Genomic DNA, 144179 nt, shown 5'->3' on the forward strand with positions numbered 1-144179 from the left:
GTTTTGGCATTTACAGTATCTTTTCTATCCCGCAGATGCGTTCCCACGGTGACTCAAAGGTTACTCTCTCCTACAAGTACTTTCTCCACGAAGAGCTGCAGTCGTCCATAGAAAATAACCTGGTGCAGGAGGACACAGCCTACTTTGAGTGGGCTCTGAAGAAGTGGTCTCACTGCTCGAGGCCCTGTGGAGGTAACAATATAACGTCCTCCTGTCTTCAACTGTCAAATAACCTTGGATGTTGACCAACGTTGTTGGTGCTTCTGCCTCTGCATTGCTTGCTTATAGAGGTTTTAGGCTGGGTTTATGTAAAGCATTTTTTGAAAACTGCCGATGTAGAAAGAGCTTTATAAAATACATTTGATTGATTGATTGATTTGTTGATGTGAGTGGTAGTGTATACACTCTGTTCCCTCTTTAGGTAAGCAGTACACAAGGTTTGGCTGCAGGAGAAAGTCAGATGGGAAGATGGTCCACCGCACCCTCTGTGTGAACATCAACAAGCCCAGAGCTATCAGCAGAGACTGCAGCCAGAAAGAGTGCTCCCAGCCAGTGTATGTAAATGCATTAGTGTGTCTGTGTGTCTATGTGTCTGTCTCTGTGTGTCTATGTGTCTGTCTGTCTGTCTGTCTGTCTGTCTGTCTGTCTGTCTGTCTGTGTGTGTGTGTGTGTGTGTGTGTGTGTGTGTGTGTGTGTGTGTGTGTGTGTGTGTGTGTGTGTGTGTGTGTGTGTGTGTGTGTGTGTGTGTGTGTGTGTGTGTGTGTGTGTGTGTGTGTGTGTTGGTGCGTGCGTGCGTGCGTGCGTGCGTGCGTGCGTGCGTGCGGTGAATGTTCTATGTGACTATTGTATTACTAATTCTGTATATAATCTGTTAATATTCCTGTTGTTTCTCAGTAAGTCATTCTATTCCCACTCCTCCTGTATGGTGATGTGTCTGTCTTCTCTAATCTCCAGTTGGATCACTGGGGACTGGGAGGAGTGTAGTTCATCCTGTGGGAAGACTGGCTACCAGACCCGCTCTGTCCTCTGTCTGCAGCCCATCGCCGGCGGTGGCCAACGTACCATCCACAGCAAGTACTGTAATGATGACAGGCCAGAGGGACGGCGACCCTGCAACCGCCAGCTCTGCTTTGTCAAGTGGGGAGTAGGACCCTGGTCCCAGGTAAGTAGATGTTGAAAGCCAAATGTGAATATTTCTCCACCATTACTGACAGCATTCCATGCGAACACCTGTTTCCATGAAATCTTGAACAACTCAGAGGTGTGTGTGTGTGTGTGTGTGTGTGTGTGTGTGTGTGTGTGTGTGTGTGTGTGTGTGTGTGTGTGTGTGTGTGTGTGTGTGTGTGTGTGTGTGTGTGTGTGTGTGTGTGTGTGTGTGTGTGTGTGTGTGTGTGTGTGTGTGTGTGTGTGTGTTTTATTTTATTTAGTGTTCGGTGACGTGTGGCAACGGGACCCAGGAGCGGCAGGTTCTGTGCAACACTTCTGATAACTCAGTGGGACTCTGCATGGAGTCCAAACCCATCACACTCAGAACCTGCCAGCTAGTCCCCTGCACAGGTGACTGTCCAATCAGAAGGCCTAACTTATTGAACACAAGTACGTAACAATTTATTACTGAAACAATATAAATAGATTTTCACATCATCCCCTTGTTTATTTTGTTCGCAGGTGACGGAAGAAACGTTTTGATCCAGTGGCTGTCGCGGGCCAACCCAGAGTTCCCTGCTCCCAAGATCTCCTCAAGTAAACATCCCCTCTATAGCTCGGAGCTCGGAGTCCGCTGCATGCCTCTGCTCACCTGGGCTCTACCCTTCTCTCTCTGCCTCTCTCTGCAGGGAAGAATGCCCTGATAGTGTCTCTCTCCTCCTCTTCTTCTCTTCTCCTCTACACTGGAGGATGGCTCCTGCCTGCCTGTCTGTGGCTTCTCTGCCTGGCTGAGAAAGGGAGACTTCCTGTGCTGTGGTCTCTGTCTCTCTGGCTCTTTCTCTCACACGCACAGCACACACTCTCTCCTTCAGGGGTCTGACTGTACTGTAGGCTGTAGAGCTGGCCTTGAAGTCCTCACTGAAGAGAGAAACGGAAGTTCTATCCCTGGCTTTATTAAGTCCTGGCTGTGAGCCTCTGAGACTATAGTCATGGCCTAGCCTCTGTATACGGAGTTGCTCACTGGCTACGTGTTATTGGGTTTGAACCTGGGAAACTCAAGGGAAGTGAATATGGAGATACGCAGTGGATTTGATAAGAAGAAGCAGGGGATTTGTTTTGGAAGAGACCTTTCTTCCGTGGCTGTTAACACAAAGGTGAAGCTGACTCAGTAACTGGTGTCTGAGGGGCGTTGAGAACGGAGCAGAAGACACATGTCCATTGTTCGCTGTAAAATGGACAATAAAGTTTTATTGTCATACAGTATGCATACACAATTATCAACGTAAATAGTTTCACAGAAATAAGGTGTGAGTTACTATATGCCTCTATTACTGACTGTTACCGTATGTGTATTTTTGTATCCATTCTACCTAAATATTTAAGTGAAACATCTAATGAGCATTAAAAAAATATGGACATTAAAATAAGTAACCAGAGCAGAATGTTTATGCGGAGGTGAGTATGGTTTATTCTCACTTTCACAAAGGAATGTGAATTTTACTCTCAATGCATTTTGTGCAGTAGACAGAGGACACTAAAATGTGTCCTTATTTATCTAAATATGCTTGTGTGTTTGTGTAGCGTTGTAAGGCGTTAGTTAGTGAAAAAGATGCTCTGATACCTCATGCAGTCATTTTGTCATAAACATCTGGGAAATAGCTTTGCCTTATATTAGGCTGTTGGGAGAAATTAAGACATAATGGCTTTTTTTCTTGTTTATCAGAGTGATAAGGAAGAGGAGAAGCTTCCTGAAGAAGAAAAAAATAACTTGATGTTTACAACAAAATGGATTCACAGCACCTTCATGTACAAAACAGCGATTGTCATTTATTGTAATTGTATCATGATTGTGAGCAATGTAGCTCAATTCTGGCAGCTGTGGGGAAAACAATGTGTCAACAAGATTTAAACTGCGATTTGGGAGTATCTACAATATATACAATTATTTTTGCCTGTATTCAGTAGCATTTATGACTTTTAGTTTCCCAACTTGGTGACAACAATGAATTGTATGCTTTTACCAGCCAACTTGTAGCTAAGGCCTGAACATATGTGTTCCTTACTATATATTGGCTCAAAATGATTTTTATCAGAGGTACTGGATTAAGAGTTTTTAAGCGTATCATGAGACACTAAATGTGCTGTTCCTTTTACACAAATAGGACATATTTATTGTTTCACTTGATCACCATTGTGTACAGTATATCAGTTATTGTTAATCTGTTTTGGCTTACTGATGTTATGTAGTTAATGACCTAAATGTTGACCAAACTGTTAACTGTCTCTACTGAATAGACAGCTTTCACATATATGACAGGGAGAGTGTATTGTATGACTTTGGTTTCTCATTCATTTCAGCAGTACAGTCCAAACCCAACAAATAAAACTGTCAATATATAATTATTCAACTTTATGTCTGACAGATTATACACCTAGAGTGATGAATAGTCTGATGTTGGGTGATGAATAGTCTGATGTTTGTCACATGTGCTCCCTCTCCGGCCTCTAGGTCACCAGGCTGCTCGTTATGGCGCACACCTGTCACCATCGTTACGCGCACCTGCGCGTCATCCGACTCACCTGGACTCCATCACTTCCCTGATTACCTTCTCTATATATATCACTCCCTTTGGTTCCTTCCCCAGGCATTATTGTTTCTGTTCCTGTGTCATGTCTATGCGTTGTTCATGTTTCTTAGTTTGTGTTATGTTGTTTATTTATTAAAACACTCACTCCCTGATCTTGCTTCCCGACTCTCAGCTCACATCGTTACAATGTCGAGTGATGAATAGTATGATGTTGAGCGACTCTGTCTTACCGTTCATATCTTTGCATCTGATTTAGCATGATCAACAAAGCATCTTGGCCCTTTCTGCTTTCCCTCAGTCACAGTAGACTTAGCTGTGACTTTCTGTTCCTGTCTTTGGGATAGTTTTATGGTTGATTTGTTTATCATAAGAGGTTGGGTTTTGTTTCTGAGATGTGTGTTGCTTTGTGTTTCAGGGCAGTGTAAGGGGGATAGGTCAGCGTTCTGTCGTATGGAGGTGCTGAACAGGTATTGCTCCAACCGTGGGTACAGACAGATGTGCTGCAAGTCCTGCAGCGAGGGAAACTTCACCAGTACGGGCCAGACCTTCACCAGTACGGGCCAGACCTTCACCAGTACGGGCCAGACCTTCACCAGTACGGGCCAGACCTTCACCACTGGGCCCTGGAGGTACACCACACTACCTGCTCCCACCCCCACCAATGGCTCCTGCTCAACAACCCCCACAACAACCCTCACACCCAAACCCTCCACCAAGCTTTATACCACTGACTTTGCTTATGTCGACTACGACGATTATGAGGAGTATGCAACCAAAACCAACGAGGACAACACAGCGAAAAAATATAGTCCTACCACCATCCCTGTATTAACCACCAGACGCCCCAGAAGAACAACCACCCCTTTGGTTACCTCCAGGAGTCCTACATCTCTCCCCACCACCACTGAGGAGACTACAGATCCCAGCACCACCGTCACCACCACTCAACCCACCACAGAACCCACCACAGTCCCCACCAGTCAGGGCCCATCGACTCTCAGAACTACAAATGTCCCCAAATCCACCACGTCCACCACAGCTTGGGTTGATGTTATTGAGAGGAAGTCCTGGACAACCCTAGCTCCATCCACTTCCAGACCTAAAGACAAGAGGTGGAAAACCATTCCAACACAGCGTAGGGTCAGTGTGATACGCATGCCCTCCACCATATCCCCCCACAGGACAGAGGACAAGAGAGAGAACAACTGGCTGGAGGTGCCGTACAGGATTGTTGGTGTAGACAATGATGTCTCTCAAAACCACTTTGTTCCTAGAAGACGGCCTCCATTCCGAGAAATGACACGGAACAAAAGAATACAAGAGCTCCTAGCTGAGAAAAGGAGGCAAGACTTACTCCTCAAACGAGCAAAAAGAGAACCGGGACCTTGATAGTCAGTCGACCTTTGATTCCCTTAGTCTTTAGCACATCCCAAAGCTATGCTACGGAGATTTTCCTGTTGACGTTGCATTAGACATTTTACAGACACTCTTATCCAGAGCAATTAGGGTTAAGTGCCTTGCTCAAGGACACATCAACAGATTTTTACCTAGTCGCCCCGGGGATTCAAACCAGCAACCTTTCGGTTACTGGCACAACGCTCTTAACCGCTAGACTACCTGCCACCAATGTGTGACATGATCCTGCAATAATGAAACCACTCATTCCAGTTCAGAGCCTGTCGGTCATGTAAAAATGTATTGGTTATCTTAAAGATGGGAATTTGGCCTACTTTGGTTTTTTATCCAATGAGGAAAGGGGATAGAAATTAAAGAAAACGTACAAAACCGACACAATTGATAAAATGAATACTAAATTTTCTGTAAATCCACTAATCTTGAACGTTAATTGCACATTTGTACTCGCTGCTTGGTAACAAAGATAAATTGAATAGTTTGTTATGCTATGATGTCAATACATATTGTTTATTTGTTTAGATTGTAAACAATTAATACATTACAAAGACTTATTTAACAGCACTTGAGATAAGGAAGGAAGTTGCTGTTGTCAGTAGCAGGTTCAAAAATGGTTTGTGAATACATTTTTGTATATTTTTTTTTACAAAACTTTTAATACTATAATAGTAATGGTATACACCCTATAGTTGAGACCAGAATCATATCCAAACTGTATAAGGCTAGCTTACACTATCTGTACATTCCACCCTTACAATACCAACACACAGCACATGATGTCCAAGGCAAAATGTAAATATGACTCAAATTTTATTTGTAATATTTATTGAACTGTCTGTTAAATGATGTATGCTTTTCACACGCAGGTGCATGAGGCATGTGCTCATAGGACTAGCAGCCATACAATCACTATGTAGTATTCTAACACATTGGTGAATGGAAACAACAACATAAACTGTTTTCATACCTGATAATCTGATCATTTAATAAAACTGCAATTGAAAAATAATACTGTTGTCCTCCTTTGACTTTTGAACTGTGTTGAGAATGTAAAAAGAAAGTTATATACACATAATGAAGATTCCATTATGAACTAAATGAAATCTATTTTCAGTAATATGTAGGGTAGGCCTGCAACAGCAAACCATCTCTAGCTTCCTCAGTGGTAGTGATGTGCAGTAGAGAACTAGACTGTCTATGATGATGAACAACATGGTGTCCACAGGGTGGCACTAAATGCCTGATGTTCATCTAGTAGTAGATATTTCATGATGTAGGTAATATATTGAATAGGATAATAATAACAATAATAGTAATAATTATAAATATAATAATAATTTATAATAATAAATGTATAATAATGATAAATATAATCATAATTCATATAATAATGATAAATAAAAAATGATAAATATAATAATTATAAATATAATAATGCTAAATATAATAATAGGGAATTCCCAAGTTGCGTAGCGGTCTAAGGTACTGCATCACAGTGCTTGAGGCGTCACTACAGACCAGGGTGCGATCCCAGGCTGTGTCACAGCCGGCCTTGACCGGGAGACCCATAAGGCGGCACACAATTGGCCCAGCATCGTCTGGGTTAGGGGAGGGTTTGGCTGGCTGTGATGTCCTTGTCCCGTCGCGCTCTAGCGACTCCTTGTGGCAGGCTGGGTGCCTGTGGTCGCCAGTTGTATGGGGTTTCCTCCGACACATTGCTGCGGCTGGCTTACGGGTTAAGCGAGCAGTGTGTCAGGAAGCAGTGCGGCTTGGCAGGGTCTTGTTTCGGAGGACACATGGTTCTCAACCTTCGCCTCTCCCGAGTCCGTACAGGAGTTGCAGCGATGGGACATGACTGTAACTACCAATTGGGGAGAAAAAGGGGGTAAAAGTACAAAAGAATCAATATAATTATATAAATAATACATATAACAATAATAATAATATTATTATTATAATTAATATTATAATAATATTACATATAATAATAATAATAATAGTAATAAATATAATACTAATAATAGTAATAAATATAATAATAAAAATACATATAATAATAATAATATAGGCTACACATGGGAAGTTTAAGTTCTTTATTATAGCCTTACTTTCAACAGATGAACATGAACCCCCATGAACCCCTTGTTATTATAATTATTTTGAACTTTGTATTCACTTTTCCCTTTCTGAAGAGAATGTGAAGAATTTGTTTAAAAGTTTTTATATGGGCTATTATGTGTAACTATGTGGATTGTTTTGTGTGGGTTGTTTCAGACTGGACCAGCCATGTGTTTGTGTTGGTTGTTGTTTGTATTGATATTTGTGTTGTTGTTTGTGAGCAAACAGCTGGAGGCAGGGCTTACTCCTATAGAGCACCATTTTTATGGAATGGTCTGCCTACCCATGCGAGAGATGCAGACTCGGTCTCAACCTTTAAGTCTTTATTGAAGACTCATCTCTTCCGTAGGTCCTATGATTGAGTAGGAGTGGGAAGGTAAACGGAGTGGGAAGGTAAACGGAGTGGGAAGGTAAACGGAAAGGCACTGGAGCAACGAACCGCCCTTGCTGTCTCTGCCGGGCCGGTTCCCTTCTCTCCACTGGGATTCTCTGCCTCTAACACTATTACAGGGGCTGAGTCACTGGCTTACTGGTGCTCTTCCATGCCGTCCCTAGCAGGGGTGCGACACTTGAGTGGGTTGAGTCACTGACGTGATCTTCCTGTCTGGGTTGGCGCCCCCCCTTGGGTTGTGCCGTGGCGGAGATCTTTGTGGGCTATACTCGGCCTTGTCTCAGGATGGTAAGTTGGTGGTTGAAGATATTACTCTAGTGATGTGGGGGCTGTGCTTTGGCAAAGTGGGTGGGGTTATATCCTGCCTGTTTGGCCCTGTCAGGGGGTATCGTCTGATGGGGCCACAGTGTCTCTCGACCCCTCCTGTCTCAGCCTCCAGTATTTATGCTGCAGTAGTTTATGTGTCGGGGGGCTATGGTCAGTCTGTTATATCTGGAGTATTTCTCCTGTCTTATCCGGTGTCCTGTGTGAATTTAAGTATGCTCTCTCTAATTCTCTCTCTCTTTCTTTCTTTCTCTCTTTCTTTCTTTCTTTCTTTCTTTCTTTCTTTCTTTCTCTCTCTCGGAGGACCTGAGCGCTAGGACCATGCCTCAGGACTACCTGGCCTGATGACTCCTTGCTGTCCCCAGTCCACCTGGCCGTGCTGATGCTCCAGTTTCAACTGTTCTGCCTGCGGCTATGGAACCCTGACCTGTTCACCGGACGTGCTACCTGTCCCAGACCTGCTGTTTTCAACTCTCTAGACACAGCAGGAGCGGTAGAGATACTCTGAATGGTCGGCTATGAAAAGCCAACTGACATTTACTCCTGAGGTGCTGACCTGTTGCACCCTCGACATCCACTGTGATTATTATTATTTGACCCTACTGGTCATCTATGAACATTTGAACATCTTGGCCATGTTCTGTTATAATCTCCACCCGGCACAGCCAGAAGAGGACTGGCCACCCCTCATAGCCTAGTTCCTCTCTAGGTTTCTTCCTAGGTACTGGCCTTTCTAGGGAGTTTTTCTTAGCCACCGTGCTTCTACACCTGCATTGCTTGCTGTTTGGGGTTTTAGGCTGGGTTTCTGTAGAGCACTTTGAGATATCAGCTGATGTAAGAAGGGCTTTATAAATAAATTTGATTTAATTTGATTTGTGTAGTTGTTTGTGTTGTTGTTTGCGTTGCTGTTTGTGAGCTGATGTCCAATTAGCTAAGCGTTACAACTGGTTGATGTGTTCATCCTTCTTCTACAAGATGCTGTGCAGGCCAGGGTATTCATCTACCAGACAAGATGCTGTGCAGGCCAGGGTATTCATCTACCAGACAAGATGCTGTGCAGGCCAGGGTATTCATCTACCAGACTGTGAAATAGGGACTGAAGGATCACAGTGGCCTGGCCTAGAATTCTATTACGTTCCATCCTCACATTCATTTCATTGTCAATAATGGTTTCCCTTTTTTCTGTGGAAAATTCTTCATTGTTCTTGATGAGTAAAGAAAATGTTTATGGTGTGTCCCAATATGTATCCACAAAACATTATGGAATATAAATAAGTATGATTCATCTGTAGAATCATAACTTGAATAATTCAGTATGTGTTCCCAGTTTGGATAGGGAGCAGTACTGCAACTTTAATGATTTCCGTGCCTTTGCTTCCTCTCCTCAGACGGACTGTTTTGACATGTTTTTAGTACGAACCAATTAATAATTTAACACGGAAATTGATGGTAAATGTTTTTGAACATGTACACTAAAGCAAGGAGACGTTCACAAGTGAATAATGTTCAGGTGTTAAAGCTAGAATCCTTAATTTAAACAATAACAAAGCGTACACCCCGCCTCATGGTTTGCCTTGGAGAAATGTAACTACTCTAAAATTCTTAGGACTATGGATGCAAGGACTGACCATCCATGATATCAACGTTATAGTTTTAACAGTGTTTTGATGCTTTACAGTGTTCGTTAAAATGTACATTGTTTATTAACATTTGCGTTTGTTTGTTTATTAACATCGAGTCTCATAGCAAAGGGTCCAATACTTACAATACCGGTCAATAAGAAGAAGAGACTTGCTTGGGCCAAGAAACATGCAATGGACTTTAGACCGGTGGAAATCTGTCCTTTGGTCTGTTGAGTCCAAATTGGAGATTTTTGGTTCCAACCGCCGTGTCTTTGTGAGACGCAGAGTAGGTGAACAGATTATCTCTGCCTGTGTGGTTCCCACCAAGAAGCATGGAGGAGGAGGTGTGATGGTGTGGGGTGCTTTGCTGGTGACACTGTCTGTAATGTATTTAGAATTCAAGGCACACTTAACCAGCATGGCTACCACAGCATTCTGCAGCGATACGCCATCCCATCTGGTTTTCGCTTCGTGGGACTATCATTTGTTTTTCAACAGGACAATGACCCAACACACCTCCAGAGTGTGTAAGGGCTATTTGACCAAGAAGGAGAGTGATGGAGTGCTGCATCAGATGACCTGGCCTCCACAATCCCCCTACCTTAACCGAATTGAGATGGTTTGGGATGAGTTGGACCGCAGCTTGAAGGAAAAGCAGCCAACAAGTGTTCAGCATATGTGGGAACTCCTTCGAGACTGTTGCAAACATTCCTCATGAAGTTGGTTGAGAGAATGCCAAGAGTGTGCAAAGCTGTCATCAAGGCAATGGTTGGCTATTTGAAGAATCTCAAATATTAAATATACACTGCTCAAAAAAATAAAGGGAACAGTAAAATAACACATCCTAGATCTGAATTAATGAAATATTCTTATTAAATACTTTTTTCTTTACATAGTTGAATGTGCTGACAACAGAATCACACAAAAATTATCAATGGAAATCAAATTTATCAACCCATGGAGGTCTGGATTTGGAGTCACACTCAAAATTAAAGTGGAAAACCACACTACAGGCTGATCCAACTTTGATGTAATGTCCTTAAAACAAGTCAAAATGAGGCTCAGTAGTGTGTGTGGCCTCCACGTGCCTGTATGACCTCCCTACAACGCCTGGGCATGCTCCTGATGAGGTGGCGGATGGTCTCCTGAGGGATCTCCTCCCAGACCTGGACTAAAGCATCCGCCAACTCCTGGACACTCTGTGGTGCATTGTGGCGTTGGTGGATGGAGCGAGACATGATGTCCCAGATGTGCTCAATTGGATTCAGGTCTGGGGAACGGGCGGGCCAGTCCATAGCATCAATGCCTTCCTCTTGCAGGAACTGCTGACACACTCCAGCCACATGAGGTCTAGCATTGTCTTGCATTAGGAGGAACCCAGGGCCATCTGCACCAGCATATGGTCTCACAAGGGGTCTGAGGATCTCATCTCGGTACCTAATGGCAGTCAGGCTACCTCTGGCGAGCTCATGGAGGGCTGTGCGGCCCCCCAAAGAAATGCCACCCCACACCATGACTGACCCACCGCCAAACCGGTCATGCTGGAGGATGTTGCAGGCAGCAGAACGTTCTCCACGGCGTCTCCAGACTCTGTCACGTCTGTCACATGTGCTCAGTGTGAACCTGCTTTCATCTGTGAAGAGCACAGGGCGCCAGTGGCGAATTTGCCAATCTTGGTGTTCTCTGGCAAATGCCAAACGTCCTGCACAGTGTTGGGCTGTAAGCACAACCCCCACCTGTGGACGTCGGGCCCTCATACCACCCTCATGGAGTCTGTTTCTGACCGTTTGAGCAGACACATGCACATTTGTGGCCTGCTGGAGGTCATTTTGCAGGGCTCTGGCAGTGCTCCTCCTGCTCCTCCTTGCACAAAGATCGGAGGTAGCGGTCCTGCTGCTGTGTTGTTGCCCTCCTACGGCCCCCTCCACGTCTCCTGATGTACTGGCCTGTCTCCTGGTAGCGCCTCCATGCTCTGGACACTACGCTGACAGACACAGCAAACATTTCTTGCCACAGCTCGCATTGATGTGCCATCCTGGATGAGCTGCACTACCTGAGCCACTTGTGTGGGTTGTAGACGCCGTCTCATGCTACCACTAGAGTGAAAGCACCGCCAGCATTCAAAAGTGACCAAAACATCAGCCAGGAAGCATAGGAACTGAGAAGTGGTCTGTGGTCACCACCTGCAAAACCACTCCTTTATTGGGGGTGTCTTGCTAATTGCCTATAATTTCCACCTGTTGTCTATTCCATTTGAACAACAGCATGTGAAATTTATTGTCAATCAGTGTTGCTTCCTAAGTGGACAGTTTGATTTCACAGAAGTGTGATTGACTTGGAGTTACATTGTGTTGTTTAAGTGTTCCCTTTATTTTTTTGAGCAGTGTATTTTGATTTGTTTAACACTTTCTTGGTTACTACAGGATTCCATATGTGTTATTTCATAGTTTTGATGTCTTCACTATTATTCTACAATGTAGAAAATAGTAAAAAAATTAAGAAAAACCCTTGAATGAGTAGGTGTTTTTGACCGATGGTGTATGTAAACAAGGTATTTATGTTTTAGATTTTTTTAGACATTTGCAAACATTAAAAAAAATCTGTTTTCACTTTGCCATTATGGGGTGTTTTGTGTAGATTGATGAGAACAAATAATAATTTAATCAATTGTAGAATAAGGCTGTAACCTAACAAATTGTTGAAAAAGTAAAGGGGTCTGAATACTTTCCTAATGCGCTGTATGAACAAGATGGTAGTCCAAGATGGGTCGTCAATGGCAGAAGAGCTAATATATAATTGTGACTTGGCTGATGAGAGGATACATTTGAAAAACTACACTAGCTACTGACAATGTTACTTCTGAGACATTTTCATTAATTGACAAGGCCAACAACAAGGATCTAAACAAGATTTATTGTTTTCTATATACAGTATCGTGAAGTGCTGTGGAACTGCAAAGTAAGCCCTTAGCAATAGTATTATCTAATTATGTATAGTGTTTTGATGGAATTTTGTTGTGTTTGTTTGTGGAAAGCAAATCAAATCAAATCAAATCAAATTTTATTAGTCACATACACATGGTTAGCAGATGTTAATGCGAGTGTAGCGAAATGCTTGTGCTTCTAGTTCCGACAATGCAGTAATAACAACAAGTAATCTAACCTAACAAATTCCACAACTACTACCTTATACACACAAGTGTAAAGGGATAAAGAATATGTACATAAAGATATATGAATGAGTGATGGTACAGAACGGCATAGGCAAGATGCAGTAGATGGTATAGAGTACGGTATATACATATGAGATGAGTACTGAAGGGTATGTAAACATAAAGTGGCATAGTTTAAAGTGGCTAGTGGTACATGTATTACATAAAGATGGCAAGATGCAGTAGATGATATAGAGTACAGTATATACATATACATATGAGATGGGTAATGTAGGGTATGTAAACATTATATTAAGTGGCATTGTTTAAAGTGGCTAGTGGTACATTTTTACATAATTTCCATCAATTCCCATTTTTAAAGTGGCTGGAGTTGAGTCAGTATGTTGGCAGCGGCCGCTAAATGTTAGTGGTGGCTGTTTAACAGTCTGATGGCCTTGAGATAGAAGCTGTTTTTCAGTCTCTCGGTCCCTGCTTTGATGCACCTGTACTGACCTCGCCTTCTGGATGATAGCGGGGTGAACAGGCAGTGGCTTGGGTGGTTGTTGTCCTTGATGATCTTTATGGCCTTCCTGTGACATCGGGTGGTGTAGGTGTCCTGGAGGGCAGGTAGTTTGCCCCCGGTGATGCGTTCTGCAGACCTCACTACCCTCTGGAGAGCCTTACGGTTGTGGGCGGAGCAGTTGCCGTACCAGGCGGTGATACTAGGTCTAGGGTGTCCGGTAGGGTGGAGGTGATATGGTCCTTGACTAGTCTCTCAAAGCACTTCATGATGACGGAAGTGAGTGCTACGGGGCGGTAGTCGTTTAGCTCAGTTACCTTAGCTTTCTTGGGAACAGGAACAATGGTGGCCCTCTTGAAGCATGTGGGAACAGCAGACTGGGATAAGGATTGATTGAATATGTCCGTAAACACACCAGCCAGCTGGTCTGCGCATGCTCTGAGGACGCGGCTGGGAATGCCGTCTGGGCCTGCAGCCTTGCGAGGGTTAACACGTTTAATTGTTTTACTCACCTCGGCTGCAGTGAAGGAGAGCCCGCAGGTTTTGGTAGCGGGCCGTGTCAGTGGCACTGTATTGTCCTCAAAGCGGGCAAAAAAGTTGTTTAGCCTGTCTGGGAGCAAGACATCCTGGTCCGCGACGGGGCTGGTTTTCTTTTTGTAATCCGTGATTGACTGTAGACCCTGCCACATACCTCTTGTGTCTGAGCTGTTGAATTGCGACTCTATTTTGTCTCTGTACTGGGACTTAGCCTGTTTGATTGCCTTGCGGAGAGAATAGCTACACTGTTTGTATTCGGTCATGTTTCCGGTCACCTTGCCCTGGTTAAAAGCAGTGGTTCGCGCTTTCAGTTTCACGCGAATGCTGCCGTCAATCCACGGTTTCTGGTTTGGGAATGTTTTAATCGTTGCTGTGGGTACGACATCGTCAATGCACTTCCTAATGAACTCGCTCACCGAATCAGCATATTCGTCAATGTTGTAGTTGGACGCAATGCGGAACATATTCCAATCCGCGTGATCGAAGCAGTCTTGAAGCGTGGAATCAGATTGGTCGGACCAGCGTTGAACAGACCTGAGCGCGGGAGCTTGTTGTTTTAGTTTCTGTTTGTAGGCTGGAATCAACAAAATGGAGTCGTGGTCAGCTTTTCCGAAAGGAGGGCGAGGGAGGGCCTTATATGCGTCGCGGAAGTTAGTATAACAATGATCCAGGGTTTTACCAGCCCTGGTAGCACAATCGATATGCTGATAGAATTTAGGGAGTTTTGTTTTTAGATTAGCCTTGTTAAAATCCCCAGCTACGATGAATGCAGCCTCAGGGTGTGTGGTTTCCAGTTTACAAAGAGTCAGATAAAGTTCGTTCAGGGCCATCGATGTGTCTGCTTGGGGGGGAATATATACGGCTGTGATTATGATCGAAGAGAATTCCCTTGGTAGATAATGCGGTCGACATTTGATTGTGAGGAGTTCTAGATCAGGTGAACAGAATGACTTGAGTTCCTGTGTGTTGTTATGATGATCACACCACGTCTCGTTAATCATAAGGCATACCCCCCCGCCCCTCTTCTTACCAGAAAGATGTATGTTTCTGTCGGCGCGATGCGTGAAGAAACCAGCTGCCTGCACCGACTCCGTTAGCGTCTCTTGAGTTAGCCATGTTTCCGTGAAGCAGAGCACGTTGCAATCCCTGATGTCTCTCTGGAATGTTACCCGTGCTCGGATTTCATCAACCTTATTGTCAAGAGACTGGACATTGGCGAGTAGTATGCTAGGGAGTGGAGCGCGATGTGCCCGTCTCCGAAGCCTGACCAGGAGACCGCTACGTTTGCCCCTTTTACGGCGTCGCATAGGGTCGCCGGCTGGGATCAGATCCATTGTATTGGGTGGAAGGCAAAACACTGGATCCGTTTCGGGAAAGTCATATTCCTGGTAGGAACGATGGTGAGTTGACGTTAATCGTATGTTCAGTAGTTCCTCCCGACTGTATGTAATGAAACCTAAGATTACCTGGGGTACCGATGTAAGAAATAACACATAAAAAAACAAAATACTGCATATTTTACAAGGAACGCGAAGCGAGGCGGCCATCTCGGTCGGCGCCGGAAGTCTAATGACATCCAGCAGGTGTTATTTTAATCTTAATATTCAGCCCTATGCTGTCTGTCTACAAGTCTAAAATACTTGTATTCATGTTTCACTGAGTCTCACTGCTATATTTATTTTGCCTGTTACATTCCCTTTGAGGGATGTTTGGTAAACCTTTACTTGGATAGTCCCACGTAGATGTTTTAGTAGATGTTCAGTAGATGTTCAATAGATGGTCAGTAGATGTTCAGTAGATGTTCAGTAGATGGTTCAGTAGATGGTTCAGTAGATGGTTCGGTAACTGTTCAGTAGATGGTTGAGCAGATGGTTCAGTACATGTTCGGTTGATGGTTCGGTAACTGTTCAATAGATGTTCAGTAGATGTTCAGTAGATGGTCAGTAGATGGTTGAGCAGATGGTTCAGTACATGTTCGGTAGATGGTTCGGTAACTGTTCAATAGATGTTCAGTAGATGTTCAGTAAATGCTCAGTAGATGTTCAATAATGGTTCTGTTATGGCATCTTTATCATAAGGAAACTATGGCAACTATGCGTGCTAAGGGAGGTGTTCTTCTGATTTGACTTAATGTAAACAGTTATGTGGAATAATAACATTTCACAACTGTGGCTCAGTTGGTAGAGCATGGTGCTTTCAAAGCCAGGGTTATGGGTTTGATACCCATGGGGGACCCGTATGAAAATGTATGAAGTTGCTCTGGATCAGAGCATCTGCTAAATGACTGTAATGTTGTTCCTAGATGGAGTAGAGGAACAGTAGAATAGGGATGAGCCATATTGCATCTCTGCCCTGTGTTGAATCCAAGGGCCCATTAACCTCTCCTCCTCACAATATCTCTCCTCTCCTCCTTATGATATCTCTCCTCCTCTCCTCCTAACAATATCTCTTCTCCTCACGATATCTCTCCTCCTCATGATATCTCTCCTCCTCACGATATGTCTCCTCCTCAGCCTCCTCTCATTCTCTCCTCCTCAAGATATCTCTCTTCCTCTCTAAATACAGCCTCTTTCCTCCTCTTCCTCCCTTGCCTAACCTCCTCCTCTTCTTCTCTCTATTCCTCTCCCCCCACTCCTTGTTTCTCCTACACTCTGTACATCCATAAAATCAATTTTCCACATGATTATGCTCAGCCACAGAATGGGATGGAGGTGCTATTTTTAGCCGGCTAAGGGAGGAGAGGGAAAGCAGGGAAGCGAGAGAGAAAAGGGGGTGGGGACAAGTCATTATTTTCGTGCTGTAGCTGTAGCTGGGAGAGAGATTGGAGATCACCAGTTGGTTGGAGGCAGCTTGGCTAGAGGCAGCTTGGTTGGAGATCACCAGTTGGTTGGAGGCAGCTTGACTAGAGGTAGCTTGGTTGGAGATCACCAGTTGGTTGGAGGCAGCTTGGCTAGAGGCATTTTGGTTGGAGATCACCAGTTGGTTGGAGGCAGCTTGACTAGAGGCAGCTTGGTTGGAGATCACCAGTTGGTTGGAGGCAGCTTGGCTAGAGGCAGCTTCGTTGGAGATCACCATTTGGTTGGAGGCAGCTTGACTAGAGGCAGCGTGGTTGGAGATCACCAGTTGGTTGGAGGCAGCTTGACTAGAGGCAGCGTGGTTGGAGATCACCAGTTGGTTGGAGGCAGCTTGACTAGAGGCAGCGTGGTTGGAGATCACCAGTTGGTTGGAGGCAGCTTGGCTAGAGGCAGCTTGGTTGGAGATCACCAGTTGGTTGGAGGCAGCTTGGCTAGAGGCGGAGAGAGGGGTGAGAGCAGGCAACGGAGACGAGCAAACGACACCACCTGAAAGACAGATAAGACACAGGTAAGAAGCTCTGCTATATTCTACATAGAACAGGCAAAGCCAGACCCCTGGACTGATAGCTATACACATCGATGGTACGTGCCCTGAGGAAATTAAATGGTTATATCAGAGCATGCATGGCCAAGCAATAACTACACTGGCATTTTCTGTTAAAATAGACACACTGATGCTCTATGGATTTTTGTTATATAGATACAGATGTTTAAAATGTAATTAATTCAAGTATGTGGGATGTGTAAAGCAGATGTACGTCATTGGAGAGGAGGTTATGTAATAGGGATTTGGTTTGTTATGCACTTAGTCCCCTGCCTAATGTAGGTTAGTAACAATGGCTGGCTGTTCATTTTCCAGTCTGTGTTCTTGACCACTGTTCCTGAGACATAATGAGTTGTTCCTGAGACAACATTAGGAGGATAGGGAGGGAGGGGCATAATGGGTCCTAAAATGGAGAGCTGTGTCATGTTGCCCTCAAGAAAAGGAAAGGTGGTAGTGTAAGCCCACCCAAAGTTTTTTTGTTCTTACATATTTATTTGTGTGTGGGAATATATTTTTGTTGTTAGGTGGGTGGATTATGTGTGCGTATGCGTGTGCCCACTTTGCTCTCCTATTGCATTGTAATATGAGCACACCCTGAGATGTGGTGAGGGAGAGGTTACCATGGAGACAGGCTCAGCACATCTTCCTGTAAACGATTGCACATACGCACTTTCAAAACGCATGTTACACTTTGCCTGTATTTTCATTTTGCCTCTATTCAATTAACTAGATGATAATTGATCATTCATGCCATAATTATCATGGCATTGTTTACATTTGACCAAATCCAAGCTTTACAAAAACAAAATATCTCAATCATTCCGAGGCTCTTCCCAGAGACTGACCTGACCAGCCTCTCTCTCCCTCCTGTTCCCAGGCATGCGTCCCCGCTCCAGATTCCTGGCTAAGAGGGGCCTACCCACCATCAGGGAGGGATATGAGGAGCTGGTCCAGGACATGAACCAGGCCAACAGCCTCCACCTCCCTCCCCATGGCCAGGTCCACTCCTCTCTGTCTACCCAGGACTACTTCCTGTCCATCTGTCAGCTCGCCCGCCCAACCTTCCCCCTGGCCCAACCTGACTGTGACATCCTCACTGTGGGCTCGATGGCCTCTCTGAGGCCCTGCCTGAGGCTGCACAGACTGAGGGACCCTGTGCCACTCTGTCAGCCTCTGATTTCCAATGTCAGCCACCACACACAGTTAGAGCAGGAGGAGAGTCAGAGTGAGTGTAGTGGCCCAGAGAGAGTGGTGAATGTCAGCTCAGGTCAGACCTCCAGTAGGGTTCTCCCCAGTGTCTCGGACCCCCTAGAGTTCATCTACGGTCATGGGGAGGCACTCCTCTTAGCTGCCTGTCGCGCCCCTGACTCACAGGGCTGTAAGGGTGAGGGGAGAGAGAGTGTGACCCAGCGTCGATCACAACCCCCACTACGCGCCGACAGTTTCCCACGCATGTGTTCCACGCTTCTGACACAGCACAAAGGCAGCTGCCCTGAGCTCTGCCTGATGGACCCCTCTGACCAAGAGAAGCCAAACCCTGACCCTGCTCCACCACAGACATCTTCATCAGACCAGCAGAAACCTGATGCCTCCAGCTCACTCTCCTGGAGGTTCCAGAACGACTCAGACAGGTCCCCTGCTGGTGTGAGGGGGAAGTGCACTCGCTACATGGACAAACACACAATGGTATCGCACTGGATCGCTGACTGTCGCTCGGCCTGGAGAGAAGCCAGAGTCAGGGTGTGCATGCTTCCTGCCATAGCAGAGATGTAGACACGTAGCTCAGGTACAACCCTGTAAAGCCCTGCTGAGTATTGTACATAATTGATCCTTGATGTACTATACGTCCCACTTGATTGGTATGTTTGGACAATGCAGGCCCATATTGCAACATCTTCTCCTCAATGAGTTTTCATACCTGACCTTTTTTTTTTTTACAGTTTGTAGTTTAAGACATATTGTAAACTAGCGTATGCCTCACAAAATATCACAGTCGGTGTAAAGTTGATCATGCCTATGGAAGACATCAGCGTTAGGGTAGCCTCTGGAATCCAGGCTTCTTACAGTAGTTGAACGAGACAGGATTTTGGAAGACTAGTATTTGGGTGAATAAAGATATGTGGAAAATATGCTTAAATTTTCTAAGAGGATTATGTACAAAGACCAACAATGAAAAAACATGACGGATCCTAATCTTTCCGGTGTAGCGAGTGAGTGATTCCATAACTATCGCACTCCGTTCTTTGCTAATGATAACTCTGGTCAAATCCCGTTGGCAGCTAAAACAGGAAAACCATTCTACTTCTAGAGTTTCATAACAAGTGAAATGGTACAGTGTTAGAATCAGAGCTGAAGAAAATGTGATCCTATAGCTAGTTCAGGCTCCCTGTATTATATTTAAACTCAGATTATTCCCAGTGGTTCTGAAAATGTTTCTTGTGATTTCCTCTCACCTGTATGATATATGAGTTATGCAATGACAAAGTAGGTGTGTGCAAAACTGATCAGTCTATTTCAATCTTCCACTTAATAAAGCCATGATGAAATAGTACAGATATGTTCAATCATATCATGTAATTCCCACTGAGTGAAACAGCATGTGAGATTGTTGTATTTGACTTTTTGATTGTGTGTTCTAATGGTCCTCAAAATATATCAATTGAAAGACAATATTATCATTGACTTGTAAATGGTTGAGAGTGCAGTCATGCTCCCGAGTGGCGCAGCGGTCTAAGGCACTGTATTGCAGTGCTAGAGGTGTCACTACAGACCCCGGTTTGTTTCCAGGTTATGTCACAACCGGCCCGTGATCAGGAGTCCCATAGGACGGCGCACAATTGGCCCAGCAATGTTCGGGTTAGGGGATGGTTTGGCCAGGGGTGGTAGGCTGTCATTGTAAATAAGAATTTGTTTGTAACTGACTTGCCTGGTTAAAAAACATTATTTGATCATGTATAGTATGGCTTTTGTACCTCTTTCCATTGTTGACCAGTAATCTAATAAATTATGTGTTTCACCCTGCCTGTGATTGTCAGTCAATATGCTCCAAAACATAGACCTTTGCACTTCTCTTAAATAATTCTCAATCTTTTCTTTAAATAAATTGAAATTGAAAAAAAAACTTTTGGGCTCCACACGTTGTTATTGAATTGTAGACATTGCAAAAAAATGCTTTGGGGGGGAAACCTTAAGTTTACAATGTTAATTAAGAACATGAAAACAAATGGCAAGGACAAAATGATTGGCACCAAGGAGCTAATACTTGATTAAACAGTCTTTGGCGAAGATTAACTTGCTGCACCTTTCTACTGCCAATTTGGCCCACTCTTCAGCTGCAAACTGTTACATTTCTTCAGTGTTGAGTGGGGTCTTCCACTAACTGCTGTTTTCAGATCTTGCCATAGGTTTATGATTCAGATCTGGACTCATCGCTGGTTGTTGTCCTGCTGGAAGACACACAAACTTCAACACAGACCCATATGTTGGTCTCCAAAACACCTTGATAATCTGCTGATTTCATAATGTCTTGCACACCTTTAAGGCCCCCAGTACAAGAGGCAGCAAAGCAACCCCACAGCATTATCGAACCTCCACCATGTTTGATTGTAGGGAGGGTGCTTTGTTGGATGCTTGGATGCAACAAAGGATGCTTTGTTGCGAAATAGGAAGCCAATTCTAGATTTAAATTTAACTTTGGATTGGAGATGTTTGATGTGAGTCTGGAAGGAGAGTTTACAGTCTAACCAGACACCTAGGTATTTGTAGTTGTCCACATACAGTGGGGCAAAAAAGTATTTAGTCAGCCACCAATTGTGCAAGTTCTCCCACTTAAAAAGATGAGAGAGGCCTGTAATTTTCATCATAGGTACACTTCAACTATGACAGACAAAATGAGAAAAAAAATCCAGAAAATCACATTGTAGGATTTTTTATGAATTTATTTGCAAATTATGGTGGAAAATAAGTATTTGGTCAATAACAAAAGTTTATCTCAATACTTTGTTATATACCCTTTGTTGGCAATGACAGAGGTCAAACGTTTTCTGTAAGTCTTCACAAGCTTTTCACACACTGTTGCTGGTATTTTGGCCCATTCCTCCATGCAGATCTCCTCTAGAGCAGTGATGTTTTGGGGCTGTTGCTGGGCAACACGGACTTTCAACTCCCTCCAAAGATTTTCTATGGGGTTGAGATCTGGAGACTGGCTAGGCCACTCCAGGACCTTGAAATGCTTCTTACGAAGCCACTCCTTCGTTGCCCGGGCGGTGTGTTTGGGATCATTGTCATGCTGAAAGACCCAGCCACGTTTCATCTTCAATGCCCTTGCTGATGGAAGAAGGTTTTCACTCAAAATCTCACGATACATGGCCCCATTCATTCTTTCCTTTACACGGATCAGTCGACCTGGTCCCTTGGCAGAAAAACAGCCCCAAAGCATGATGTTTCCACCCCCATGCTTCACAGTAGGTATGGTGTTCTTTGGATGCAACTCAGCATTCTTTGTCCTCCAAACACGACGAGTACCAAAAAGTTATATTTTGGTTTCATCTGACCATATGACATTCTCCCAATCTTTTTCTGGATCATCCAAATGCTCTCTAGCAAACTTCAGACGGGCCTGGACATGTACTGGCTTAAGCAGGGGGACACGTCTGGCACTGCAGGATTTGAGTCCCTGGCGGCGTAGTGTGTTACTGATGGTAGGCTTTGTTACTTTGGTCCCAGCTCTCTGCAGGTCATTCACTAGGTCCCCCCGTGTGGTTCTGGGATTTTTGTTCACTGTTCTTGTGATCATTTTGACCCCACGGGGTGAGATCTTGCGTGGAGCCCCAGAACGAGGGAGATTATCAGTGGTCTTGTATGTCTTCCATTTCCTAATAATTGCTCCCACAGTTGATTTCTTCAAACCAAGCTGCTTACCTATTGCAGATTCAGTCATCCCAGCCTGGTGCAGGTCTACAATTTTGTTTCTGGTGTCCTTTGACAGCTCTTTGGTCTTGGCCATAGTGGAGTTTGGAGTGTGACTGTTTGAGGTTGTGGACAGGTGTCTTTTATACTGATAACAAGTTCAAACAGGTGCCATTAATACAGGTAACGAGTGGAGGACAAAGGAGCCTCTTAAAGAAGAAGTTACAGGTCTGTGAGAGCCAGAAATCTTGCTTGTTTGTAGGTGACCAAATACTTATTTTCCACCATCATTTGCAAATAAATTTATTAAAAATCCTACAATGTGATTTTCTGGATTTTTTTTTCTCATTTTGTCTGTCATAGTTGAAGTGTACCTATGATGAAAATTACAGGCTTCTCTCATCTTTTTAAGTGGGAGAACTTGCACAATTGGTGGCTGACTAAATACTTTTTTGCCCCACTGTATTCTAAGTCAGAACCGTCCAGAGTAGTGATGCTGGGCGGGCGGGCAGGTGCAGGCAGCGATTGGTTGAATAGCATGCATTTAGTTTTACTTGTATTTAAGAGCAGTTGGAGGCCACGGAAGGAAAGTCGTATGGCATTGAAGCTCGTCTGGAGAAGGGCCAGAAGTATACAGAATGGTGTCGTCTGAGTAGAGGTGGATCAGAGACTCACCAGCAGCAAGAACGACATCATTGATGTATACAGAGAGTCGACCCAAGAATTGAACCCTGTGGCACCCCCATAGAGACTGCCAGAGGCCCGGACAACAGGCCCTCCGATTTGACACACTGAACTCTATCAGAGAAGTAGTTGGTGAACCAGAGAAGTAGTTGGTGAACCTTTCTGTCCAGCAGGGTCAACCAAAAACACTTGGCCTGATTGTAGGATGGCCGAGGTGTTAAGCATGTCCCAGTTTAGGTCACCTAACATTACAAACTCTGAAGATAAATGGGGGGGAAATTAATTCACATATGGTGTCCAGGGCGCAGCTGGGGGCTGAGGGGGGTCTGTAACAAGTGGCAACAGTGAGGGACTTATTTCTGGAAAGGTGGATAATTAAAAGTAGAAGCTCGAACTGTTTGGGCACAGACCTGGATAGTATGACAGAACTCTGCAGGCTATCTCTGCAGTAGATTGCAACTCCACCCCCTTTGCAGTTCTGTCGTGGTGGAAAATGTATACACATACATAAAGGCATTTTTCAGCTATGATTTTACCACTCAGAATCCAGAATGGATATGACAATGGGGCCAGCACAGGATGTAATACACCCTTACAACAATCTACTTTTTGTTCTTCTTGACTTGTTATCTGGTAAACTGCTACTATGTATCAAGAAAAGAGCCCCAAATAGGGGTTAGTGTACTCCAGTAAAAAAGGGCTGGTTTAGTTAAAAACTATTGCCCTGTGTCCCCGTTCATAGGGGCATGAGAGACTAGTCAGTGGTAGAATTGAGTTGGCACTTTATTGGCCCAAACACCCATAGACCCACAAGGTTGAGGTTACTCATGGACAGTAATTAGTCATATTTTTTTTGTTTGTTGCATTGATGCATTGTGTCTTCAAACTGTCCAAGAATAGGATCCAAAGTGTTAGGAAATATTTGTTCCCATAATTACAAAGGAGGATGTCTCTCCTCATACCTCTGGCACTTTAGTCAGACTGCCAGACTGTGCACCACAGAGCCAATCAGGAGAGAATACATACAGGTCAACGGTGCCAATTGAAAGTCAAGGGGTGTGTCTGTGCCTTTTGGATTACTCTCTCTTTACAGAGAACCCCTGTGGTTCAAGTCAAGAGCTACCCTTCCTATTTCAGTCTGCTCTGCACATGTCTAAAAGTGACAGAGCCAGCAGCCAAGAGAGTTTTTCACAGTATGTCATAAAAAAATATTACACTTATGAATGTATGTAAAATGCTAATATGTATTAGATCCAGTACAATGGAATAACTAAGACCTGAATTTGAATGCAGCGTGTTCCGATTCCTCCTTCTCTTTTTGTCCAGCAGGGTCAACCAAAAACACGTGGCCTGATGGTTCATGCAGATACTGGTGAAGCAATATAGAAAAGTATTGATCCCTTAAATGATTTTACTATTAAATGACCCATATCACAACCCTCATACCTCTTCACAAAAATGTACCTAAATCAATTTTGGAAAAAGGATTTTACTCACAAAAGACATAGGAACTTATTTTCCCAGTTAGAAATAGTAGGCCATGCATCAAATAACTATTTTCATCAGAAAAACAAACCCTCAAATGCAATATTGCATTTTGTAAGTTGTCTGCAGGTGGCTTGTTGTGAATGCACTCAAATATCAAGTCATTATCAGGTTATGTAAACTGCGTTCTGATTCTCAACGTAGAAGGATTTGTCTTAATGTACAGTATATGAAGGTTATGCTATAAAAAGGATTATTTCACGTTATCAAGCTCACTGTGACTGACAAATCACTGCCTATTACTGTGATTAAAAAGAGCATATGAAACACTGTTTTTCATGAGGCCGACATGTGCGCCTTCCTTTAAGCACCTCTGTTCCATCACCTCTCCTGTCCTTCATCCATACCACATACAGCCATTTGTGGATCTTTTCAGTGTCCATGTGAAAGATAGTTATTGTGAGGATGGAACATTTGTTGACTTAAAAGTTTTTTTTTAAACACCCATGTAAAATGAAGTTCTGCAAAGCTTACAGATTTAAATCTAATAGCATGAGATGAATGTAGACAAACATCAGAGTGTGCAATATGAAGGTATAGTCAGTGGACTTTCTGAACCTTGTTTGAAGTCACCAGGTCACATGACCAAGGAGCTATTGAAATTCTACATTTTTTTTAAATGAATGGAAACCCATGTGAGATAAAAATGGACAAACTAAAGGGTGTGCAATATAGAAGGGTAGTCAGTGGACATACTGGGCCTTGTTTGAAGTCATTAGGTCACATGACCAAGGAGCTATTGAAATTCTACATTTTGAAAATTCATGTAAAACCATGTGAGATAAAAATGGACAAACTAAAGGGTGTGCAATGTGTAGGCCCACTGAGTGGACATTCTGAACCTTGTTTGAAGTCACCAGATCACATGACCAAGGAGCTATTGAAATTCTACATTTTGAAAAAAAATATATAGATATTGTGAGATGAGAATTGACAAACTAAAGGGTGTGCGATATAGAAGAGTAGTCAGTGGACATTCTGAACCTTGTTTGAAGTAAGTATGTCACATGACCAAGGAGCCATTGAAATTTGAATATAAAAAAGTTTGTACTTTGTTCACGCTCCCTAACTAATTCAACTAGGAATACAGAACGCTGTTCACATTTCCACATGTTTATTAGCTTTGGAAAGCAAATTAATGTCTAAATCGTGAAAATAAGACCCGTGCAATGTTGTGCGCAATTTTTCCAACATCATGACACTTATTTGGAGTCTGTGGCTCAAGTGGTTTGAAAGCTATTGAGGTTTGAAAGCGCGAATATCCGTCGAATATCGAACTTGAAACTATCTACCTCGGTGAGATTTATAGCATGGTAAATAACAGATTAGAAAATCCTAGAATTAAACAGGGACGTTATTTATATATAAAAATAAAATAATTAGATTACAATGTATATAAAACGTAGTTTCAAGACCTCGTATGTGCAAGCCTTGTTATGGACATTGCTATCTGAATATCAACGGTATCAGCCCAATAGTAGATTTGTGCAAACAAGTCACACAGTGCCCCCAGTGACAGGAGTCAGGACATAACAATCAAATCAAATTAAATAAAATGGTATTGCATTTGTCGCGAGACTACACAAAACCACGTACCATCACTGTCCGGAATTTCCTTTATTCTTCAGATAGGGAACTGGATATCATGGCTGAGATGTGTCTTTGGTGTTCTGTAACCTTTCCCATTGACATTGTAAGGTTACGACTGTTTTCATCTTTAACGTGTCTGTTGTAAGCGGCGTGGGGCTTTTTATCTGGTAAGTTTCAACTAAATTGTACGTGTTAGATCGTGTTTTTCATTCTATCGTCACCATTGTTGCGGTAACCCAAGCATCATGATCGCTCGCTAGCAAGCTGAGAATTCTCAATTACTCACTAGCTTGCTATGGCTGGTCATCTGCTTCGTATAATGCAATTGAAAGTTTATTGTTGTAGTTAGGCATTAGATTTTATTTGACCAACAAACAGTTTTGGTCCTCTCAGAACCGCTATTCTATTCCACTCGATGTGTCAATTATCACCGTCTGACACGTAACGTAAAATCGATAAGAAATGATTAGATTATCCGATAAATGTAATTGTGTGCCATATTCACGGATATTAACTAGTGTTTATAAGGGGAAACGTAGTCATTTGCACAACTGAATGCTTTCAACCGAAATGTGTCTTCCGCATTTAACCCAACCCCTCTAAACCAGAGAGGCTGCATTAATCGACGCCCAGGGAGCAATTGTTGTGGGGATTAAATGCCTTGCTCAAGGGCAGAACCTTGACTGCTCGGAGATTCGAACAAGCAGCTTTTCAGTTACTGTCCCAACTCTCTAACTGCTCGACTACCAGTCACGCATAACTATATAGCGTATACTGTGCTGTTCTGACGAGCCATTATCTGCTCTAGTTTAGAGCTGTTGTTCTGAACATGGCCCCAGCCACAGACCACCTGTCTGACATGTCCTCTTCTTATTGCTGTGTTTTGTTCCTTTCCAGCGTTCCAGGTCTGTACTCCTCCTCCTGTCCCACAATGCTTTATCAGCAGGCCTTATTGTCTGAGAGTGAGCCAGATTAACCCAGCCTATTGTAGTGGTCATTAATTCCATTCAGCACTACACACATGGTTAGCATGGGCCTCTATATCAGGGATGGTGGGGGGGTCACAAAAAATCAGTACGCACATCCATACACACACCACCGTTTTAGGGCCCGGGGCCCTAAGCAAAATTTAGTTGCCCCCCCCCCCCCCCAAATTGCGAGCAAAATATTTTAACAGACCTGCAATTCTACACATTTTTGCCATGGGTTGTAGAGAAAAGATTGCAGATCTAAAGCAAGTTTGCTGCAATTCTACACATTTTGCCATCTGGTGGTGAGAAGATTTTGCAATTTCATAAGTTTCATGCAATTCTATTAATTTTGCCATTGGGCAGAGAGAAAAATGTGACATTTTACAGCTAATATCCTGCAATTCTACACATTTTGCAATGGGGGGGATTGATCAGTGGGCATAAAGGAGGTCGGATCACCAGTTGCCCATCTCAGCTCTATAGCATTGAACTAGCCTACATTTCAGGTCGTGTTCTGTAGTGAAGACTTCGACCTCCCTGGCACATTTGTCCAGTCTGCTTTCTCAAATAGCACGGGAGAATAGAACACTAAAACAGAACACAACACCATATCAGCTGCCAAGGAGAGAAACATTGACTCACCCCAGCAGCGCAATGCTGTCAATAAACAAGCTGTTACCCTTGTTTTGACTAAGGCTGTCAATAAACAAGCTGTTACCCTTGTTTTGACTAAGGCTGTCAATAAACAAGCTGTTACCCTTGTTTTGACTAAGGCTGTCAATAAACAAGCTGTTACCCTTGTTTTGACTAAGGCTGTCAATAAACAAGCTGTTACCGTTGTTTTGACTAAGGCTGTCAATAAACAAGCTGTTACCCTTGTTTTGACTAAGGCTGTCAATAAACAAGCTGTTACCCTTGTTTTGACTAAGGCTGTCAATAAACAAGCTGTTACCGTTGTTTTGACTAAGGTTGCTTACTGTCATTGGCCACTGACTCCAGCATGCACCTGGAAGTTTTCCCATGATTATCTGATATTGTTTCTTTGAAATGAGCATGTACACTGTACATTTAATTACAAATAAAATAGTGATTTAAAAAAGGTTTTTCGGGGTTGTTGAAATTTGATATTCTCTTCCTCCCCTGAAGGTCCAGTCCAGTCTTTTGTCAGCTTGGATTCATCTGAACACTACCTCATTGTCAGCCATAAGAGTCGGCCTTCTGAAACAATGTCCAGGTCAGGAGATATACCAGGTAGGGCTGGGGGGCAGTGAGAGTGGGCATTACAGTGTTGTGTACTTGTTTTTAAATGGTTATATGTAAACATATGCTTTCAACACATATAGCTCATAATTTCATGTATTTTGAGACCATTTTGAGTGATTTTTAGAGTTTTAATGCTTCAACATTCCCCCCTCAGCCCTGGAGTCTGGGACCTCAGAGGGGCTCCTGGGAGGCATGTCCCTACCTGTTGGCATGACCCGCCGTGCCATGAACTATGATGACAACATGGAGGCGCCCATGTCCCCGCCTCCCTCTGATATCAACATCAACAACCTGTGGGCGAAGAGGCCCGTCGTCCCACCCAGGAGGTTCCGTCATCAGGCTGAGGTAGATGCCACACTTCCACTGCTCTCTAGCCTCACAGTTCAGATGGTGCTGTGTCTGTCCGTCAGTGGAGGCTGCTGAGCGGTTGATGGCACATAATGGGTAGAACAGAGCAAATGGAATGGCATCAAACACATGGAAACCATTAGTTTGCTGTATTTGCTACCATTCCACTGATTCCGCTCCAGCCATTACCGGGAGCCCGTTCTCCCCAATTAAGGTGCCACCAAACTCCTGTGCCGTCAGTATTCATAAAGCGTCTCGGGGTAGGAGTGTTGATCTAGAATCAGGTCCCCCGTCTATGTAAACGTATTCATTAGATCTAAAAGGCAAAACTGATGCTACATCAGCCCTCATACTCTGACACGCTGATGTGTCAATGTGATGCCATTCTACTAGGCTATGTACAGATCCTGTTGTATTGCTGCATTACTATAGTTAATATTTACTGTATACACAGTGCATTCGGCAAGTATTCAGACCCCTTGACTTTTTCCACATTTTGTTATGTTACAGCCTTATTCTGAAATGAATTCAATTGTTCCCCCCCCCCCTCAATCTACACCCAATACCCAATAATGATAAAACAAAAACAGGTTTTTAGATATGTTTGCAAATGTATAAAATAAAAAAACTGATATAACATTTACATAAGTATTCAGACCCTTTACTCAGTACTTTGTTGAAGCACATTTAGCAGCGATTACAGCCTCGAGTCTTCTTAGGTATTACGCTAAAAGCTTGGAACCTGTATTTGGGGAGTTTCTCTGCAGATCCTCTCAAGCTCGGTCAGGTTGGATGGGGAGCGTCAATGCACAGCTGTTTTCAGGTCTCCAGAGATGTTCGATCGTGTTCAAGTCTGGGCTCTGGCTGAGCCACTCAAGGACATTCAGAGACGTGTCCCGAAGCCACTCATGCATTGTCTTGGTTGTGTGCTTAGGGTTGTTGTCCTGTTGGAAGTTGAACCTTCACCCCAGTCTGAGGTCCTGAGCGCTCCGGAGAAGGTTTTCATCAAGGATCTCTATACTTTTCTACAATTTCCCTCGATCCTGACTAGTCTCCCAGTCCCTGCTGAAAAACAACCTCCAGACGTGACGCTTGTCATTCAGGCCAAGGAGTTCAATCTTGGTTTCATCAGACCAGAGAATCTTGTTTCTCATGGTCTGAGTCCTTTAGGTGCCTTTTGGCAAACTCCAAGCGGGCTGTCATGTGCCTTTTTACTGAGGAGTGGCTTCCGTCTGGCCACTCTACCATAAAGGCCTGATTGGTGGAGTGGTGCAGAGATGGTTTTCCTTCTGGAAGGTTCTCCCATCTCCCTGGAGGAACTCTAGAGTTCTGTCAGAGTGACCATCGGGTTCTTGGTCAACTCCCTGATCAAGGCCCTTCTCCCCCGATTGATCAGTTTGTCCAGGCGGCCAGCTCTAGTAAGAGTGTTGGTGGTTCCAAATGTCTTCCATTTAACAACGATGGAGGCCACTGTGTTCTAGGGGACCTTCAATGCTGCAGAAATGTTTGGGTACCCTTCCCCAGATCTATGCCTCAACACAATCCTCTCTCGGAGCTCTATGGACAATTCCTTCGACCTCATGGCTTGGTTTTTGCTCTGACATGCACTGTCAACTGTGGGACCTTATATAGGCAACTGTGTGCCTTTTCTAAATCATGTCCAATCAATTGAATTTACCACAGGTGGACTCAAATCACGTTGTAGAAACATCACAAGGATGATCAATGGAAACAGGATGCACCTGAGCTCAAATTCGAGTTTCATGGCAGAACGGTCTGAATACTTATGTAAATGTATTTCTGTTTTATTTTTAATACATTTCAAAAATGTCTAAACCTCTCAGCCTATTGTCAAACTGTGTTTAGACATTTGTCATTATGGGGTATTGTGTGTAGATGAGGGGGAAAAAATATTTTGTCCATTTTAGAATAAGGTTGTAATGTAACAAAATGTGAATGGGCAAGACAGAAAAGTAAATGCCTTTGAACAGGGTATGGTCATAGGTGCCAGGTACACCGGTTTGTGTCAAGAACAGCAACGCAGCTGGGTTTTTCACGCTCAACAGTTTCCCGTTTGTATCAAGAATGGTCCACCACCAAAAGGACATGGAGCCGACTTGACACAACTGTGGGAAGCATTGGCGTCAACATGGGACAGCATCCCTGTGGAACGCTTTCGACGCCTTGTAGAGTCCACGCCTGACAAATTTAAGCTGTGGTGGTGGGGGGGGTGCAGTTCAATATTAGGAAGGTGTTAATGTTTTTTTTACTCTGTGTCTATGACCCCAGGTGTACCTATTCATGCAAATGCTCCTCTAACTGCCTTTGTGATCCATTGGTGTGTTTTTTTGTTGTTGTTTTTCTCTCGTTTTTAAAGGAGGATGAATCTGGAATTACCCTAACCCACGCTGCGACTTTTGACCCTGGCCACAGGCCAAATATGCCTGTCGTGGTGAAGGCCAAAGCCTCCTCCATCATCATCAACTCTCTGATGACCAGTAAGACTTTACCATGATCGTGAATGATGGTTACTATATTGTTGGTGTATTAACCTCAGCATGACCTATTCCAATCTTGCTGCTCATTAATGGAACACTGATTAGCTTTTATTTTGATTGTAATCAAGCTCGTATTGGATAACGTTAGGCTGTCTGTCTCCTCAGCGGAGAAACACGTCCTCCTTTAATACAGTATGTTGTCTGTTTTTTCCAGAGCAAACCCAGGACAGCATGTACAGGTTTGAGCAGCAGGCTGGGCTGAGAGACACTGGGTACACCCCCCATAAGGGCCTCACTGCTGAGGAGACCCGCCACCACCACCGCATGCCTGAGTCATTCCAAGTGGGTCTTTATTTTATTGCTTACCGAGGCACGACTTTATTTTCCTGGAGTCAGATAATTATTAACAGAAATATACATCCATATTTTTATTAAATGTTTTTTCCTTTATGATAGGTTTGATAAAGCATAAACAAAGTGAAATTAGTGAACCCTCAATCTTAGTTAGCAATCTATGTCAAGGAGGAGTGATTCACAAGGTTTTACTGTTAATAATATTCATCACATGATGTATTGCCTGTAGAAAATGAACATTCCAACTGTGGATATGGGAGCGGGACATAAGGGAGGACATGAGGACAAGCAAACATCATCTGCTCAGTCCACCCCTAATACCACTCCTCAGAGCTCACCTAAACAGAACCGCAGGTAAGTGCAACCATGTCCTCGTTACCATTTGTTCATGGAAATATGCTGTATTTTGACCCAGGACACCAAATAAATTCAGCAAAAAACAAAACCTCACTTTTTCAGGACCCTGTCTTTCAAAGATAATTCGTAAAAATCCAAATAACTTCACAGATCTTCATTGTAAAGGGGTTTAAACACTGTTTCCCATGCTTGTTCAATGAACCATAAACACTTAATGAACATGCACCTGTGGAATGGTCATTAAGACACTAACAGCTTACAGACGGTAGGCAATTAAGGTCACAGTTATGAAAACTTAGGACACTAAAAACTTAGGACACTAAAGAGGCCTTTCTACTGACTCTGGAAAAACACCAAAAGAAAGATGCCCATCTGCGTGAACGTGCCTTAGGTATGCTGCAAGGAGGCATGAGGACTGCAGATGTTGCCAGGGCAATAAATTGCAATGTCCGTACTGTGAGATGCCTACGACAGCGCTACAGGGAGACAGGACGGACAGCTGATCATCCTCGCAGTGGCAGACCACGTTTAACAACACCTACACAGGATCGGTACATCCGAGCATCACACCTGCGGGACAGGTACAGGATGGCAACAACAACTGCCCGAGTTACACCAGGAACGCACAATCCCTCCATCAGTGCTCAGACTGTCCGCAATAGGCTGCGAGAGGCTGGACTAAGGGCTTGTAGGCCTGTTGTAAGGCAGGTCCTCACCAGACATCACTGGCAACAACGTCGCCTATGGGCACAAACCCACCATCGCTGGACCAGACAGGACTGGCAAAAAGTGCTCTTCACTGACAGTTGCGGTTTTGTCTCACCAGGGGTGATGGTCAGAGTCACATTTATCGTCGAAGGAATTAGCGTTACACCGAGGCCTGTACTCTGGAGCGGGATAGATTTGGAGGTGGAGGGTCCGTCATGGTCTGGGGCGGTGTGTTACAGCATCATCGGACTGAGCTTGCCATCCTCCTCCCTCATGTGGTACCCTTCCTGCAGGCTCATCCTGAAATGACCCTCCAGCATGACAATGCCACCAGCCATACTGCTCGTTCTGTGCATGATTTCCTGCAAGACAGGAATGTCAGTGTTCTGCCATGGCCAGCGAAGAGCCCGGATCTCAATCCCATTGAGCACGTCTGGGACCTGTTGGATCAGAGGGTGAGGGCTAAGGCCATTCCCCCAGAAATGTCCAGGAACTTGCAGGTGCCTTGGTGGAAGAGTGGGGTAACGTCTCACAGCAAGAACTGGCGAATCTGTTGCAGTCCATGAGGAGGAGATGCACTGCAGTACTTAGTATCTGGTGTGGCCACCAGCTGCATTGACAGGGACACATTATTCCATTTCTGTTAGTCACATGTCTGTGGAACTTGTTCAGTTTGTATCAGTTGCTGAATCTTGTTATATTCATACAAATATTTACACATGTTAAGTTTGCTGAAAATAAATGCAGTTTACAGTGAGCGGATGTTTCTTTTATTGCTGAGTTTACATGTGCCCTTACCCACCTTATCTAAATGAGCATGAGTATGAAGCCTATTCTGCGGCCACTGTAAAGTGGTTGACCATCTGGTATTTCTCTGTGTTCCTGGCAGGGGCTGGTTGTCCAGCCAGAGCTCGACAGCATCTGTCAGCAGCTCAGACCTCAGTACCAGCTCTAACACCAGTGTGGACATGGGTGCTGCTGAGGGGGGAGGAGCAGTCGAACGCTGGGGTATCTTTGGACCACGTCCGGTTGTTCAGAAATCCACTACCGACCCAGGTACTGACCACACCATTAATGGGATTTGGGGAGGATGATATTTTACATGTTTTCATTTTGCTTCCTCTAAACTGTAATCCTGTTGGTAGATTGGCTCAATATTCTTTGATGTGAATTACACATTAATAAGATTGTTTTTACATGGTCGTGTACTAAATTGGTACACTTGATTTTCATTGTGTATCAGACATCCTTATTTATGGTGAATTTGTGCATTTTTAACAAATTATTCTTTTGAGATGTTCATAGTCTAGGTTGAGTTTCAGTCATGTTGTCATTGTTCTCCTGTCTAAGACCAGTCCTGTGTATTCTCTCCAGGGGGTTTTGCTCTCCAGTCGTACCGCGGGGCCCAGAAGCCCACCCCCATGGAGGTGATGAAGGCTCAGGCCACTCGGCTGGCTCATGACCCTGCTGTTAACCAACAGGCCCCTCCCAAGATGGAGATCCCCACCACGGAGAGCCGTAAATCGTCAGCACGGCCGCAAAAGCTCAAACCTCGAGACATAAATATCCTCACGCCCTCAGGTTTCTGAGCTGTACCATGGTGTCACTACTCCTTCATTTTGTAGCTGGTCTACCATCTAGTCCAAGGCTCTCCAACTCTGTTCCTGGAGAGCTACCCTCCTGTAGGTTTCCACTCCAACTCTGTTCCTGGAGAGCTACCCTCCTGTAGGTTTTCACTCCAACCTGATTCAGCTTAACAACCAGCTAATTATTGGAATCAGGACAGTCTAGGACAGTCTATTCTAGTCTATTCTCTCCCCACTTCTATTATTTAACACCCTTGTTTTGCCTCAGCCTTTTGCCTTGTAATAGAACCGTGTATATTTACTTAGTATGTATGGTCCGACTGTGAAGATGTTCTGATGCATGGTGTTGCAAAGTGTAACTCTCTGACTGTTTTGACAAAGACTAAAAGTCACACTGTGTTCATGGTTTGGTCATTCAGTTGGCGTGTGAATCTCATTCAGAAGTACACTATAACTAGATTTTCATGGTCTGCAGATTCTGTAAGATGTAATGATTCACATTATGTCTCCAAGAACATTATGGTGATTATTGTTCACCCTCAAGGAAGTGTTTTTTTATTTCTTTTGTGTATCCGCATTCCTGCTGTCAAGTCGACCGCTTTGAAGTTGAAACACTGTCAGTAAAACCCTGCAACAGAATGTTAATAACATGTTGCATATTAATCAGAGAACTGTTATTATTTGATTGACCCTGTTCAGGTATTTTCACTTTTATTTTTATATATACATAGAGAAAAGATCCATATATATACCTCACCTGTGGTCTTTGTTGTAAATATCTGATTAAAAAAACAATGCTAACAACAATCAAAAAAGTATGGTTCCATCTTCCAGAATTTGGCTGAGCCATCAACCTTCCAGAAACAATGGAAAGATAGTCATCACTGCAGAGGTCAAAGAACCTGCCGGGGAAGGATGGATTTAGAAATGTAACTGTTGGTAAATTTCATAACCGTTTCTAGGGCAAGATTAGTTACTGATTGACAGGAATAGAAACCTGCAGCTGTTGTGATGTGAGGTGGTGGTCATGTCTTCAGCAGATACTAACTATCGCCAGTAGGTGGAATCCCCCTCTTTGTGACACCATCTGCACTGTGGCTGGACAACTCACAGGCTGCAGTGCTGAGATTACATTTAACCCTGTACAGTATTGCTATGTCAGACTATATCTGTGCCCCTGACTGATATACTGCCCTGTGAGATTCCCTCACGTTTACTAATTGTTAATCAAGCCAGTGAATATCAATAGCTCAGTTGTTCATGTAAAACATATAGGCACAAACAGAGCCAGTCAGCTGATATTCCCTCTATGCTTTAACATAATGGGTTTCCTCAGCCCCCCATGGCTTCATTCAAAGCCACCCTTCTTATTGCCACAGGCACAACCCATGCCTTCCAGTAATCATTCCCCCGCACCCACCAAATCTCTCCCAGAGTGACTGCATAGCATGTCATTTCCTACACCTACGCGGTGGACCCTATGGGATGTCTGGTGTTGATCTGGAGACAGCGGTCCACCCTCGCCTCGGCCTGCTGCCCAGCCAGTGACTGAGCATTCTGCTCTCTGACTTGCTGTTTGTTCTGGAGCAAAAACTCTGTGGGCCACACCAATATATCTGGGGGAGAAGGCGAGCATAGTAAAATCTTACACAAAGGAACTCTCGCCCTCAATCTTGATGCAACAAGTAACATTTTTCTATTGGCTGTCACTTGGATTCAAAGGTTTTCATGACGCAGTAGCTATTACATTTATCTTCAAGAATCTCTTCTAGACCATCCACTCTAGCACAAAGTTAAGCAATAGTTGGAATTGCCAGTTTTGGTGAGGACGTCAGATCACCATGGGAACGTTCATGGGAAGGGTTTCCCTTTCATAATAAATATATATGTTCTTTAACAGCTTTGATCCAAAGTGACTTACAGTCATGTTTCATTCCTATATAAATTGTCAGTGATGAAATTACTTTATCAACTACAATATAAATACACACAACTCAACACACTCACCAACACACTCAACAACACACTCACCAACACACTCAACAACACACTCAACAACACATTCAACAACACACACACAACATGCTGACCAACACACTCACACAACACACTCAACAACACACTCACACAACACACTCACACAACACACTCACACAACACACTCACACAACACGCTCACCAACACACTCACCAACACACTCAACAACACACTCACACAACACACTCACCAACACACTCAACAACACACTCACACAACACATTCAACAACACACACACAACATGCTGACCAACACACTCACACAACACACTCAACAACACACTCAACAACACACTCACCAACACACTCACACAACACACTCACCAACACACTCACCAACACACTCACACAACACACTCACCAACACACTCACACAACACACTCACCAACACACTCAACAACACACTCACACAACACACTCACACAACACACTCACACAACACACTCACCAACACACTCAACAACACACTCACACAACACACTCACACAACACACTCACACAACACGCTCACCAACACGCTCAACAACACGCTCAACAACACACTCAACAACACACTCACACAACACACACACCAACACACTCAACAACACACTCACAACACGCTGACCAACACACTCACACAACACACTCACACGACACACTCACACAACACACTCACACGACACACTCACACTACACACTCACACAACACACTCAACAACACACTCAACAACACACTCACACAACACACTCAACACACTCACACAACACACTCACCAACACACTCAACAACACACTCACCAACACATTCACACAACACGCTCACCAACACACTCACCAACACACTCACACAACACACTCACACAACACACTCACCAACATACTCACACAACACACTCACACAACACACTCAACGACACACTCAACGACACACTCACACAACACACTCACACAACACATTCACCAACACACTCAACAACACACTCAACAACACACTCAACAACACACTCACACAACACACTCAACAACACACTCACCAACACACTCACACAACACACTCACACATCACACTCACTCAACATACTCACACAACACACTCACACAACACACTCACCAACACACTCACTCAACACACTCACACAACACACTCACACTTCACACTCACTCAACACACTCACACAACGACACTCACCAACACAGTCAAAAACACATTCACATAACACACTCAACAACACACTCACACAACACACTCACACAACACACTCACACATCACACTCAACAACACACTCACACACACACAACTCACCAACACATTCAACAACACACTCAACAACACACTCACACAACACACTCAACAACACACTCACACAACACACTCACCAACACATTCAACAACACACTCACACAACACACTCACACAACACACTCACCAACACATTCAACAACACACTCACACAACACACTCACACAACACACTCACCAACACATTCAACAACACACTCACACAACACACTCACACAACACACTCACCAACACACTCAACAACACACTCACACAACACACTCAACAACACACTCACACAACACACTCAACAACACACTCACACAACACACTCAACAACACACTCACACAACACACTCAACAACACACTCACCAACACACTCAACAACACACTCACACAACACACTCAACAACACACTCAACAACACATTGACACATCCAGATGAACACATGTACAGGATCTACTCACAGACACAGCATCCGTTCTTCTAGCTGGCCGCACCATCCCACACAGACGTGTCCACAAGAGGCAGAGGTGCTCTTCTGTATGACTACTGATGACGGGGTTGTCCCCTGGTCTACACTGGACTAGGGTGGGGAGCTTTGTGTAAAATCAGACAATGACAACTCTATGCTATATCCTCCTGGACCACATTAAAATGTTATTGAACACACGGACGACTGTGCATTACCATGAAACACATGAAACATTTAAAACCATTAGAATAATGTCTGCCATAGGGAATATAGCCATTAAAAACAAATGGTCCATCTTTGAAAGCCACGTATCATTTTGTCTGAGTAAATGAGTAAGAAACAAAAGATACATATTGTATTATTGTTGTGCTTTGATGTCTTAAACTCTGACACTCCCATCATCCCATCATTTGTCTAATATCACATATATTCTCTTGAGGAGTACTTTACCTTGATGAGAATACACTCTTTGGTGAAATTATGACACTCCAGATCTGGCCATTAGGAAAAGTATCCTGTATCATGTGTGTGTGGTTTGGTTTTACTATTCTTGTGGGGACCAGAAGTCCTCACAAGGACAATAAAACAAGGACAATTTCGTTATGGGTTAGATTTAGTTTCAGGGTTAGTGTTAGGGGCTAAGATTAGGGTTAGGTTAAGGGTTATGGGTTAGGGAAAATAGGATTTTGAATGGGAATACATTTTTCGGTCCCCACAAGGATAGTAAAACCAATGTGTGTGTGTGTGTGTGTACTTGTTTTCCTACATTATCAGGACCCCAATGTCCTCACATTTCAACCGAATGTAGTGAAAATGTAGGAAAACAATAGCTTTTTTGAAGTCAGGACTTTTTTCAGGTCCTGAATTTGTTCAAATGCTATTTTAAGGTTTGGGGTTTTGGGGGTTAGGGTTAGGTTAAGGGTTAGGTATTTAGGGAAAATAGGAATGTCAATGGTCAAACATGTTTACACTCCAGATAGACCATAAATATGTCCAATTTGATGTTTTGGTGCCTGTAGGGCAATTCAGACCTTTTACTGATAAATGAGTTTGTTTCCTATGATCGTGTTTTGTATTTCTGTTTTGCATTGTGTATTTGTATTTGATGTGTATATTTTTGTGATTACAAGGCTCATGTGTAAAAGAGAGCTTGGTCTCAGCATGACTCCCTGTCAAAATAAAGGTTAAAGTGGCAATATGGACCACTTTAACCCAAATTCACATAGAATTGTTAGTTATAGATCTATCATTCTACTTGAAAGCAAGTCTAAGAAACGGTAGATATGTTCTATGTGTGTAATTTCTATGCTTCCAGTTATTAAGTTTTTGTGTCTATTACTTTTGGTTTTGTACACCAGCTTCAAACAGCTGAAAATACAATATTTTTGTTTATGGAAAATATATTTCACAGCGGCTTAGAGGGTACAATGATCCCCCAAACAAGTTGTCAAGGAAACAGGGGGCGGGGTACTGGGTTCCTACACGCCTTCACTTTAAAAGTTGGAGCCCGACATCTCTGATTATCTTCCACAACTTCCAAGACAGTTATCACTTGAAAGACTACGGTATTCTGTTGGACCATGTGTGGTAAGTTAAATGTGTACTATTTCGTGACTATTATGATTATTAGCTAGATAACTTCGTAGCAAATAGCAGTAACTAGCACAGCTGGCTAGCTCGCGAATGGGATACAGTTAATGTCAAATTGACGTCTAAAGTATTTTTTTTTTGTATTTTAGCTAACGCTAACTCTTTTCCTAAACTTAACCTGTTTCTTATAACCTGCTACGTTAATTATCCAAACCTCCTGCGTAAGTTCTCCTAACCTGCTATGAAAAGTATTTTATTTTATGATCAATTCTGACGTAAGAGAGTATCAACTCGACATTCTCCTCAGGATACAGACCGTGGTCACATTAACAGTTACGCCCAGGACCTCATAATGTATATAATAGATCTTTATAATTGTACTGCCATTAAAATGCATATTCATTGGTATTTGTGTAAGTTTCTGCACGCATTTGCATTACTGACCTATGTAGTTTTGTGTCATACTAAACTTGACTAACATTACAAACCTTTACATTACTAACCTCAACATTACAACAACAACAAAAAATAGATAATTCACTAATGTTTGGCTATTGAAAGTAAGACAATACAGTTTGGCATCCCGTATGTAAAACTCGACAGACCACATCTGGACTGCTCTGTTAAACACAGAGCTTTGCATATAGCTGTTAGACCTGGGTCTCTGAAAGGAGCTAATTATCACGGATGAAACAGCTGCTGTCATACTGCTCCAGGCGTTGGAAATACAGTGAGCTCCAAAGGTATTGGGACACTGACACATTTGTGTGTTGTTTTGGCTCTGTACTCCAGCACTTTGGATTTGAAATGATACAATGACGATGAGGTTAAAGTGCAGACTGTCAGCATTAATATGAGGGTATAATCATCCATGTCAGGTGAATCGTTTAGAAATTACAGCACTTTCTGTAAATAGTCCTCCCATTTTAAGGGACCAAAAGTATTGGGACAAATTCACTTACACTGTATGTGTATTAAAGTAGCCAAAAGATTAGTATTTGGGCACATATTCCTAGCACATAATGATTACATTAAGCTTGACTCTACAAACTTGTTGCATGCAGTTGTTGTTTGTTTTGGTTGTGTTTCAGATTATTTTGTGCCCAATAGAAATTAATGGTAAGTAATGTGGATGCTACCATGATTACAGATAATCCTGAATGAATGGTGAATAATGATGAGTGAGAAAGTTAGATGCACAAATATCATACCCCTAAGACATGCTAACCTCTCACCATTACAATAACAGTTTTTTTTTTGGGGGGGGGGTTATATTTGTGTGTCTAACTTTCTCACTCATCATTATTCACAATTAATTCAGGATTATTCATAATCATGGTAGCATCCACATTAATGTAGAAGAGTTTAGAAACGTTCTATTCTTATTCACAATAAAAGTGACTCCAAATGACACAATACATTATTTACCATTAATTTCTATTAGGCAACAAATTAATCTGAAACAACCAAAACAAAACGGTTCACCCGATATGGATGAAAATACCCTCAAATTAAAGCTGACAGTCTGCACTTTAACCTCCATAGTCAATGTATCGTTTCAAATCATCCAAAGTGCTGGAGTACAGAGCCAAAACAACACAAAATGTGTCACTGTCCCAATATTTTTGGAGCTCACTGTAGATCCAGCCCACTGACTCTTCCTACCAACTCATTCAATGTAGCAAAGATGCAACCCCATGTACAATATAATGGATTGAGTCTGTTAGGTGTGTATAAGGGAGGCGAAGTCAGGTGCAGGAGAGCAGAGTAAAATAAATAGGCACACTTTAATTCCGTTCCACAAATGACATACATGCAAAATCAATGTCCCAAAATAACACGGAAACAATAATAAAGTATAGCGCCAGAACTAAACACCATCTAACAATAAACAATTACACACAAAGACAAGTAGGGGAACAGAGGACTAAATACATTCAGTATGATTAGGGAAGGAAAGCCAGGTGTGTATGGAACAAGACAAAACAAATGGAAAGATGAAAAAGGCTAGAAAGCCGGTGATGTCGATCGCCGAACGCCCACCAAACAAGGAGAGGAGCCGACTTCGGCGGAAGTCGTGACAGAGTCTAAGACGTAATGTGGGATACTGGCCGTTGTGAATCATGTCAGTTTGTTATTTCTTGAATATAACACTTTTGTTCTTGTTGAAAAATAAAACAACTTGTACCTTTTATTTCTTGCAGGAATTTTTGCCTACCTGAACTACAGAGTGCCACGGACAAGGAAGGAGATCTTTGACACGCTGGTAAAGGGACTGCAGAGACTTGAGTACAGGGGATATGACTCTGCAGGTAAAAAACCCATAATGTTGTGGTCTTAGGTCTTATTTGATCACAATCATAGACGAGAGACAGTCTCCTTGAGGCCAAGGAAGATATCTTGTCTCCACATAGCCTCTTGATAAAGTCCAACAGGACACTATGGTTCAGGGTTGTAATAATCTCAGTTAACCCAGAACTAAATTCTTGTGTAATTTGATGAGATGCTCATGTTTACATAGTCTGTCCACCAGTGTTGTGTTCGAGAACACCTAAAGCGAAATTCTGACAAGCGCGACAAAGTTAGAAGATATTTTTCAATGAAAGTGAAGGACATTAATGTTACTAGTGAAGTAGGAAGCCCAGTAGGAAGCCCCAATAGGCAATAAGTTATGAATGGGTCATGAGGGAGTGTGGATATTTGGCCTGTCGAAGTGGTTTTATGAGCTGAATGAATTGGAGCTGATAATTATTATAATTTCTTTGCTCAGCTGGTCTCGAGAAGAAATTATGAGTTCTCATTGTTCGAGACCGAGTCAAGACCAAGTAAAAATGTATCTGACAGAGACAAGGCTGAGACACTCACTATGTGGTCTATATTACAACACTGCCATCCACAAGAGATTATGGTTGTAATAGATTCATGTTTTTTCTGCGTTTGGCTTTCAGGTGTCGGAGTGGATGGCCCTAGGAAAAATGACAATGGTGACAGCGTCAACATTTGCCTGATCAAGAAGAGGGGGAAGGTCAAGGCTCTGGATGAGGAGCTCTACAGTAGGCTGAACTCTCTACTCTCCCTCGCTACTCTCCTACATTAAGCTGAACTCTCTACTCTCCCTCGCTATTCTCCTACATTAAGCTGGACTCTACTCTCCTACATTAAGCATTAAGCTGAACTTTCTACTCTCCCTCGCTACTCTCCTACATTAAGGTGAACTCTCTACTCTCCCTCGCTACTCTCCTACATTAAGCTGAACTCTCTACTCTCCCTCGCTGCTCTCCTACATTTAAGCTGGACTCTCTACTCTCCCTCGCTACTCTCCTACATTAAGCTGAACTCTCTACTCTCCCTCGCTACTCTCCTACATCAAGCTGAACTCTCTACTCTCCCTCGCTACTCTCCTACATTAAGCTGAACTCTCTACTCTCCCTCGCTATTCTCCTACATTAAGCTGGACTCTACTCTCCTACATTAAGCATTAAGCTGAACTTTCTACTCTCCCTCGCTACTCTCCTACATCAAGCTGAACTCTCTACTCCCCCTAGCTACTCTCCTACATCAAGCTGAACTCTCTACTCTCCCTCGCTACTCTCCTACATTAAGCTGAACTCTCTACTCTCCCTCGCTGCTCTCCCACATTAAGCTGAACTCTCTACTCTCCCTCGCTACTCTCCTACATTAAGCTGAACTCTCTACTCTCCCTCGCTATTCTCCTACATTAAGCTGAACTTTCTACTCTCCCTCGCTACTCTCCTACATCAAGCTGAACTCTCTACTCTCCCTCGCTACTCTTCTACATTAAGCTGAACTCTCTACTCTCCCTCGCTATTCTCCTACATTAAGCTGAACTCTACTCTCCCTCGCTACTCTCCTACATTAAGCTGAACTCTCTACTCTCCCTCGCTGCTCTCCTACATTAAGCTGAACTCTCTACTCTCCCTCGCTGCTCTCCTACATTAAGCTGGACTCTACTCTCCTACATTAAGCATTAAGCTGAACTCTCTACTCTCCTACATTAAGCATTAAGCTGAACTCTACTCTCCCTCGCTACTCTCCTACATTAAGCTGAACTCTCTACTCTCCCTCGCTGCTCTCCTACATTAAGCTGAACTCTCTACTCTCCCTCGCTACTCTCCTACATTAAGCTGAACTCTACTCTCCTACATTAAGCTGAACTCTCTACTCTCCCTCGCTACTCTCCTACATTAAGCTGAACTCTCTACTCTCCCTCGCTACTCTCCTACATTAAGCTGAACTCTCTACTCTCCCTCGCTACTCTCCTACATTAAGCTGAACTCTCTACTCTCCCTCACTGCTCTCCTACATTAAGCTGAACTCTCACATTAAGCTGAACTCTCTACTCTCCCTCGCTACTCTCCTACATCAAGCTGAACTCTCCTCTCCTTCGCTACTCTCCTACATTACGCTGAACTCTCTACTCTCCCTCGCTACTCTCCTACATTAAGCTGAACTCTCTACTCTCCCTCGCTGCTCTCCTACATCAAGCTGAACTCTCTACTCTCCCTCGCTACTCTCCTACATTAAGCTGAACTCTCTACTCCCCCTCGCTACTCTCCTACATTAAGCTGAACTCTCTACTCTCCCTCGCGACTCTCCTACATTAAGCTGAACTCTCTACTCTCCCTCGCTATTCTCCTACATTAAGCTGGACTCTACTCTCCTACATTAAGCATTAAGCTGAACTTTCTACTCTCCCTCGCTACTCTCCTACATTAAGGTGAACTCTACTCTCCCTCGCTACTCTCCTACATCAAGCTGAACTCTCTACTCTCCCTCGCTACTCTCCTACATTAAGGTGAACTCTCTACTCTCCCTCGCTATTCTCCTACATCAAGCTGAACTCTCTAGTCTCCCTCGCTACTCTCCTACATCAAGCTGAACTCTCTACTCTCCCTCGATACACTCCTACATTAAGGTGAACTCTCTACTCTCCCTCGCTGCTCTCCTACATCAAGGTGAACTCTACTCTCCCTCGCTACTCTCCTACATTAAGCTGAACTCTCTACTCTCCCTCGCTACTCTCCTACATCAAGCTGAACTCTCTACTCTCCCTCGCTACTCTCCTACATCAAGCTGAACTCTACTCTCCCTCGCTGCTCTCCTACATCAAGCTGAACTCTCTACTCTCCCTCGCTACTCTCCTACATCAAGCTGAACTCTCTACTCTCCCTCTCTTACTCAGCTCCATACCACTCTACTTAAGTCAACTCCACTACCTTCTCCTATACTAATTTCTACCTGTTCACAGGCTAGTACTACGTATTAGCCAATGCTTAGTATGTTTCTCACTGCTTCGGTGTGTGTTCTGTCCTGTTGAGAATGAACGATCAGTGCTTTTACATATTGATGTTTTAGTCTGATCGTTGATTGTGTGATCAGAGAACGACTCCATTGACCTGGACATTGAGCTGGACACACACTTTGGCATTGCTCACACCCGCTGGGCGACACATGGAGAGCCCAACGCTGTCAACTGCCATCCACACCGCTCCGACAAGAATAACGGTAAGAACACACTCGTACTGTAGGATCCCACATTAGATGGTGAGAATTACTGAAGCAATGTTAGTACAGTATTAAGTGGTTTGTAAACACACTATAATGCAGTCATTCACTCAATATAAGAGAACCGGGGTACAATATAATGTGTCCCCATTGGCTTTACATTGCAGCCCCTAAAAGAGCATCTTAGAAACATTCATCTGGTTTACCATTTAGAGGTCGTTAACTGACCCCTGTTGTTGCCTTCATTTAATGGGCCCTGCTTTCTTTAAGGAAGAGAAACACCGGAAAGCAGATGAAAACTTTAAAGAGAAAGGGGTCAGGGGTCATTTTTGATAGATAATGAGACGGCTTAACTCCATGCTGTCTGATGTATTGCCTGGTGTCCTAGCCTGCCTGAGCTTTCTCCTGAGGCCTATGCAGTTGTGCTTGAGTTCACCTTAGAGAGTATCTCCATCATGATAGTAAATCATAGAGAAACCAGGATCTTCTCCTATGACAGGGATCATCAACTAGATTCAGCCACGGACCAATTTTTTTTATTTGTAGTTTTTTTTATTGAGTGGATTGTCGGGTGGCCAGAACATAATAATTTGTAGACCGCACATTGACCGCTTATTGCGGTCAATGTGCATAATAATTTGAATCCTAATAATAATAATTTGAATCCTTGAATCCTTGCTTACATTTGTATAGGATCACGTGTCTCTCTATAATGGGTGGGAATACTTAGATTTCCAAAATTAAAATCACTTGGAGCTGATTTCCTGGTCCAATAATGGTGAAATAATAATAATAATAATAATATATTGGCTCAGAAAACTATTGGCCAAATAAAACCACCTGTGGGCTGCCAGTTGTGGAACTCTGGCCTAGGACATAAAACAAGAGAGACTGTGACCTTAAATACAAGCACGTTTGTGCTTCTGCATGTACATTGCTTGCTCTTTGAGGTTTTAGCCTGGGTATCTGTAAAGCACTTTGTGACAAGTGCTGACGTAAAAAGGTTTATGAAATAAAATAGATTGATTGTTTGTTTGAAAGACTAATTAGAGCAGAGTAGATATTTACTTACAGTAATTACACTGTAGCTATTAACCCATGTTTGACACAAGATAATGTTACGCTGTCACAGAGGAATAGGCATTCTGTGAATGCCAAAATATTTGACATGTGATCTCTGTTCTTCACCTTAGAATTTGTTGTGATCCACAATGGCATCATCACTAACTACAAGGAGCTCAGGAAATACCTGGTAAGTTGTGAGAACACACAAGGCATTCCAATCTGGACATTTATTTACACACCTTGAACACATTATTGCTACTAGACCTTTGTGCACGGGTATACAGCTCTGTACAGACGTCATAAACCAGAAGAAGTGTGAAGACCACACAGACCCGTAGGCCGTTGGTCAGTAGGCCCAATAGAGATCATATATGTGGGGTTTGTTTGTAGACTTTAGCAAATGTTATTTAATGAAAGGGCATTACAGTATTCTATTTCTGTAGCGTGGATGTTTAAAGGTGTTGACGTAGAAATGGAATCGATAGAACTGGCCTCCCCATAATGGGTGGACTGGCAGCCATTGCGAGTGTACCCATTAGTTTACCAGTGAAATTACCAGGGTCAGAGTTACCAAGCCCTTTCTATGGATTCTATTTCTGTTGTTGTTGATGGGTCAGACCGTAGATTCCTGTACAGATTGTCAGTTGTTTATTATCTACTTCACTTGCTTTGGCAATGTTAACATGTTTCCCATGCCAATAAATCCCCTTGAATTGAATTGTCTTGTCTTTGCCATTCATGGATGCGGTATGTCAGGGTCTGCATTGCTAGTTAATTAGCCAGACTGAGCTAATAACTGAGACTGACAGTTAGGCTACATCTCTTATTTTTGTTGAGAGAAAGGTTGTCTGTTTTGAAGGTTGTCGTGTCTGTAACTAACAGCAGTGTTTTATTTGTATACTGCCGTCAGAAATCCAAGGGGTACAAGTTTGAGTCGGAGACGGACACCGAGGTCATCCCCAAGCTGATTAAATATGTCTATGACAACAGCGAGAGCGATTATGTGTCCTTCTCCACCCTGGTGGAGCGCGTCATCCAGCAGCTGGTAAGCGTCATGGAGGGGTGTGGGTTCTTCTGGGAAAATCTCAGTATATGACCACACACAATTAACAGTCCTGTCTGCATGTGGTAGGGTAGCTGATTATGTTGTGACAAACAAACTGAATTCATTTAGGATATGTCAGCTGGGGTTGTGTGTTGCAATGCCCCCCCCCCCCCCCCCCGTCTGGCTTGTTTTACTGGTTCCCTTTAACCTCATCGCATAATCAACAGCAGTTGTCCGTATGTAGCAGCTAACCTAATGCCCTCCACAACCTGAAAGGAAAAGGTTTTTAGGGTCTAAAAGTCCTGCTGTGTTCAGTGTGCTGGGATCTGGTTGAGTCTGGTTTTAGAAGTGGCTCTGAAAGATGACCTAATATCCTGTATATCAGCCCACCCCACCCAACTACCCCAGAAGAAAACGAAGACCTCACTCTGTAGCTTCAATAAAAGAAGGGGAAAGTTGAACAAAGAGATTAGCTCTTGGCATAATTGAAAACAGACTGAATCATAAGCTGTGTGTGTGTGTTTATTTGTTTTACATTTCTCCTCCCCTCTCAGTTTGGCCAATGAGAGAGCTCAGGGCTAGGGAGCAGAGTAGTGCTTCCACAGAGAGGCCTCTTATTCCTCCTACAGCCTGAGTGTGTGGAGCTCAGTTTCTCTGCCTCCCAGCGTACCCCATCTATCACCCTGCCTTCCAGCGTACCCCATCTATCTCACAGCATACCCCATCTCCTCACCTTACTGGGCCCCTGGGCTGGGGTTTAGTCAGGGGATAGAGGGAGGAGGGAACATAGTGGCTGGGCTGGGGTTTAGGCAGGGGATAGAGGGAGAAGGGAGCATAGTGGATGGGCTGGGGTTTAGGCAGGGGATAGAGGGAGGAGGGAGCATAGTGGCTGGGCTGGGGTTTAGGCAGGGGATAGAGGGAGGAGGGAGCATAGTGGCTGGGCTGGGGTTTAGGCAGGGGATAGAGGGAGGAGGGATGGAGGAGGGAGCATAGTGGCTGGGCTGGGGTTTAGGCAGGGGATAGAGGGAGGAGGGAACATAGTGGATGGGCTGGGGTTTAGGCAGGGGATAGAGGGAGGAGGGAGCATAGTGGCTGGGCTGGGGTTTAGGCAGGGGATAGAGGGAGGAGGGAACATAGTGGATGGGCTGGGGTTTAGTCAGGGGATAGAGGGAGGAGGGAGCATAGTGGCTGGGCTGGGGTTTAGGCAGGGGATAGAGGGAGGAGGGAACATAGTGGCTGGGCTGGGGTTTAGGCAGGGGATAGAGGGAGGAGGGAACATAGTGGATGGGCTGGGGTTTAGGCAGGGGATAGAGGGAGGAGGGAGCATAGTGGCTGGGCTGGGGTTTAGGCAGGGGATAGAGGGAGGAGGGAGCATAGTGGCTGGGCTGGGGTTTAGGCAGGGGATAGAGGGAGGAGGGAACATAGTGGCTGGGCTGGGGTTTAGGCAAGGAATAGAGGGAGGAGGGAGCATAGTGGCTGGGCTGGGGTTTAGGCAGGGGATAGAGGGAGGAGGGAGCATAGTGGCTGGGCTGGGGTTTAGGCAGGGGATAGAGGGAGGAGGGAGCATAGTGGCTGGGCTGGGGTTTAGGCAGGGGATAGAGGGAGGAGGGAACATAGTGGCTGGGCTGGGGTTTAGGCAGGGGATAGAGGGAGGAGGGAACATAGTGGCTGGGCTGGGGTTTAGGCAGGGGATAGAGGGAGGAGGGAACATAGTGGCTGGGCTGGGGTTTAGGCAGGGGATAGAGGGAGGAGGGAACATAGTGGCTGGGCTGGGGTTTAGGCAGGGGATATAGGGAGGAGGGAACATAGTGGCTGGGCTGGGGTTTAGGCAGGGGATAGAGGGAGGAGGGAGCATAGTGGCTGGGCTGGGGTTTAGGCAAGGGATAGAGGGAGGAGGGAACATAGTGGCTGGGCTGGGGTTTAGGCAGGGGATAGAGGGAGGAGGGAACATAGTGGCTGGGCTGTGGTTTAGGCAGGGGATAGAGGGAGGAGGGAACATAGTGGCTGGGCTGGGGTTTAGGCAAGGGATAGAGGGAGGAGGGAACATAGTGGCTGGGCTGGGGTTTAGGCAGGGGATAGAGGGAGGAGGGAACATAGTGGCTGGGCTGTGGTTTAGGCAGGGGATAGAGGGAGGAGGGAACATAGTGGCTGGGCTGGGGTTTAGGCAGGGGATAAAGGGTTCAGCTGATTTGCCATAGTTTCCTATCTTTTTGTCCTCTATTGCTTTCCTTTGACTGATGTCTATTGGGTTTAGCCTGTCTAGGGACTGATGTCGGACATGAGTGCAGGCTATGAAGTTTAAACATTATAGTGCATCTGACTGTTGTTGATGACTCATTGTTTCAATATCATCCTGGCCTAAATGAGATCATATTGGATGTGAATTCACTGAGGTCTACAGGATGTAATTTCTGACACCGCTAACTTGCTGTCCTCCTTTTGTCTCTTCTCTCCAAGGAAGGGGCTTTTGCTCTTGTTTTCAAAAGCATCCACTTCCCGGGGGAAGCTATAGCCACCAGGTCAGTATGATCCCTCTGACATTTCTCTACTCGGCCCCATCACTTCTATCTCACACGTTCGCCCAGCCTACCAGAACACTTTACCTTCCATTATAGATTGACCCCCTGCCCAACCTCTAACCCTGTTGATGATCTCAAGGGTTGCATAATATCCTGTAGAACTCTCACTAAGCACAAAGTTCCGTGGAAGTTTAAGTGGAAGCCCCTGACTCAGGGAATCTGATCCTGTTTCAGAGTTCTGTCACCACATGCCCACTATGATGCAATGTTCTGGTGAAACAGTAAAGCCAGGTATGAACAAGGCATGATGGTTGTGTAAGAAACTTATACAAGTTTTGTCATCCTTTTTATCAGCATAATGTTAACTGTATACCTGTAAAAGTGGCACAGTAAGCAACACTGTTCACTGTGTGTCTGGCTGTCTGTGTCTGTGCAAACTAGTGGTTGTGTGTGTTTTATGTTAGTTAAGATTTCTCCTCCCCTCTCAGTTTTCAAATGAGAGAGCTCAATGGGCTAGGGACCAGCGTGGAGCTTTTCCAGAGAGGGCTCTTATCCACTGAGTGTAGTTTACTGTCTCTTGTCAGAGTTGCTTTCCAGGGGAAAGAATGGTTACAATTAAGTCATTCTACAAGTGTTTGTAGTTCCTCATCCCCTCCATTCAACAATGCCCTCCTTCATGGTATTGTTGCTTGATATTGGCCGCTTTTCCTTCCAGTTCTCTGCTGCCAATGACTGGAATGAATTGCAAAAATCACTGAAGCTGGTCTTATATCTCCCTCTCTAACTTTAAGCATCAGAATTTCTGCAGGCCAGGGCCACTGGTCTAACCATAAAGATTTCAGGGTATTATAATGAACAAAACAAGACTGTACAAGACCAAATTGAGTGATGTTTGTGGTGTGTGGGATGCTGTTGGCCTGTCTTTATAGCTGAGTGAACGGATGTGGTCTACTCTGTGTGGGAGAAAGTGGAGGGTGTGTTATGACTGCCTTTGTCTATTCTAAGAGAGCGTGTCTCAGACAGCGGTTTGATTTGGCCCAAAAAATGTAGGTCTAGTTCATACCAGTTTCTCACATTGGCTCACTCTCTCATTCCAGCCTCAGCCTCAGACTCAGCCTCTCTCATTCCAGCCTCAGCCTTTAACGGCCTCTGTCACTGTCATCCTCTCTCAGTCTCTCATTCCAGCCTCAGCCTCTCTAACGGACTCTGTCACTGTCAAACTCTCTCACTCTGCCTCAGTCCAGCCTCAGCCTCTAATGGCCTCTGTCACTGTCATCCTCTCTCACCCTGTGTCATTCCAGCCTCAGCCTCTAACGGGCTCTGTGACTGTCAAACTCTCTCACTCTGCCTCAGTCCAGCCTCAGTCTCTAACGTACTCTGTCACTGTCATCCTGCCTTAGGAGAGGAAGTCCTCTGCTGATTGGCGTGAGGAGCAAGTATGAGCTGTCTATGGAACAGATTCCTATTCAGTACAACAGTACTGGTGAGTCCCTCATTACCTTCTCTCTCTGGGTGCCTCTGGAAACTAGGCCAGCTGTTGGCAGACAACTCTTGATGGCGGCAAACTGATACCTTTAGTCCTGGTGTTTTTAAGTATTCTCCTTTTATAATTTGTAACACCCCTGTTGTGTACTGTAGCTGTAATGAGCACGTGGAGTTGTAGGTTGGGATTTGTGAGCGAAGTTGCTTGTGCAATCTCGTCTGTATAGGTAAAGTGCTGTTTGTCATCAAGCAGAGCACTTAGCTTGACATTTTTATGAATTTATGTCAACTTTAGCTCTCAACTTTCTTGTGCTCGGAACCATGCTTTTGATACATATGTTTTCATTTAGCTGGAAATAAACATGACTGATTTGAAATGAAGTGTAATATTAAGGAGGTGAAAAGGGAAACTTACCAAAGACAAAATGTTAAGAACACCCTTTCACCTTTTTGGGTGAGCCTAAATAATATCTGTCTGTAATGTTTAGTGTCAATTACATTTCAGAAGGTTTAGTAATGAGTTATGTTATACAACTGAAGTTCCTTCTGGAAAAATACATTCTGTTCTATTATGTTCTGTCTGCATGACCGTGTCTACTTTCCAGGTCACTTTATAGAAGGCATCCAGCAGAGGAACTTCAGAAACAGGGTGGACAGCACCGTAGCCTTGCACTCAGTCAGTGACAGGAAGGCAGTGGAGTTCTACTTTGCTTCTGATGCCAGGTGAGAGCCACGAGAACATGAATCTCCCCTCAACTGGATAACTAACCCCAGATGTAATTCATGTAGCTCCTCCAGTTCAATATTGATTGTGTTCTACACTCCTATCTACTGGCCGTCAACTGTCATTACATGTACTTATTCATGTACTGTATATTACTGCCATGTTCCTTACACGCTCTTATGGGGGGGAAAAATCCAAATAAATACATATCTCTGTCCTTCCTGCTTCACCCCTAGTGCCATCATTGAACACACCAACAAGGTGATCTACCTGCGGGATGATGACATAGCAGCGGTGGCCGAGGGCAAGCTGTCCCTGCACCGTATGAGCCGCTGTGCCGGGGAGGACCCTAACCGGGCCATCCAGACCCTACAGATGGAGCTGCAGCAGATCATGAAAGGTCAGGGGTCATCACAACACACAGTCACACACTGATAACAAGAGCCCTGTATTTAGAGAGTTGGAAGGTTTCTGATGCATTGACATGACACTACAACATTCTATGGCAGCCATTTTAGTGGCCCGTTAACATGACATGGGGAATATTTCAACTATGTAACGGATTGTCTAGAATTAGAACAATATTACACATTCTAAAAGTTAGCCCCACCGCTCTAAATACATGGCTCTGCTGCTAACCAATCAGTGTACAGTAGATACGGCCAGGGTTATGCAGAGGTGCTGGGATAGTTAGAATTATTAAGTACTTAATAGCTATGTGCAGTTTTCAGAAATGAGTGAGAGCCTGATGCAGTCTTCTTTCACTTGGGGTCTGTATTCCTGGGTGATCTGTTATTGGGGTTGGTATTGATGCATAACATGGATATTTATATGTACATATTCTTATTCATCCCTTTACATTTGTGTGTATTTGTGTGTGTATAAGGTAGTTGTTGTGAATTTGTTAGATTCTACTTCATAGTCGGAACTAGAAGCACAAGCATTTCGCTACACTCGCATTAACATCTGCCAACCATGTGTATGTGACCAATAAACTTTGATTTGGATGTTGACTCACAGGGAACTTCAAAGCCTTCATGCAGAAGGAGATTTTTGAGCAGCCAGAGTCTGTCTTCAACACCATGAGAGGAAGAATCTGTTTTGACACCAACACAGGTATGGCATAGTCTGAAATCCCCTCAATGTACTCCGTGTGATGCTAAACATGACGACGAGTGGCGTAGGAGTAGGAGTAGAATGATAACTCAACAGACTGGTACCCAGGCTAGGTATGACACACACAGTACCCCAAACAGATAACTTTAGAAATAGATCCGTAGCTGAAGATCAGAAAGGCGTCTTGTTTTGTATCAGAGATGTGCTTTTGATCACCAGTGGTCCTGGGGGGGCTGAAAGACCATCTGAAGGAGATCAGACGCTGCAGACGCCTCATCCTGATTGGCTGTGGGACCAGTTTCCATGCTGGAGTGGCGGTGAGTGCTAAACGGGTCAGGGGGGGCGATTGATGGACATTTTGCTGTAGACCGAGTAGGAGATTCACTAAGTGACACTTGTGTGGGTGTAACGAGAAAGATCCTGTATGGGTCCTGGTCCTGTATTGCTCAGTTGGAGCGGGACACTAGTCCGGATGCATATAAGAAATCTCGCTACGACCTTCAACGAGCCATCAAATAGGCAGTTCTTACTTTCACTACTAGAGGGTGATCTGACAATTTCTGGGGGGGTCTGCACTCCCAAAGTTTTTGACTGTTTTTGTGCTTGCCAGTTAGCTAGCTGTTCTCAGCTCTTAGCAGCCAATGGCTAGCAGTTTGTTACTGGCGATTTAAAAACGTATGATTGCCATCATTTCTTCAAGTCATTATTGAATGTAACAAATCAAGCCGTTGCCCGACTATTAAAAGGGACAGGCGGCTATTTGAGACTCAGCGTTTAGATTGAAGTTTTACGGTGTGCGGCTGCTCGGCCATGGAAACCCATTTCATGACGCTCCAGACGAACTGTTCCAGTGTTGACATTGCTTCCTGAGTCAGTTTGGAACTCGGTAGTGAGTGTTGCAACCGAGGACAGACGATTTTTATGCGGTACGTGCTTCAGCACTCGGCGGTCCCATTCTGTGAGCTTGTGTGGCCTACCACTTGGCAGCGGAGCCATTGTTGCTCCTAGACGTTTCCACTTCACAATAACAGCACTTACAGTTGACCGGGGCAGTTTTAGCAGGGCAGAAATTTGACGAACTGACTTGTTCAAAAGGTGGCGTCCTGTGACGGTGCCACTTTGAAAGTCACTGAGCTCTTCAGTAAGGCCATTCTACTGCCAATGTTTGTCTATGGAGATTGCATGGATGTGTGCTCGATTTTATACATCGGTCAGCAATGGGTGTGGCTGAAATAGCCGAATCTACTAATTTGAAGGAGTGTCCACATACACTATATATACACAAAAGTATCTACCTCATTTACCTGGTACCCATGTATATAGCCAAGTTATCGTTACTCATTGTGTATTTATTCCGTGTGTTACTATTTTTCTCTGCATTGTTGGGAACGTCCCGTATGTTAGCATTTCACTGTTAGTCTACACCTGTTGTTTTACGAAGCATGTGACAAATAAAATGTGTATTTTATTTGGTAGAGCATGGCACTTGCAACGTCAGGATTGTGGCTTCGATTCCTGAGACCACCCGCACATAAGAAATGTACGCACACTTCACTGTGGGTCGTTTTGGATAATAGCATCTGCTAAATGGCTTATATTAAGACAAAGGACTCAAATAGTCCAGACTCCAGGCTGAACAGTCGGTTGTTCATAGATGAAAAATAGAGTGATTGATGATACCCAGCACGGATAAATGAAACCCTTCCTTGATGCCTCCAGACCAGACAGATTCTGGAGGAGTTGACTGAACTGCCTGTGATGGTGGAACTGGCCTCTGATTTCCTGGACCGCATCACTCCTGTCTTTAGAGATGACGTCTGCTTCTTCATCAGCCAGTCTGGTACGTGAGACTGCACATTATCTGGTCAGATATGGTGCTAGCTGCGATCGATTGTGCTTTGTTTCACAAGACGCTATGACTCCACCTCCTTCCAGGTGAGACAGCAGACACCCTGATGACGCTGCGTTACTGTCAGGGCCGTGGAGCTTTGACGGTGGGCGTCACCAACACAGTGGGCAGCTCCATCTCCAGGGAGACAGACTGTGGCATTCACATCAACGCTGGCCCTGAAATCGGCGTGGCCAGCACCAAGGTACACTAGCACCACCACCACCACACTGCTGTCTGTTCACAGGGAAGCCTCAGTTAATGTGAGCTCAGTGGTGTTGTACTGAGCACGGCGACTATATTGATATCATGATTCACATGTGTACATAGATTGAGGTTTGGAGGAGATGGTGTACTGTGTTTATGCGAGTGCCTCGTAGACTAGTGTTTGTGCATGACTGCTCACAGTGCCCCATACTTTCTCCAGGCGTACACCAGCCAGTTTGTGGCCCTCACCATGTTTGGTTTGATGATGAGTGAGGACAGAATCTCAATGCAGAAGAGGAGACTGGAGATCATCAACGGATTGAGGATGCTGCCAGGTCAGCCTGACTCTCTGTGCCTCTCGTTACCCCCCCCCCCCCCCCCCTTATAACCTCCACCCCTCTCATAGCCCCTGTCAACTCCTTATCTATAACCTCTAGCCACCCCTGTCATTTTACACTCCTTATCTGTCTACCTCCAATGCATTCCCTCACTGTGACGTCCTTGTGAGCTAATGCAGAATGTGTATGGTGTTCCTCTCCTCAGGGTTGATTAAGGAGGTTCTGACTCTGGACGATCAGATCAAAAACATTGCAAGCGAGCTGTACCAGCAGAGGTCCCTGCTGGTTATGGGCCGTGGTTACAACTACGCCACCTGTATGGAGGGGGCACTGGTGAGCACTGAAACTACTCTTCATGCAGGGCTCTCCGACCCTGTTCCTGGAGATCTACCCTCCTGTAGGTTTTAACTCCAACCCTGTTCCTGGAGATCTATCCTCCTGTAGGTTTTAACTCCAACCCTGTTCCTGGAGAGCTACCCTCCTGTAGGTTTTAACTCCAACCCTGTTCCTGGAGATCTACCCTCCTGTAGGTTTTAACTCCGACCCTGTTCCTGGAGATCTACCCTCCTGTAGGTTTTAACTCCGACCCTGTTCCTGGAGAGCTACCCTCCCATGTGGTCTAGTGGATCCTTGTGGTGGGCTGGGCGCCTGCAGGCTGACTTTGGTCGTCAGTTGAACTCTGTTTCCCCCGACACATTGGTGCAGCTGGCTTCCGGGTTAAGCGAACGGGTGTTAAGGAGCGAGTTAAGGTGTTAAGGAAGCACGACTCGACCTTCGCCTCTCCCGAGCCCGTTGGGGAGTTGCAGTGATGAGACGAGATCGAAAAAGGGGGTAAAAAAATTGAGAACGGTAAGCTCTCCAAGAACAGGGTTGGAGAGCCTCGGGGTAAAGAGCTCCCGAGTGGCGCAGTGGTCTAAGGCACTGCATCCAGGCTGTATCACAACCGGCTGTGATTAGGAGTACGATAGGGCGGTGCACAATTGGCCCAGCGTTGTCCGGGTTTGGCTGGTGTAGGCCGTTGTTGTAAATAAGAATTTGTTCTTAACTGACTTGCCTAGTTAAATTAAAAATGTCAAATAACTCTCAGGAGGACCAGGTGGCTTATCGACTTTCATTTTATTATTTTCCTGTTACAGAAAATCAAAGAGATCACGTACATGCACTCAGAGGGCATCCTGGCTGGGGAGCTGAAGCACGGTCCCCTGGCTCTCATCGACAAACACATGCCTGTCATTATGATCATCATGAAAGACGCCTGCTACACCAAGTGTCACAACGCTCTGCAGCAGGTCACTGCACGCCAGGTGAGACACACACACACACACACACACACACACACACACACACACACACACACACACACACACACACACACACACACACACACACACACACACACACACACAGAGGGGGGGACTCTCTCCCTCTCTCTGACTTTGCCATTCAGTAGCTTTTGTACCCCCTGCTATTCAAAAATAATTCACCTGAGGGAATATCACAATGGACAGAATAGATTAATGATTATATCATTATTGATGCTGTTTTCCCCCTTCCTGTCAGGGGCGGCCCATTATCCTGTGTTGCCAGGACGACCCTGAGATCACTAAGAATGCTTACAAGACCATTGAGTTGCCACAGACAGTGGACTGCCTTCAGGGCGTCCTCAGTGTTATTCCTCTCCAGCTCATGTCCTTCCACTTGGCTGTGCTCCGAGGATACGATGTAAGTCACCAGGCCCCAATGGTCCTCTGTTTTAGCCGACAGCAGTCATAGTATGTGTTGTGTATGAGGGTGTTTTTATAAAGCTGTGTGCGTGCTCTGTGTGCGTGCTCTGTGTGCGTGCTCTGTGTGCGTGCTCTGTGTGCGTGCTCTGTCTGCGTGCTCTGTCTGCGTGCTCTGTACGTGTGCGAGACCTTAACACTAATGTTGATTTTCTTTCCGTCTTCTCAGGTGGACTGCCCCAGGAACCTAGCCAAGTCTGTGACAGTGGAGTAACTACTAGTTTCAAACCAGTCAAAATACCATAGTGCAGTCAGGCGTGTCTTTCTCTGTACTGTGTGTGTTGGCAGGTACTGGAATGTGTAATTTTAACTGGGTGTTTATCAGGGTTTGGGTCAATTTGAATTGAAGGCAGTCCATTCAGGAAGTAAACTGAAATTCCAATTAAATTATTGAGAAAATGTATTTTCAATGACTTCAATCAACTTAAAAGGAAAACCTATTTAGAAATGTTGGGATTTTCAATTAAAATCCTGAATTTACTGACTTCAATTTTAATTGACCCCAACCCTGGTATTTATGGTAGACGTTAAACTCTGAAGAGTCGTCATGACTAAAGTTGTGTGTTGGAGTTCTATCAGTGAGTTAAATTCAATGACGTTTACTCAATAAGTGCCTTGTGAATTTTTATATTTTTTATTTTTATATATATACATAAGGAAGGGACATCTATATTCTATTCTATTCTGTTTACTGCTCGGCACTGAAGCAAAGGAACAATGTCAGAGCCTATTGTTTACATTTAGTCTCGAAATGTTTACAGTTGTGCAATACGTAGACTGACAAGGACTAAAGTGTCTTGGTGTTTGTTTGTAATAGCTCGCACATCATTTAATTTGCATGATGCCTACTATACCTTTTTAAACAGTGAAGGAACAGTTGAATCTTAACATTACAGAAGGTAGAGAGATAATATGCTTTGACAATTATGTATTCCAACTCTCTATTCCTCTGTATTTGTTTGAGCCAAAGAGAAAACAAGCAAAGGACTGTTGGCTATATGGACAATTTCTCGTTTGATGTCCTCTTTCCAACGGGAAAATATATGAGTACTTTGAGGCTGTTACTGTATAAAGCCCTTATCATATGCAAACTATTTTAGACCAAACGCGTGTACATGTACATTGCGATATATGTTTAAAATTGTAGATATTTATTGTATTTTATCTCTGATTATTAGTCTTACTTGTCTAGTTTTGAATAGGCCAGAATCTATCCCCTAATCTTTGACTATGTATATTACTTTACATTTTTTTTTAAATACAATTATTTTTTACCCTTTATGTTTGTGTGTGTGATGGTTTCCAGATCATATAGTGCTAGCTGAATGAAGACCAATATTCTCTTGATTTGATTTCATCTATATAAATACAGTACCAGTCAAAAGTTTGGGGACACCTATTCATTCCAAAAATGTTCTATATTTAACTATTTTCTACATTGTAGAGTAATAGTGAAGACATCAAAACTATGAAGTAACACATATGGAATCATGTAGTAACCAAAAAAGTGTTAAACAAATCAAAATATATTTTAGATTCTTCAAAGTAGCCACCCTTTGCCTTGATGACAGCTTTGCACACTCTTGACATTCTCACAACCAGCTGGAATGCTTTTCCAACAGTCTTGAAGGAGTTCCCACATATGCTGAGCACTTGTTGGCTGCTTTTCCTTCACTCTGCGGTCCAACTCATCCCAAACCATCTCAATTGGGTTGAGGTTGGGTGATTGTGGAGGCCAGGTCATCTGATGTAGCACTCCATCACTCTCCTTCTTGGTAAAATATCCCTTACACAGCCTGGAGGTGTGTTTTGGGTCATTGTCCTGTTGAAAAACAAATGATAGTCCCACTAAGCGCCAACCAGATGGGATGGCGTATCGCTGCAGAATGCTGTGGGAGCCATGCCGGTTAAGTGTGCCTTGAATTCTAAATAAATCACTGACAGTGTCACCAGCAAAGCACCATCACACCACCTCCTCCATGCTTCATGGTGGGAACCACACAAGCGGAGAACATCCGTTTATCTACTCTGTGTCTTACAAAGAGTTGTAACCAAAAATCTCAAATTTGGACTCAACAGACCAAAGGACAGATTTCCACCGGTCTAATGTCCATTGCTTGTGTTTATTGGCCCAAGCAAGTCTCTTCTTAGTAATGTCCTTTAGTAGCAATTCGACCATGAAGGCCTGATTTACGCAGTCTCCTCTGAACAGTTGATGTTGAGATGTGTCTGTTACTTGAGGTATTGAAGTACTGTGTACTGTGAAGTATTTATTTGGGCTGCAATTTTGGGTGCAGTTAACTCTAATGAACTTATCCTCTGCAGCAGAGTCAACTCTGGGTCTTCCTTTCCTGTGGTGGTCCTCATAAGAGACAGTTTCATCATAGCACTTGATGGTTCTTGTGACTGCACTTGGAAGAAACTTTCAAAGTTCTTGAAATTTTCCACATTGACTGACCTTCATATCTTAAAGTAATGATGTACTGTCATTTCTCTTTGCTTATTTGAGCTTGGTCTTTTACCAAATAGGGCTATTATCTGTATACCACCGCTAACTTGTCACAACACAACTGATTGGCTCAAACGCATTAAGAAGGAAAGAAATTCCATAAATTTTAACAAAGCACACCTGTTAATTGAAATGTGATCCAGGTGACTACCTCATGAAGCTGTTTGAGAGAATGCCAAGAGTGTGCAAACCTGTCATCAAGGCAAAGGTTGTAGTTGTAAATGAGAACTTGTTCTCAACTAGCCTACCTGGTTAAACAAATAAAAAATAAATACATTTAAAAAGGGTGGCTACTTTGAAGAATCTCAAATATAAAATATATTTTGTTTTGTTTAACACTTTTTTGATAACTACATGATTCCATATGTGTAATTTCATAGTTCTGATGTCTTCACTATTACTCTACAATGTAGAAAATAGTAAAAAAAAAAACAACAACCTTGGAATGAGTAAGTGTGTCCAAACTTTTGACTAGTACTGTATATAACCATGAATGCCTAGACTAGATATATTGTCTCTTCTCCTCCAGATATGTAACAATATTTATAGAAAAATAAATATTTATTCCCATTATTTTTTGTCAATGTGTTTTCTTTTTTAAATCTTTAGTGTGCAACTTGAAGTGTTTACAGGAATGATGTATGTAAACCCTGAATTGCAAATGCTATATATTGGCCATTGAGAGGATCTGAAGCCACCTGTTGGCCATAATGACAGGAGCAGTCCACCATAGGAATTAATGGAATTCTACGGTATTGGCAAAATTACGAATTCTACGGTAAGGACAAAATTACATGTATTGAAGTATTTTTTGTTGTTGTAGTGGGGACAGTAACATTAGTAATCTTCAGAAATGATATATTAAGGAAAATGTTAATCTTTTTATTTTCTGTTTAGCTCACATAATATAATTTAAAAGTATGCATTAAAGTGTCTGTAATGGAACAAACGTGGCAAAAATGAATGTAGACATTAATACATGCATTTCTAGAGCTTCCAAAATATGTTTTACAACGGTGAGGGAGTGCCAAGATGGACGCGCGTTGTATATTTATACATTTTTATTTTACCTTTATTTAACTAGGCAAGTCAAGTATATATAACTCATTGGTTCGCAATCGCAGACAGCATCATATATTTTGGCACTGTTGTTTGTGTGAGTTTGTGAACGGTCTGTCGTGATGTGTAGTTACAATATAACAAACTACAGTAGCTACATTGTATCAATTAACGTGCGCCAACTATTACTGCTACGCGATTACGTCATGCACGCTCGCTCGTGGCCACTCGTGGTACTGTGTGGAATTGTCCCAGCAGGACCCCTTCGCCTGCCTCCGCCCCACCAGTCATGCTACGGACAGGACCGCAACATTTTTAGCCAAACTACAAGGAAACATAAACACAAAGTCTCCAATTTCACTGAACATACCAAGTGGAACGGTTCTTCTTCTAGACACATCTGGTGGCGCGACATTTCATTTGGTTAGCGGGTGTACGCATGGGAGTGATCCGGCAAAAGAAAAGGCAGAAGGTAAATCAGGCTATCGTTTTCATCCAGATTGTTCTTCGGCGCACTGTCTGCTGTGACTGGTACATTTACTGTCACTATAGCTTTGCTATCGATAAAATAAATTACAGGAATGAAATACAAAATTATAATACTGATAGCATTGAATATGTGAATAAGATACAAAACATGTTAGTCTAACTCTTTAATACTGTACATCTGAATAGGTTTGGCCTTTGTAGCTGGCAACCTGGGTTGAACGTGTCATGATGTCGGTATAGCACGCATACTGAGTCATTCATTAGACTAGAATCAGTCTGTGCGATGCATCCAGGTAGCCTATTGAGGACGGAACGCACATTCCTCAATGTACAGTGACTGTGTGCCTGAGGTATAGAATGTTTGGCATCACTTACACATATTTTGTTCCATGGTAATTATTAGTAGGGAGTAGAATACTTTGTTTTAAAAAAGCATGCAGCCTACAATTTCAGGTAAAACCATAGTTATAGGCCACAGTTGGCTAAATCGTAGCTACGGAGTTATTACATAGGTTATTATTATTACAGTGGTCTGGTGTAAAGTCATATGTGCTCGAATGTTTTGTAGCTAATCAGCTAAATATTTAAAAATATATATATGTGTATCATGTAAATGCGAGAAATGAGAACATTATGACAGTCAGCCTCAAATAATATTTGGTTATTTGGCCTACTGAAAGGCCTGACTATGTCCGAGCTAGGCCTACAGTTGTTTAACTCACCCATGTCATCTTGTACAACACAGATGCCCTATAATCAGTTCTGACCACTAGATCATATTATTTAAATGACATGTTGGCAACTGTGGGGTCATATCTAACCCGTGGGATGAACCAGTGGTTTACAGTTGGCAGCTGCCCATTGCGCCATTGCTGAGGGACCATGAGGCTTTTCTAGGTCACCATCTATCTACTAACTAGCCACAAGACTCTCGACATACCAGTGTATCTGTCTGCCCTTACCAACGGGTGTGTGAGAGAGAGTGCATGCGTTTGCGTGTCTAACATCTAACAATATTTTTTTCCTGATTAATAACAGGTCTGCATGCTGTTAGGTGCTGCCGATCTGAGCTCTACCTGACCAGGATCAGGTGAAACACAGCCTTGTCCTCCAGGCATTTAATTGTGAACGTTCCAAAGGGGAGATGAATCATGCTGTTTTTCTTCTTTGTTTTATTCACCCAGAACAGCACAGCTTTATAACTTTGAATTCCGGATTTGTATGTAGATGTGGTGTATGCCACCCGAGCACTACGTCTGCTGCTCCGGGTAGAGTTCTGCTGCAGCCCACTAAGAGGGTACTGCTCACCCTGAGTCACATTCAGCATGCCCTCCACTCTGCCCATGTTATGGCTGACTGGCTCTGGGAACCATGGAAAAATGGGAGATAAACAGGACAGAGTCATATCGCCCAAGGTTCCTCTATGTCATCCAGCATCACGCAGATTACTGTTATGGCCGAGAGAGATTGTGTGGGCGTTGGAACAGCGTTGTGTTTGCTGTGTGTGTGTGTGTGTGTGTGTGTGTGTGTGTGTGTGTGTGTGTGTGTGTGTGTGTGTGTGTGTGTGTGTGTGTGTGTGTGTGTGTGTGTGTGTGTGTGTGTGTGTGTGTGTGTGTGTGTGTTTGCAAGCTAACAACGTCCACTATGTTCCATAACTACATTATTCATTTTGTTTATTTCATGCTATCATGCAACTATAATGAAATAATGGTTCCACATGAATTGGTCTGTTATTTGTGAATCTTTCCTAATTTATAGTTATTTCCCTCCCCAGTAGTAGTGCTATAACATGCCCTAAGAACATCATCTGATATGATATTGGATGATATTATCATAATATTCGAATTCTTCTGTTCTCTCTCTCCTCAGGTTGTATCCTATTCGTTAGTGGCAGCACGGGGGGAGGAGCCATGAGTGAGGGGGAGGGGCTCTTCCACAGCGTGCAGGTGGGTGACTCCACCTTCACTGTGCTGACCCGCTATCAACAGCTTCGCGCCATCGGGTCTGGTGCCCAGGGCATTGTCTGGTGAGTGGGCATGGCACTGCCACACTGTTATTTAAACTCCTCACAATCATCCTGCTGTTGCATTGACTGTGAACATGATGAGTCATTCCATCAATAGACGATGGAATACTTTGTTCCACAGTAATCAAGGTGTGGTGTCCTATTTTCATGGAAAACAGTGATAAATCAGATGATGTCTCCTCTCCTCCCACTCCTCTGTGTGTCTGTGTATGTAGCTCGGCCCTGGACAGTGTCCTTGGGGTCCCTGTGGCGGTGAAGAAACTGAGCCGGCCCTTCCAGAACCAGACCCACGCCAAGCGGGCCTATAGGGAGTTGGTGCTGCTCAAGTGCGTCAATCACAAAAATGTACGTCACTGTGGACATGCTCAGCTGTCCACGTATGTGGGTCTTTTAGACCTCATCATTATGGCGAATTCCTTTATGTGTGACATCATTGGCTAACTATACTGTATGTGTGTGTATGAAATTATTGATTTAGTCTTATATCACCAAATGAGTGTCATATTTCATTCTCCTGATATATTGTCTCTTCTCCTCCAGATTATTAGGCTCCTGAATGTCTTCACACCACAGAATTCACTGGAGGAGTTCCAGGATCTGTAAGTCGGCTGCAGGCTCATACTTTTTGCTTATCCTTCTATGGTAAGCATTATTCTCCTCATCACTGCTGCGGGGCTGCACTGCCTCCTTCCTATGAGGGTCTGGTTGTTTGAGAGAGAGGATGCTATATAATCACAAGCTTAGTAGTGACCTTCAAAGTGCATACACATTTTAACACATTATTATACATAAAAAAGATATACATGACCGTATTGCAGGAGACAGAGGAAATAACTGAGAAATAACCCCAATGACCATATTGCAGGAGACAGACAATAGCTGAGAAATAACCTCAATGACCGTATTGCAGGAGACAGGCAATAGCTGAGAAATAACCTCAATGACCGTATTGCAGGAGACAGGCAATAGCTGAGAAATAACCTCAATGACCGTATTGCAGGAGACAGGAAATAACTGAGAAATAACCTCAATGACCGTATTCTCTGAAACACTTATCTCCCTCACTAGCTTTAAGCACCAGCTGTCAGAGCAGCTCACAGATTACTGCACCTGTACATAGCCCATCTATAATTTAGCCCAAACAACTACCTCTCCCCCTACTGTATTTATTTATTTTGCTCCTTTGCACCCCATTATTTCTATCTTTACTTTGCACATTCTTCCACTGCAAATCTACCATTCCAGTGTTTTACTTGCTATATTGTATTTACTTCGCCACCATGGCCTTTTTTTTGCCTTTACCTCCTTCATCTCACCTCATTTGCTCACATTGTATATACTTATTTTTTCTACTGTATTATTGACTGTATGTTTGTTTTACTCCATGTGTAACTCTGTGTTGTTGTATGTGTTGAACTGCTTTGCTTTATCTTGGCCAGGTCGCAATTGTAAATGAGAACTTGTTCTCAACTTGCCTACCTGGTTAAATAAAGGTGAAATTTAAAATTGCAGGAGACAGATGAAATAACTGAGAAATAACCTCAGAGTAATATATAGAGGGATACCTTAAAATGAAATTTGAAATAGTTTTCAGGAATAAAAGAGCTTATATTACGACTTCCGTTATATGTTATAAAACGCTAGATGTCAGTGGGCGGGGCTACATAATAGAGGGGTCCTGGTTGGCTGGACCAGATGTAAGTACTGGGATCTTAGGAGTGGTTCCCATGAAGTTAGATAGAGGACTCTAGATGGATATAAGCAGTTTTAGCATGGACATTGATGGGGAGTAGGGCTGACCCCATTTAGTCGACTGGTTGATTGTTTGGTCGATAGGCTGTTTGTCGACCAATATCTTTTTTTTGTTGAGCACACGAGACACCTGTCTGATTTGCTCCTGTCTCAGTGGACTAATCCATTGAGGAGGCGGCAGGGATGCAACGGTCCAAGAATAAGGGGAGTGTGGCTCAGATGCACAAGGCACATCTCTCTCCAGCCATTTTGTGTGTATTTATTGTTTCATAACTTCATTATGAGCATTATTTGCTGTCTATCAATTCCCCATTACATATATCACCAGTAGTGGCCTACATTTACTGTTAATTCCCATAATTTCTCATCTGCAATGTTTATTTGGTTATGGTAATATCTGTTAGGCTAATGCATTCAACATGTTAAACTCAGCAAAAAAAGAAACGTTCCTTTTTCAGGACCCTGACTTTCAAAGATAATTCGTAAAAATCCAAATAACTTCACAGATCTTCATTGTAAAGGGTTTAAACACTGTTTCCCATGCTTGTTCAATGAATCATAAATAATTCATGAACATGCACCTGTGGAATGGTCATTAAGACACTAACAGCTTATAGACGGTAGGCAATTAAGGTCACAGTTATGAAAACTTAGGACACTAAAGAGGCCTTTCTACTGACTCTGAAAAACACCAAAAGAAAGATGCTCAGGGTCCCTGCTCATCTGCGTGAATGTGCCTTAGGCATGCTGCAAGGAGGCATGAGGACTGCAGATGTGGCCAGGACAATAAATTGCAATGTCCGTACTGTGAGACGCCTAACACAGTGCTACAGGGAGACAGGATGGACAGCTGATCGTCCTCGCAGTGGCAGACCACATGTAATGACACCTGCGCAGAATCGGTACATCCGAACATCACACCTGCGGGACAGGTACAGGATGGCAACAACAACTGCACGAGTTACACCAGGAACGCTCAATCCCTCCATCAGTGTCAGACTGTCCGCAATAGGCTGAGAGAGGCTGGACTGGGGCTTGTAGGCCTGTTGTAAGGCAGGTCTTCACCAGACATCACCGGCAACAACGACGCCTATGGGCACAAACCCACCATCGCTGGACCAGACAGGACTGGCAAAAAGTGCTTTTCACTGACGAGTTGCGGTTTTGTCTCACCAGGGGTGATGGTCGGATTTGCGTTTATCGTCGAAGGAATGAGCGTTACACCGAGGCCTGTACTCTGGAGCGGGATAGATTTGGAGGTGGATGGTCCGTCATGGTCTGGGGCGACGTGTCACAGCATCATCAGACTGAGCGTGTTGTCATTGCAGGCAATCTCAACGCTGTGCGTTACAGGGAAGACATCCTCCTCCCTTATGTGGTACCCTTCCTGCAATCTCATCCTAAATGCCAGCAGCATACCACCCTGCATACCACTGTTGGCTTGCTTCTGAAGCTAAGCAGGGTCGGTCCTGGTCAGTCCCTGGATGGGAGACCAGATGCTGCTGGAAGTGGTGTTGGAGGGCCAGTAGGAGGCACTCTTTCCTCTGGTCTAAAAAATATCCCAATGCCCCAGGGCAGTGATTGGGGACACTGCCCTGTGTAGGGTGCCGTCTTTCGGATGGGACGTTAAACGGGTGTCCTGACTCTCTGAGGTCATTAAAGATCCCATGGCACTTATCGTAAGAGTAGGGGTGTTAACCCTGGTGTCCTGGCTAAATTCCCAATCTGGCCCTCAAACCATCTTGGTCACCTAATAATCCCCAGTTTATAATTGGCTCATTCATCCCCCTCCTCTCCCCTGTAACTATTCCCCAGGTCGTTGCTGCAAATGAGAATGTGTTCTCAGTCAACTTACCTGGTAAAATAATGGTAATAAAATAAAAAATCCTGACATGACCCTCCAGCATGACAATGCCACCAGCCATACTGCTCGTTCTGTGCAGTATGCTTGTTCTGCCATGGCCAGCAAAGAGCCCGGATCTCAATCCCATTGAGCACATCTGGGACCTGTTGGATCGGAGGGTGAGGGCTAGGGCCATTCCCCCCAGAAATGTCCAGGCACTTGCAGGTGCCTTGGTGGAAGAGTGGGGTAACAACTCACAGCAAGAACTGGCGAATCTGGTGCAGTTTATGAGGAGGAGATGCACTGCAGTACTTAATGCAGCTGGTGGCCACACCAGATACTGACTGTTACTTTTGATATTGACCCCCCCTTTGTTCAGGGACACATTATTCAATTTCTGTTAGTCACATGTCTGTGGAACTTGTTCAGTTTATGTCTCAGTTGCTGAATCTTGTTATGTTCATACAAATATTTACACATGTTAAGTTTGTTGAAAATAAACGCAGTTGACAGTGAGAGGACATTTCTTTTTTTGCTGAGTTTATTATTACAGTTGTTTACCATTCTCGTTGCAAAGCTCACAACCTATGATACGCTTGTGAGAATTTTTTTTTTTAAATTACATCCCATTTAGGAGTTCTGTAAATGTATTCATTGTCTTTTGTTTGAAACGCTCCTGTCAATGTTGAGTAAGACACGCACCTGATTATGGAAGTAGGCCTAGGCTACCTGGCCTGATTGGTCTGATTAGTATAATTCCAGCTCTCTCCAATTCGATAACCACTCTGCATGAAAGGGAAAAATGTAATGCTCTTATCCAGTGGAAACGTTATAAAAAACTTGTGTACTTCTTATTCCTTGCACAAATAGCCTACAGCTGTGTCTGGCCCGAGCTCACTGGCGGGGGAAACTCTGAGGGCCCAGAATATTTTATACAATGCTGCAAGTTTGCTAGCGTGAGTTTCGGGCTGACCAAGTTGATAGTTGATACATTGTTGTAAGTTTGTTGCAAACAGGCCATGCGTAGCCAATGTGATTTTTATTTTTATCAGGATATTTTCTACCTGCAGGCTGCAATGTTTTATTTGTTGGCTTTATGTAGGCTATTTTTTTTACATTGTTGGCTATGGCAATAAAAATTACTTTTAGATTTGTATAATTTTCATTTAGACTGAAATAGAATGTAGATTAACCACAGACAATGACTTTGAGATACAAAGACTACAATGACTTTGAGATACAAAGACTATAAGACTGTTCCACAAAAATGTGCATATGAAAATCATAACTGGCACCCAGATCGGTAGAAATGGTAAGATAAATTGGCACTCCAAATGGAAAAGGTTGCCAACCTCTAGTGTAGCCTATTACTGGCAACTTCAGGAGCATAACGGCAGAATCTGCGAAGGCCAGTAGCTGCAGGAGGAGGGGCGGGAACAGGTTTATTTTTTTGTTTTAGGCTATATTGATCTCTGACTCCCTCTTGAGTCATTTGTGTATCTTAATTATGTAATCAAACAGCGTTCTTGAAGCAAGTTCAGTAGATATACATAGAGTTGCACATTTTGGGGAATATTCAGAGGTGGAAACTTTCCGTGGGAATTAACGGGAATACATGGGAATTAACGGGAATATATGGGAATTAACAGAAATATATGCAAATTAATATTGATGCCATTTAAATGTAGATGTTTGTTGCATTGGATATATTTATCATATCGTATGGAGACAGAAACATAAACCTTTTACCTTTACCCTTTATCATAAGTAGACATAATTGCAATTGATAAAATCCTTCCAATAGAAATTTTAAAAAACGATTTAGTTACGAATTGAACTTTAATTAAATGAGTTGACTCTTCACATGGAATGATTTCACTGAACAACAAACGAAAGGGAGAAAGAAACATACATCTGTAAAATGATAGTCTAGAAACTAAAGCTTTGATGGTCTTCTTCTCAGGCTTCTGTCTTCTTCCTGGAACTCCTCAATGTCCACCTCTTGAACATCAGACTCTGAGGCCTCATCTTCACTGTCACTTTCCAACCTTGTTGAGGATGGCTTGTTGTCAGGCTCAAAAAGCCTCAATGGCCACCAATTTTTCAACCCTGTTGCATGCTTTGGTGTGTGTGTGTTCCCAAACAAGGACCAGTTGCGCTCTGAGGCGGCTGATGTTGGTGGGATTTGGAGGAAACAGGGGAAAGAGCCTCAGATCCACAAAGTCCCTTCCACCAGGTGGCTGATGAGATATGTTCGCACAACTGCCATATTGCATCTCCATCCCAAAGCCCTTGCTTGGAAGTGTACTCCACCAGACTGCCAAGAATCTTGCCCTCATCCAGGCCAAGGTGGTGAGACACGGTAGTGATGACACCATAGGCCTTGTTGATCTCTGCACCAGACAGGATGCTCTTGCCAGCATACTTGGGGTCCAACATGTACGCTGCGGCGTGTATGGGCTTCAGGCAGACATCTTCATGCTTTTTAAGGTATTTCAGAATTGCAGTTTCCTTTGCTTGGAGCAACAGTGAAGTGGGCAGGGCAGTACGGATTTCTTCTCTTACATCTGCAAGCAGAGTCGGAACATCAGACAGGATGGCATTGTCTCCCTCAACCCGTGCAATGGCTACTGCTTTAGGTTTCAGGAGTTTCAGGCTGCTTACCACCATCTCCCAAAATACATCATCCAGGAGGATCCTCTTGATGGGGCTGTCCATATCGGCAGACTGTGATATTGCAATTTATTGGAGAGACTCCACCCCATTGGGTGTTGCTGGGCAGCTTCAATGTGGCATTCTTATTCTGTTCACTTTGCTTGGTGAGGTAGATTTCGGCAATAACTTGATGACCCTTCACATACCTAACCATTTCCGTGGCTCTTTTGTAGCGTTTATCCATTGATTTCAGTGTCATGGTGTCCTTGAGGAGCAGATTCAATGCATGAGCAGCACAGCCAATGGGTGTGATGTGAGGGTAGGTCTCCTCCACTTTAGACCAAGCAGCCTTCAGGCCAAGGTCATTGATGACTGCCTTCAGCTCATCTGCAATGTAGAGACCAGTGTGTCTGTTGTCCCTTGTGTCTGCTCTTGTAGAATACTGGTTGAGGGGTGGATATTGATGTAGTTAATTATTCCTTGCCCACGAACATTCGACCACCCATCAGAGATGATTGCAATACAGTCTGCTTTCTCTATGATTTGCTTGACCTTCACTTGAACTCTGTTGAATCCAGCAAATTAGTAGATAAAGCATGTCTGGTTGGAGGGGTGTATGTTGGGCGAAGAACATTCATAAATCTCTTCCAATACACATTGCCTGTGAGCATCAGAGGTGAACCAGTTGCATACACAGCTCGAGCAAGACATTCATCAGCATTTCCCTGACTACGTTCCTCCATTGAATCCAAAAAACTTCTGATTCCAGGAGGACCATGAGCTGTTGCTATCAATAAGGTGTCTGATTCATCATTTTCACCTCGAATAGAAGTAGAGGGACTTTTGTCAGAGGTTGCTTGTTGTGAGCGCTTACGGAACTTTATGCACTTGGCCAGATGATTCTGCATTTTTGTTGCATTCTTCACATATGATTTGGCACAGTATTTGTAAATGTACACAGATTTTCCTTCTACATTAGCTGCAGTGAAATGTCTCCACATCAGATAATGCCCATGGCTTTTTCCTGTATAGATTTGAAAAAAAATTAGTAAAATTTTTTAAGTACAATTCCATGTACATATAAATATTTAAGCAGTTAGATTAAACAACTCCTTTGTAAGATGTTTTAAAATGAAACATGTATGGAAATAGGTGAATTAACACTCCTCAGTTAACAGGCTCAAGCAAGCTAAAACCCACATAAAAACTAACTAGCAGAAATTGTTAACAAGTTAGAATTGATTTAAACACACTTTGCTGTAGGCTACTATTTACTAGTTAACACAAAATCATGTATGTCATATAAAATATATTCACCCCACCCAGTATTGTAATCAAAACCAGAAAGCATGTAGTCCTTGGCTCAGAAAGTGTAGTAGTGTGGGCTCAATAGCATCTCATTACTGTGCAAGATCTTGAGAATCAGCTGTACATGTGATGGAAGAATGCACTGTGCATGCAGAGGGTTGCAATTCCATTGAATTGGGGATAGTTTAACCAAAATATGCCACAAGACCTAGAATTGCCTTATGTGTATCCCACAAAAAAGGTTCACTGTTATAAGCTAACATTTTAAATACATTTAAGCAAAATTCCCCAAAATTTCTGGAAAGTTACCAACCCTTTGCAACCCTGCATATACAGAAGTTTATTTTATTAAAACACATATGGGGTTTCTATATATGGAAAAGTGCACGTTTTACAATTTCGTTTAAATGATTGGTCGAAAGAAAAGACGATTCTCGGTTGACCATTAGGCACAGCCCTAATGGGGTGGTCTATCTAACTCTATGGGTGGTCCCCTCTGTCTGTTTGGCAGCTACCTGGTGATGGAGCTGATGGATGCCAGTCTGTGCCAGGTCATCCACATGGATCTGGACCATGAGAGGATGTCCTACCTGCTCTACCAGATCCTCTGTGGCATCAGACACCTGCACTCCGCTGGCATCATCCACAGGGTCAGTCATTGGCTGATCATAAATGGTTGTGAATATGTGTTGTATGCAGATAATAACATAAGCCATGTAGACATCTACTGTACTTGCCTAACATGTTGATTTGAATGTGTATTACATCATCACTATCATCACTACCATCATCCCCACCATCATAACCATTATCATCATCACCATCGTAACCATCATCACCATCATCATCACCACCACCATCATCATAACCATCATCATCACCACCATAACCATCACCATCATCACCTCCACCATCATAACCACCACCATCATCATCATCACCACTACCATCATAACCATCATCATCACCACCATCATAACCATCACCACCATCATTATCACCACCACCATAATAACCATCATCATCATAACCATCATCACCACCATCATAACCATCATCACCATCATCATCGCCACTATCATAACCATCATCGTCATCATCACCACCATCATCATAACCATCATCACCACCATAATAACCATCATCATCATAACCATCATCACCATCATCATAACCATCATCACCACTATCATAACCATCATCGTCATCATCACCAACATCATCATAACCATCGTCATCATCACCACCATCAGCATAATATCATCATCAACATCATCACCACTATTATCACCGTCGTCACCACCATCATAATCACCATCATCATCATCACTACCATCATCATCACCACCACCCTCATAACAATCATCATCATGACCATCATAACCATCATCATCATGACCATCATCACCACCATTATCATAACCATCATCATCATGACGATCATAACCATCATCATCATGACCATCATCATCACCACCATCATAACCATCACCATCAACACCACCATCATCACCACCATCATAACCATCCCCATCATCATCATATCCATCACCATCATCACCACCATCATAATAACCATCATCACCACCACCATAATAACCATCATCATCACCACCATCATAACCATCATCCCCACCACCATCATCATCATCATCACCATAATCACCTCCACCATCATCACCACCATATTCACTATTATCACCATCATCACCACCATCATCATAACCATCATCAACATCATCACCACTATTATCACCATCATCACCACCATCATGATCACCACCATCACAACCACCATCATCATCACCATCAACTTCACCAAAACCATCATCACTACCATCATCATCACCACCACCCTCATAACAATCATCATCACCACCATCATCATCACCATCATCATCACCACCATGACCATCATCACCACCATGATCATCATCAGCACCATCATAACCATCATCACTACCATCATAACCATCATCACCATCGTGACCATCTTCACCACCATCATCATCACCATCGTGACCATCATTACCACCATCATCATCATGACCATCATAACCATCATCATCATGACCACCATCATCACCACCATAACCATCACCACCACCATAATAACCATCATTGGCATCAAAACCATCATTACCACCACCACCATCATAACCAGCATCATCATAACCATCATCATAACCGCCATCACCACCACCATCATATCCATCATCATCATGACCATCATCACCACCATCATAACATCATCATCACCATCGTGACCATCATCATCATCATCACCATTATCGTCACCACCATCATAACCATCATCATCACAATTAATACCTTCACCATCAACACCACTGCCATCACCACCACCACCATCGTAACCATCACCATCATCACCACTACCATCATATCCATCATCATCACCACCATCATAACCATCATCACCACCACCATCATAACCATCATCATCACCACCATAACCATCACCATCTTCATCACCACCATCATAACCCCCACCATCATCACCATCATCATCATAACCATCATAACCACCATCGTCATCACCACCATTATAATACCATCACCACCATCATCATCATCATCATCACCACCATCATCACATTATCACCACCATCATCATCATCAGCACTACCATCATCACCACCATCATCACCACCACCATCATAACCACCATCAGCACTACCATCAATCATCATCAGCACTACCATCATAACCACCATTATCACCACCATCATCATCAGCACTACCATCATAACCACCATCATCACCACCATCATAACCACCATTGTAACCATCATCATCACCACCATCGTAATCATCATCATCACCACCACCATCACCATCACCATCACCACCATCATCATCATCACCACCATCTTCACCACTATCGTCACCACCATCATAACCATTAGCATCACAATCATTACCTTCACCATCACCACCACTGCCATCACTACCACCACCATCATAACCATCACCATCGTCACCATCATAACATCATCACCATTGTGACCATCATCATCACCACCATCATCACCATCACCATCATCACCACTATCGTCACCACCATCATAACCATCATCATCACAATCATTACCTTCACCATCATTACCACTGCCATCATCACCACCACCATCATAACCATCACCATCGTAACCATCATAACCATCACCATCATCACCACCATCATCATCATCACTACCATCATCACCCTCATCATCACCACCATCATAACCATCATCACCACCACCATCATAACCATCATCATCACCACCATCCCCATCATCATCACCACCATCATAACCCCCACCATCATCATCACCATCATCATCATAACCATCATAACCACCATCATCATCACCACCATTATAACATCATTATCACCACCATCATCATTATCACCACCATCACCACCACCATCATAACCATCACCATCATCACCACCATCATCATCAGCACTACCATCATAACCATCATCACCACCACCATCATACCATCATCACCACCAGCATCATAACCACCATCATCATCACCACCATCATAACCATCATCATCACCATCATCATAACCATCATCATCATAACCATCATCACCACCACCATCATACCATCATCACCACCACCATCATAACCACCATCATCACCACCATTGTAACCATCATCACCACCACCATTGTAACCATCATTATCATCACCACCATCGTAACCATCATCATTATCACCACCATCGTAACCATCATCACAACCACCATCATAACCATCATCTTCATGACCATCATCACCACCATCATCATGACCATCATAACCATCATCATCATGACCATCATAACCATCATCATCATGATCATCATCATCCACCATCATAACCATCATCATCATGACCATCATCACCACCACCATCATTACCATCATCACCACCGGGCTATCTGCATTGTGTCCCGCCACCTACCACCCGCCAACCCCTCTGTCACGCTACTGCTACTCTCTGTTCATCATATATGCATAGTCACTTTAACCATATCTACATCTACATACTACCTCAATCAGCCTGACTAACCGGTGTCTGTATGTAGGCTCACTACTTTTATAGCCTCGCTACTGTATATAGCCTGTCTTTTTACTGTTGTTTTATTTCTTTACCTACCTATTGTTCACCAAATACCTTTTTTGCGCTATTGGTTAGAGCCTGTAAGTAAGCATTTCACTGTAAGGTCTACACCTGTTGTATTCAGCGTACATGACAAATAAACTTTGATTTGATTTGATAACCATCATCATCATGACCATCATCACCACAAGCATCATAACCATCATCATCATCACCATCAATTTATCAACTTTGTTTGTATCTCCTCCAGGACCTGAAGCCCAGTAACATAGTGGTGAAGTCTGACTGTACTCTGAAGATCCTGGACTTTGGGCTGGCCAGAACAGCCTGCACTAACTTCATGATGACCCCTTACGTTGTGACCCGATACTACAGAGCACCAGAGGTCATCCTGGGCATGAAGTATAAAGAGAATGGTAAGAAATGCTCAAGGATATTACCTTCTATTCTCAATCTCACCAACAGGATAAAACACTATTAGTTACTTGATTATAAATGTCCATCTTGCACTGTTGCCCATCTATGGCTGTTCTACTTTTACCAGCAGCAAGGGTCCACATATGACTGGTTATGGTGCTGTGTGAGATGAATGTGTGTGATGTGTGTGTAACCTCTATGTTTGTTTTCCTCCAAGTGGACATCTGGTCAGTGGGATGCATCATGGGAGAGATGGTGAAGGGCAGCGTTATATTCCAGGGCACGGATCGTATCCTTACCCAGTCGATCTATGACTCCCTATATGCTGTCTTTACATCTATAATATTACCATTGTGTCTGTGTGTTTAAACTCTATTTGGTTCACTTTTAGAGACATTGTATAATGTGTCTGCCAGGTTGACTTCCGCATGGCAAGGTCAGGCATGTCAGGATGTTCTTTCCCACATTCAATTGAAACAATAACATCAGCTAGCTACTTCCTTAGCATACAGGCATTTCATTCACATTGATGAATTGATGGTCCGTACTAACTCGAAAAGTCTGGATCCTAATTGCTAAAGCCTCTTGCTACTGCTGTGTATGGTGCAATAATCAATATCCCATTTCCTATGTTTCTGAACCTCCCCCTGAGGTATAACTAGGTGTTTATGCATTAGTTTGTATATGTGTCCTGAACCAGCTCTGTATTAGACATTGACCAGTGGAACAAGGTGATTGAGGTTTTGGGCACGCCCCCCATGGAGTTTATGAACCGTTTGATGGAGACTGTGAGGAACTATGTGATGAACAAGCCCCAGTACCCAGGGGTCAGCTTCTCTCAACTCTTCCCTGATTGGGCCTTCCCGGCAGAGACAGAGCAGGATCAACTCAAGAGTAAGACTTATACCACCTATACATGTCTACACACATTCTCTCTCTCTCTCTCTCTCTCTCTCTCTCTCTCTCTCTCTCTCTCTCTCTCTCTCTCTCTCTCTCTCTCTCTCTCTCTCTCTCTCTCTTTATTGTTTAGCACCTTCCTATCTGATATGCTTCTGACTGAAATATGTTGACAGACAGACATATTTTCTGCCTTGTTATCGCTGCAGCCAGTCAAGCACGGGACCTGCTTTCCAAGATGCTGGTGATTGACCCAGAGAGCCGTATTTCAGTGGAGGATGCCCTGGATCACCCCTACATCCACATGTGGTATGACCCAGGAGAGGCTGATGCGGTGAGTCTGATTGTAATATAATAATAAGATAAGGCATTTAACAAACAATCATGCAGTCATATATTTGTTATGGGTGGTCCCGGGAATCAAACCCACTATCCTGGCTTGGCAAGAGCCTTGCTTTACCATCTGAGCTACAGCGCATATCAACATACTTCAGTCAGAAGCATATGAGATAGGAAGTGCTCATCAATGAAACGTTTAAATATTGAGCGAGTGAGAGACTATCCTAGCAACGTGATCTGAAGACCTGTAATATCCTAGCAACGTGATCTGAAGAACTGTAATATCCTAGCAACGTGATCTGAAGACCTGTAATATCCTAGCAACGTGATCTGAAGAACTGTTATATCCTATCAATGTGATCTGAAGAACTGTAATATCCTAGCAACGTGATCTGAAGAACTGTTATATCCTATCAATGTGATCTGAAGACCTGTTATATCCTAGCAACGTGATCTGAAGACCTGTAATATCCTAGCAACGTGATCTGAAGAACTGTTATATCCTAGCAACGTGATCTGAAGACCTGTAATATCCTAGCAACGTGATCTGAAGAACTGTTATATCCTATCAACGTGATCTGAAGACCTGTAATATCCTAGCAACGTGATCTGAAGAACTGTTATATCCTAGCAACGTGATCTGAAGACCTGTAATATCCTAGCAACGTGATCTGAAGAACTGTTATATCCTAGCAACGTGATCTGAAGACCTGTAATATCCTAGCAACGTGATCTGAAGAACTGTTATATCCTAGCAACGTGATCTGAAGACCTGTAATATCCTAGCAACGTGATCTGAAGAACTGTTATATCCTAGCAACGTGATCTGAAGAACTGTAACATCCTATGTTTCCCCGAGTAGTGGCTGAACAAGGACATATTAATTATAAATCTAGCTGTTTTTTTTATACATCTGCAGGACAGAAAGCTCAGGGGAGGTGGTGTGTGTCTCTTTGTTAACAACAGCTGGTGTGCCATATCTAATATTAAGGAAGTCTCAAGATTCTGCTTGCCTGAGTTAGAATACCTAATGATAAACTGTAGACCATACTATTTACCAAGAGAGCTTTCATCTACAGTTGAAGTCGGAAGTTTACATACACCTTAGCCAAATACATTTCAACTCAGATTTTCACATTTCAACTCAGATTTTCACAATTCCTGACATTTAATCCTAGTAAACATTCGGTAAACCACTTTATTTTAAGAATGTGAAATGTCAGAATAATAGTAGAGAAAATGATTTATTTCAGATTTGATTTCTTTCATCACATTCCCAGTGGGTAAAAAGTTTACATACACACAATTAGTATTTGGTAGCATTGCCTTTAAATTGTTTAACTTTGGTCAAACGTATTGGGTAGCGTTCCACAAGCTTCCCACAATAAGTTGGGTGAATTTTGGCCCATTCCTCCTGGCAGAGCTGGTGTAACTGAGTCAGGTTTGTAGGCCTTCTTGCTCGCACACGCTTTTTCAGTTCTGCCCACAAATTTTCTATGGGATTGAGGTCGGGGCTTTGTGATGGCCACTCCAATACCTTGACTTTGTTGTCCTTAAGCAATTTTGCCACAACGTTGGAAGTATGCTTGGGGTCATTGTCCATTTGGAAGACCCATTTGCAACCAAGCTTTAACTTCCTGACTGATGTCTTGAGATGTTGCTTCAATATATCCACATAATTTTCCTGCCTCATGATGCCATCTATTTTGTGAAGTGCAGCAGTCCCTCCTGCAGCAAAGCACCCCCACAACATGATGCTGCCACCCCCGTGCTTCATGGTTGGGATGGTGTTCTTCGGCTTGCAAGTGTCCCCCTTTTTCCTCCAAACATAACAATGGTCATTATGGCCAAACAGTTATATTTTTGTTTCATCAGACCAGAGGACATTTCTCCAAAAAGTACGATCTTTATCCCCATGGAGCAGCCTTTCAGGTCATGTCGATATAGGACTCGTTTTACTGTGGATATAGATACTTTTGTACCTGTTTCCTCCAGCATCTTCACAAGGTCCTTTGCTGTTGTTCTGGGATTGATTTGCACTTTTCGCACCAAAGTACGTTTATCTCTAAGAGACACAACGCGTCTCCTTCCTGAGCGGTACGACGGCTGCGTGGTCCCATGGTGTTTATACTTGCGTACTATTGTTTGTACAGATGAACATGGTACCTTCAGGCGTTTGGAAATTGCCAAGGATGAACCAGACTTGTGGAGGTCTACAATTTTCTTGGCTGATTTATTTTGATTTTCCCATGATGTCAAGCAAAGAGTCACTAAGTTTGAAGGTAGGCCTTGAAATATATCCACAGGTACACCTCCAATTGACTCAAATTATGTCATTTAGCCTATCAGCAGCTTCTAAAGCCATGACATAGTTTTCTGGAATTTTTCAAGCTGTTCAAAGGCACAGTCAACATAGTGTATGTAAACTTCTGACCCACTGGGATTGTGATACAGTGAATTATAAGTGAAATAATCTGTCTGTAAACAATTGTAAGAAAAATTACTTGTGTCATGCACAAACTAGAGGTCCTAACCGACTTGCCAAAACTGTAGTTTGTTAACAAGACATTTGTGGAGTGGTTGAAAAACAAGGTTTAATGACTCCAACCTAAGTGTATGTAAACTTCCGACTTCAACTGTATATTTTTTCCTGGCTGTCTATTTACGACCACAAACCGATGCTGGCAGTAAGACCGCACTCAACAAGCTGTATAGAGCCATAAGCAAACAATAAAATGCTCACCCAGAGGCGGCGCTCCTAGTGTCCTCTTTAATGCAGGAAAACTGAAATCCGTTCTACCAGCATGTCACCTGTGCAACTAGAGGCAAAAAAAACTCTAGATGACCTTTACTCCATAAATGAAGCGGATGCTAAGCTACAGGAGTGTTTCGCTATAACAGACTGGAATATGTTCCGTGATTCATCTAATGGCATCGACGACATTGTGACCGTATGTATATGTCCCAACCAGAAGCCATGGATTACAGGCGACATCCTGATTGAGCTAAAGGCTAGAGCTGCCGCTTTCAGGGGGAGCAGGACACTAATCAGGAAGATTATAAGAAATCCCGCAATGCCCTCCAACAAACCATCAAACGGGCAAAGCGTCAATACAGGACCAAGATCGAATCCTACTACACCGGCTCTGATGCCCGTCGGATATGGCATGGCTTGCAAACTATCACAGATTACAAAGGGAAACCCAGTTGCGAGCTGTCCAGTGACGAGCTACATACCTTCTATGCTTGCTACGAGGCTAGCAACACTGAACCATGCATGAGAGCACCTGCTGACTGTGTGATCACGCTCTCCGTAGCCGATTTGAGGCAGTGTGGTGTCAGGACAACAACTCCTTCCTCAATGTCAGCAAGACAAAAGAGATGATCGTTGACTACAGGGAATGGATGGCCGAGCAGTGGAGCAGGTCGAGAGCTTCAAGTTTCTCGGTGTCCACGTCACTAAGGATATTATCATGGTCCACTCACACCAACACAGTCATGAAGAGGGCACGACAATGCCTCTTCCCCTTCAGAAGACTGAAAAGATTTGGCATGGGTGCTCAGATCCTCAAAATGTTATACAGCTCTACCATTGAGAGTATCTTGACTGACTGCATCATAGCTTGGTATGGCAACTGCTTGACATCTGACCGGAAGGCGCAACAAAGGGTAGTGTGTAGAGTTACCTGCCATCTAAGACTTCTATACCAGGCAGTGTCAGAGGAAGGCCATAAAAATGGTAAAAGACTCCAGCCACCCAAGTCATAGACTGTTCCATCTGCTACCACACAGCAGGCGGTACCGATGGACCAAGTCGGGAATCAACAGGACCCTAAACAGCTTTTACCCCAAAGCCATAAGACTGATAAATAGTTAGTCCGGGTAGCTATTGGTTAACTATCTAACCATCTGTATTGACCCTCTTTGCACTAACACTTTGACTCATCACATACGCTGCTGTTACTGTTGATTATCTATCCTGTTGCCTAGTCACTTTATCCCTACCTATATGTACATATCTACCTCAATTACCTTGTACCCCTGCACATCGACTCTGTACTGTTACCCTGTGTATATAGGCATGTTATCATTACTCATTGTGTATTTATTCCTTGTGTTATTATTTGATATTTTTCTATTATTTTAAAAAGGAAAAAGTTCTCTGCTTTGTTGGGAAGCATTTCACTGTTAGTCTACACCTGTAGTTTATGAAGCATGTGACAAGTACAATTAGATTTTCTGTCCCTCTGTTTGTGTCAACTTGTAACACTCATTTGGTCTCACACGAGCCAACTGTCTATAACTGTCTGTGTATGCTGTGATGACGTCTATAGCCACCACCACAGATATCTGATAAACAGCTGGAGGAGCGAGAACACAGCATTGAACAGTGGAAAGGTATGACAACTGTTTTGTTTGTATTTTACCTTACTGTCCCTTCCCCCACAGACATTATAGAGCTTCTGCTACCTCTCTGTACAAGGATGGTTTATGTGTTTATGTTTTGTCAGCCCATAGCCTGCCTTCCATCAGCCCATAGCCTGCCTTCCATCAGCCCATAGCCTGCCTTCCGTCAGTCCATAGCCTGCCTTCCATCAGCCCATAGCCTGCCTTCCATCAGCCCATAGCCTGCCTTCCATCAGCCCATAGCCTGCCTTCCATCAGCCCATAGCCTGCCTTCCATCAATCCATAGCCTGCCTTCCATCAATCCATAGCCTGCCTTCCATCAGCCCATAGCCTGCCTTCCATCAATCCATAGCCTGCCTTCCGTCAGCCCATGGCCTGTATCCGTCAGCCCATAGCCTGCCTTCAGTCAGCCCATAGGCTGCAACCGTCAGCCCATAGCCTCCCTTCCATCAGCCAATAGCCTGCCTTCAGTCAGCCCATATACTGCCTTCCATCAGCCCATAGCCTGCCTTCCGTCAGCCCATAGCCTTCCTTCAGTCAGCCCATAGCCTGCCTATCCCAAAAGCCTGCCTAGCCCATGGCATGCCTTCAGTCAGCCCATAGTCTTCTTTCAGTCAGCCCATAGCCTGCATTCAGACAGCCCATAGCCTGCCTTCCTTCAGCCCATAGTCTGCCTTAAGTCAGCCCATAGCCTTCCTTCAGCCCATAGCCTTCCTTCAGTCAGCCCATAGCCTGCCTTCAGTCAGCCCATAGCCTTCCTTCAGTCAGCCCATAGCCTGCATAGCTCATGGCCATCCATCAGTCAGCCCATAGTCTGCCTTCAGTCAGCCCATAGCCTTCCTTCAGTCAGCCCATAGCCTGCATAGCTCATGGCCAGCCTTCAGTCAGCCCATAGCCTGCCTTCAGTCAGCCCGTAGCCTTCCTTCAGTCAGCCCATAGCCTGCATAGCGCATGGCCAGCCTTCAGTCAGCCCATAGTCTGCCTTCAGTCAGCCCATTGCCTGCCTTCAGTCAGCCCATAGCCTTCCTTCAGTCAGCACATAGCCTGCTTAGCTCATGGCCAGCCTTCAGTCAGCCCATAGTCTGCCTTCAGTCAGCCCATAGCCTTCCTTCAGTCAGCCCATAGCCTGCCTTCAGTCAGCCCATATCCTGCATAGCTCATGGCCAGCCTTCAGTCAGCCCATAGTCTGCCTTCAGTCAGCCCATAGCCTGCCTTCCATCAATCCATAGCCTGCCTTCCATCAACCCATAGCCTGCCTTCCGTCAGCCCATGGCCTGCATCCGTCAGCCCATAGCCTGCCTTCAGTCAGCCCATAGCCTGCATAGCTCATGGCCAGCCTTCAGTCAGCCCATAGTCTGCCTTCAGTCAGCCCATTGCCTGCCTTCAGTCAGCCCATAGCCTTCCTTCAGTCAGCCCATTGCCTGCCTTCAGTCAGCCCATAGCCTTCCTTCAGTCAGCACATAGCCTGCTTAGCTCATGGCCAGCCTTCAGTCAGCCCATAGTCTGCCTTCAGTCAGCCCATAGCCTTCCTTCAGTCAGCCCATAGCCTGCCTTCAGTCAGCCCATAGCCTGCATAGCTCATGGCCAGCCTTCAGTCAGCCCATAGTCTGCCTTCAGTCAGCCCATAGCCTGCCTTCCATCAATCCATAGCCTGCCTTCCATCAGCCCATAGCCTGCCTTCCATCAATCCATAGCCTGCCTTCCATCAGCCCATAGCCTGCCTTCCGTCAGCCCATAGCCTGAATCCGTCAGCCCATAGCCTGAATCCGTCAGCCCATAGCCTGAATCCGTCAGCCCATAGCCTGCCTTCCGTCAGCCCATAGCCTGCCTTCCGTCAGCCCATAGCCTGCCTTCCATCAGTCCATAGCCTGCCTTCCGTCATCCCATAGCCTGCATCCGTCAGCCCATAGCCTGCCTTCCGTCAGCCCATAGCCTGCATCCGTCAGCCCATAGCCTGCATCCGTCAGCCCATAGCCTGCCCTCCGTCAGCCCATAGCCTGCCTTCCGTCAGCCCATAGCCTGCCTTCCGTCAACCCATAGCTTGCCTTCCATCAGCCCATAGCCTGCCTTCAGTCAGCCCATAGCCTTCCTTCAGTCAGCCCATAGCCTGCATAGCTCATGGCCAGCCTTCAGTCAGCCCATAGTCTGCCTTCAGTCAGCCCATAGCCTTCCTTCAGTCAGCCCATAGCCTGCCTTCAATCAGCCCATAGCCTTTCTTCAGTCAGCCCATAGTCTGCCTAGCTCGTGGCCAGCCTTCAGTCAGCCCATAGTCAGCCCATAGCCTTCCTTCAGTCAGCCCATAGCTTTCCTTCAGTCAGCCCATAGCCTTCCTTCAGTCAGCCCATAGCCTTCCTTCCATCACTGTGAGTTAAGGACACCTTTCCTTTCATTTCTTCCAGAGCTGATCTATGACGAGTTGATGGACTGGGAGGAGAGGAACCAGAATGGAGTAATAAAGGAGGACTGTGCAGGTGAATGACCATGGATACTGTGTGCTTCTGACACATGCACTGTCTGTTGCTGAGGGGCTTTAGAAATGACATTTACAGTATACCTTCCCCGATGTTCACTGTTGGTGAGATCATCTTGGTCCTCATAATCCTTACTCACTTTCTCTAAGCCCAAAAATGAAGACAAATGTTTTTGTTCTCAAGAGAAGGTCAGGGTGTGAGTCACACTGTCATATGTTTTGATGATGTCATACTGTGTATCACTTCATGGGCCCTTATCTCTCTCTCTCTCGCTCTCTCTCTCTCTCACTGTCTTTCTCTCTCTCTCACTGTCTTTCTCTCTCTCTCACTGTCTTTCTCCCTCTCTCACTGTCTTTCTCTCTCTCTCACTGTCTTTCTCCCTCTCTCACTGTCTTTCTCTCTCTCTCACTGTCTTTCTCTCTCATTGTCTCTCTCTCTCTCACTGTCTTTCTCTCTCTCTCACTGTCTTTCTCTCTCTCACTGTCTTTCTCTCTCTCTGTGCTGTAGATGAAGTGGTGAACCACAGTGCTACAGCTTCCCAGTCGTCCTCTACGAGTGACTTTTCCTCAATGTCCACTGAGCAGACCTTGGCCTCTGACACCGACAGCAGCTGTGTTGACACCCTCACGGGGGCGCTAGAGGAGTGACAGTGAGCCTCTTTCCACCCCGACATCTCTGTTTCTTTTTCAAGCATCACTAACTATCCATCTTCTTAGGTAGCACTTTTCACATTACTTTATACTGTCTATTTTTACTTTGGGTCCCGCTGGATGGTAAATCATACAACCGCTTTTCTTTTTTAAACTGAAAATGATTCCGTTTTAAATTGAACTCTCTCTGTCACTCTTTCCCTATCTCTGTTGTAAATAGTCCATTCATACTGTACCATGGGTCAAATAAGTCATGCACCTCTAGACTTGTTGTCCAAGCCAAGAGCACACACTGTTCAATGTGTAGTTTGACCACCTACAGTTTCAGTATAAAGTACTGTATATGCATTAAACTAGGGCTAGGCTATAATGTCTAATGACTGTTTTGTCATCGGAAATATCTAATGATGAACAAAAGACATTGCTGCATGTTACTAAAAATGAATACTTGACTACACATATAAACAGCTGTGATGCAACATCTTCATGTATTTCCATCCAGAGGACATTAGCCTCCTCTGTGTGAAGAAACAGTACTTGGCTCTGGTCTGGGTCTTTCCTAAGGAGGGTAAAGAGTGATACATTTTATGCATGTTATGTGTGTTCATGTACATAAGTATCTATACTGTATACTGTGTGTTTAAATGTATTGATTGTTGTGATGCTGAGACTGGGTTTTACAGCTGATCCAAATATGCTGAGGCATACAAACTGTACAAAATACATCCATTTATTTTAGAACAAATTATTGTTAAAATGCAATGGGAAACATTTCAGAAATTCGTTGATGTTTGAAAGATGTATTATAATGAAACTGAATGGGAAAAAAGGCGAACGGTGGATACATTGCACTTTCTAGACAATTTCAGCTTAAAGTCATTCCAAGAAAAATATTGATTAAGAGAGGGATACAATCATGCATTCAGTTCTTTTTCATATTGTTTCTAAAAAATTGTATGACTATCCAAACTCCGCCTAAACACAAGAAACGCGCAAGTGTGTCATCTTCCCATCAGTCTTGAGTCTGCATTTTTTTCCTTTTCTGTGCAGCTCTGTCCTCCAGATTCACTCTCGTTCTCAATCCTTCAATGGGCAATGTTGAATCTAGCCTCTAATGCTTTACTGTGTGTTGATTGACTTCATAGCGATACGTCTGTTTGGAACCTCTAGAACCTCAGTGTGGTGACAGGAGAAATGTTACAGGGGTAACCAAAGACAGGTCTCACCACTGATAGGTGGCTTTCTTTCATCGTGTTCTTTTCCACCACATTACTGGTGTCCAGAGCAGTCTCAATGCTGGACCATTAACCAACATGTTTGATGCAGTGTGTCATGTGTGTTTGAGAGTACAGTGGACATTCTCCTTGGGACTTGAAAATCAACACTGGCGAGACCCACATTGACTTAGGAATCTTTATCATTCTGGACCTTGATGTCCTGAGAAAGAGCCTTGTGATACCTGACCGACAGATCCATGCTAATGTCTTTGCCTCAGTCCTGCTGGGAACAAACTGAACTGGGGCTGTGTTCATGGTGGCAGTCTGCTGGGAACCAGCTGGACTGGAGCTGTGTTCATGTTGGCAGTCTGCTGGGAATCAGCTGGACTGGAGCTGTGTTCATGGTGGCAGTCTGCTGGGAACCAGCTGGACTGGAGCTGTGTTCATGGTGGCAGTCTGCTGGGAACCAGCTGGACTGGAGCTGTGTTCATGGTGGCAGTCTGCTGGGAACCAGCTGGACTGGAGCTGTGTTCATGGTGGCAGTCTGCTGGGAACCAGCTGGACTGGAGCTGTGTTCATGGTGGCAGTCTGCTGGGAACCAGCTGGACTGGAGCTGTGTTCATGTTGGCCCTGAGAAAAATACAGTGCATTCATAAAGTATTCAGACCCCTTTCCTTTTCCACATTTTGTTTTGTTACAGCCTCTAAAATGAGATGAAATTGTTACAGTCTTATTCTAAAATGGATTAAATAAAAAAAAATCGCATCAATCTACACACAATATCCCATAATGACAAAGCGAAAACAGTTTATTTTTTTAATGAAATAAATAAATACATCTGAGAAAGATATCTAGATCAACTCCATGGAGCACACAACACAACCTCCCAAGGGCTTTTTTCTCTGGGTTATTGTTTTTCACTGAGTGAATCTAATGTGTGAGGGACATTGAGTGGGGTGTGTGTCTCTGGTTTGTGCAGTGTAGTAATATACAAGGCTGAAAATCTGAATATGAGTGACAATCTTGCTCCTGTAAGCTATTACTAAGATATGGGGCAGGTCGACTCTTAAATCATCATTGTAAGGTCTCAATCAGTGATGTAGTGGTAAGAGAAAGATGTGGGTAAACTCTGATCGCCAGGCCGCCGTGAAAAAAGTCACGCTCCCTTTCAAAAAAAAAATTCCGCAAAAGGTGGGTAACTGTCGGGCAAAATAAAAAGGTGGGTAACTGTCGGGCAAAATAAAAAGGTGGGTAAACTGTCGGGCAAAATAAAAATGTGGGTAAACTGTCGGGCAAAATAAAAAGGTGGGTAAACTGTGTTGACTTGTGTTTCCAGTCCACTGGTCCCAATCATATTGACCAAACCCTGTGTTTACAGTCCACTGGTCCCAATCATATCGACCAAACCCTGTGTTTACAGTCCACTGGTCCCAATCATATCGACCAAACCCTACTGGTCTATGTTACCTTATGTCTTTATCTCTATCACTCATTTTGTAATCAAACAATCAATACAGACACTTTGTCTGGTTTGCTGTTTAATGCAATCAAACTTGTTTATTACACATTTCTTCAAGACATAGATACATAGTCAAGTCTATAAACTGGAGGTAGAATCTGTTAGATTGGCCTGTCTCTACTGCTTGTGTTCTCTGCTGTGCAATGCCATGTATGGGCGCCCACTGGTGGTCTTATTCAGAGATGCATCACTGATGACTCCTTAAAGGTGCTACACATGAGATTTTTGCATTGTAATTTAAAAAAAAATGTCCATACTATATCTGCCGGTAATAGTGAAATGATAGTGTGTCGCAATATTACTGACCCGCCAGTGTTGTGATTGGCTGGTGTATTCGCCTATTGATTTCTTCCGCCACAGCGGCATCTGTGGTCAAACTAGGGAAGCTGTTCTGATTTTGTGGCTGGGATATCTAGTGGAAATCACTATTTTCCTGGTTGAGAAAATTCTACACGGTTCGCTCAATTTCAGTTTATGTGAAAAAACAAGCACTGAATAGTGACCAAAACCGCTGTTTGATGCTGGTGGACCAAAACCAAAAGTAGCTTTTGGTTTGGTCCACCAGCTTCAAACAGCTGTAAAAAATGATATTGTTTGTTATTGAAAAGATATTTCACAGCAATTTAGATGGTACATTGATTCCCTACACTATGCAGTGCTTGTTTTCTCACATAAGCTGAAATTGAGCAAACAGTGTCGAATTTTAGCAACCAGAAAATGACAGAACTATTTCCACTAGATAACATACCTACAAAGTCAGAACAGCTTTCCCAGTTTGAAAACAGATGCAGCACCGGCAGGAGATATCAATAGGTGAACATCACAGCCAATCACAACACTGGCGGGTCATTAAGACGGCGAAACACCATCATTCCACTATTAGTACCGGATATATTATGGACATTTTTCTGAAATTACAATGCAAAAAGAAATCCTACGTGTAGCACCTTTAATATGTTCCACTATATTCGCCCTGTCTGAAAAATATGCAAAAACTCAAGAGATGATTATCATTTGACATCAAAGGAGGACAAAATTAATTCTGCTAAATAAAATGCTATTGCTATAGACAGGATCTATTGCTTACGTCTTTGGTTATTTTATTTCATACAAGTGTGTGTGTTTGTGTGCTTGCATGCGTGTTTCAGTGTGTGTGTGTGTGTGTGGGCGCACGTTCCTCTGCAAAATGATTTAGTAAAAGTATGTTTTATTATTCAGGACGTTAATATTGCACTATACATATTGGTTTTCGTGGAAAAGCTACATGGGCATTTTCAAGTGGTGTACTGTTAAAAGCTGTGACTCAACCTGCCCTGTCATAACGAAGTGAAATAGTGTTCAGATGGGTCCCAAATTATAATCCTTCATATTTATAGCAGTGTGAAATACCTGCATCAGTAATATGAGTCTGTTCTTAGACACCCTCATAGACAAACTCAGAACATGACCTCAATACTTGGAAGCACTAAATCAAATCCTATTTAAGATCAGCTTTCACATGGTGTCTAAATGGCTGTGGGATCTTGTCAGAGACTGGGAATAGTACATAATCTCTGCGTTTCAACACCTTGTTTGGGCCTCACATTCACATCTGGACCTTGAAGCTAGTTACAATGCTCCCCCCCCCCCATTCTTCCCTTCTAAGCAGGGACATATTTAGACCTGGGGCACCAGGTGGGTGTAACGAATTATCAGGTAGAACTGAAAACCAGCAGTACTCCGGATCTCGTAGGATCCGATTCTATGAGACTGTTATGTTACTTCCCAGATCTCTTTCACAACTTTTCCTGTGTGGCTCAGGACAGACTGGCTGGGTCTGGGCCTGTCTATTATATCAACGGCCAGGCCAGCTGTCAGCCATCCATTAAGTCTCAAGTTTTGATTCTGTATATTATAGGGCTCATTTCAGTCATTGACACATTTAGTGAGCTCAGTAGCTTATGTTTCTTGTCTGTCTCCATCGTCTCCAGTCCACCTCATTCTGTTCTGGTCTGGTGGTCAATATGTCTGGTTGAACAATGTCCAAGGCATCAGAGCAGAGTTGTACATCTCAGCAGGTTCCATCTCAAAACTGTCTTAGAACCATCCTCAAACATGTACAACTCATTATGAGACAAATCCAATATGGATTAATCATGGCAACAGACAGTTCTCTCTATATTCATTCAGATGGATTTTGTTTTCTCCTGATACTGCTCTTGTAGTGCTCTGGTAATGGCATCTTTCTCTAATCTGACTGGCCATCAGAAGCTCTGTAAGATATGCTTGCTCTTCCTGGCCTCAGCGCTCAGCTCTCCAGGGGTGCTAACCCTAACCTTCGCTCTTCCTGGCCTCAGCGCTCAGCTCTCCAGGGGTGCTAACCCTAACCTTCGCTCTTCCTGGCCTCAGCGCTCAGCTCTCCAGGGGTGCTAACCCTAACCTTCGCTCTTCCTGGCCTCAGCGCTCAGCTCTCCAGGGGTGCTAACCCTAACCTTCGCTCTTCCTGGCCTCAGCGCTCAGCTCTCCAGGGGTGCTAACCATAACCTTCGCTCTTCCTGGCCTCAGCGCTCAGCTCTCCAGGGGTGCTAACCCTAACCTTCGCTCTTCCGGGCCTCAGCGTTCAGCTCTCCGAAGGTATCAAAGAACTGCTCCATCTCCCTCTGTAGAGTGGTGTTGCGGCGGTCGGCATCGGCCCGGGCACGCTCCACGTTGCGGATCTTGATCTCGGCCACACTGTACCAGCGGCGCTGCTGCTCCAGGCTGGTCCGCAGTCCCACCACCTCCCCCTGGAGGGCCTCGTTACGCTTCTCCAACCTGGGAGAGACAGGACAGAGAAGGACAAGGAGTCACACACAGAGGTTTCACTATGCTGGTACTACAGGACTGTGGTGTAACATGTAGGACTAATATCATGTTATTGTAACCTGACACATGTTGAAGACTCTATATAGACAGTACACTGAGTGTACTAAACATTAGTATCACCTTCCTATTCTTGAGTTGCACCACCTTTTACCATCAGAACAGCCTGAATTCGTCAGAGCATGGACTCTATAAGGTGTCAAAAGCGTTTCACAGGGATGCTGGCCCATGTGGACTCCAATGCTTCCCACAGTTGTGTCAAGTTGGCTGGATGTCCTTTGGATGGTGATGGACCATTCTTGATAAACACAGGAAACTGTTGCTTGAAAACCCAGCAGCGTTGCAGTTCTTGACACACACAAACCGGGGCACCTGGCACCTACTACCATACCCCGTTCAAAGGCATCTTAATCTTTTATCTTGCCCATTCATCCTCTGAATTGCACACATACACAATCAATGTCTCAATTGTCTTGAGGCTTAGGAATCCTTCTTTAACCTGTCTCCTCCCCTTCATTTACACTGATTTGAAGTGGATTTAACAAGTGACATCAATAAGGGATCATAGATTTCACCTGGTCAGTCTATGTCATGGAAAGAGCAGGTGTTCCTAATGTTTTGTACACTCCGTGTAGCATGTATATAGACTGTTGACAAGGACTGCTGTTGCATTGGCATGGTTTATTCACAGTTCTATTACCTCTGGATCTTGGCCTCGAACTCAGCCCTCTGCCTGGCCATCTGTTGTCTGAGGCCAGTCAAGAGCCAGTGCATGGCCTGGGAGGCCGGGGGGACGCGGAGGTCCGGAGGAGCAGAGGGCAGGAAGACCTCCGAGCTGCCCGTGCTCAGGGGGGCATCAGTGAGGGCAGAGGAGGAGGCTGGGGAGTTAGGATGGAGGTCCTCGTCTCCTGGGTCAGTCCTGAAGGAGGGGAACCTAGTGGACCCCCGTCCTGGGCTGGTTCTGACCACACCACTCCCACTGTCTTCCAGGGACAGAATCTCACAGGAAGACCAGGAGCTTCTGGTGTCTACCATGCTGGCCGTGCCCACCTCCACCGGGCCAGCAGGGCTGCCCCCACCACCATCCGCAGCCACCTCCTCCATGCGTTGTAGTGTGTCCAGGTTGTCATAGACAGACAGAGTACTGTCCTGAGCCTCACTGCTACCACTGGTGCCAGTAGTCCCCTGTTCTGCAGCCCAGCTGGGATCCTCTGGGCCCCTCCAGCCAATGGGCAGCATGCTGCTGGGTTCTGGGGCAGCCTGTAGCGTCACTGTGGAGGCAGAGGCTGTGAGTTGGGAGGTAGGGTGGGGGCTGTCTGCAGTCTCAGTGGGCTGGGACTCTGACTGGGACAGAGTGTATCTGTGGTACAGAGGCCCAGAAGAAAGACTCACTGGAGAGAACACCTCAGCTGGCTGTTGCTGGTGGTCTGTGATGGACAGCCGTGTGGCTAAGCTGGTTTCATCTGGGTTTTGGGCCGACCCTCTCCTCTTAGGGATCAGAGGCAGGGAGAGCTGGCGGGAGCAAGGGGAAGGATGGTGATTTAGCTGTTGTTGGGGGAGGTGCTCGGCTGTTATGCCCAGCCTGTAATCATGCGACTGGGTCTGGGCAGTTGGCTGGATGTGCGCCCCCTCGAATGGGTCTCCTTTCCATCTCTGACATGGGTAAGAGTCAGGACGTGAAGAGCCAGGTGCCTCTATGTCTCCCCACTCCCTGGAGAAAAGGCACTGGTGCTCCCTGATCAGCTCGGACATAAGCTGCTGCACCACGGCTGCCCCTGGGGGACAGACAGACAGACAGACAGACAGACACACTGAGTAACAGCTGGACACATAGAGTACAAACAGCATCACATGGCACATAGCATGTTACACAACAATGTGTTGATATAAACACTGTCAAGGACACACGGGCAGACAGACAGATACTATCTTTATCTGCCTATATCTGTCTCAGTCTGTCTTCACTGGCTCTGTATCTGTAGGCTAGTTCTATCTAGCTCTGATCCATGTCTCTTTCTCTGAATAACACTCTCACCAGTGGAGGCTGGTGGGAGGAGCTACAGGAGGACGGGCTCATTGTACTGGCTGGAATGGAATAAATGGAATGCTATCAAATATATGGAAACCACGTTTGACTCCATTCCATAATTTCAATTCCAGCCATTAAAATGAGCCCATCCTCCTATAGCTCCTCCCACCAGCCTCCACTGACTCTCACACACCTCCAATGATACTCTCTGGATCTTCAGCTTTGGGTCGTAGGATGTTGGGGCCAAAAACAGTAGCCAGGTTCTGGGTGCTCATCTTGTTGCTGCTAGAATAGGACTGGACTTCATTCAAAAACCTGTATTGGCAGTGATTTATCTGTGTGAGACTTGGGCAGAGTCGATTTTGTCACATCTGCTACATAACATACAGAAATGTATCATGGTTGAACAGATGAGGCTGTATGACGTATGTTGTGACTGGGACACAGGCCAATTCTATTGGGTCGTTCCACCTCAAAAAGTCCAAGAAAGAGGATTTTGACTTCCACTATCTCAGATTGTTCTGACATTGTTTCTGTTGTTAGAAACAGATATGATTAGCATTTTTGCACCATTATTTTTGGGGGGATACATATCATTTGATCGCTGAGAAATTAAGCTCATTGATTTCACCCAAATTTGTCATTTTCATTTGTAGGATTCATATAATATAAAAAAATATATAGTAACTGACATCTGATTTGGATCAACCTTTTTTAACAATGAGTTAGACATGAGGAACACACAAAAATGGTCAAAAGCCATGCTTCATGTCCAAATCATCCTGAAGTAGCTAAAAATTGATTGTGTAACTCAATGATGTTACTTGGATATGAAACGTGAAAATGCTAGTATAGGTACCATTGACTTGCATTGGATTTCTGCCACAAATGAAAAAAAGTTTGCATTTGAAACAGTGGCCAGGTAAATAAGACCAAAGCATGGATTGCTGTCATACCTTGTCCATAAACTGCTTACAGGGTAAGGAAACCAATATGTCATTTGGCAATATGGGTGAACTATTTATCACTTTAACATTGATGGGGAAATTCTTTAAAAAATAAATAATAACAATAGCAGGAACAGCACCATCTAGTGGACATAACCTGGTAATATTGGGATGTAGGATGGGACATAAACAACTTCAATGAACAGGGGGGAAAAAAACATTACTAAATTCACTGAGAATATATTACATATGATGAAAAAACTCCATGCCGCAGCTCCATACTACTAGTCAGACATAGAGAACTGATACTGTATACTTCATGTAAGGATAGGATTCTGGGTGGATAGGATTCTGGGTGGACAGGATTCTGGGTGGATAGGATTCTGGGTGGATAGGATTCTGGGTGGATAGGATTCTGGGTGGACAGGATTCTGGGTGGATAGGATTCTGGGTGGCTTTTGACAATCTATTTGGATTCCACATCTTACTTGTTGTTAGAAAAAAAGTTTGGTCCCAATCGGATGTTGGGTACTATATTTATTGAATATTATATGAGTTCTATAACTTAAAATGCAATCAATTAGCTTAATTTCTCATATAATTATATTTCATCAAAATGATGTTGCAGGAATTCTAATCTTATCTGTTTCTAACTACAGAAATGATTTCAGAACTATCTGAGATGGTGGGTGTCATGGCTTGTTGAAATGACATAAAACGACCCTATAGTGCAGGAATCATCAACTAGATTCAACTGCAGGCCGATTCTTCTTTAGCTAGATGGCCAGAACATAATTAAAAATAATTTGACCGCGAGAAACAAAAACAGATATAATATTTGACTCAAATAGAATCATTTCAAACCTTGCTTACGTTTGTATACGATCACATACAGTGCCTTCGGAAAGTATTCAGACTCCTTGACCTTTTCCACATTTTGTTGCATTACAGCCTTATTTTCTAATTGTATTGTGTGTTTTTTCTCATCAATCTACACACAAGACCCCATAATGATAAAGCAAAAACAGTAAAAAAAAATTAAAAAACTAATTTGTTAAAAATAAAAAACATTTATCACATTTACATAAGTATTCAGACCCTTTACTCAGTACTTGTTGAAGCACCTTAGGCAGAAATTACAGCCTCCAGTCTTATTGGGTAAAATGCTACAAGCTTGGCACACCTCTATTTGGGGAGTTTCTCCCATTCTTCTCTGCAGATCCTCTCCAGCTCTGTCAGGTTGGATGGGGAGCGTTGCTGCACAGCTATTTTCAGGTCTCTCCAGAGATGTTCAATCGGATTCAAGTCCGGGCTCTGGCTGGGCCTCTCAAGGACATTCAGAGACTTGTCCCGAAGCCACTCCTGCGTTGTCTTGGCTGTGTGCTTAGGGTCGTTGTCTTGTTGAAAGGTGAACCTTCACCCCAGTTTGAGGTCCTGAGATCTCTGGAGCAGGTTTTCATCAAGGATCTCTCTGTACTTTGCTCAGTTCATCTTTGCCTCGATCCTGACTAGTCTCCCAGTCCCTGCTGCTGAAAACCCCCACCATGCTTCACCGTAGGGATGGTGCTAGGTTTTCTCCAGATGTGTCACTTGGTATTCAGGCCAAAGAGTTGAATCTTGGTTTCATCAGACCAGAGAATCTTGTTTCTCATGGTCTGAGAGTTCTTTAGGTGCCTTTTGGCAAACTCCAAGCAGGCTGTCATGTGCCTTTTACTGAGGAGTGGCTTCTGTCTGGCCACTCTACCATAAAGGCCTGATTGGTGGAGTGGTGCAGAGATGGTTGTCCTTCTGGAAGGTTCTCCCATCTCCCCGGAGGAACTCTAGAGTTCTGTCAGAGTGACCATTGGGTTCTTGGTCAACTCCCTGACCAAGACCCTTCTCCCCCAATTGCTCAGTTTGGCCAGGCAGCCAGCACTTGGAAAAGTTTTGGTGGTTCCAAACTTCATCCATTTAAGAATGATGGAGGCCACTGTGTTCTTGGGACCTTCAATGCTGCATAAATATTTTGTACCCTTCCCCAGATCTGTGCCTCGACACAATCCTGTCTCGGAGCTCTACGGACAATTCCTTCAACCTCACGGCTTGGTTTTTGCTCTGACATGCACTGTCAACTGTGGGACCTTATATAGACAGGTGAATGCCTTTTCAAGTCATGTCCAATCAATTGAATTTACCACAGGTGGACTCCAATCAAGTTGTAGAAACATCTCAAGGGTGATCAATGGAAACAGGATGCACCTGATCTCAATTTCAAGTGTCATAGCAAAGTGTCTGAATACTTATATAGATAAGGTATGTGTTTTTATTTTTTATAAATTTGCTATAAAAAGAAAATACTGTTTTCGCTTTGTCATTGTGGGGTATTGTGTGTATTTATTTAATACATTTTAGAATAAGGCTGTAACGTAATAAAATGTGGGAAAAATCTAAGAGGTATGAATACTTTCCGAAGGCACTGTATATCTCTCTATTATGCGTGGGAATACTTCGGAACAGATTTCCAACATTAAAATCACTTAGATGTCCAACAATAAAGAAACAAATAAAAAATAAAATATTTTTTTATATTGCTCAGAAAAGTTGAGGTGCCAAATAAAATTCCCCGCGGCCCGCCAGTTGGGGAACCCTGCTATAGTGATTCAATCAATTTCCATTCATTGCTTTCGAAATGCATTAATCGTGAGGTATGTTGTATGCAGATTTGACGTTATCTTGATTTGTGATAATTGTTGTAAATTACAGGTAAACGGTAGACTTACTGGCAGATGTAGTTGAGCAGGTTGAAGTTAGCCACTGGAAGTTGATGCAGAAGATGCCGTAGTTCTGTCAAACTCTTGGAGACAAAGATATTGTTGTAGGTAGTGCGCTACGCTGCTCCTATCACAATATTAACCATTGGTGGAGTTTATCAATTAGATTTCTCCCTTGGACTTTTAGATCAGCGGTTGTGTTCTGTCTTCATCTGTTTATCCGATGCATCTCAGCATGGCCTGCATGATGCGGCTGGATGGAGACTTACCTGCTTCCTCTCAGAGGAGATGTTCTTGCCACACACCAGGAAGTCCTGGTATCTGGAGAAGGGCACCAGTGGCTCTGGCAGCTCCCGCAGATACAGCTTCAGGAGAGACGCCACGGTGTGCACGTCTGTACTGCTAGGATGACAAACACACACGCACGCACACACACACACACACTTAAAATACAGCACATCACTACCAGTTTATGTGGGTGAGCAACTACATATAGTGAGACATCCAGACATACCTGGAGCATAGGTATAACTTCATGAACTTGATCTGTTTGCTTGGGAATTGCAGTGTTTGCAATCAAGCAGAACCTGTTTGTGTTGACTGGAGAGCTCTTACCTGTCAAAGGAGGGCTTCTCCCCAGCGTCGAAGGCATCCTGCAACTCTTTAACCAGCGTGGCCTGGCCTGGCTGGCGGAACAGCCCCACCTCCAGAAGACCTCGCTCCCGGATGAAGTCCACACACTGCTCCACCACCAGCGGTGCCATGTGTACCCCGTAACGCCGCTCATACAGAACCGTCTCCTCCAGCCGCTGGCCAAACACGCCTGAGAGAGACAGAGAGGAGAGAGAGAGAGACAGAGAGATGGGATTTAAGATCACCCAGGCTAATTTAATAAACAGATGATTATAGAGTGCAAGTTTGATGGTTCAGGGATTTTCTTTCCTTTCCTCAGACAAGTGAACTCAAACCCTCTATACCCCCAAACCACCTATCTACACAGCCTGCCTCACATTGCAGCTCTGTGTGGGTCTCTGTGTGGTTTGAGAAACTCACGCCTCCTGAAGCTCAGAACCCGCTTGATCTTCCTGTAGGCAGAGTGGGACAGGTAGCTGCTGGTCCTGTACACTGTCACCTTGTTCTCCGGCATCTTCGCTTTTCTCTTCAAATGTATTCTTTGTCTGTCCAGATCTCTCTCTCTCTCTCTCTCACCGTCCAGCTCTCTCTCTCACCGTCCAGATCTCTCTCTCTCTCTCACTGTCCAGATCTCTTTCTCTATCTCACTGTCCAGATCTCTCTCTCTCTCTCACTGTCCAGATCTCTCTCTCTCTCACTGTCCAGATATCTCTCTCTTTTTCCCCACCCAGATATTTCTCTCTCTTTCTCCTTCCAGATCTCCGTCTCTCTCACCGTCCAGATCTTTCTCTCATTTTCCCCTCTTTTCCTCCACTCTTTTCTTTCTGGCCAGTCGGGCTGTTTGATGGGGATTATGAGAGGACCCAGATGGCTTGTGACAGCTCGGCGCTGTGGAGACCAGTGCGTGTCCTCGCCCACTTTTATCTACCTCTTTTTGTTTTGTAAACTCACTCCTGGCTAGTACTCCGTGTTTTGTCTATTCTCTCCCTCCCTCCCTCCTCCTCTCCTTCTCTTTAGGTAAACAGATAAGGCTCCTTGCTCTGATGACTCAAGAAATGAGGGGGCAGACTTTCCTTGTCAATGCTCAACAGTGGTCCCTGAGCTCAACTATGTGACCTAATCAGATAAATGAGCATTCCAATGGAAAGAATTTCATTCTACAAGAAGAGGCATTGTAAAGTGCCGGACACATCAAACACTCACAATCAATGAGGCATAGAATGGAGCAAACATCCCAATCAATTGAACAGCCACAGGAATATGAGCAATGTCAAAAGTAATATGGAATGTTGAACTTTGGAAAGTAAAATCTCCTCTTCATTTTTGGTGGTTAATGTCTCCTCTTCAGAGTCTTAAGTAAAATGATTTGACAGGAGATTTGAGAGTCCAGTAATACTGCATGTTCTACTGATAACACAGGTCCCTTTTATCACCACTGAACATTGGAATGTCAGAAAAGTTCATCCACACGTCGTTGCTGAATCCAGATAAAGAGTGCACTTGTGGCTCGGCTCCTCTCATGCTCACCTCAGCCTTGGTTCCCAGGGCTCAAGTCCTTTTTTAGGCTGCTAAACTTAACTCAATCTGGTTAGGATTGAAAAATGCAGAGGAACTACTTTCAGGCTGGATTGTGTTGACAAAAGAATCCACTTAGCTGCCATCTCTCCTAGGTGTTATTATAGTAGTGTATTATTCCCTCCATTCCGTCTCAGAGGAGATGGAAGTCAGTGTTCCTGCGTTGTCCCGCAGTAATTGGGTTTAGCACTACTTAGTTTGTCCAGAGGAGTAAGCTGTGGCCTTGCTGCACGTGCCTCTCCCTCCTTGTCCTATCCATTCCTCCACATGCTTCAGGAATGTGTTTTCACTCAGCCAGTGCCATACCTCCCTCCCTTTCCAATACACTCCCAGTCTCCCCTTGAGCCACTCTCTTTTTCACCGATTAGATTATGTTGGTTCCCTCAGGTCATACTCTTCAGTGTTCCATCAATGACCCCCACTGTCCCACCGAGTACAATATTCACAGTGTTTTGTCTTTGACCCTTTCTCTTTATTTATCCTGACAGCCCCCTCCCTAGCCCCCACCCCAGCCCCCTCCTCAGCCGACTCCCCAGCCCCCTCCTCAGCCGATTCCTCAGCCCCCTCCTCAGCCCCCTCCCCAGTCCCCTCTTCAGCCCCCTCCTCAGCCGACTCCTCAGCCCCCTCCCCAGCCCCCTCCTCAGCCCACTCCCCAGTCCCTCCCTAGCCCCCTCCTCAGCCCACTCCTCAGCCCACTCCCCAGCCCCCTCCCCAGCCCCCTCCCTAGCCCCCTCCTCAGCCCACTCCCCAGCCCCCTCCCCAGTCCCCTCCCTAGCCCTCTCCTCAGCCCCCTCCTCAGCCCACTCCCCAGCCCCCTCCCCAGTCCCCTCCCTAGCCCTCTCCTCAGCCCACTCCTCAGCCCCCTCCTCAGCCCACTCCCCAGCCGACTCCTCAACCCACTCCTCAGCCCACTCCTCAGCCGACTCCTCAGCCCCCTCCCCAGTCTCCTCTTCAGCACACTCCCCAGCCCCCGTATCAAACTATTCCCCACCATACTCACAGGAGCATCGCCGGGAATCATCCCTCTGTCGCTCCTATCTCTCCCCACCCGAGAATTATTAACAAGGGAGAACAGTGTCAGAGATTGACAAAAAAATAAATGAGTTAGAATGATTTCTGTCTCCCCCACTCCCCTGTGTCCCCCCACTCCCTTCTGTCGTAGCATACTACTTTGCCTGCAGGCTGCCAGCCCCCTCAAAATAACTTTCCGCTGAGCCCCTAATGAACTACCCCTCTCCCCTTGTAGTACAAGCTTCTGTGGAGCGACGCTGGCCCCTGATGAGCCCCATGCAGCCCCAGCTGAGTCTGGCTCTTTGCTCTCTTGTTGGACATTAGAAAGATGTTAATTAGGTGGTTGTGTGGCCTCAGTGAGCCTTTAATCTCTGAATATCTCTCCTGGACGACGTCTCCTGGACGACGTGTGTCAGAGAAAGGCAGTAGGCTCAGGGATGGAGCGACTAACTGCTCCGGGGCGGTGTGAGGAATCCATTGTGAAGGTTCATCTCTCTTGTGAAATGTGTTGCTGGGCATTGATCAGGCTCAGGGGTCAGATTTATATGGTAGGCACACAACACAAGTAGTCTAAGGACATTTAAGAGCTTAAGGTCTTTACAGGCCGTAAAGTGTATTTTGACCCAGTGAATTCCCTCCATGGTGGCCTCATGCTCAACTATTACAGGATTACTATGTCATTATTCCTCAGGTCTGGATAACAATCAATATTTCTCCACACAAGGAGATTCAGCACTAGGCCTGCACGTCACATGGGCTAGTTCAGCTTAACCTGTGAAGTGTGTGTGTGTGTGTGTGTGTGTGTGTGTGTGTGTGTGTGTGTGTGTGTGTGTGTGTGTGTGTGTGTGTGTGTGTGTGTGTGTGTGTGTGTGTGTGTGTGTGTGTGTGTGTGTGTGTGTGTGTGTGTGTGTGTGTGTGTGTGTGTGTGTGTGTGTGTGTACTCCTGTGCTCTATTTGCAGACCTCTAGGTGGAGCCCCCTATGTTTCGTCCCTGGGCCTTGAGACTGATGGGGCTTGAAGGGGAGCTGGCCCTCCTCTGGGTAACTATGGTGTGAAGCCCAGGCAGGCACCCAGCTAAGGCAGACACACAGCTGTGCCCACCAAGGGGGAAGAGGAGCTGAGGCTGACGAACGAACACACACACACACACACACACACACACACACACACACACACACACACACACACACACACACACACACACACACACACACACACACACACACACACACACACACACACACACACACACACACACAGGGCTGACTGGAAGTCAGACACTGGTCAGTTCAGGAAGTCTGTTGAACTAAAATGCATTAAACAATGTAACGTGACCAAATTATACGGTAGAGAGTGAATTGATTGTTTGAATCTTGCTGGAGAGCACGTGTTCTATTTCTGGCAAACCAAACCTGAGTCCAGCTGGATTTGTAAACAGTCGCCTTGGTCGACCGTTTCCAGTGAGAGACAGTGAGGGCGTCAAGTGTATGCATTTGAGTGATGTAGGCTAATGAGTGTGTAACAGTGTAGCAGTAGTGTTCTAGTGAAGTTACCTGTAAAGGGTATCCAGACACCCTTGTTGAGGGTCTTGAGCCACTCCTCTCCCTGACCACAGCTGTTGGAGAGGAAGAAGTATGAGCCAGGGCTGACCAGTACATCTCTGTTCCCACCTGTGGTGGAGGGAGGGAGGGAGGGAGGGAGGGAAGGAAGGAAGGAAAAAAGGAAGGAAGGAGGGAGAGAGTCACAGACAGACAGACAGACAGATAGCAAAGACGTGACGCACCAGGGTTATGAGTGTGTTTAGTTTGAGTAGACTGTGACTGCAGGCCACTGATGACCTCTACTTCAAATCAAATATTATTGGTCACATACACATATCTAGTGCACTACTTTTGACCAGGGATAGGGCTCTGTAGAGCACTACTTTTGACCAGGGATAGGGCTCTGTAGTGCACTACTTTTGACCAGGGATAGGGCTCTGTAGAGCACTACTTTTGACCAGGGATAGGGCTCTGTAGAGCACTACTTTTGACCAGGAAAAGGGCTCTGTAGAGCACTACTTTTGACCAGGGATAGGGCTCTGTAGAGCACTACTTTTGACCAGGGATAGTGCTCTGTAGAGCACTACTTTTGACCAGGAAAAGGGCTCTGTAGAGCACTACTTTTGACCAGGGATAGGGCTCTGTAGTGCACTACTTTTGACCAGGAAAAGGGCTCTGTAGTGCACTACTTTTGACCAGGGATAGGGCTCTGTAGTACACTACTTTTGACCAGGAATAGGGCTCTGTAGTGCACTACTTTTTCACCAGGGATAGGGCTCTGTAGTGCACTACTTTTTCACCAGGGATAGGGCTCTGTAGTGCACTACTTTTGACCAGGGATATAGGGCTCTGGTCAACTGTAGTGCACTATAAAGGGAATATAAGGCTCTGGTCAACAGTAGTGTACTATATAGGAAATATAGGGCTCTGGTCAACTGTAGTGCACTATATAGGGCTCTGGTCAACCGTAGTGCACTATATAGGGCTCTGGTCAACAGTAGTGCACTATATAGGGCTCTGGTCAACAGTAGTGCCCTATATATGGTTGTGCTGTGTCCTCAGTAAATCAGCAAAAATGATGTCCACTCTTTTTCTGACTGGGATTGATTGGACGTTTAGTCTTGTCTGATTGCCATGTATTTTAAGCATGGTTTAGATATGCCCCAACCAACCCCATCTCCATGTACTGCAGGACCCCTGGATTAGAAACCCCTGAAGTAAACTAAGTCATCAAAACTACCTGACCAGTTTGATCAGTGTATTTTCTCTAGTAATCAACACAGACACCGATTGGCCCCTTTACACTGTGAATACGAGATAGGACGAGTAGTGTAACGAGGATACTTTTACACACTGTACATAGATGTAGAGGTCATTGAATACATGTAGCCAATAAAATCTTAAGCTACATCACATTAACGCTTGTGCTAATGAATTGACTGCTGATAGTGCAGATCAGGGGCATTTCATCTCTCCTTCACTCATACAGAGAGAGGGACAGACTGTGCGTGCATGAACTGGTATATGCAGTCAGTGTCTGTCCTCTTTGCCCGTCTCCACAGGCCCAGAGACTGACATCCTCTCATATAGTCATACCACAGCACCAGTCAAACATGACTAATCCCCAAAGGCCAATACAGATAACACTGTTTTACATTCCATGCATTTCACAATCTCACCCGTCTCCACCTCTCTCCGCCTCTTTTTGAAATCTTTTTGTTAATCTTTGAAGAGTGTAGGTGCTGGGAAAAGCAGTGTAGGATCCCTATGTACACAAAGGAAGGGGGCTTTCTTGGATATAGCAAGTGGGGGTGTTGTAGTAATGTTTAATGATCTTTATCTGCCAGCCTCACGTGTGATTTATGCTTGCCGACTGTGAGCTGTTGGGATTTATTCCAGTCAATTAAAGGGGCAATTTTTCTATAATAGTGCAGGACATGTGATTCTGGCGCCTCACGGTCACTGTGTCCTTCCAGGTGGAGGGATCGCTGGACAATGGCCTGGCAGAATCAGATGGCTATTCTTTATCTTTAAGCACTTCTCAGATTCAACAAGGGAAGAAGAGCTCAATGATTTTCATAATTTAATTAATATGCTTGCTGCCTTTTTTAAATACATTTTTCTCCAGAGATATTAATCACATTATGGGGTTCTGGAAACAATTAAACTGTGCTCTCAATTCTGCTCACATTCTTTCTGGAAAAGAGTTTTTCTACCACGTCTCTTTGACGTGGTAGAGTTGAACCCGCTCATGCACTACTGAGAATGAATCAGACCAGGAATCAGTTACTTGGGAAAAACGTAAATACTTTACTGAATAATTGAGAACGTAACGATACAGAAAACTTTAAACCACAAACACTTGCACTTGCACTTGAAACTCACATGGGGAAAACACACAGGAAACTGAAATCAAGAAGTAACAAAGGGAAACAGAAAACACACCTCTCTTAAAGGGGAAACAATCAGGAAATAATAAGACACACCTGAGTACAATAAAAGTCTCTAGGGCGGTCTCTGCCGCCCTCTGGTGTCAGGAGGAACCATGACATTCTTCACAAGGCCAGCGATGTAAAATAGGCCCATCTAAGGATCTTGTCAATACGTACAGTTCAACTGTAAGGGCCCAGGCAGGCACTGTGGGGCTGAGTGACTCTGACTACAAGGCAGGTAGTAACTCTGACTGTGCTGCAGGTAGCCTAGCGGTTAAGAGACCTTGGGCCAAAGGTTGTTGGTTTGAATCCCTGAGCCGACTAGGTGAAAAATCTGTCGATGTCACCTTGAGCAAGGTACTTAATCTAATTGCTCTGGATAAGAGTGTCTGCTAAATGATGTAAATGCATTCCTCAGCCTACTCTGTAATAACAGATCTGAGCAGATCTACATGTGATCTGGGTGCACAGTATGTGATCTCTATCAGGCACTAAATCATTTAAATCTATTCAGGAAACTTCAGTGATTTAATTCCAATACTATTTAGTGTAATGCAACACAGTATGGGCTAGAACAAGCATTTTCTAACAAAAGTTACTCTCTAGCCCAGCCATACTCAACTGACGGACCACAGTCCGGATCCGGACCCAGAGTTAATACAGACCATGGGTCCCGACTTTAAAAAAAAGAAAACGAATAATTGACGAACTCAGTCAGGTTTTCAACTTACTGCTGTTGAGAGTTGTAATAGTAGAACGCACAAGGTTAATTATAAAAATTATAAAAAAGAGCAGTTTTCCTTTTGCTATGTTATTCACTGACTGACCTTATAGAGCTATTTATAACCAGAAATGTCCAGTTGATCTACTACTAGCCCAGGTCAGCTGGTTAGCCTAACTTACCTGTCTATCTAAATACTGTAGTTATCATGGTGAGATTACGTGCCCCAAAGAAAGGGTCCTCGACCCTCAGGGGGCCCCAATCGATTTTGTTGATTCACTCAGGTATCATATGAACACACATAAGACATGGCAAAATGTGTAGAATTGCAGGAAATTAGGTTTAAAACTGCACATTTTTCTCTTCTCCAATAAGAGGGGTGTGAACAGTTTGAACATCTTAGGGTCGCATGGGTTGCGAATTTTAGTTTTTTTTATAACACCGATAAACGACAATATCCCTCAGGACCTTTGCTACCGGATTGTAGTTGTAACTCTGCTGCAGCCTGGTTGCTCCACATTTCTCTAGAATGATGCTCAATCCTCTAGTCCTTTGTCAGACGACTGTCTATCTCATTCTCTGTGTCTCATCTCGTCATCCTCTACCCACTCTCAGCTCATTATTTTGAGTACCCCCCCACTCTCCCCTTCCTCCCCCTCCCCTATCTGTCAGGTTGCTGCTGTAAATCAGTGGTCTGGTTAATACAGCTTCGCTGTACTCTTCCTCTCCTGCCTCCTGCCCCTCCTTCCTCTCTCCCCACTGAACCCCAATGAACATGCCCTGATGTCACTCAAGGGCTGCAAGACACTACATCACTATATCACTCTCTGCTTCCCCCTGGGACCCCCATGTTATCTGCCTGTGAGTGTGAGATAGGGCTCGGTACATCAAGACTCCGACTGGGATTTAATTAACCCCCTCTGTGTTGCCCTCCTCTTACCATCAGCATTCCATAGGGATATAGTCAAATTAGAACTGTTTAAGCATGGCCTGTACACGCTGAAACATCTGTCATACACACGGACAGAACTGTGATGATTTGGCCACACTAAGGACATCAGTGTAAGCATTTCATTTTCAACAAGTAGAAACAGTAGGTGAAAGATTCTTCATCACTTACACGTTTGCCTTGAGTTTAGATTTATTGATGCACAGAATGGAAGAAGCTATATGAATGGTACACTGGTGGATTTCAAATGGTTGGAGAGTAGGGAAGCATGCTTACTTTCTGCTGAATATGAGGAAACAGTCACTTAGTATAGCCGTCCAAGCCAGGTTAAAGTGAACCAGATCTGTCTCATGATGATGAGTAGTCTGACAGGATGAGTATGTGAGGCGAGGTTTGACACCTCACTCACCTTTCTGAGCGGCACTGTCGTACTTCCAAGACTTGAAGCAGGTGAGTCCCATACTGAAGGTCTGTCCAGCTCTAGTAATCACCTATCCTAGCCAACAACCCAGTCCTCTAAACACATGTAATAATCCAATTGATTTTGCATGTAACACACGTTTACCTTCCACTGACAGCACTCCCTACCGACCCAACATCCATCAGGGAAGGCTCCCTAGTACTGCCATGGCCTGGATCCCCGCACATTCCTCCCCCTCTTTCTCACTCTCTCTCTCTCTGACTCTGTCTCTTTCTCTTTCTACCGCTTTCCTTCTGTGTCCCTCCTCATCCACCTCATCGATTAACCAAACAGCCCCATCCCTTTAGCCGCGCTGCAGGGCCGGTTCCAGGCATAAGCGTCATAAGCGGTCACTTAGGCCCCCCCCCCCAATTATTTTAATTAATTAAAATCTCAATTTACTGTTGAGATTTAGAATAGCAGAATACACAAGGTGCAATTTCCAAATGTGGTTGTGCATCAGCAGTTTCTCTCTTGTTATGTCAGTCACTGATAGTCACTCAATTAGCATGTCAGCTACCAATTTTTAGATTGGTTAGTTAGTCTAGCCACTAGCCGGCTATCTAAACTTGTAGTAATCATTGCTGAACACTAACAAGGCACGCAGGGAACGTGCCCAGGGGCCCTGAGCTCCAGGGGGCCTCTGTTGAGTTTGTTATGCACTCTCACTCAGATGTCATTAACATGGCATAAGTCGTGGCAAAATGGGTAGAATTTGTTTATCTCTGCTCCATGGCAAATTGGGTAAAATTGCATGAAATTTGTTGTAATTTTTTTTACTAAATTCTCCTCCCCATGGCAAAATTTGTAGAATTGCATGAAATTTGTTATAAAAATGCAACATTTTCTCTCTGCCCCACAGCAAAAATGTGTAGAATTGCAGAAGACGTGCTTTAACCTTCTACTGCAGTGGGCTAATTCAGGGTTACAGAGAGTGTTTCTGGGTAGTCTTAAACAAATATCACACACGTGGTTATGGGCTTTAAAAAAAGAAGACACCTTTACCATGTCAGATATAGAGTTGAAAAGTATTAAATCTTGAGTTTGCATCCCAATATTACACTTGATATATATCACAGAAGACTGAGATATAACAAAACTGCTTGACATAAAAACAATGGATTTTCAGCGTTTTTATTTTATTAATTATTTTATGTTTATTGATTATGAAATTATGAAAAATATGACTAGCAGTCCACCCATGAGGCCAGTAGGTCATTTGACTGCAGGAAAAGGATACAACTGCACAAATCTCTCCACCCCATGGCAAAATTTGTAGAAGGAAATTAGCTGTAAAACATCCAAAAAAGTATCTCTGCTCCATGGCAAAATGAGTATAATTGCAGGAAATTAGCTGTAAATCATCCAAAAAAGTATCTCTGCTCCATGGCAAAATGAGTATAATTGCAGGAAATTAGCTGTAAAACATCCAAAAAAGTATCTCTGCTCCATGGCAAAATGAGTAGAATTACATGAAATGTATTGTAAAATCTAAAATGTTTCTCTCCGTCCATTGACAAAATGCTTTAAAACTGTAACATTTTCTCTCTGCCCCAAGAAAAAATGTTTAGAAATGCAAGAAATGAACTTTAAAAGTCAAACGTTTCTCTCCACCGTCAAGAGGGAGGGACACTAAAATGTTTTGCCCGCGAGGTAGGGGGGCCCCCCAACCAAATCTCGCTTAGGGCCCCTAAAAGGCTAGAGCCGGCCCTGCTGTACCGTGTTGGGTTGGCGGGGACCTACAGCGGAGGGTGGGGTTGGGCGGGGCCCTCTGCAGCAGACCAACCTACACTGGCCGCACACGCAGAGGCAAAGCATGGCCTCAGCATTCCTCAACCAACTGTAATTATTTCAGTGCCGTGTCACAGGCGGAGGCAATTTCCCTAATGCACAGCCCACCCCACTACACCCCACCCCTCCAGCTCTCGACGTGCGCCGCCCTCACCCACACACAATGACTCAAGGGTTTATCAAGATGCAAGCGGGTGCCCGGCACTTTCAACTTTTGAACCGTCGTCCATTACGCTAAGAGGAGCCTCTCTCTCTCCTCTCTCTCTCCCCCTCTCCCTCCTCCTCTCCCCTCCATCCCTTTGGCTCTCTCCCATAGAGTCTTGGATTTATGATCCTAGCCTGACAGATGCTCAGGAATATATTGATCCTGACAGAGAACCACTTAATTTGGCGGGAAGAGTCCTCCTCCTCAGCAGACTTTACTGATGCCAGTAGACTTGATGACTGAATCTGTGTGGCTTGGCTAGAGTGGAGTTATGTGGCCAGGTGCCAGTCTATGAATGACACAATGATAGGGGTACCATGAGACCATTACACACCTGTCTAGCTACTGCTTTAAAGTTGTTGTCCATCGTCTTACTCCTATTATGGGAGCTAGTAGTGGTCCTCTGTAGTCCGTTGGTAGCTCATGACGCTTCTAACGCCAGGGTAGTGGGTTCGATTTCTACAAACATCCATATGTAGAATGTATGCACATATGTAGCTTTGTGTAAAAGTGTCTGCTATATGGCATATATTATTATAGATAGAAGACGAGGAGATCACAATAGAATTATCTTTTTGATGTTTGCTTCTCTTGTTAGGATTTGAATTCAGAAAGTGAAACCAGTTTAATGCAGGTCTTTTGTTTTAACCTTTATTTAACTAGGCAAGTCAGTTAAGAACAAATTCTTATTTTCAATGACGGCCTCGGGAAACAGTGGGTTAACTGCCTCGTTCAGAACAACAGATTTTTACCTTGTCAGCTTGGGGATTCGATCTTGCAACCTTTACAGTCACTAGTCCAACGCTCTAACCCCTAGGCTACCTGCCGCTCCAGTCTTAACTGTACTGCTGGCATATAGACTTCTGGTATTGGCCATGTTGGCTACTGTGTGACAAAAAACTGATCAAGTCCCCTGGTGTGGCCACAAGAGGGAGAGTTGCAATTACCACTGAGAGAATTCAATTACCTTTGTGTTAATACACGGGACTCACACTCTTTATGCGAGAGGGGTCAGCGGATGCTCTTCAGAAGATTAAAGCAGTCACTCCTCCCATCCCACCCCATCCCACCCCACTCCACCACTTCTCGTTTTCACCCCATATTCTACTCTTTACTGACATGGAACTGTTGGTTTGAGAGGTGCTGCTAGTGGTTTCCGTTTTCCTTACCACACATGCCTTTAGCTCTCTTCCCTTACACTTCTTTGGGGTCAAGAGGTCAGTCTCACCAAGTGATGAAGTGTAGGCTAAGTGGTCAAACTGAAATTGACCTCGCATTGAAATGCATTAAGCAATTTGCTCCAATAGTTCAGCTATATTTCCTGATGTTAGAGTTTGAATCATACTCAGGGTATTCCAAATGAACCAAAACAAAACTGCACGACATTGACAAACAGAATTGTCTTTGTGCACAAATTTACTTACATCCCTATTAGTGAGAATTGCTCCTTTTCCAAGATAATCCATCCACCTGACAGGTGTGGCATATCAAGAAGCTGATTAAACAGCATGGTCATTACACAGCTGCACCTTGTGCTGAGGACAATAAAAGACCACTCTTAATTGTACAGTTTTGGCACACAACAAAACGCCACAGATGTCTCAAGTTTTGAGGGAGTGTGCAATTGGAATGTTGACTGCAGGAATGTTCACCAGAGTTGTTGCCAGAGAGTTTAATGTTAATTTGTCTACCACAAGCCGCCTCCAATGTCATTTTAGAGAATTTAGCAGTACGTCCAACCGGCCTCACAACCGCAGTGTAACCACACCACCCCAGGACCTCCACATCCAGCTTCTTCACCTGCGGGATCGTCTGAGACCAGCCAAGCGGACAGCTGATTAAACTGAGGAGTATTTCTGTCTGTAATAAAGCCCCTTTGTGGGGAAAAACTCATTCTGATTGGCTGGGCCTGGCTCCCAAGTGGGTGGGCCTTTGGCTGCGCCTTTGCCCAGTCAAGTGAAATTCATAGATTAGGGCCTGATGAATTTATTTCAATTGACTGAATTCTTTATATGAACTGTAACTCAGTAAAATCATTGAAATTGTTGCATGTTGCATTTATATTTTTGTTCAGTATAGATCAGAAGCTGAGCATTTACCAGAGCAATTCACAGATATGTAAACAGTCTAAAGGTACACTACATGGCCAAAAGTATATGGACACCTGCATGTCAAACATCTCATTCCAAAATCTTGGGCATTAATATGGAGTTTGTCCCCCCTTTGCTGCTATAACAGCCTCCACTCTTCTGGGAATGTTTTCAACTAGATGTTGGAACATTGCTGCAGGACTTGCTTCCATTCAGATACAAGAGCATTAGTGAGGTCGTGCACTACTCGCAGTCGTGTTTCAATTCATACCAAAGGTGTTTGATGAGGTTGAGGTCAGGGCTCTGTGCAGGCCGGTCAAGTTCTTCCACACCAATCTCAACAAACCATTTCTGTATGGACGCTTTGTGCACAGGGGCATTGCCATGCTGAAACAGGAAAGTGCCTTCCCCAAACAATTGACACAAATTTGGAAGCACATAATCATCTAGAATGGCATTGTATGCTGTAGCGGTAAGATTTCCCTTCACTGGAACTAAGGGGCCTAGCCCGAACCATGAAAAACAGCCCCAGACCATTATTCCTCCTCCACCAAACTTTACAGTTGACACTATGCATTGGGGCAGGTAGTGTTCTCCTGGCATCTGACAAACCCAGATTTGTCTGTCGGACTGCCAGATGATGAAGCGTGATTCATCACTTCAGAGAACGTCTTTCCACTGCTCCAGAGTGCAATGGCGGCAAGCTTTACACCACTCCAGCCGACGCTTGGCATTGCACATGGTTATCTTAGGCTTCTGTGCGGCTGCTCGGCCATGGAAACCCATTTCATGAAGCTCCCGGCGAATAGTTATTGTGCTGCATTGCTTCCAGAGGCAGTTTGGAACAGTAAGTGTTGCAACCGAAGACAGATTATTTTTATGCGCTATGTGCTTCAGCACTCGGCGGTCCAGTTCTGTGAGCTTGTTTCGCCTACCACTTGGCTGCTGAGCTGTTGTTGCTCCTAGATGTTTTCACTTCACAATAACAGCACTTACAGTGAACCAGGACAGCTCTAACAGGGCAGACATCTGACAAACTGAGTTGGGATCCTAAGACAGTGCCATGTTGAAAACTACTGAGCTCTTCAGTAAGGCCATTCTACTGCCAATGTTTGTCTATGGAAATTTAATGGCATTTTGCTCAATTTTACACACCTGTCAGCAACGGGTGTGGCTGAAATAGCCGAATACGCTAATTTGAAGGAGTGTCCACATACTTTTGTATATAGTGTATATTACCAGCATTCAAATGTACATCTCTGTTTACACTTGAACCGGCTCTGTTGAAAAGCAGACCTCTGAGTAGAGCTGTAACCATTTTTTATAAAATAGAGGGCTGAGGTGATGGTCAAAACATGAAACCCTGCACATTTACTTCCCCATGTCCATAAACTGTCTTTGGCATCAGCCGAGTCAGGTCAGGTCAATATGTTTGTGTGTCAAGACTAAATGACTATCTGGAAATAGTGAGTTTTCTCATTTCTCAAGATTAGAATTCGATTAGAAAACTTTATTGTCCATTAAATTACACAGCATGGAAACTTTTTTTAAGCAATGTCTCTTACTTGACAATGAACAGGACCTTGTAGTTTCCAGGTTGTGTGTGTTTTAATTGTAGTCTGCCTCCTCGGCCACAGTTGTCACCTTGACTCTAATTGGCTGGAGTACAGGGAGCGGAGGACCGGCGAGCCCAGTGTGGAACAAGACAGTCAGAGATGGTGCCAAGGGTGAGCTGTGCAAGGAGCGGAGGAACAGAGACTTGCATCACTACAGCAAATCCTCCGCAGCCACCAGAGCAGTTGCATACCACACCGCTCCCACATCCAGGGGGTGCTCTGACTTGCTATGATCCTCTCATCACTCCCTCTCTAACTCTGTCTGTGGATTTGTTTGATAGTATAGTAGAACAGTAATCATGTACGATTGATCATTTTGTTATTGGGGTTATTTGAACTTGCATAGTTATTTGGAACTGGTCTAGTTAGCCAAAACAGTGCTATGCTTTATTATTATTGTTATTAGTATTATTATTATTTATTTTATTTTATTATGAGTATGTATATATATATATATATATATATTTATTATTATCATTGTTATTATTATTATTTTATTTATTTTATTATTATTATATTTTTTTTTTAACAATCAGTGAAAGATACGATTGAGGTATTAATTTCAGCACAAATATTAGATGCTGTGCTCCATAAAACTCAGCCATTTAAATTGTGGATGCTGTCCTACTGCGCTTCTAATTTCTTGAAAGAACTTCTGTTGTGAGAGTCATGTGCTGCCATGTTTTTCTTCTGTAACACACATTATGGTTACGGCTTTTAGCCCTAGTTGGTGCGGCAGGTAGCCTGGTGGTTAGACTGTTGGACTAGTAACTGAAAGGTTGCAAGATTGAATCCCCGAGCTGACAAGATAAAAAAAAATATGTCGTTCTGCCCCTGAACAAGGCAGTTAACCCACTGTTCCTAGGCCGTCTTTGAAAATAACAATTTGTTCTTAACTGACTTGCCTAGTTAAATAAAGGTAAAATAAAATAAATAAAAATGGTGGCACCTGTAAGTTTCTCGGGGATGCATTTAAAATGGTTGCCGCTGTGGCCTGGCCTGGGTTTCTGAATGGGCCGAATATCCTCCCCCTCATCAACTTCCCCCCCACCGAATGAATGATTGATGCATTCTGGGGTGGTTCTGTCGGGTTTATGATGTTAGTGATGCTGGTGCCCCCCCTTCCAGAGGAATCACTGCAGGAAAAGGTGATGAAGATGATGAGGAAGGTCACCTGATCTATCACAATAGACTCGTATTAAAATATGTATAGAACAAAACTTTCTTTCTGTCTGATGTGTGTTCACTGGTGTCAATGTAGGTAGGGTATAGCTTGGGAGCATTGGAATATTTTAAGAAATATTTTTCACCTTTTGATATTTGGATGATTTTTTCCCCTCCATCCGTCTATTTGCAGTAAAACTAGAGAGAACTAGTATTATAGTAGTTTCCATGTAAGGGCTGTCTCTCTCCTCATCCTCGGACGAGGAGAGGAGAGAAGGATCATCAGACCAAAATGCAGCAGTAGGGAAATAGGCCATCTCTTTATTTCAATACGATGATGGCAACACGGAAAAACAAAACACCTTCAAAAATACAAAACAAGAAAACGAAGTAGACGAAACCTGAACATAAACTTACATAATTAAACGTAACACTTACGGACAGGAACAGACTACATCGAAACGACACGAACAACCGAACAGTCCCGTATGGTGCAAGACATAACACAGATACGGAAGACAATCACCCACAAACAAACAGTGAGAACACCCTACCTAAATATGACTCTTAATTAGAGGAGAACGCAAAACACCTGCCTCTAATTAAGAGCCATACCAGGCAACCACAACCAACAGAAACAGATAACATAGACTGCCCACCCAAAACACATGCCCTGACCTAAACACATACAAAAACAACATAAAACAGGTCAGGACCGTTACAGAACCCCCCCCTCAAGGTGCGAACGCCGGGCGCACCAGCACAAAGTCCAGGGGAGGGTCTGGGTGGGCAGTTGACCACGGTGGTGGCTCCGGCTCTGGACGCTGTCCCCACACCACCATAGTCACTCCCCGCTTCTCTCTTCCCCTCCCAATGACCACCCTAAAACTAACATCCCCTAAATGAACGGCCAGCACCGGGAGAAGGGGCAGCACCGGGAGAAGGGGCAGCACCGGGACAAGGGGCAGCACCGGGACAAGGGGCAGCACCGGGACAAGGGGCAGCACCGGGACAAGGGGCAGCACCGGGACAAGGGGCAGCACCGGGACAAGGGGCAGCACCGGGACAAGGGGCAGCACCGGGACAAGGGGCAGCACCGGGACAAGGGGCAGCACCGGGACAAGGGGCAGCACCGGGACAAGGGGCAGCACCGGGACAAGGGGCAGCACCGGGACAAGGGGCAGCACCGGGACAAGGGGCAGCACCGGGACAAGGGGCAGCACCGGGACAAGGGGCAGCACCGGGATAAGGGGCAGCACCGGGATAAGGGGCAGCACCGGGATAAGGGGCAGCACCGGGACAAGGAGCAGGTCCCGGCTGAGGGACTCTGGCAGATCCCGGCTGAGGGACTCTGGCAGATCCCGGCTGAGGGACTCTGGCAGATCCCGGCTGAGGGACTTTGGCAGGTCCCGGCTGAGGGACTCTGGCAGGTCCCGGCTGAGGGACTCTGGCAGGTCCCGGCTGAGGGACTCTGGCAGGTCCCGGCTGAGGGACTCTGGCAGGTCCCGGCTGAGGGACTCTGGCAGGTCCCGGCTGAGGGACTCTGGCAGGTCCCGGCTGAGGGACTCTGGCAGGTCCCGGCTGAGGGACTCTGGCAGGTCCCGGCTGGACGGCTCTGGCAGGTCCCGGCTGGACGGCTCTGGCAGGTCCCGGCTGGACGGCTCTGGCAGGTCCCGGCTGGACGGCTCTGGCAGGTCCCGGCTGGACGGCTCTGGCAGGTCCCGGCTGGACGGCTCTGGCAGGTCCCGGCTGGACGGCTCTGGCAGGTCCCGGCTGGACGGCTCTGGCAGGTCATGGCAGGACGGCTCTGGCAGGTCATGGCAGGACGGCTCTGGCAGGTCATGGCAGGACGGCTCTGGCAGGTCATGGCAGGACGGCTCTGGCTGGTCATGGCAGGACGGCTCTGGCTGGTCATGGCAGGACGGCTCTGGCTGGTCATGGCAGGACGGCTCTGGCTGGTCATGGCAGGACGGCTCTGGCTGGTCATGGCAGGACGGCTCTGGCTGGTCATGGCAGGACGGCTCTGGCTGGTCATGGCAGGACGGCTCTGTAGGGAGGAGAAGGAGAGACAGCCTGGTGCGTGGTCTAGGCACTGGCTGCGCTGGAGAGGAGGAAACAGCTGGAGAGAGAACCCGGAGAGACAGCCTGGTACGGGGGGGCTGCCACCGGAGGACTGGTACATGGAGGTGGCACCGGGTATACCGGACCGTGAAGGAGGACACGTGCTCTTGAGCACCGAGCCTGCCCAACCTTACCAGGTTGAATGGTGCCCGTAGCCCTGCCAGTGCGGCGAGGTGGAATAGCCCGCACTGGGCTATACTGGCAAACCGGGGACACCATTCGTAAGGCTGGTGCCATGTATGCCGGCCCGAGGAGACGCACTGGTGGCCAGATGCGTTGGGCCGGCTTCATGACATCCGGCTCGATGCCCAACTTAGCCCTCCCAGTGCGGCAAGGTGGAATAGCCCGCACTGGGCTAAGCACGCGTACTGGGGACACCGTGCGCTTTACCGCATAACACGGTGTCTTACCAGTACGACGCCTTCTACCTCCACGGTAAGCACGGGGAGTTGGCTCGGGTATCCTACCCGGCTTTGCCACACTCCTCGTGTGCCCCCCCCCAAGAAATTTTTGGGTCTGACTCACGGGCTCCCAACCGCGTCGACGCGCTGCCTCCTCATACCAGCGCCTCTCAGCCTTCGCTGCTTCCAACTCCTCCTTGGGACGGCGATATTCCCCTGGCTGAGCCCAAGGTCCTCTACCATCCAGGATCTCCTCCCAAGTCCAGGAGTCCTTGTTGCTCTGTTGAGCATTCCCTTGCCGCTTGGTCTTAGCGTGGTGGGTGATTCTGTAAGGGCTGTCTCTCTCCTCATCCTCGGACGAGGAGAGGAGAGAAGGATCATCAGACCAAAATGCAGCAGTAGGGAAATAGGCCATCTCTTTATTTCAATACGATGATGGCAACACGGAAAAACAAAACACCTTCAAAAATACAAAACAAGAAAACGAAGTAGACGAAACCTGAACATAAACTTACATAATTAAACGTAACACTTACGGACAGGAACAGACTACATCGAAACGACACGAACAACCGAACAGTCCCGTATGGTGCAAGACATAACACAGATACAGAAGACAATCACCCACAAACAAACAGTGAGAACACCCTACCTAAATATGACTCTTAATTAGAGGAGAACGCAAAACACCTGCCTCTAATTAAGAGCCATACCAGGCAACCACAACCAACATAGAAACAGATAACATAGACTGCCCACCCAAAACACATGCCCTGACCTAAACACATACAAAAACAACATAAAACAGGTCAGGACCGTTACATTCCAAGTAATAGGAGTCTTTATTTCTTGTTCAACCTGGTGGGTTAACTGGGCCATGTCAATGCTTTTCTATCTCTCTCTCTCTAATGACCAGAGAGTGGCGCCGGAGAACAGCTGAACTTCCTGGAAGATGAGAAAACGTCATTTACAGGGACTAAAGGAACACATTTTAACCTACAATGTTGTTATTTACATATTTTCTTAACCTCGGTCGAGCTGCTCGGAGGTGATAGACAAACTACTGGTGATGTGTCTTCTATGTGTCTTGTGATGTGTCTTCTACAGTGTGTGCATGCTGGACTGGTTCCATCACCATGGCCACACCTGTATTGTGTTTGAGCTTCTGGGTCTCAGCACCTTTGACTTCCTGAAGGAAATGGGCTTCATGACCTTCATCTGGGCCAGATCAGACACGTGGCCTACCAGATCTTCAGAGCTGTGTTCTGGGAGTTAAACTCTGGTGCAAAAGTCTGTTTCCTGTAGGCCGGATTGGCTCACGATGCCGCGTTGTGTTGATTGTACTGTATGTTGTAGTGACTACTGCTGCCTTTCTGGTCAGGTCGCCCTTGTAAAAGAGACTCCCTGTCTCAATGGGACTTTCCTGGTTAAATAAAGGTTAAATAAATAAAATATACAGCTTGATGTGTTAGAAAAAGCAGCATGGAAATGTGAAGTTGTATTCTTGTTTATTTAGTTGAACATTGAACATCAAGTGTCTTGGAATTTGAATAGCCTAATAGTAATTATCATAATTGTAACACCATTGTAACTTGCAATATGTGCACTATACCATTGGATGATAGCTAGTTGTTTTCTTTTATGTAAATTGGAATGTAGGAACAAAGTAAGTATGTTAACACCTACACTCATTTTTGTTTTATTGTTCTCAGTGGAAATAAACTGACCAACACTGACGTGAAGCCGGAGAACATTCTCTGTGTCAGTTCCCGCTATGACATGGAGCACAATGCCAAAATGGTTAATCATCTGGCCGCTGCAAGTTTTGAGAAGACACACATACTGTGTGCTGCACACAGTCTGCTGCTGCTGAACAATAGCTTTCCTGGGCTAGAAACTAACAGGGAGACGATTAGGTATATTATCATCCTCTATTCAGGTATTTTAAAACAGTTCTGTTTTTCCGATCACGAGTATCATCCAATCTGACTATGAACTGTCAATATTCAAATATGATAATGAATACGACTGTAGAAAGATCAGAACACCCCTACTCAGTCGATATGGCTAGATCACGGATGGGCAACTGGTGGCCCGGCCCACGGTCCAACCTTTTGCAGGCCCGGGGGGGAGGGGGGGGGGGGTCACTGAGTGAGGGTCTTAATTTAATAGAATACAGAAGGCGCAATTTCAAAATGTGTTTGTGCATCAGCAGTCACTTAATTAGACCATGTCAGCAATTTTTTTTTAGACTGGTAAGTTAGTCTAGCGGCCAGCTATCTAAACTTGTAGTAAGCATTGTCGAATTACCAACTCGGGTGGGGCCCATTGATCATCATGTTATATTAAAAACTGCAAACATTTGCCTCCCCCCCATGGCAAAACGTGTAGAACTGCAGTAAATGAACATTAAAACGTAAATGTTTTGCCGTCATGAGGTGGGCCGCTAAAAGTTTTTGCAGACCCATAAGCCACTGCGGCCTCTCATGATGAGTTCTGTTTTTTTTTGTGGCCCCCAACCCAATCAAAGTTGCCCATCGGTCTTCTCACGGAAATGTCTGTAGCGTCCGAACGGTTTGGCCTACAAACTATTATGGCCACTCTATGGAAAGGAGAGACGCTCACAAACATGATGATGTTCTTCATTTTGCTCTCGTCTGAAGGTAACCCATACAAACGAATGGAAGTATGGAGGTAATTTTGTGCCCAACAAAATATGGGTTTAAATGTGGAAATCAAAAAAATATATTTCCTGAGCTTTCTTAATTGTCCTACAAATAAGACAGACACTTCCAAACCTTATTCCTTATGATGGATTTTTTTGCTGTCTTTTTTGTTTGTTGTTGTACCATTAATGAATGTGTTATTCATTGTGTTTCTATGGGCAATAGTAATAAAGGCCAAATGCAATATTTTATTAAATCATTTTATTATTTTTTGGGGGGGAATACCTCAAGGGGTCCTAAAATTCAAAATCAAATAGCTAAAGGATCCATGGTATGATCATCTTAACAATTCCATATGTTAACTTAGCACCCCGTTCATGCTGCTCCAACCTGGTAGCTCCCAGGACCAAAACAGCGGAGAAGTTTAGCAATAAAATTACACATATGGAATCATGTTGTATCCAAAAAAGTGTTAAACAAATTATATTGTAGATTCTTCAAAATAGCCACCCTTTGCCATAATGACAGCTTTGCACACTCTTGACATTCTCTCAACTAGCTTCACCTGGAATACTTTTCTAACAGTCTTGAAGGAGTTCCCACATATCCTGAGCACTTGTTGGCTACTTTTCTTTCACTTTGCGGTCCAACTCATCCCAAACCATCTCAATTGGGTTGAGGTCGGGTGATTGTGGATGCCAGGTCATCTGATGCAGCAGTCCATTACTCTTCTTCCTGGTCAAACAGCCCTTACACAGTCTGGAGGTTTTGGGTCATTGTACTGTTGAAAAACAAATGATAATCACACTAAGCGCAAACCAGATGGGATTGCATATCGCTGCAGAATGCTGTGGGAGCCATGCTGGTTAAGTGTGCCTTGAATTTGAAATACATCACTGACAGTGTCACCAGCAAAGCACCCCCACACCATCACATCTCCTTCTCCATGCTTCACGGTGGGAACTACACATGCAGAGATCATCCGTTCACCTACTCTGCGTCTCACAAAGACACGGTGGTTGGAACCAAACATTTCAAATTTGGACTCATCAGACCAAAGGACAGATTTCCACCGGTCTAATGTCCATTGCTCATGTTTCTTGGCCAAAGCAAGTCTTCTTCTTATTGGAGTCCTTTAGTAGTGGTTTCTTTTCAGGGTTATCTTCTGTATACCACCTCTACCTTGTCACAACACAACTGATTGGCTCAAATGCATTTAAGAAGGAAAGAAATTCCATAAATTAACTTTTAACAAGGCACATCTGTTAATTGAAATACATTCCAGGTGACTACCTCATGAAGCTGGTTGAGAGAATGCCAAGAGTGTGCAAAGGTGTCATCAAGGCAAAGGGTGGCTACTTTGAAGAATCTAAATATAGAATATATTTTGATTTGTTTAACACTTTTTTGGTTACTACATGATTCCATATGTGTTATTTCATAGTGTTGATGTCTTCACTATTATTCTACAATGTAGAAAATAGTAAAAAATAAAGAAAAACCCTTAAATGAGTAAGTGTGTTCAAACTTTTGACTGGTACTGTATGTAAATAAGGTATTTCTGGTTTTTGTTTTTAATAAATTAGCAAAAATGTATAAAAACCAGTTTTTTCGCTTTGTCATTATGGGGCATTGTGTTGAGATTGTTGAGTGAAAAAATATTTGTATCAATTTTTGAACAAGGCTGTAACAAAAAAATGTGGAAAAAGTCCAGGGGTCTTCTAATGTGTACCACTATGTTTCTGTTGTCCCCGTAGCAATACATTCTAGTTCTAATGTGTACCACTATATTTATGTTGTCCCCGTAGCAATACATGTCCTCCAAGAACTCAGACCATGATTAGCTGTTGGATCTGATCCACAGTATGATGGAGTATGACGTGTCCAGGAGGCTCACCCTGGAGGAGACCATCTGGCACCCATTCTTCCATTCCATAAGGAAGGAGGGGAAAAAGTGACCCTGAAGATCACAGCACACACTAGCAGGGTTGGGGTCAATACCATTTCAATTCCAGTCAATTCAGAAAGTACCCCCAATTTCAAATGTTCTTCATTGAAAAAGCAGTGTACTTCCTAACCCTGCCCACCACTCTACATTTCTCTAATGCAAGGGAGATTCCTATAGACAGCATCAGTCTGCTGCCTCATATTATTACATCTGCCTAATTTACATACACATTGAGTTCACCTGCCCATTTCCTAAGCATTTATTTTACATTTTAGTCATTTAGCAGACACTCTTATCCAGAGGAACTTACAGTAGTGAGACCATACATGTTCATACTGGTCCCCTGTGGGAATCAAGCCAACAACCCCGGCATTGCAAGTGCCATGCTCTACCAACTGAGCTAAGTTGAAGACAACTTGACTCCGGTTGATCCTTGTTGATTTGTGAATACAATTATTTAGCATGTTTTGTCCCTTTTCGATGTGTTTCTTCACAACAAATTAACACTTTCTTTACTTCAGGTTAATGGATTAGCTTTCAGAATATTGTCAGCCACATTGACGTTAATGGGGAAAAAAATATTGCTCGTAAAAGTTTTTGTTATTGATTGATAGACATTATTTGTTGGTAGTTTAAAGTCAGTAGGATAAACAGTGATGGGAATGTGAGCTGTTGGTCTGCTTGTAGTAGTCCTAGTCATCCAGTTGATGGCAATACAACCCCCCTTGAATACATTGCCTTCAGAAAGTATTCACACCCCTTGACTTTTTCCTCATGTGTTGTGTTACAGCCTGAATTTAACATTTTACATTTACATTTAAGTCATTTAGCAGACGCTCTTATCCAGAGCGACTTACAACATGTATTACATTTAGATTTATCCATAATACAAAGTGTTACATTTGGGGCAAACCCAATAAAACACATTACTGAGTACCACTCTCCATATTTTCAAGCACAGTGGTATCTGTATACTTGTAATTGTTAAGGACCGTGGAGTTTTCAGGATAAAAAAGAAACAGAATGGAGTTAAACACATGCAAAATCCTAGAGGAAATCCTGGTTCAGTCTGCTTTCCACCAGACACCAGGAGATTAATTCACCTTGCAGCATGACAATAACCTAAAATACAAGGCCAAATCTACACTGGGTTTGCTTACTAAGAAGCCGGTGAACGTTCCTGAGTGGCCGAGTTACAGTTTTGACTTAAATCTACTTGAAATTAAATCTACTTGAAAATGGTTGTCAAGCAATGATTAGCAAACAACTTGCCAGAGCTTGAAGATTTTTTAAAAGAATAATGGACAAATGTTGCACAATCCAGCACAGGAGGCTGCCGGAACGTAACTGACGGAATGGTATTTGATACCATTTCACCTATTCCACTCCAGTCATTACCACAAGCCCATTCTCCCCAATTAAGGTCCAACCAACCTCCTGTGCTGGAAAGCTCTTAGAGCAGGGGTGTCAAACTCATTCCATGGAGGGCCTAGTGTCTGCGGGTTTTTGCTGTTTCCTTTCAATTAAGACCTAGATAGGCGAGGGGAGTTCTTTACAAATTAGTGACCTTAATTCATCATTGAGTTACAAAGGAGGAGAGAAAACCAGCAGACACTCGGCCCTCCATGGAATGAGTTTGACACGTGTCTTTGGCTGCGTTTAGACAGGCAGCCCAATTTCTGATATTTTTTTCAATCATTGGGGTTTTGACTAATCAGATCAGCTCTGAAAAAGTTCTGATGTAAAAAGATCTAATGTGATTGGTCAAAAGAACTGGGCTGCATGTGTAAACACAGATACTTACCCAGAAATTCTCACAGCTGTAATCGCTGCCAAAGGTGCTTCTACAATGTCTTGACTCAGGGGTGTGAATACTTATGTAAATGAGACATTTCTGTATTTCATTGTCATTAAATTTGAAAAAATGTCCAAAAACACGTTTTCACTTTGTCATTATGGGGTATTGTGTGTAGATGCATGAGAATAAAATCTATTTAATCCATTTTGAATTCAGGCTGTAACACAAACAAATGTATTGATGATATTGGATGTATTGGTGATAGATTGACAGCATGGTTGAGGCGGTATGGCTGAGGAGCCCACGGTGGATCAACGCATCCGTTTTTATTTTGACAAGGGATTAACCCAGCCAGAAATTGCATTATATCTGTCAGCTATAGATGGCTTCCAGTTTTGGCTCCAATACAATCCAATTTTAAAGACATGTAAAAGTGTGGTTGAACTACTATTTTAAATTGATTGAATGTGGAATGTTAACACTGAGGTTGCAGACTACCAATTAAAGTTTACCAAAGTTTACCAAACTACCAATAAAAGTTGATTGTAATCTCTTTAATAGTTTTAACAGGGATGTTGGCTTGTGAATAGCAGCAAAAACACAGTCACAAACAACAATTAACAAGTAGTACAGGAAAAGGAAACTAGTAAATCAGGTGAAATGTTGTGATTTCTAAATACTCCAACATTTCATAAAGGCTACAGACTATTTAGTGATTTTACCCACAAATGGTGGGCAAAATGTTGTAGGAGGACAGCTCCGCCATTCATCTCACTGACTAGACACACTGTATCATGTGCAGTTTATTTGGAATTTGTATTTCCTTATTTTGTCATAATTTGCCTTCTATTGCTGGAGTTTGGATAAGAAGGCCCCGGCCTGTACATTAGCACATGGCTACAGATGTGCACTAATCAAAAGTCTTAGATCTGTGTGGAGTCTTGCTGCCTTTGGTCCACTATGACACTGCTGTCAATGTATCACCAATACCTCCACTCTTATTTCTAGAGTTTATCTCGTGATCTCGACAAAAACACCTTTTGTTATGTTGTGATCATGAGATAAATAAATCATGATCTCCACATAAGGAGGGAATAATTGTTTTATTTATATGTCCCCTCTGGCTTTCTGTAGATGTTGAAATAGGATATGTATATTTTGTTTTAACAACCTTTGAATAAATAACATTGAGTGCTACGTCCCCTTTCAAGGTTATGAAGTGATACGAATTTCATATTTCAATTATTTTCTCAAAGTACACAATACTGAAATGTATTGTGTATTATGTCAAATGTTTATGTCTAAAATCAATTCATGTTTTCACTAGACTATTGTTTTTTCTTTATGGCACATTCATTGGGTAAGAATAAGAGTTTAATTACTCTGGTTTTCAATCCATGTATTCACCAGAGAGATGTATTCTTAGGCAGACTCCTTTTATTGAGTGGACTTCAGGAAGTGATAAAGAACGATTTAAAGGGTATTTGGCATCATGTCTGTGACTGGTCCAAATCGCGTGAGCGCAACGGTAGTCTACACAAGTCCTCCTGCAGCTGTTGTTGCACGCTGTTGCGTCCCTTCATGTATCCACAGTTGCGCAGAGATTAAACATTAGTTCTTGTGATGGCTCCGCTACAGTAACAAACTGGGATTACAACAATCGAAATATTTCTAATAGGAAATTTGACATAGAGGAAAATAGCCTATAATTCATTAACGGATTTTTTTGCAGTTTGCACAAATAATTTTACTGCAGATTCCAGGATGGGATCCCCCGCAAAATCTGACGAAAAGACCATGGAATCAATCAACAACAACAGCCACAAATCCAATTTTTCACATTGTTTAGGCGGGCTGCCAACCGTATTTTGCGTCATGTTGTCGGTGTGTTCTATGGCGTTTTGTTTTTTGGTAAACTTCAGGACATCTCACCTGGAGTACAGAGTGCAGACTTTGGAGATGGAGAGAATGTCCCTGATCCCTTCCGATGAGAATGGAACAGTACCTGGTCTTCAGGATATCATTGAAAAACTAGTGCACGAGGTGAGGTTGACGTTAAAGTGTAATAGGATTTAATGAACCTCTTTCAGACAGTGATGCAAGATCAGATGCAATATTTTTGAAAGGATTATCTCTCACGTTAGAATGACCCTACGTTAAGGTTGCCTATTTCATCACAACATTGTAGCCAATCACCATAATCATGTAGGAACATGGCCTAATTAATCTAGTTTAACTACTCATTTGACACCTCAATTCAGACTGATTCGGTAAATTGGAGTCCAATTTGACATCCGTTAAAAAAACGATTGTCGTGTACTACCACTAAAGAACAATTAGCATGCACGATGGGTGGTTACACTTACAGTGGGATTGACACCCTTGATAAAGATGAGCAAAACAGATTGTATAAAAAAAATTATACAAATATCCTGAGCTGTATTGTATGCTCCAAAAAAATTGTAAATTATATTTTTTACAAAAGCTGCAGAACATCGGCACATCCAGGTACTTTCCGCAGGTGCGGGAGTTGTAGGCAAACGCATAGAAAACCGCACACTGCTGCGCATGCTCCCAGGTGTCAACGTTATTAATAACAACGTTTTGACCCTTAGGTCATGGATGCCTGATGAACTAACACCTAGGGGTGGAAAGGTTGTTACAAATAAAATCACCTGGGAGCATGAGCAGCAATGTGCTGCGTTTTCCTTTCTGTTTTTCATATAATATTTCTACTAATACAATTGCTCAGTGAAATAGATTTTGTTTAACAAGTAATATATATTTTTCTCAGAAAGGTAGGGGTCAAAATGATTGACACCCCTGTTTTCAATACCTTTCAATACCTCACCTTAGGAGGATAATGGTACTGACTCACAGGGCACAGACTTCAGTTCAACATGTACTTTTGATTTCCATTTGGTTGAGTCCTCAACTAATGTGAATTCAACGTGAAATCAACCAAATATTTCATCATGTTATTGGATTTAGGTAAACAGTTGTGTGAAAAAATACTAAACGTCCTTACATTTATGACTTTTCAAATCCAATTAGTTTTCCACTTTGATTCAACGTCATCATATTGGTTTTGGGGGGGTTGAAATGAAGTGGAAACAACATTGAAGTGGGGGGCCTTTTTCTAAAATGTTTTATGAGTTGGAGAACACATTGGGAGGGATCTTAGACCATTCCTCCATACAGAATCCCTCCAGATTCTTTTCATACCCTTCATCTGTTGTAGAACTCCATTTTCATGTCATCTGTCTGAAGCACCAGTTCCAATCCAAGTGCTAATGCTGTTTAGCAAACTCCAGTTATTTACATTAATCTCTAGGGGCTTCCAAGTGGCGAAGCACTCTAAGGCACTGCATCTCAGTGCTAGAAGTGTCACTACAGACCCTGGTTCAATTCCAGGTTGTATCACAACTGGCTGTGATTGGGAGTCGCGTAGGGTGTTTACTTTTTTGAGATGAAATTAAAATAGAGCTCTTTGGCCACGTACACCAGTGGTGGGTTTGACGTCAAAATGAGAATGCATGAGCAGAACAGAACCCTATACTTACTGTAAGATATGTTGGTAGATCTATGATGTTATGGGGCTATTTTGCTTCCACTGGTCCTGGGGCCTTTGTTAAGGTCAACGGCATCATGAACTTTACCCATTACCTGTACATTTTAGCCCAAAATCCGGTTGTCTCTGCATGGAGATTGAAACTTGGCCGCAGGTGGATCTTCCAGCAAGACAATAACCCCAAGCACACATCAAAATCTACAAAGAAATGGTTGATTGGACACAAAATCATCATTTTGTAATGGCCATCTCAGTCTCTGAACTTGAAACCTATTGAAAACCTGTGGTTTGAAATGAAGAGTGAAGAACATAAGTACAGATGAAGGATATCAAGGATCTGGAAGGATTCTGTATGGAGGAATGGTCTACGATTCCTCCCAATGGGTTCTCCAACTCATAAAACATTTTAGGAAAAAGCTCAGTGCCTTTATCCTCACAAGGTTGAAAGGTATTGAAAACAGCAGTGTCAATAATTTAGACACCTACGTTTAAATTTATAAAAAACCATACTACTTGTTGAACAAAATCTCTTTCTCTGAACAATTCTATTAGTATAAAATAATATATTTTAAATTTTCTTTGTTGCATACAATATAGCTTAGTATTTTAATTATTTATTTTAAACAGTCATTTTTGCTCATCTTTATCAAGGGTGTCAATAATTTCAGGCCCTACTGTACATCTAACATCTCACATTATTCACTGTGGCTCTTGTTGTCCCCTTTCAGAGACTGACCAAAGCACTGCCCAAACTTCGCACTGCCAGGGATGTCATTCAAGAGTGCTCCTGTCCTCCAGGTATGTCCCCTGCCCTATGAAAGGCTTCTATGCCCAGGTTTATGGAAGGAATTGAGAATATTCAATATCCAGGGCCCTATGTTCCCATGGTCCTATGTTCCCTCAGCCCTATGGTACCTCAGCCCTATGTTCTCTCAGCCCTATGTTCCCTCAGTCCCATGTTCCCTCAGCCCTATGTTCTCTCAGCCCTATGTTCCCTCAGTCCCATGTTCCCTCAGCCCTATGTTCCCTCAGTTCCATGTTCCCTCAGCCCTATGTTCCCTTAGTCCGATGTTCCCTCAGCCCTATGTTCCCTCAGTTCCATGTTCTCTCAGCCCTATGTTCCCTCAGTCCCATGTTCCCTCAGCCCTATGTTCTCTCAGTTTCATTTTCCCTCAGCCCTATGTTCCCTTAGTCCGATGTTCCCTCAGCCCTATGTTCCCTCAGTCCCATGTTCCCTCAGCCCTATGTTCCCTCAGTCCCATGTTCCCTCAGCCCTATGTTCCCTCAGTCCCATGTTCCCTCAGCCTTATGTTCCCTCAGTACCCACTGAACCTTCCTCTAACACCGCCTGGTATAGAGGTTCTGGATGGCAGGGAGTTCAGCCCCAGTGATGTACAGGGCCGTATGCACTACGGTGACATTCTTAAAAAACTGCCTACATACAGCCTATAAGAAGATTTATAGAAAATCTCAAGGACAGACAGACAGTAACAAATGTGTACGCTGTTGCATGTACTGCCGGTGTGAACGTTTATTTGTTTATGCAATGTAACTGAATTTCGAGAATTATGTAACTGAATTTCGAGAATTAAAATTCAAAAAGTTGGTCCAACTGTCTGTCTCTGGTTCTCACTACAGCACTCTTGCTGCAGCCCTATTTGTTCAGTCTCATCTCAATGTTTTGGTCTCCCTGGTAACGTACTGTATGCCATCATTCTCTCTAACAGTCCTGCCCCATTACCTACTGTATATTTGGTGAATCCTATATTTGGAGAAGCAGTGCAGTCTTGCGATCAGTGCTCACTACTCATCATGTGTTGAGAATAGTAGAACAGTGACATTATAGGCCAACTGACACTGTGGTCAAGGCCACAAGTTGAATAATTTCATAGATTTTATACAGCAAGAAGCCCTCACATGTGGAAGTTATAAAAAGGAAAATGTGGTTTTCAGATCCACAGAGACTGTTTGACAGCCTGGATTTATTGAGCAAGCTCGGCCATAGAACATTAAGATTTATAACCGTCTGTTGAATGACAGCAGAGAAGACAGGGTATTCTTAACCTTGTATGAATAAGTACACACTTTTGTCTCATCTTTCATTTATTTTCCCGAAATGTCGTGTTTCGCTTGAAACGAGAATGACGGGTATCCTACAGAATAATTGGAAGTACAGTACGTGTCTCACCATTGCTTTGAAGCATAATGTCTGTCTCTATGTGATTTCACAGCATCATAGCTCACCTTTAATTTGTGGGGCCGCAGGTAGCCTAGTGGTTAGAGTGTTGAACAAGTAACCAAAAGGTTGTTAGATCAAATCCCTGAGCTGACAAGATAAAAATCAGTCATTCTGCCCCTGAACAAGGCAGTTAACCCACTGTTCCTAGACCATAATTGGAAATAAGTATTTTTTCCTAACTAATTTGGCTAGTTAAATAAAGGTAAAAAAAAAAAAAATAATAATAATTCCTCCATTGTCCACTGCAACATGGGGAAAGTTTAGTTCATTGGCATTGCCAACATTCAGAGATGGAATGGTTTCATTTCAGTGGGACCTGCCTGAAGGTAGATGACCTAAGTTCAACCCCCTCATCGGGAACTGAAAGGATAATGCTTGTGCAACCACATGACCATTGGTTTGAAGAGCATTGGCCTCCCAATTAAGAGGTTAGACCCAAATGGAAGACTGAATTCTGGACTGAGAGGCCGGAGGTCTTAGGACTCACAAAAGGATCTATTTGGCCATAGCTAGGTTGGCCTCAGGAAAACACTTTAAAGGGTAGACAAAGGACGGAGATGGCGAGGGAACATGAACTAATGACGCTAATAAAGCATGTTAATGGCCTCCTGTCTATGCTAGCTGCACACTCAAATGTCAATTGGTTCGATTTTCATTGACAGGCGGTGCTTGTGCGTTGGTTCTTTGCATCTCAAGGAATTAGCACTTTGTTGTGAAGGAAGGAAGGCTCCATTGTTGGTATAACAGACAGGCTTTGTAACCCTCCATCCTGAGAGAGGGACACTGGTTACCTTGCGTCCGTTCAGATTAAAGTTTGTTCTGGTTTATGATAACCTTTGGTTAAAGCTCAACACACCGGTGGGATTGTCAAACGCTTGCCTGCCGACAGTACTTAGCACCTCTGAACAGAGTGTCGGCAGTCAATCTCTTTTGTGTTCACACAGCAAAGACCTTGGAAGTCATCAGCCACTCAGCCTTGTTAAAACACTCCAAACCAGAAGGTGGCAGTAGCTTTATTTAGCAATGCATAGCCGTGCATATTGCTTATGGTCTAGATCCTACACTATCTGTGCTAATGTTTCTATTTTGTAGAAAGCCCTTGTTGATACTATCCAGGTGGCCACAGCTAGATAATTACCTAGCAAGATGACGAAGAAACTATTTAATTCCCTCTCTATAATCCCATACTGCCAGTGCCAGCCCATAGCCAAATATTTAGCTAGCTAGCTAACGCTAGCATATTTACTAGCTAGCACAACATAGCTAGCTAGCTAAGGACACTGCACTCGGCAGCTAACACAGGCAGCTGTTTCATGGAAACTAGCTAATCCATTGTGATTTAATTATAATGTCAATGCTAGCTCCCCCACGTGGGGGTTCGGGCTCAAAGTTAAGTTGTTGGCCACTGACGAACATTGCAATTCTACAAGTAGAATTGGTATGTTCGTTACTACCCGGTCGACACACAGCAGGTACCGCTTTTATTCTAGCAAGAAAAGGAACGGCCTCCCACTGTGGTAAGTACCTACAGGCAGTCTATTGGCAGTGAGATTCTCGCTGTGTTTCATGCTTTACAGTATGTAAACCCGGTTCTCTGAAGGAGATGAGGGAGACATCTCACTATGGGACAAGCCCTTGTGTGGGTCCTTTGCTGAAGCCTTTTTCATCTATCAGCTGAACCTTCTCCTTTCTTTCAGTACCACAGAGCATATTTAACTCCGGTCCACCATGCAGGTGGTCCTTTACTCTTCATCACTGCATTTGTTCACCTATGGAACTGTGGGAAAAGCTAGTCTCTGTACAAATGTTGACATTGTGCATCTCTCAAAGAGACATTGGAATACTTCAATAGACAACTTTTTGAGGGGCTTGAAGTGGAGGCCTCACATTGAATGCTGTTTTCTTTGGTGCTGGTTTGTGACGGAGTAAACAGGCAAATGGCTCTGGAACAAGACTGTCTTACTCTTACTGATATACCTTTGGGTAGATTATGTAATTTATGCATAATAAGTGTGTGTATTATCTAGCTAGTGCCTAAAGGAATTTGGTTTGATGTACTCAAACCTCAGACCACTATGTCAAATGCCACTTGTGTACTGCTAGAACTAAACAAAAAACAGAGCCTTTTTCGTTGGATGGTTTATTGTCTATATAATGCTTCACATATCACCTAGGCAGTACATGTACAGTATACAATGTGTTTATTACTCTATCATAATCTTTATTTACAGAATACTCTATCGTAATCTTTATTTACAGAATACTCTATCGTAATCTTTATTTGCAGAATACTCTATCGTAATCTTTATTTACAGAATACTCTATCGTAATCTTTATTTACAGAATACTCTATCGTAACCTTTATTTACAGAATACTCTAACGTAACCTTTATTTACAGAATACTCTATCGTAATCTTTATTTAGAGAATACTCTATCATAATCTTTATTTACAGAATACTCTATCATAATCTTTATTTACAGAATACTCTATCATAATCTTTATTTACAGAATACTCTATCATAATCTTTATTTACAGAATACTCTATCGCAATATTTATTTACAGAATACTCTATCATAATCTTTATTTGCAGAATACTCTATCATAATCTTTATTTACGAATACTCTATCGTAATCTTTATTTACAGAATACTCTATCATAATCTTTATTTACAGAATACTCTATCGTAACCTTTATTTACAGAATGGAAGCCAACTCAGAGAAGTCTGATGCTGTAGCATGGGACTGTTTCACTGCTAAGCCTGTGGTCATAATAGACATTAAGAACTTGAGTGTGTACTGAAAAAAACTTTTAATATTGTAGGTCCATGTAATCTTTTATAAACCTATTGTTTTTCATAACTAGAGCTTGATATTACATTCTGAAGATGGAGAAGAGAGAAGGGGAGCGATGCTGAGAGAGGGGACGAGAGAGAGAGATGGCAGGAGGGAGAAGTGTTTAGCGTAACTGTTCTGTGACCTGTGCATCAAGGCTTCAAGGGATGTAAAACCAGTTACCGGCACACGTCCGCTGAGCGGGTCAGAGAGCAGCGCTCAGAACAGGCGAATCAGCCCGGATAACTTGCCTCTTAACAATGTAATACCCATTTTATAGGACTTCCCTGGGAGAGGCCTGTAAGCTGTAAAACTTCCTCCAGAAGCTGCTGTGACTGTGTATATGTGTCGGACTCTTTGTATATGTTTGTGCGATGCACGGTTTGTATGTGTTGTAGTATCCCTCCTCCACACTACAGGGGTTTGTTACTTCTCCTCGACCCCTCATGCTTTTAACCAAAACGTGATAAATACAACCTCAAAGAAAACTCCCTAAATTGGAATGAAAACATAGATAACTAGAGAGGGGAGCGATTTTTTTTTTTTTAAACAGCTTAGTTACTTGACAAGGTAATCCTTACAAAAAAAGATAATGGGCCACATGATTTCTTAGGGGGCTCAAAAATGCAATCTACATGTTGGCTATCAGTGTGGACAAATATGCCTGCGTGCCTACAAACGTCCATGTTTTAAAAAGGAAATGGAGGCTTGAGTCAGGGGGTTTATTGAAATAACCAGTCTGTACATATTTGTCTCAAAATATGGGTAAAAGAAGCAATAAAAGCATGGTCCTGTAACGTCCCTTATTGAAAGCATCTGTCCAATGGGCTGTTACGGCATTTTGGCTTCCAGCCCCGCAGTAAAATCTATCCCTCTTTTCTCCTCAACATTTCACAATTTCATTGAATAAAATGTGGGGGCTTTTATTCTCTGAGATGGAAGGGGTATGGGAACAATTATGGCATGGTAAGTTTAATTATCCAGAATCCTAGGTGATTGTTTGAATTGTTAATCGTGTGGCAGATTGAGAGAAATACCCCCCTCTCACTGGGTGTCTCTAGGGGTGATAAATCCTCAAATCAGGATATGCCCGCTCATTCGTTTTATGTGGATGTTTTTTACCCCTCCACTAAGCTGCTCTGTCCCTTCAGAGTTTTGCAAGGGAAGCATTATCATTCACTACAACATAGCTTTTATGGTGGTACTGAAATAGACACAGTCCTTGTCACTTAAATCCATGTTTTATTTTTATGTGTGGTACACGCTTTGCATAGCTTTCATTGCTCTTTGCTTTCTAAACATTTCATTCTGTCCTACATATATTTTGTCTCCCAAAAATATTGGCTTCGGATTGGATTTGGCAGGACTGTTGCTATCATAATTTGTTAAACAACCGTTAAAGTGCTTGTTAAGCATGTGCTGTGGCCTCACAAAGGTCTGGGGGAAACGTGCTGTGGCCTCACAAAGGTCTGGGGGAAACGTGTCCTGTGGCCTCAGAAAGGTCTGGAGAAACATGTCTTCACGGTTCACAGGCTGGTCCTACACTACAGGTATTCCTGCCATACACATCAGTTCTACACACCAGTCATCATCAGCAAAGTTGTTTACACGACATTGACTGCTTTGTAGTCTGATAAAGTTAGATGTGTCATTTTATGTTTGTGGTTTGTGTGTGTTTGTATGTGTTTTTCAGAGAGAGAGTGTGTGTGTGTGTGTCAGAGAGAGCGAGAGAGATTGTGTGTGTGTGTGTGTATGTATGGAAGTGTGTGTGTGTGTGTATGTATGGAAGTGTGTGTGTGTTCATGCGTGCAACTGAGTCTCTTTGTCCCTGTCTATATCTGTTTGTCCCTGTCTATATCTGTTTGTCCCTGTCTATATCTGTTTGTCCCTGTCTATATCTGTTTGTCCCTGTCTATATCTGTTTGTCCCTGTCTATATCGGTTTGTCCCTGTCTATATCTGTTTGTCCCTGTCTATATCTGTTTGTCCCTGTCTATATCTGTTTGTCCCTGTCTATATCTGTTTGCCCCTGTCAATATCGGTTTGTTTGTTCCTGTCTATATCTGTTTGTCCCTGTCAATATCGGTTTGTTCCTGTCTATATCTGTTTGTCCCTGTCTATATCGGTTTGTCCCTGTCTATATCGGTTTGTCCCTGTCTATATCTGTTTGTCCCTGTCAATATCGGTTTGTTCCTGTCTATATCTGTTTGTCCCTGTCTATATCGGTTTGTCCCTGTCTATATCTGTTTGTCCCTGTCAATATCTGTTTGTCCCTGTCAATATCTGTTTGTCCCTGTGTAACGGATGTGAAATGGCTAGCTAGTTAGCGGGTACGCGCTAGTAGCGTTTCAATCAGTTACGTCACTTGCTCTGAGACTTAAGTAGGGTTTCCCCTTGCTCTGCAAGGGCCGTGGCCTTTGTGGAGCGATGGATAACGACGCTTCGTGGGCGACTGTTGTTGATGTGTGCAGAGGGTCCCTGGTTCGCGCCCGAGGTCGGGGCGAGGGGACGGTTTAAAGTTATACTGTTACATTGATGCTGTTGACCCGGATCACTGGTTGCTGCGGAAAAGGAGGAGGTTGAAAGGGGGGTGAGTGTAACGGATGTGAAATGGCTAGCTAGTTAGCGGGTACGCGCTAGTAGCGTTTCAATCAGTTACGTCACTTGCTCTGAGACTTAAGTAGGGTTTCCCCTTGCTCTGCAAGGGCCGCGGCTTTTGTGGAGCGATGGGTAACGACCGTGCTTCGTGGGCAACCGTTGTTGATGTGTGCAGAGGGTCCCTGGTTCGCGCCCGTGTCGGGGCGAGGGGACGACGTAAAGTTATACTGTTACACCTGTCAATATCGGTTTGTTCCTGTCTATATCGGTTTGTCCCTGTCTATATCTGTTTGTCCCTGTCTATATCGGTTTGTCCCTGTCTATATCTGTTTGTCCCTGTCTATATCGGTTTGTCCCTGTCTATATCGGTTTGTCCCTGTCTATATCGGTTTGTCCCTGTCTATCTGTTTGTCCCTGTCTATATTTGTTTGTCCCTGCCTATGCAGGCCAGATTGATATCTTTAAGTCTTTTCCCTTTTAAAAATCATCTTGACTTGTTCTCATCCATCAACACAGGTACTGTAGACCTCCCTCCCAGCAACAAGTTGTTCAAACAGATTTGAAAAGTAATTTAGGGTGACAGCCCTCTACTCTCTGATGCGTGGCTTTAAATGAGTGGGGATGTCACTCAACAGTGTCCAAAAGAAACAGTTCACTATCAGAGCTCTCCTTTTCCGTTGTGTTGCATCACCTACCACTCTTAAGATACTGTATTTACCCCTGGCACGGTCTCAGGTATTCCCACACCCTCCTCCTTGGCCAGGGAGTCTAAGTTTCAAAGAAGGATCCCTGGATCTCCAAGTGGCTCCCCCAGAAGAAATCTGAAAGAGGGTGTGATTGCAGATGTCACCCGGCATGCTGTCAGCTTGTGTGAGCCTGCTGCTGTGTGTAAGAGCCTGATCGGTTTCAGCGCCGCCAGCTTTAATCTTAAATGCAAATCTCTCAAATACCTCCAGTCAGCCAGAGAATTCAGATTTTTTAGTTTTCCTCCATCTGTGTGGCAGCATGCCATGTTTCTTCACAGTTTAACATCAAGCTCTGCGTGACCCCTGATGTTACCACTGACATGTTTCTGTAGCCGGGCTGGAGACCTGTAGACTGTGGACTGCTGTTTCCTGCCTGGGGACTTGACTGCCTTTATTATTGTGTTGTTGTTGTTGTTGTTGTATAAAGTGGAAGTATAAAGGTTTGTGTTTGGCTGCCCAGAGCCCTGTCTCTTAGCCTGAACTATTCGTACGCACACAGACAGTTTATTTAGCTCCTCTCTCTGTTTACGTTTTTCACCTGTTTCATAGTGTTCCATTGCCAAATCTCACCATGTTGATATCATTTAGTTTATCGCAAAATTAAACACAATTTAAAAGGTTAAGGTTATTCAGAGTGTGTACAGTGCCTTGCAAAATTATTCATGCCCCTTGGCGTTTTTCCTATTTTGTTGCATTACAACCTGTAATTTAAATGGATTTTTATTTGGATTTCATGTAATGGACATACACAAAAAATTATAAAAAATTTAAAACGGAAAAGTGTTGCGTGCATATGTATTCACCCCCTTTGCTATGAAGCCTCTAAATACGATCTGGTGAATCCAATTAGCTTCAGAAGTCACATCGTTAGTTAAATAAAGTCCACCTGTGTGCAATCTAAGTGTCACATGATCTGTCACATGATCTCAGTATATATACACCTGTTCTGAAAGGCCCCAGAGTCTGCAACACCACTAAGCAAGGGGCACCACCAAGCAAGCAGCACTATGAAGACCAAGGAGCTCTCCAAACAGGTCAGGGACAAAGTTGTGGAGAAGTACAGATCAGTGTTGGGTTATAAAGAATATCAGAAACTTTAAACATCCCACGGAGCACCATTAAATCCATTATTAAAAAATGGAAAGAATATGGCACCACAACAAACCTGACAAGAGAGGGCCGCCCACCAAAACTCATGGACCAGGTAAGAAGGGCATTAATCAGAGAGGCAACAAAGAGACCAAAGATAACCCTGAAGGAGCTGCAAAGCTCCACAGCGGAGATTGGAGTATCTGTCCATAGGACCACTTTAAGCCGTACACTCCACAGAGCTGGGCTTTACGGAAGAGGGACCAGAAAAATAAGCACACATGTTTGGTGTTCGTTTAAAGGCATGTGGGAGACTCCCCAAACATATGGAAGAAGGTACTCTGGTCAGATGAGTCTAAAATTTTGCTTTTTGGCCATCAAGGAAAATGCTGTCTGGCGCAAACCCAACACCTCTCATCACCCTGAGAATACCATCCCCACAGTGAAGCATGGTGGTGGCAGCATCATGCTGTGGGGATGTTTTTCATTGGCAGGGACTGGGAAACTGGTTAGAATTGAAGGAATGATGGATGGCGCTAAATACAGGGAAATTCTTGAGGGAAACTTGATTCAGTCTTCCAGAGATTTGAGACTGGGACGGAGGTTCACCTTCTAGCAGGACAGTGACCGTAAGCATACTGCTAAAGCAACACTCTAGGGGTTTAAGGGGAACCATTTAATTGTCTTGGAATGGCCTAGTCAAAGCCTAGACCTCAATCCATTTGAGAATCTATGGTATGACTTAAAGATTGCTGTACATCAGCGGAACCCTTCCAACTTGAAGGAGCTGGAGCAGTTTTGCCTTGAAGAATGGGCAAAAATCCCAGTGGCTAGATGTGCCAAGCTTATAGAGACATACCCCAAGAGACTTGCAGCTGTAATTGCTGCAAAAGGTGGCTCTACAAAGTATTGACTTTGGGGGGGTGAATAGTTATGCACGCTCAAGTTTTCATTTTTTTTGTCTTTCTTGTTTGTTTCACAATAAAACATATTTTGCATCTTCAAAGTGGTAGGCACGTTGTGTAAATCTAATGATACGAACACCCCAAAAATCTATTTTAATTCCAGGTTGTAAGGCAACAAAATAGTAAAAATGCCAAGGGGGTGAATACTTTCGCATGACACTGTACAGTAACCATAGCAACCGTATTTGGATTTAATAAAAAAATATCTAAATTCTCTTTTGCATGACAAGTATCCTTTAGATGGGCATTGGGCATTTATTTTACTATATTATAACTAGCAAATTGTTCCAGATCATTATTATCAGTCAGTCCTATGTTTGTGAGGCAATGCTGTGATCTACAATACCTGCCAATGGAAGTCTTTGTGCAGAATAATGGCTCCTGATAGTGGATGTACAGTACATTCGGAAAGTATTCAGACCCCTTCACTTTTTCCACATTTTGTTACGTTACATCCTTATTCTAAAATGGATTAAATATTTTTTCCCTCATCAATCTACACACAATACCCCATAATGACAAAGCGAAAAAAGAAATACCTTATTTACAATGGTATTCAGACTGTTTGCTGAGCTCAGGTGTATCCTGTTTCCATTGATCATCCTTGAGATGTTTCTACAACTTGACCTGTGGTAAATTCAATTGATTGGACATGATTTGGAAAGGCACACACCTGACGATATAAGATCCCACACTTGACAATGCATGTCAGAGCAAAAACCAAGCCATGAGGTCGAAGGAATTTTCCATAGAGCTCCAAGACAGGATTGTGTCGAGGCACAGATCTGGGGAAGGGTACCAAAAAATGTATGCAGCATTGAAGGACTTGAATGGAAGAAGTTTGGAACCACCAAGACTCTTCCTAGAGCTGGCCGGGGGAGAAGGGCCTTGGTCAGGGAGGTGACCAAGAACCCAATGGTCACTCTCACAGAGCTCCAGAGTTCCTCTGTGGAGATGGGAGAACCTTCCAGAAGAACAACCATCTCTGCAGCACTTCACCAATCAGGCCTTTATGGTAGAATGGCCAGACGGAAGCCACTCCTCAGTAAAAGGCACATGACAGCCCACTTGGAGTTTTCCAAAAGCCACCGAAACGACTGTTAGACCATGAGAAACAAGATTCTCTGGTCTGATGAAACCAAGATTTAACTCTTTGGCCTGAATTCCAAGTGTCACGTCTGGAGGAAACCAGGTACCGCTCATAACCTGGCCAATGCCATCCCTATGGTGAAGGACGGTGATGGCAGCATCATGCTGTGGGGATGTTTTTCAGCAGCAGGGACTGGGAGACTAGTTAGGATCAAAGGCAAGATGAATGGAGCAAAGTACAGAGAGATCCTTGATGAAAACCTGCTCCAGAGCGCTCAGGACCTTCAACTTCCAAAAGGACAATGACCCTAAGCACACAGCCAAGACAACGCAGGAGTGGCTTCGGGACAAGTCACTGAATATCCTTGAGTGACCCAGCCAGATCCCGGACTTGAACCCGATCGAACATCTCTGGAGAGACCTGAAAATAGCTATGCTGCGATGCTCCCCATCCAACCTGACAGCTTGAGAGGATATGCAGAGAAGAATGGGAGAAACTCCCCAAATACAGGTGTGCCAAGCTTGTAGTATCATACCCAAGAAGACTCAAGGCTTTAATTGTTGCCAAAGGTGCGTCAACAAAGTACTGAGTAAAGGGTCTGAATACTTATGTTAATGTGATATTTCTGTTTTAAATTTTTAATACATTTACAAACAATTCTAAATACCTGTTTTTGCTTTGTCCTTATGTGGTATTGTGTGTAGATTGATGAGGAAAAAAACGATTTGATACATTTTAGAATAAGGCTGTAACGTAACAAAAAATGGAAAAAGTCAAGGGGTCTGAGTACCTTCCGAATGCACTGTATTTTTTTGTTTGTTGCCGAAACTGGCAAAGTCTTTATAAATAAGCCTGACTGTTGCTGGGGACTATTTTGGATAGTTTGCGTGCTGAGGTTGTTTTCTGATGACAATCTCCTAATAACGTGTACGCAGTGGAGGTCTGTGATTGGTTGGGGAGATAGTTGGACTAATCCCCTTCCCACTCTCATATCTCCATTGAAGAGGCACTTCAGACATTGTTGACACTGAGCGCTTCACTAGGATGTTTTCACTGCTGTTTATTTGTACCACCCTCCCCAGAGAAAAACACATGGTTTGATGTCCGATCGCATAATGAAGTGCTGACAGAATCGGGTTAGTTTAGCCTTGTCGGGGATACTGACACCTGATAGAGTGTGTACAAACTCTGTTGTCACATCGAGATTAATAACATCATGGTTTTTGGTTGAGTGAAAATAAATGTGTCTGTTTGCCATTTCTTAGATGTTCAAAGTACTTTCCCTCCCACTCCCACTTGCTAGTTCAAGGAAGTGTCACGCCCTGACCATAGAGAGCCTTTGTTTTTCTATGGTATAGTAGGTCAGGGCGTGACTGGGGGGTTTTCTAGTTATTCTTTTCTATGTGGGGTTCTAGTTTAGTTTTTCTATGTTGGTGTTTTGGTATGATTCCCAATTAGAGGCAGCTGGCTATCGTTGTCTCTAATTGGGGATCATATTTAAGTAGCATTTTTCCCACCTGTGTTTGATGGGATATTGTTTTGAGTTAGTGCATGTAGCACCTCTGTAGTCACAGTTCGTTGTTTGTTTTGTTCTTTCTTTGTTGTTTTGTGCGTTTTCAAATAAATATTATGTAGAAACCATTTTGGTTTGGTCCGATAATTATTCCAGCGAACGTGACAGAAAGTGTCACGGTAAAGCCCTTTTATGTGAAATCTCATGGGGCAATGTTGTGGGTGAATTTGAGTTTTTATCACAGATTGTATTACATTACGATCACATTGCAGATATGCAAAACTCATACCAACTGGGACCTGAGCCAAATGTGAAATGGTGGTGCAATTTGATCATATTCTTGACTCTGGGGAAAAAAAATTGCTCAGGTGTGAAAGAAAGGTGTGACATTTCGAAGCACTTAGTCCGACTTTGCATTACCATCAACAACCAACGTATTACCAAATACTGTGTCTAGTATCTACATGAATGGTCATTCTACTTGTGGTTTGTAGGTTTCTGTAGTACTGGTGACTCAGACAATCACAATATTGACATGGCAGGGCCCGTGGCCTGACAGGGACGTATAGGCAACCCCAGGGTGTTAGTTGTGACCCTATCCAAACACCCTAACCAGCATGTCATTCTATGTCAGAACGTCACTGTGTGAAGTGTGTGAACTGTGTGAAGGAAGTGTGTGTGTTATCCCTGACAGTTTTGCTCTGTTTTTCCAGCACATCACACAGTTAAACAACCATTGAGCAAAAACATGTTATGAGGGTCCAAATTGATGAGGTTAGACAGCCCTGTGAGTATGTTGTGTTATCACTTGAGTACCCTGAGAAAATACTTGTGACACCTTTAGAGAGAGATCGATAACAATGGATTAGGAAAATCACACTGACTGGACAGCCTCCTTTATAGTGATATGTCAAACCCATAGAGATAGATAGAGTTCTCATCTTTGTATCTGCGGTCATGGCATCTGTGACGTCTCCATTTCAAAGTAAGTTGCATGCTATTTACATTTTAAAAAATGTACTTACTTTGTTGATTTACCACCGGCAGTGCGACCAATATTGTGTGTCATTCATTCGTTGTGGCCATTAGATGGAGGTGATATAGCTTAAAGCCATTACAAACCTTACAGATGTAGGATTGTAATTTGATTGCTCTTTTGTTGCTGAGAATTTTCAGAAAGGAAATGCAAACGTGTAGTGTATTTGAGTTTGAAAAGCATTCTAAAGTTTGTAATTTCCACTTTAAAATTCAGACATTTACCAAACAAAAATTGTCCATTAATTATTACCAATTAAATAATTGACATGTCCTGTTGCTGCAGGATTATTTTCCTGCTGAAGCAAACTGGGTCCTTTTAAAAGCCTACATCTGTAGGCATCCCAATTTGAAGAAGAAGACAATGCTCTGATTATTGGCTGATTGCTGCCAACCCATAGGAATCCCCACACAGTTAACTACTTTAAAGGTGGAAGCCCTCAAAGGCAATGTCCAATGTCTAGAGTCCTCTATATATCTCTATGGTCTAACCAGACCCGCAAGATCAAATGGTTAAGTCAACTGACCAGTCCCCTCCCTCTCAGTTTGGAGGAACACCATGAAGGGTCATTGGCAGGTCAGGTTTAGTAAACAAGTCAACCTCGTCCCACAATGGCTTTTGGCCAATTACATAGAATTTATGACCTGACTGATTCATGTTTTTCCTGGAAATAGTTGAACAAACTACTGGGATTTAGGGAATGGTTGTTTTATCACCACAGTGGAGTTGTAGGGATTTGGATTCTGATAGCTTAGATGTGTTTATGCTACATACCGGGTGATGTGTGTTTTTCCAACCTGGTCTCACAGCATTTCGTATTTTGTACGTAGATCCGAGACACTCTATTTAGTATGATATGTTACGCTCGGTATGGTATGTATTAATTTGTGGATGTCCATAATCCATTCCATATGATATCTTACAAATTACAATTTGTATTATATGTTGCGAATTTGCTAAACGTGCAATATGTTATGAATTTTCTAAATGTCTATATGTTATGAATTGGCAAAACTTATGATATGTTACGAATTCTATCTTGGTGGCTAACGTTAGCTAGCTGGCTAACATTAGTTAGGCTAGGGGTTAGGATTAAGGTTAGGGTTAAGTTTAGGAGTTAGATTAAAAGGTTAGAGTTAGGGATAGGAGAAGGATTAACTAAAATGGTTAGTGGAAGGTTTAGCTTACATGCTAAGTAGTTTAAAAGTAGCTAAAAAGTAGTAAGTAGTTGAAAATTTGCTAATTAGCGAAAATATTAAAGTTGTCCATGATGAGATTCGAACTCACAACTTTTGGGTTGCTAGACATTCACATTTTTGCCTTAAAAAACCATATGTCTCATGTAACCACACCAAATGTAACATATCATACTAATTTGAGTATCCCGGATTTACATTTACTAAGTTACATCTAGTCTATGAGACCAGGCAGGTTTTTCAGTGTGTCTGTCAGTCTGTGTATGGATCTACTCTACAATCTGTGTGAGTGCGTATGGGGGACTGTGGGGGAGTATGTGTGACCTGTTGGGCATCTGTCTGCTCAGCTTGGGACAGCAGGCCATTCCTCTCCATCAGCACCATATCTGTCACCACCCCCGCCTCCTCCTCCTCCTCTCCTACCCCAGTAGGGGCTGACCCCTGGGGGATCTGGCTTCTCTCCAGACTGAGGACATACTGACGAGCCAGCCTCGAGGTCAGACCGTTTTGTAAGAGGTTAGAAGTCAGAGCGACAAAGGGGGTTGCATATGTAAGAGTTAGATTGAAAGTGAAAATCGTAAAGTATGTGACCTGTAAAGTATGTCCTCAGTAAAGTATGTGACCAACCTTTAGCATGACAGACTCCTTTTGCTAGTTTGATTCCTGTTAAAGCTCTTATCTCAAAGTTCTTACTGTGTTTTAAAGTGATGCTCCAGAACGTTTGTATAGTTTACGCCAGTAGTTTTGAAAATGGTGCTCACGAGCCAGAACGGGTCTCAATTTTTTGTGTACTACGTCATCAAATTGTCTACTATGTTATCCATTTTGTATGATATTTTACATTCTGCAAATGTTTGTATATCTTATGTTATGTTATAAGATATACATTTCTATAATATGTTATGAATTTGTTGTACTTAAGATCCCGGACTGCGTATTTAATACGTTTACATGATACTCATCCCCTGCTAGTTGCAGTGTGGTCTAAAGCTGTGTTCCTCATCATAGCGTCAGTGTGTTTAATGGCTCCTGGTATCTCTGCTTGTCCTGGATCAGTGGATCAGGGGCTGGACCATAGATTTAATCAGTAGGACCTTAATCTGGTATTTGACATACCAATCAGCTAAAATGTCTGACAAACTGTGTCATTCTGATGCATAGGGACTATAAGACATCAGCCTATCTAGGGTTCCATATCTATGGGCTGTACAGACAAGTAGGCTCGGGTGGCCCGACTGACAGACAGTACTGCTAGCGAGCTGGCCAGATAGTAAGAACATCACTGCAGAGCTTTTTTTCATGAGGGACAAAGTGTTGGAAATAAAGGAAACAGTAAATGTCAGAAACTAGCCAACTGAAAAAAAAGTATAATTTTTTTCTGTGGCTCATCAATGGCCTCTGGAGCATATTAGAGTCAACCCTGACCATTTACTGGTCACCTTTATCATCACCTCGTCCCATCCCTGAACTCATCTCATAAAGACCAACAGTGACATCACAATGTGTTCCGACTACTTCCACTTCCACACATTTCCCATTATGTCGGGGGTCATACGATATGACAATGTATAAACTGATTCCAGACCTGCGTGGGTGTCGTGTGAGACTAGAGGAATTCTCACTGTGCTGGGGCGCGCAGCCACAGATGTATGGATTAGTTACAGAGGCCAGAGGTAACCGTACGAATGTCACCATGCCGCACATGAGTGACGCATGTCTTCCTGAGCTAGATTCCTCCCAAGTGACACAGCGTCCCGAAGGACAGGTGGGCTGTACGGAGAGAGGGGACAGTTAAATTAGGATTCAACACTTGCTGGGTCACAAGTTTATGTGTTATTGACAAGAAAGCTCTTCCTTTATTAATCCATTCCACTTTAGACCTAAGAAATTGCTTACCGTATTGCTTTGTTGCACAGGAGGCTGGTGAGGGGAGGCTCATAATAAGGGCCGGAACGGAGGTAAAGGAATCAAACCCCTGGAAACCATGGAAACCATGCGTTTGATGTATTTGATACCGTTCGACTTATTCCACTCCAACCATTACCATGAGCCCGTCCTCCCCAATCAAGGTGTCACCAACCTCCTGTGGTTTGTTGTGCATGTGGTGCCAACACTTAACCCACCAAGTCCTCACACATCCCCTTATGTATAAAGTTTGCTGGGGTGGGTGTAATCTCTCTTGGACAGACTACGTAAACATAAATGGTATCGAGCATCGGATCATGCTTTGCCAGATGGTATCGAGCATCTGAACCGGGACCACCCATATGTTAAATGTATGCATGCATGACTGTAAGCCGTTGTGGATAAAAGCGTCTGCTAAATGGCTTAACAGATTTTTGTTAAAGTGACGCTCCAAACGTTTTGTATCATTTCAGCCAGTAGTTTTGAAAGTTGTGCTCATGAGCCGAAATGGGTCACCGAAAATTCTGCACGATTGTGTACTACGTCATCAAATTGTGTACTACGTTATCTATTTCATTTATGTAAAAAATTGCTAAAATGATATGATATGTTACAAATTCCAATTCTTACAATATGTTACGAATTTGTAAGTGTTTAAGATCCTGATTGCATCTTTAACTGAGATTAGGGTGGATGGGGTGGGATTGTTAAGGATAAGGAACAAATCCCAGTTTAATCTCCACTCTGGGCCAGATGAGATGGACTGGCAGCAGTGGAATGTGGTTGTATCACCTAGTTATCTTAAGATGAATGCACTAACTTGTATGTCGCTCTGGATAAGAGCATCTGCTAAATGACTAAAATATCAAATGTAATGAATGTGGGTTTCTACCTTGATGATGAAAGCCAGGGTGGTTCTGAGATGGCCAGGCCACCACACTATGCATGGAATGCCTCGTTGCCATTAGAGATATCTGCAGCAGTAACCGGAGGGGCTCAGAGCAGAGCACATAAATTGACTGTGCTGTCATGGCATGGGAACAGGGACAGAGCAGACAGACTTTTCAGCACCAAGCCCCACCGTTGGACTGTCAGGATATGGTTATGTCAGTGTGTTCCACTGATCCACATTCTTAAGTGCTTTAATCTCTGAGGAGAACTTTAACTGCCCCAATTAAGCAAACAGAAAATACAATTTAGGAGCAGTTATAGCTTTAAATAAACCTTCAAACATGACTCTGCCATTATAAGTGATTTTAAAAGGCTATTTGTTTCTCATTTCCTGACAATGAACATTGGTGTGTTTTTTTCAGAGGTGCACATGTTTAAGATAGGAGGCACCTGCTGTCCATTAAGTAAAGCAACAATATGTATTTTTTCCCGCAGTTTGCCTTGGAAAATAAACTATAGTAGGTTGTTGCCTACTGCATAAAAAGTTACATGTATTTTACTTGATTATTGAATGTGTTTAAGAGTTATGAATAACCTTTAAAACTATATAAATTGTTACTATTGGTAACTTGGTTTTTCCACTTTGGATGTAGAATGGTGGTTACATGCTCTTAATGAGAAAGATATCAGATTTTGAATGGCTAGTTTGTGTGAACCATGCCACAGCCTCAGGCAGGTAGAGAATTTCAGACTGAATGCTGAGCAAACGAGCACCTGCTTTTCATTGTCCTAGAAACTTTTCACGAGTAAATATCACGAAGGCCTTTATTAGATTGCTGCATGCTTTTGGGAAATCTATATGCACCAATGAGATGTCCTGTAATTCTGGACTGGTCATTTCTGTGGAGCTTCCAGAGAAAATAATTTCATTTAGAACGTACTCATACTGTACACTTTTTGTCCTCTAGCACAATGTCCTAACTCCCAATACAATCATTCTCAGGCACCAGTCATTTTCCAACATTGCTAGAGCAGTGCCTGTTTGGTTCGTGTGTCTTACGTTGTGTTGAATGCAGTGGTACAGCATTGTCTGACGTCAGATAGTGCAACAATTCCATCTGCAATGTGGGTAGAGGGACGAGCAACGCGTAAGGTGGTACAGTACAGTACCTCTGGGCCAGAACCTTGTGCAGTATGTGTGGTCCCTCACTACAAGTAACTCCCCCAGCTCTCTTTAGCTCGACCATGTTAAGAGTTGGCCCCACAACAGCCCAGAGGCACACCGCAGTAGGGGCATTGTGCAATGAGACTTTCTCTTATAGTATGTGGAGGGAGGGAGATGGGGGAGACAGTGCAGTGGAGAGATCACCTCGCTGAGTCTTATTTGGATCCCAGCCCACAATGTAAGAGAAGGGGAGTGCAGGACTCCTCCATGCCTGGGGTCCATATATCTCCTTCACAAACACAGTTTCACCACCACTGTACTCACAGGAGGCTGTTGAAGGGAAAAGAGCATCTACTAAATTACTCAAATGTACATATAATAATAATGGCTTTAAAGGAGTGAATGGAATGGAGTGAATGGAATGGAGTGAATGGAATGGAATGGATTGAATGTAATGGATTGAATGGAATGGAGTGAATGGAATTGAGTGAATGGAATGGAGTGAATGGAATGGAGTGAATGGAATGGATTGAATGGAATGGATTGAATGGAATGGAGTGAATAGAATGGAGTGAATGGAATGGAGTGAATGGAATGGAATGGATTGAATGGAGTGAATAGAATGGAGTGAATGGAATGGAATGGATTGAATGTAATGGATTGAATGTAATGGATTGAATGTAATGGATTGAATGTAATGGATTAAATGGAATGGAGTGAATGGAATGGAGTGAATGGAATTGAATGGATTGAATGGAATGGAGTGAATAGAATGGAGTGAATGGAATGGAATGGATTGAATGTAATGGATTGAATGTAATGGATTAAATGGAATGGAGTGAATGGAATGGAGTGAATGGAATGGATTAAATGGAATGGAGTGGATTGA

The 144179-nt window shown here is 43.8% G+C and overlaps 6 protein-coding genes and 1 long non-coding RNA gene across 11 annotated transcripts in view; 6 read left to right on the forward strand and 1 right to left on the reverse strand.

Annotated features, from left to right (window-relative positions):
- The window catches only part of LOC139552738 (A disintegrin and metalloproteinase with thrombospondin motifs 2-like), a 112778-nt gene extending 106622 nt beyond the window's left edge, over window positions 1-6156 (forward strand). Inside the window, exons 17-22 of one of the 2 annotated variants that reach the window (XM_071364764.1) lie at window positions 36-192; window positions 422-554; window positions 955-1162; window positions 1428-1557; window positions 1669-1743; window positions 4150-6156. In XM_071364764.1, coding sequence (XP_071220865.1) covers window positions 36-192; window positions 422-554; window positions 955-1162; window positions 1428-1557; window positions 1669-1743; window positions 4150-5123 — 1677 coding nt within the window. In that variant the 3' untranslated portion in view covers window positions 5124-6156. Of the gene's footprint in view, window positions 1-35; window positions 193-421; window positions 555-954; window positions 1163-1427; window positions 1558-1668; window positions 1744-3655; window positions 3887-4149 lie in introns of those variants that run through there. The other variant, XM_071364765.1, reaches the window with a different exon arrangement.
- A 10417-nt stretch (window positions 6157-16573) lies between these two features.
- LOC139552739 (uncharacterized) lies at window positions 16574-20230 on the forward strand. The gene is made up of 2 exons (XM_071364766.1): window positions 16574-17173; window positions 18087-20230. Exon 2 carries the CDS (start codon window positions 18089-18091, stop codon window positions 18980-18982), a length of 894 nt encoding a protein of 297 aa, XP_071220867.1. The 5' UTR covers window positions 16574-17173; window positions 18087-18088; the 3' UTR covers window positions 18983-20230.
- A 5719-nt stretch (window positions 20231-25949) lies between these two features.
- On the forward strand, window positions 25950-34836 carry LOC139552740 (putative monooxygenase p33MONOX). Its single transcript, XM_071364767.1, has 8 exons — window positions 25950-26103; window positions 28054-28158; window positions 28325-28515; window positions 30896-31016; window positions 31231-31358; window positions 31600-31724; window positions 33325-33491; window positions 33810-34836. The coding sequence occupies exons 2-8, from the start codon at window positions 28134-28136 to the stop codon at window positions 34022-34024; spliced, it is 972 nt and encodes a 323-aa protein (XP_071220868.1). The 5' UTR covers window positions 25950-26103; window positions 28054-28133; the 3' UTR covers window positions 34025-34836.
- A 4429-nt stretch (window positions 34837-39265) lies between these two features.
- Window positions 39266-60161, forward strand: LOC139552742 (glutamine--fructose-6-phosphate aminotransferase [isomerizing] 2-like). The gene is made up of 19 exons (XM_071364768.1): window positions 39266-39385; window positions 41593-41700; window positions 42337-42441; window positions 44789-44914; window positions 46108-46166; window positions 46890-47024; window positions 49482-49543; window positions 50944-51026; window positions 51631-51748; window positions 51986-52149; window positions 52770-52865; window positions 53085-53182; window positions 54585-54705; window positions 54801-54958; window positions 55181-55295; window positions 55504-55631; window positions 56435-56602; window positions 56859-57020; window positions 57249-60161. Exons 1-19 carry the CDS (start codon window positions 39379-39381, stop codon window positions 57291-57293), a joined length of 2058 nt encoding a protein of 685 aa, XP_071220869.1. The 5' UTR covers window positions 39266-39378; the 3' UTR covers window positions 57294-60161.
- A 723-nt stretch (window positions 60162-60884) lies between these two features.
- Window positions 60885-84943, forward strand: LOC139552744 (mitogen-activated protein kinase 9-like). Its single transcript, XM_071364775.1, has 12 exons — window positions 60885-61119; window positions 63006-63162; window positions 63378-63507; window positions 63703-63761; window positions 71232-71370; window positions 75093-75258; window positions 75477-75548; window positions 75971-76153; window positions 76366-76490; window positions 80830-80893; window positions 83303-83374; window positions 83882-84943. The coding sequence occupies exons 2-12, from the start codon at window positions 63047-63049 to the stop codon at window positions 84019-84021; spliced, it is 1266 nt and encodes a 421-aa protein (XP_071220876.1). The 5' UTR covers window positions 60885-61119; window positions 63006-63046; the 3' UTR covers window positions 84022-84943.
- Window positions 84944-86001: 1058 nt separating this feature from the next.
- LOC139552743 (rho GTPase-activating protein 24-like) lies at window positions 86002-104842 on the reverse strand. Of its 4 annotated transcripts, XM_071364774.1 has the most exons (8): window positions 104599-104842; window positions 100100-100216; window positions 95943-96150; window positions 95597-95729; window positions 95337-95410; window positions 91824-91945; window positions 90302-91376; window positions 86002-89553 (listed from the first exon to the last, which is right to left on the reverse strand). In XM_071364774.1, exons 1-8 carry the CDS (start codon window positions 104648-104650, stop codon window positions 89331-89333), a joined length of 2004 nt encoding a protein of 667 aa, XP_071220875.1. In that variant the 5' UTR covers window positions 104651-104842; the 3' UTR covers window positions 86002-89330. The 4 variants fall into 4 exon arrangements, with proteins under 4 accessions (XP_071220875.1, XP_071220874.1, XP_071220871.1 ...); XM_071364773.1 differs by lacking the exons at window positions 100100-100216; window positions 104599-104842 and adding an exon at window positions 97164-97897; XM_071364770.1 differs by lacking the exons at window positions 100100-100216; window positions 104599-104842 and adding an exon at window positions 96381-97157 and having other exon boundaries at window positions 95597-95726.
- Window positions 104843-121976: 17134 nt separating this feature from the next.
- The window catches only part of LOC139552745 (uncharacterized), a 75239-nt gene continuing 53036 nt past the window's right edge, over window positions 121977-144179 (forward strand). Inside the window, exons 1-2 of the long non-coding RNA XR_011670467.1 lie at window positions 121977-122492; window positions 124749-124818. This is a non-coding gene — a long non-coding RNA (uncharacterized lncRNA). The remainder of the gene's footprint in view (window positions 122493-124748; window positions 124819-144179) is intronic.

This window comes from Salvelinus alpinus, chromosome 24 (genome assembly GCF_045679555.1).
Source record: "Salvelinus alpinus chromosome 24, SLU_Salpinus.1, whole genome shotgun sequence".
NCBI classification, from domain to species: Eukaryota; Metazoa; Chordata; class Actinopteri; order Salmoniformes; family Salmonidae; genus Salvelinus; species Salvelinus alpinus.

Bases quoted from the DNA above. Each gene is read 5' to 3' on its own strand.
- LOC139552740 (XM_071364767.1), top strand. From the start codon at position 28,134: ATGTCCAGGTCAGGAGATATACCAG. The intron at 31,359-31,599 runs GTGGGTCTTTAT...TATTGCCTGTAG, and splicing joins GCATGCCTGAGTCATTCCAA to AAAATGAACATTCCAACTGT. The intron at 33,492-33,809 runs GTACTGACCACA...TATTCTCTCCAG, and splicing joins GAAATCCACTACCGACCCAG to GGGGTTTTGCTCTCCAGTCG.
- LOC139552739 (XM_071364766.1), top strand. From the start codon at position 18,089: ATGCGTCCCCGCTCCAGATTCCTGGCTAAGAGGGGCCTACCCACCATC.
- LOC139552744 (XM_071364775.1), top strand. From the start codon at position 63,047: ATGAGTGAGGGGGAGGGGCTCTTCCACAGCGTGCAGGTGGGTGACTCC. The intron at 71,371-75,092 runs GTCAGTCATTGG...TATCTCCTCCAG, and splicing joins CCGCTGGCATCATCCACAGG to GACCTGAAGCCCAGTAACAT. The intron at 75,259-75,476 runs GTAAGAAATGCT...TTTTCCTCCAAG, and splicing joins CATGAAGTATAAAGAGAATG to TGGACATCTGGTCAGTGGGA.
- LOC139552742 (XM_071364768.1), top strand. The intron at 46,167-46,889 runs GTAAGTTGTGAG...TACTGCCGTCAG, and splicing joins AGGAGCTCAGGAAATACCTG to AAATCCAAGGGGTACAAGTT. The intron at 55,632-56,434 runs GTGAGCACTGAA...TTCCTGTTACAG, and splicing joins CCTGTATGGAGGGGGCACTG to AAAATCAAAGAGATCACGTA.
- LOC139552743 (XM_071364774.1), bottom strand. From the start codon at position 104,650: ATGGGACTCACCTGCTTCAAGTCTTGGAAGTACGACAGTGCCGCTCAG. The intron at 91,946-95,336 runs GTAAGTCTACCG...CTGCCAATACAG, and splicing joins CTGCTCAACTACATCTGCCA to GTTTTTGAATGAAGTCCAGT. The intron at 89,554-90,301 runs GTAATAGAACTG...TGTCTCTCCCAG, and splicing joins TTCGAGGCCAAGATCCAGAG to GTTGGAGAAGCGTAACGAGG.